Genomic DNA, 143,948 nt, shown 5'->3' with positions numbered 1-143,948 from the left:
CACCCCCAAAATAACCCTGTCCCCCTCCCCATCTCTTGGCCACTGCTAATTGACCTTTTGTCTCTGTGGATGGCCCTATTGTGAACATTTCATGTAAGTGGGAATCATATATTATATGGCATTATATAACTGGCTTCTCTCATTATTTAGCATAGTGTTTTCAGGGTTCATCCAGGGTGAAGTACCTATCCACACTTCATTTCTTTTTATGGCTGAATAAATTCCGTTGTACGGAAATGCCACATTTTGTTTGTTTGTTTCTCAGTTGATGAACATTCGGGGTGTTTCCACTTTCTGGCTGTTAGGAATAATATTTAAGTCCTGAATTTTCTAGATGACCTTCACTGCTTTCATGAGCCTTTTTCAGTGTTCCAGGGGTACCCCTGGAACACCCGTTTGGCTCACAGAACTGTTAGAATAAGGCCATTAAAATGGAAGATCGCACCATTCCTCTTCTCAAAACCAGTGGCTCCCTTCTCGATCATAACAAAAGCCGATCCTGAGCACCAGCTCCAAGACTTCCTTCATTCTGTTCTCCCAACTGCGTCTCCTGGTTCGGTTCTCTGTCTCAGATGCCGTGGCCTTCTAGTTGATCCTCAAACTCAGGGCATGCTTCTTCCTCAAGCCCTGGAGCTCCCTTGCATCTCCTCTTCTTCCTCTTCTCTCTGACATCTCAGTGGCTCACTCTCTCACCCTTTCTAGACCTTTGCTCAGATATCGCCTCTTCAGTCCAGCCTTTCCTGCCCTCACTGTTGAAAAGAACATTCCTGCACCCCTGCTGTGCCTCACGCCTCCCCTCTTCCTGCTTTATGTTTCCCTTAGAGCTTACTCTGTCTATATAATTTATTTATTTGTCATTTTATTTACTTATCTTGCTTATCGTATATCTTCATTAGAATGCAGGCTTCACACCAGGTAGGAAGTTCTGTGTGTTTTGTTCACTCCTATATCTCTAGCACCTAGGATCATATCTGGCAGGTAAGAGGTGTTCATTAAATATGTATTGAATGAATAAATTAGTATAGTTCAAATTAGCCTGCTCAGGCTAACATCTAAGACATCAAATTTCTTTGTTTTTAGCTCGAAGGATTGCCATATAGTGTGAAAGGATGTCAACTCATGCTGATTGGACATTCTAATGAGCATAAGTTTTGACTACTCATTAGTTCAACTAATGTAAAAAATGCAGAATTATCACTTGGCGAGTGCAGTTTGTTTGGTAGGAAAAACAGACTTTGGAAATCTGGATTTATGTGGGAGAGGTTGTGGGGGGAAAAAAGGGGGCTGCCTAGGGGGAAGAATTTTTCAAGTAACTACTCTCAACAGCTGTCTGAAAGGGTTTTGTTTAATGCTGTTGGTTAATTACTGAGAAATTCCAGGAAAAGAAAGAGCTGCATTCTAAACAAACGTTTATCAGCACATACCATTTGACTGCTTCTGTTCAAAGGTTCCTGTTGCAACTCATTTTGGCAGCACTTGTGTAAAACTGAGGCAGCCACAAGTGACAAAGGTTTTATTTATCTCCTGTTACTATCTGTTGACTTTTAAAGGGCTCAGTAATGAACAGCACAGCGGCAGATTAGCTAATCCATCAGCAGAAAGGGTGAAGCAATGTCTTGTGAGGCCCAGGGTTTTCACTGCCACCCCTCCCCCCCCAACCCCCACCCCCCGGAAATCTACAAGCCATGGGGGTCATGGGCTTGGGCCCTTCATGAGATAGCTGTTTGAACTGAGGTTCCAAAAGGGGAAGTTACGTGTCCAGAGCCATACTGTTCATTAGGAATCTGGCGAAAGTAAGAAACAACTAATTTGTGAGAGTTGGTACTAATTGTCTTCTGAATTTACCAGGTACTTTCTCTATATTGAAGCATCTTTATGAGTGCTGCAGCCTGTGAGCTAAGTATTATTTTTCCATTTTCACATTCAGCAGACTTGAGACTCACAGAGGCTGAGTAACTTGCCAAAGGTCCCAAATAAATTTGAACAAGGATTCAAATCTAGTTTTTTTTTGTCTGTGAAAATCTTTGATCTCTTTCTCTGAAGTCTGGCATCTCTAAGCAAGAAAATCTCTTTCTCTAAAGTTCTCATACTTTCTGTCCATTGACATTCACAAATTATAATGATAATACATATTTTCTAGGTGTCTGCAATAGACCAGGCATTAGTCTAGCTTTGGAGAATATATAAGCAAATAAAAGGAAAAGATATTTCTGCCCTTGTAGGGGAAGAAAGACAACACACTAAAGAAACAATTTATATAGAGAGATAGATAGATATGTAGATATATAGAAATATAGATATATGTAGATAGATATATCTTTTTTTAAAAGAAGGTTTGAAGTATAATGAGAAAAGTAAATAGAGCAAGGTAAGGGGAACTGGAAGTATCTGAGAATATGCCAAGTTCAAATAGAGTAGTCAGGGCCTTCACTAAAAAGGTAATACTTGAGCAGAGACTTGAAGAAGTTGAAGACGAAGAGAACCGGGATGAAGTTTTTGAGGCAGAGAGAAGAGCTAGTGCAAAGGCCCCGAGGTAGAAACATGCCCTGGGGGTTTGAGAGGCAGGAGCAGGTCAGTGTGACTAGACAGCAAAAGTGAAAGGAGCCTGGAGGAGATGAGGTCACGTGAAATGGGGACCAGACCCCACAGGGCCTGGTAAGCCATCGCAAAGACGTGGGTTGGCTTTTACTCAGTAAAATGGGGGAGACTTCGTAGGATCTTGGGAAGCAGATGGACAAAATCCGACTTACATATTAAAAGGATTTCTCTAGCTACTGTGTGGAGGACAGGGAAAGGGCAAATGGTGGAGACACCAGCTAGGGGTCTAGTTGAATAATCTAGACAAGAGACGATGCTGGTTTAGACCACACTGGAGGTACCAGGGAGGGTAGGGGGAAGTTATTGGGTTCTGGGTAAGATCTACTCAGGGACCTGAGAGAAAGAGAAGTCAATGCCTGGAACTTTCCTGCTTCCAACTCCCTAAGCAACTGCCACAAAAGGAACGGGGGTTCAAGAACCTTCACAGTGTGTGTGGCTCATGGCAAAGTGCTTTATAGTCAGGAGAAACCAAAATACCAAAGTATTTCATCAAAACAATTACTTTATACAAGGTATAGTGTTTTAACTTCTAAATATCAAAAATCAGTGTCTGATGCTATTATCTCTCTGACATTAACCAGAACCACTTCATCTTTGTGAGCCCTAACTTCTTTTTCTACAAAATGGGGGTTACAGTTCTGCCCTCTCAGGTGCAAGGTAACGTGAACTCTACGGAGCAGTGACTTTGGATTACCGTTATATCCAGGCACTTCGAATGGTGCTTGGCACATAATAGGTGTTCAATAAAGACTTGTCAGATGACTAAATGAAAGAGAATGCACTCAAAGACCTTTGGGAAAAATATATAAATCTTTGTAGTTGTATTTTAGTTTATTGTTTGTATTTTATATTTAGTATCAACAAACCAAGACAACTGCCGAAACAAGTGGCTTTTGAGGAGGCCTAATTTAACGGGATAATTACCTTGCTTTGAGTCAGCCTGTCGCTTTTCTTTGTTCATGTAAGGGAGTATTGAGGACATCCCCTCAGAGTTTCTAGCCTCTGGTGCTCATGTGCATTTTCATAAGTCAACAACACCTGGACCACTTATGTAAGAATGCCCTTGATGAGCATCCTCTTTTTAATTAGGGATATTTGCTTCTTTTATTTGTCTCATTAGAGAGTTTCTTGGCCCATAAATCTGGTCACTGGTGAAGCTGGTAATGAAAGTATACAAGATACACAAAGCCAGGGGAATTGAATTCTAATCTCAAGGCAATGAATTAATATGGGAAAGCATTTAAAAGAGTACTTGTTATAGTAAATGCTCCAGAAGCACTAGCCAATCTTATTGTTATCTGCAGATTCATTCAGTCAGTCAGTCATTTTTTTCTCCTTCCCTTCTTTCTTCCTAATTCACTGTTTCATTCACTTTATGACTGTTTTCTTATACCTGTTCTGTTCCTGGGCGCTTGAGATACTCAGCTGAAGCCAATTAGAAAATAATGTGGAGATGGCATCTGTCCAACCCATCTTCTTCCTGACATTGTATTACTGTAACATGGTGCCCAAGTGGATGTCCTCATGTCCCCCAGACTTTTGGGGTCCGCTTTCTCTTCCTACGGGAATAAAATGGCCCAAGCCTTCCTCGCATGTTCTGTGGGAGATTCAGTGTCCCGCCCTAAGCTTACTGAGCATTCCTATTGGTCGTTTCATATTCCAGTTTCTTTCCTGTTCCCCACTTTGTCATCTTGTTTCCCTTCTCTGGGCTAGATCTGAATGGCTTTTACTACAAATGATCCAAAGCACCATGAACTAAAGGTTACTGTGTGTAAAAGATCTTCATTGTGTGTTTTGTGTGGATAATGGGAGATGAGGTGTGTGATTTAAGTGCAGAATAGGAACACAATTTCATACACAATGTCAGACTTTGAGATTCGTTGAAGTGTATCAGCATCCTTCAATTCCCCATTGGAAATGCTCCCTTTAGACTTTAGCTTGTTGCTTTCTAAATGAGACTCTGATTTACTCCCCATAATTTTCTCTTTTAATGCCTCCTGGTCCTTCTAGAGACTTGGGCAGGTATGGGTGGGCAAGTGTGGGAACAGAAAGACCAGAATGAAAGCTATGGCAGAAACACAGGCACCTGATAATGATTTGGACCATAATAAGGGGAGGTGGTAAGTGAATGAGTAGATTCTGGACTTTTGTGAAGTTAAAGTTGACAGGTTTGCTGATGGATTGGATACAGGAATTTAAACAAAAACAGTCAATGTGTCTCCAAGATTATTGGCTGGAGCAATAAGAAAAATAGAATTAGTAAAAGTAATTCATGTTTAATACAGAATACTTGGAAAATATCGAAGGTATAAATAAGAAAACTACTCTCCATTTTATTGCATTGTTAACATTTTGGTATGCTCCCATCTAGTCATTTTTGTATCTTCCTTATTAACTGTTCTAGGCTTTTTTCTGTGTGTTTGTATAAATATATACACAAATATATAAGTGCATATATACAGCAACATATGTGTGTACACACATATTTTGCTTGAGCTGTACAGAATACAAATTTATTCTGCTTTTTAAAAAATCTTAACAAAATGAAAATAACTGTAAGCTGTTGCTATACAGCATTTTTCTGTGAGCAGGCAACATATGTAGGCAAGCTTCCCTGTAGCATTATTTTCTAATATTCTGAGTATTTTCTTGCATCATTAACTGGTTTTGGAAAACATTTTTAATAGATGCACAGTATGGCTGAGCCTAATGCCCTTAGCCATTTCTCTATTGTGGACACTAGGCACTTTCCTTTTTCGTGCTATGGAAAATAATGCTGCAATCTTTGTAAATGTTTGCATGCATCTTTGGTGATTTCCTCGTGAGAAATTGCTAAATGTGAAATCAGCAGGTCAATTTTTTGTAGCAGGTCAATATTTTTAAAGATAAAAAAAAATGCTTCTTGATGATTGATCATTTCTCAATGTTATACCTAACATATGATGATAAGCTGAGAGTTTAAGGTCCCCAACAGCGAGTCACTTAAGCACTCAGGCTTTTAAAACCAGCGCCTACTTCTCCAACTTTGATTAGACTGAAAAGGCTAACTATAATTAATTTGTGTTAATGAGCATGAAGAGTGTCTGGAAGCTGCATAGAAAGTAATGATTTTGAAATCTTCTCATCCAATGTGGTGTGCTTTATTTCATGAGAGAACAGTTTCCTTTTCCACCAACTCTGTGCCAATCTCTGTCATTCCCCCCCCCCCCCCCCCGTTTGGCAGGGCATGTTCCTCCGCCCAAGAGTAGATATTTCTAAAACTAAGAATCAAATCTAGAAATTATATGTTTTCCTAAACTGACAGCTTCTCCAACTGCTAACTAAAGATGTCCCTTAGGGTGAGGACAAATGACTGCAATCCAGTAAAAACAATTGGAGGGCTCCAGAGGTACAGGCATGGAAAAGCATGAGAACAAAGTTAGATATCTCTCTATAAGGCAGCCATAGGCTTGAACAGTGGTTCTTGCTGTATGGTTTGCACTCTGATTTGGCTTTGCAGGGATGCAGCAAGTGTGGCTATATCATTCACCTGTAATACAGTTAGGTTGACTTGTTACTGACTGATTGTATTCCATTTTGGGTCCCTCCTTCCCCCACCCCATGCATACACTCATCTTAATGGATGTTGGTTGATTATGTTTGGGCATATGAAATATTACCATGATTCTAAGAGTCAGAGCTACCCAAATGACACCTTCGGGGAAGTGTCCTACTCACCTCCTCCCAACTACCTCATCTCCCTGTCCCCCTTTCTTTTTCCTTCATTCCCACCAATACTTGCAGATAATTTCATTGGTTTCTGGTTTATCTTCCTTGGATTGCACAAATGAGTTAGAATACGTACAATGTATTTTTTTACATACATTTCTTTCTTTCAGAAAGGATAACATGCTATACACACTCCTGAACTTCTTTTTGGTTGGCAATATATCCTGGAGACTAGTCCCTCTCAGCTCATAGAAATTTTCCTTATTTTGATTTTTTTTTAGCAACAGCACAATACTCCATTGTGTGGATGCATCATTATTATCCAACCAGTCTCATATATTTGAGTCTTTAGGCTGCTTATTATTTTGCAGTTGCAAACAATGACACAATGAGTAACCATAGGAGTATATGTATGCATGTTTTTTATTGTTAAAGGCATATGTATCTTCAAGGTAGATTTTTAGAAGTGGGATTGCTGGTTCAAAAAGCTAAGTACATACGTAGTTCTGTAATGTATTGCCAGATTTCCTTCCTGAGAGTTTTATCAGTTAGCATTCCCCCCAGCATGCATGTGGGTGCCTGTTTTCCCATAGTCTTACCAACAGAAAATGTGGTCCTAATTTTTAATTTTTGCCATTCTGATAGCTGAGCAATGTTATCTTCCCAAGCTCTGATGTCTCTCTCTTCAACTCGGCAAGACTGCCAAGTCCTTTGGCTACATCCTCCCTGCACTGTGGCCTGGACATTGCCTCCTGGCAGGTCAGCTGGACCGTCAGAAGGTTTACCTCACTCGTTCCACTTTTCTCAGGGTGATTGTCCTAAATTCTGTTACCCAATAGCTAAACACCATGGTTGCATATATTCAGTCTAGTTTTACAGTTGTTTAAGGCAAGAGCATAAATTCAGTTCCTGTTATTTCATCATTGGGTGGATGTGGAAGTTGGTCCAGTATTTATTTGATAAGATTTCCAGACACGGAGAGCAAGTTATCAAAGATTTTCAGAGCAATAGAAAAAAAAATTTAGAACTAAATAGACACTTGCTCTTACATTGGAAGGGGCCAGAGCAGAATAAATGCAACAAAATCCGCCCTGTAAAAATTCTTAATGTTAAAAGGAGTTGGGTAGTTAACAGCCTCTCATTGGCAGAATGCTAAAAGATGATGTACCAGAATGGCAGAGGCCTGAAAGAATTTGATTTTGAATCTAAAAATTCCATAACTAGACAAATTAGAATATGAGTGATAGTAAAATTTTAAGAGAATACTGTGAACAGCTTAATAAGAACAAATTTGAAAATAAAGTTGTAATCAATGATTTTCTTGGAAAATACAGTAGATTATCAAAATTGATTCAATAAAATATAATGGAAAAATTGAAGAGACCTATATTTATAAAAGAAATTGAAAATTAATTTCAATATATACCTATTAAAAGGCACCAGGCCCAGAAGTATCTATAGGAGAGTTTTATTGTTCTTCAAGGAACAGTTGAAAAAATACAGACAGCTTTCTAACTCAGTCAAAGGGGCTGCCAGACCCTCTTTATCAAAGCCAGACAGAGATAGTGAACCAGTGAAGGTCCTGTCAGGAGATAGAAACCTTGCCGGTTATTCAAAAAGGATGAAATAATGGAAAGAATTGATAACTCTGTGTAAAGTTGTTACCCAGCTACCCCAAAAGAGAGCTCTACGGTGTTACAATTGTAGTAGCTGCAGAAAGAAGTCTCCACCCCAGAGCATGAAGAAATAAAGGGAAGAAGTTGAATTCATTAAAATATAGCAGTTTGGAGGACGGTCCTCATGAACTGAAACAGGTTTCTGAGGAGAGGCTGCAGCCCCACCAATGCTGGTGTCTGGGAGGGTGGGGTGGGTATGGAACAGGCTGAGGCTGGTTCTCCAAGTGCTGGTAAAGCCGCACGCTGGATGCAGCTGTTGCCATGGGAAGGAGCTGCCGCGGCTAGGGTGAAGAAGCGTTGCCAGGATACTGTACAGGGGAACAGGAAGCAGACAGGAAGATCACAGCAAGCTGTCAGGAAGGAGCAAATCCCTTCTCCCTCCTCAAGCCTTGGGGTCTCCTTTGTTAGTTGGGGACTCAGGAGAAGCCGGCTGGCACAGCAGACAGGTGACTGGAGGGGATCCAGCCCCGCATCGTAAATCACAGTGTAGAGGGGTAGGCTTGGAGCTGAGAGTCATTCCCCTAAGAACTGGCCCAGAAAGCACACACACGGAGGAAAATGAATGCCCACCCCATTTATAAATGGATGAAACATTTTTTTAACATTAGCTTATGAAATGCAACAACGTAGAAAAATAATGTCACAACATAGCAGGGTTTATTCCAGGAATATGAGGGTGCTTCAGTATTCGGAAGGATATTTATTAACAGATGGAAGTAGATAGAGTCAAGACATTTGATGAAATTCGATGCCTGTTCCTGATAAAATCTCTTAGCAAAACTTGAGTTAGAAAAAAAATCCTTGTGCTTACTGGTGAAACATCAGAAAAATGTCTACTAATGTCAGAAAAGAAGGAGGCCTGTTGAGTCTGCCGGTATTCAACAGTGCACTGGAGGGCTTGAAAAATACAATTTAACAAGAAAAAGAAAGAAAGTATAAGTATTTAAATGGAAAAGTTAAAATTGTCACTACTGATAAAAACCTGATGTTCTATTTTTTTTTAAAGTCAAGGAAAACAATGGAGAAACTTGTAAGACTAATACGGAAATTCAGAAGATTGCCTGCAGGGTTATACGGGGCTCAGCAGAAGTAAGGCCTGCTTGAGTGTGGTTGTTAGGGTAATAATATGGGTGTGATAATTTATAGCTTTAATTTGAACATTCACCTTAAACGTTATGTGGTGTACATGAGTGTGACATTGGTATCAGAATTGGTTACAGAATTACATGCTTATGATTTTGTAAAAAATTTTCCCCGATGTCAGTGATGATCCATTAGAAAATATAAATCTCCTATTTATTTTCTTAGCAATAAAACTATAACATGTATAGCAAAAGAATCTAACAAGAATTCTACAAAGCAATAAACACTGTACAATATATGTATCAGAAAAGCTAACAAGAAATGAACAGAAAGCTCTTTGAAAGGACGCAAAAGAAGTTTTGAATAAATAGATCTAGAGTAGAAAACTGAATATCATAAAAAATCAATGCAATCTAATTCCAGAAATGATTACAGATGGATTTGTAAAGAAAAGCTAATAAACTGATTCTGAAGTTCAACCGATTTTTAAAAACTGGGCTAAGAATATAAAGTACTTTAAGAAAGAAGAACAGTGAGGATCTTGCCTTACTAGATATCAAAAATATTATGTTGATATTGATCACAATATCATATTGATACTATGAGGAAATAGATAACTTGATCAGTGAAACAGGATGAAGTTTAGAAAGAGGCATACATTCATGGAATGGCAAAGTTGTCATTCCAATAGCATGCTGGAGAGGAGAATATCGGATATGAATCTTGAAAAAATAACTTTTGATCATAATCTAACACTAAGTCTCAAATGAATTGCTTATACTTAACCAAGAAAGTATTAGGAAAAAATATAGGACAACATATTTAAATCTTGAAAATACCAAAGACTTTCCTAAAAACAAATTCCATAAAGAGAAAAAAATTGGGCAGAGTTGACTGCATTAAATGAAATTTTTTTGCCAAAAGAAGGGCACATTTTTAAAAGATTTCATCTTTATTATAATTTTTCCATTACCATTTAGTCCCCTTAACCCCACCCCTGCCCCCAGCAATCACCACACTGTTGTCCATGTCCATGAGTCCATTTTCCTTTTTGCTCAGTCCCTCCACCCCCCAACCTCCCCCCCACTAACTGTCGTCTGCTCTCCCTCCACAAGTCTGTCTCTGTTTTGCTTGTTAGTTCATTTTTCTTATTAGATTCCACGTATGACTGAAATAATAAAAAAGACACTTTATACAAAGTTAGGAAATGTATGGCTACTTGGGAGAATGTTCTTTTGCAACATACTTAACAGATATTTAGCCTCAATGAACTTTTTAATACTAAAACAATCTATAAATGTACTGATGTAGAACTTTTAGTCATTTATCAAAAATGTACCATAAGCCAGGCACTGTGCTGGCTCTTTGGAGATGTAATTTAGTCCTCAGAACAACCCTGTGGAGTTGGTGTTATTACCCTTATCTGGCAGAGGGGAAACTGAGATTCAGAAAGTATAAGCAACATGCTTAGTTTCTCACAGTTTCTAAGTGGTGTGGCCGAAGTTCAATGCTAACTCCGTGTGACCTCAGAGCTCTTTCCCATGTCCTTTCTTTTTCCTGGTGCTAAATTAGTTTGCCTTGAGCATTTCCACAATCACACTGTTATCTCACATGAAGTATTCTTGACCTCATCTCCTACACTCTGGTCCAGCAGAGTATTCTCTGAAGTCCTCAGCAGCAGTGAAAGAATAAGTGTGTTATATGGGTAATGTAATGTCAGGGAGCCTACAAATATTTATTCTAAGCAAAGGGAGAAGGGGGTGACTTTATCACATCCATTCACAATTAAATACTTGGCAAAAACAGTAGCTGGAGGAGAAAGTTGAAGTTGGCCAGTTCACTAATGTGGCGTGTGATATTGTCAAAATTATTCACCAGCCTCGCTTCATGCTGACAAGCATAATTTTGCATGGCCAAGGCAATTTCATGATACAGAACCACCGAAAACTCTTAAGCGTGGAATTTGAAGATGTTCACTTTATCAATGAATGACTTCAGACCCATTTTTTATTGGAGTAATGGGGTGAAAAAAGGAATGAAGCTCCCAGAATTTTTTTTTAAAAACAACCTTTATTTAGATATGGAAAAAAAACCACCAAATCTATGTCTCCTGTTTTCTACCTTATCTTTGGCCAAATATTTGAACACATTTGCAACAAAAGAGCTACATCAACAGTTTTCAATTACATGTCTTTTAACCTATTTTTTAATGGTGCCGCTACATTATGCTTATGGTTACATTTGTTATGTGGGATTGTGAACATCTCTTGGGCTTGTGCTTCCTATACCCACTGGCAGATTTCTCTCTTCTCTGTGCTTTAAACATTGGTATTTTCCAGACTTCTATCTGAGGCCTTTTCTGCTGGTCTCATCCATTCCTACGGCTCCAGTTATCAGGGGCGTACAGATATTTCTATTATTTAGGGAGATTTTGGCTGCAAACAAACACCAGTGTACCCACCAACAGTTTACCAGTGATGACATTTAAGTATCTGACAGAACAAGAAGCCTGGGTGTAGTCTGTTCCAGGGTGGTCTTGGGGGCTCAGCGGTATCACGAGGTGCCATGGCTCCTTCCCCCTTCAGCCCTGCTGGTTGCAGAGCCATCTGGCCAGTTTCTACATGGCACCGAAGCTCCAAACCTCGGGTCCTCACATCAAACATTGAGAGTGGGAAGGAACTGGGGTTTGAAGGCATAAAAGAGCTTTCTTCTTAATGCTCTCTCTGTCTTATCAGGGACTAAACCTCTGCTAGGAGTTCCTCAGTAGACTTGCCTTAGATGTGGCTCATGTATGTAACTTCAGCTGTTCAGTGACGAAGAATGGGGTTACCGTGGTTGAATTAAGCAATTTTTTATTCATCTCCCTGAAGTGGGTACATCACTGTCTGAACAAAGTTAGAGTTCTGTTTTCAGGGGGGAAATGGTTGTGGCTGATTTGATCAGTAGTATCAATTATAGTACTCAAAAATCGATGTCTTCAGCCCAGACCTATTTTATGAAGTTTAGGCCCATTTTTGCAGAAGCCTACAGAATATCTCAAATGTTTTAGATTTTGTGAACCCATTTTCCCAACAGTCCTCAGCCTAAACCCTGGGGTCCTGCCATATCACGCACAGAGACCTCTTTCTGCTTTAATGAGATAAATGACATTGATCTTCATTCAAATTCTTTCTTCCTCCCTTTTGTTTTTTTTTACTTTTTTTATTCTTTCAAGGCAACTCTTATCCATTGTGTCTTCTATTTTTTTCCTTTTTTTTTTTTTATTTTTTTTTGGGTGCTTTTTTAAACAAATGCCCCCCGGGGGGGCCCTGGGTGCGGGGGGGAGGTTGCTGCCAAGAGTAGGCACACCTTCTCAAGAAAGCATTGCTAGCTAACATGGGAGAGCTCCCGAATGCTTCTGGAACGTCCTCTGGGAAAGCAAAACGAGGGCATGACATTTATCTGTAAACTTGTTTCCATCTTCTGGCTCATTAGTGAAAGTCTGCCCTGCAGGGCATTGAGTCTCCCTCGCTTGCCTCTTGTATTATCCAGTCCTTTTGGGCAGCCACTGGCTGGGAAAACCAGTGTCGCCATGGGGTTTGGTCAGGTTGGGCCTGCACACTGGGCACAAAACAGCTCCCGTACAACTGGCACAGAAAAGTCCATGCCTAAGGCCGGGCCTGGCCCCCAGGAAGGCTGAGGGGATTGGAGACGTTAGCGTGTGAGGCAGTGGTGGCAGCAGCTGGGATGTGAGCCATGTGCGGGATTGCCCCAGCCGGGGAGGAAAGGCAAGTGACCAGTGTATGAGGGTGAGCAGAGCGGCAGAGGTGCAAAGGCTGGGCTCAGGCCTAAACTAAGGATCGTGGGCAGCATGAGGGGTGGAGGAAGGGACCCTAAAGGTACTTAACAAGTGACAAACAGAACAAAGCACATATGACAGAATTCTTCCAGCCACTGCTGATATTTTTCTAGATGTTCTACTTTCTCAAAATGTGATCATATTTTTTTTTCTTTCACCAAATCCTCAAATGTCATAAAAGCCATAATTTGGTGTTCCCAAAATTCTAACATTTAAATTTATATTTACTTCTCCATGGGTTAAAGATCTATATGTGAAAAACAAAACTTTAAAAATTATTAGAATAAAATATTGCAGAATGCTTTTTTATGACATCAGGTGGGGAAAGGATTTCTTTATTAGAAGACAAAAGCAAAATTCAAAGGGAAGAAAAGCTTACATTACAATGTTTTAATTCTGTGCAGAAAGTAAAAAGACAGCCCATAGACTGGGGGAATATACTTTCAGTGCATACAAAGTTTAAGATCCCAAATATGTAAGGAATAGCTACAAATCAAAACAAAAAAAAGTCTAGATAATGCAATTAGTAAAATGGGCAAAGAATATAAAGAGGCAAGTCACAGAATAGGAAAACCGAAGGCAAATAAACCCGCCCAGTCATTAAAGAATGCAAATGCAGCTGAGTTACCAGTGCATGTCCATCACATTGGTAAAAAGCAAAAAACCTGACAATACAAATGCTGGTGAAGACACAGAGAAATGAGAGTATAAATTGGTAGAGCAAGTCTGCAGAGCAATTCAGCAAAGTCTACCTAAGTTGAAAGTGTGCAAAAACTACTAAAACACTACAATTTCATTTCTAGACACATATCCTAGAAAGCATGGAAGCTGTTGCCCTGGAGTTAGAATGGACATGGTGCAGAAAAATTGTAAAATAGAATGCAAACCAATGGACTAGAGCCTAATGTTGAACAAAAAGGCAAATTGCTGCATGATATGCATAAAGTTTAAATAAACCAAATGTGACAGAGTCTTAAGATTTCTTTAATATGATTGGTTAGTTATTTCTTCTTGATTTTTTAAAAAGGATATTCTATTTTTCTGTATGGTTGAAGGGTTCGTACTAAAACCTACAAAAAGAAAAACCTGAAAGAAATAATTGAAAGACTAACAAGTTTAAATAGGAAATTTAAATTAAAAAATGTAAACTAAAGTTAAATTCAGAAGCATGTAATATTAATTGTAAATGGTTGGGAAAAAATCACATTGCCTATAAAATGCTAAAAATTTTATTTATAACCCCAAACAGTAGAGATCTGCTGACTTGATGAGGAAAGTCTGAACTCCCCAAACTTCTGTCAAGTCTGCTGCTCCAGAGAAAGGCTCTGTAAGGCTGGGTTTTGTGTGTGGGTCTGTGTGCAAATTCAGAACGGAGCTGTTTCACGTGTGAGCCATTGTCATGCGTGACAGGGAGACAGACCACTTGAGAAAGTGAACAGTTCATGAATGGAAGTCCTCGGAATCACCCATCAGCATTTCACTGGCTTGTGGCCCTTGAACACAGTTTTGGGAAAGTATTTCATGATTCTGCATGAAAAGGGAAAGCAGAAGAGCAATAGAAAGGGGATGAGCGGGGTTTACTCTAGTGGATAATCTGACTAGAATGCCTAGCACAGTATTTACTGATGCCTCGATGTTTGCCAATACCTGTGTAAAGAGGTGGATTATGCAGAACACTGGTTTAATGGCTGTCACGAAGAACAAAAATTAAAGTAGCTGAAACGAGGAAAAAAGTCTGTTTCTCTCTTGCATGCTAATCTGAGTAGAAGCAGTTCAGAACTGAAACAGCAGGGCCACAGTGGCGGGGACCCTGACCCCTGCCTTTCTCAACACACCACCTCCTCTTGTGGCCCAGGGGGCTGCTCCAGCCTTCACCTTCATGTCCACCTTTCATCCCATAGGAAGGAGATACAAAGCAAGTGGAGGGCATGCTCCTTCCTTGTAAGGACATGACCATTAAGTTGTTCACGTCACTTCTGCTTATGTGCCATGGCCACACCAGGCCATGGAACATAAGGTTTAACAAGATAATCTTTATTCTGGGTGTCGGTGTGCACAGCTGAAGCTTCAGAGTGCCAATGCTAAGCGCAGAAAGGAAGAGAGGATACTGGGAATCTACTCAAGTGGCAAAAATCATTCCTTTTTCTTTTTTGAGTGACACTGTTAAGTTTTACTTGAGCCTTTTTATTTCCCTTGTTGGTTTGTTTCTTGATTTTTATTGTCAACACTATTACTGATGTCCCCATCTTCCTGCTGTGTGGAGGCAAAAATCATTCTTTAACAGTGGGTACGAGATACTTCTCAGAAAGAGAAATGCCTTCTTCAGGAAAATATCTTTATGAGTCATTTGGGCGTGAACATATAGAACAAACTGAGTGTGAACATACAGAGCAAACACTAGAAAGAGAAGGTAGAATAAAAGGAGTTTGGATGTTTCTCTGTATAGGTAAATAAAAGTATTTGGATTTTTTTCCTATAAAGAGGAGCGATGGGAGGGGTACCAAGTTGCTTGACAGAAGTCTGAACTCCCCAAACTTCTGTCAAGTCTGCCACTCCAGAGAAAGGCTCTGTAAGGCTGGGCTTTGTGTGTGGGTCTGTGTGCAAATTCAGAATGGAGCTGTTTCATGTGTGAGCCATTGTCATGCGTGACATGGAGACAGACCACTTGAGAAAGTGAACAGTCCATGAATGGAAATCCTCGGAATCACCCGTCAGCATTCCACTGGCTCGTTCACAGTTTTGGGAAAGTATCCTGGGCCGCGTCCATATCTTCCAGACACGATACTCGAGTTCTAGGAAAAACTTAAGCCAGGCTCCAGCTGCAGACCTTACTAAACTCAATCTGATCTTTGAGGAGTCCACTCCTGCCTCTGTGGCCAAGCTTCCCGTCACTGAGGGAGAAGGTGGCACACCAGGCCCAGAATGCTATGAGACCTTAGTAAGATTTGTTTGAAAGTTTTGGTGAAAATAGACAAGGAAATCCAAACTTTTAAATGCTGGGCGTGGCTTTGAAAGTCATTTAAAAATTGACCCTGGGATTTAAAAAAGTTGTTATTTTGTAGTTTAAGCTAAAAGAATTATGTTTAAATTATCATTATTTAAAAAGTCCTTTGTACCTCAAGCGGACTTGACTAAACAATATTCACTCATTCACTATAATGGATGCTATGGGAAGGCAACACAATATATTAAATATGATCCTTGCCCTCTTTCACTGATTGGTTCATTCATTGATTCGACAGATATTTACTAGGCACTGACTACATACCTATCACTGGACTAGGAACAGGAGATGAACGGGGAATGCCAGCTCTCAAAAAACTTAGTGTGGGAGGGGCAGATATGGAAAAACAAGCTGGCTACATGACAGTGTGAAGCTATTAAAGAAGGAAACCGAAAGTGCTGTGCTTATTGTTGGCAAATACACAACTTTAAAGCCAGTGCCATGTATGGGGTCTTTAAGATGAAAAAAAGAAAAGCAGACTGAGGGAGCCCTCCTGGTTTTCAAAGCATCTGTGATTTCTCTGGCGTTGTTTATAGAACAGAGCCTGAGAAAAAATCTTTGCTGCTAACAAGCCAGAACTTGGTTTATAATTAGACAAGAGGGCTCAACAACCAGGGGTGATGGACCGTTGCCAAGAATCTTGGAGAGGGCCAAAGTGAAATGGGTTAAATTAATTAAAAAATTGACATTCAGAAATTGTCCTCCCCGCCCCCCCCATGGAAACGAAGCTCAACCCATCTTAGAGTCTGGGTACTTATGGGAGGAATTATTTGTTGTATATACACCTGCTTTAATCATGGGTAGTGACTATTAAACATTTACTATGTGCTAGGCAGTGCTAGGGGCTTTATGTACAGTTTTATTATTTAATTTTCATAAACATTTTGTGTGGGAATTCTACAAGTGGGAAAACTGAGGCTCAGAGCGTGTAATGTGTCTCAGTTCACACTGTGAGCGGCAGAACTGAGATGCGCACCCGGAGCCTGTGATTCTGAGTCCTCTGCTCTTACTCTCCCTGCTGCAGGCTGTTCCAGGTTCTACCGTATTACAGTGAAACTAGTTTACTTGTCTATTCATCATTTACATTTTGTACTCTCCTGATTGCTTCCAAAGTACACGGTTACTAAAATGCATTGTAATACACGTGTAATAGAAAAGCAGGTACAATAAAGATAAGAAGGAAATCAAAAGGCCTTTGAGGCAGGGATATGGTAATACACTAAAGTAATCATGTCCCATAAATGTTTGTTGAATGAACAAATGAAGAAATTAAATGAAATCAGAGATTTTAAGCTGGAAGTTAGAGCAAAAGGAGAAACGTGATGAGTTACATATTTAACATAAGAAAGCATTTAAGCTTAGCAAAACACATTGTTGTGTGGACTTTAATAATAGGGGTAACAAATGATGTCTACCGCAGTATTTCAGAAGGAACAGAACTGATCTCTCTATATAAAAGTTCTTTTTCAAATGCTTTTAAGAAAGAGATGGTATAACTTTATGAAGCATTTCTTGAAGAGCTAAACCAATATGCTTTAGGTAGGACTTTTCCTGTTACGCTAACATGATGATTCTGGGTCTTGGTTGGGGACCAGGCGGTGAAGAAGGGAATGGGATCTGCTTTGGACAGTTTCTGTAATCACTAGAGTAATTACATGCAAATGGCAGGTCAGTACATAAGAAATATGAGGATGATTATCTAATCGTCTTTGAGTCTTCTGTTTGTAGCTGTGGAGGTCTAAGTTAAGATTCATTTCAATTCTCATCAGTTGTTTTTGGTTTTATATATTTTTTTATGTGAAGTAGTCTTAGAGTGTATTAGATAATATACTTCACAAAGATAGAAAATGCATGTTTTGTGTTTTGTTGTATACCCAGCAACTAGCACAGAATATATTGAATGAATGATTAAGTGCATGAATAAATGAATGATTGAATGAGTGAATAAATGCATGCATGCGTGAGTGAATGAGTGAATGCATGAATGAATGTGATGTGAAGAGGGCTTGTATCCATAACTATACCCTCCTCATTACACCCTGCATCAGAGTTTCTGATTTGGAACTATTAGAAGGACTACATTGTACTTCATATACAGTACAATATTACACTGTGATATATTCTTCTACTGTGACCCTGTACCTGAGAATGAGGTCATCTATTTTAAAAGAGGCAGAGGGGTATGGGCTCCCTCACTGGTCTGATTGATGTCCACAGGCTCTTTTATCCTGCTATTGCTGAAGATCTATTTGAGTTTCGAAATTCCCTTCTCCATCTTACTTCCTGTTACATTTCAGGAGGGAGACGATGAACTGCAGGTCTGATTATAACTTTAGACTTCATATGTGGTTTCTATAGGCACATTTTATCAAGTAGCTAATAGCTTTGCCTTCTCAATATGGTGCCTTCAGCAATTAAGCCCAAGGAAGCCCACATTTACAGATAGATGGTTTAATATTATAAGAGCAATACTTAAATAAACTATCCATTAATAAAAAAGCTCCTGATTAGTTCTATTAATCATTGGTTATGGATTCACAGGGATGATATTACCAAAGTGACTCATAGAGACTGGTGTCTAGAGCTGAATTTTTAAAGCCAATTAAGAAAAAAAATTAAACTAGGTATTTAGTAGTCACAGATAGGGAATAATAAAATTAGAAAGGATGGAAGAAATTTCCAAGAATTTTCTTCAGAGGAAGAAAGTGAAAAAGGTGATGAGGACAAAATTAAACCCAGTAATTAAAGCCCAATGAGTAATGATCTGGCTTTCTTTACCAAATAATGCTGGGCCTGTTCTGATGATAATCTGATTTTTTTATTGATAAGTACAGTAGCAGGGAGGGACAGTGCTTTGAAATGAGCTGTGTTAAAATAACAAAGCATTCTTTCTCTCAGCCTCCTCCTAAGCTTTCTGATCCCCAAGTCTGATAGGGACAGACTCCTTCCTTTGCCTGGAGCCGGGAAGGAGCCAGGAAGGAGGGGGCGGCTGACAGCATCGTCTGAAATGATTCATTGTTCTGCTGTGAGATGTGGCCCCCCAAGTGTCATCTTGTCTTATATCCTCCCAATGCAATGTGTGATGATGACTCATGGTCATAGGAGGATTGGTTTATTTCTGAAACATCAAACCCAGAGATTGGTATGATACTCAGTTCACCTTTCGCCTGTTGCTCAGGTCCTGCTTGTAAGACACCAGCCTGACAGCTTATATCCAAGAAGTGGAGTCTGGTTGGCTGGGCTGCGGAGGAAATTGCCTCTCACAGGAGGGAAGATTTCAGCCACAACTGCACAGGTACCACCCAGGTGATGGGTGCAGGAGTGAGCAGGTTTAAATATCAGGCCACAATCTCAAGTGCGTAAAATATAATTTTATATTCCATTCTGCCATGCTGGCAAGAAATGAAGTCTTGGTCAGTGTCGAGACTGCCCAGGGTTGTGTATCGTACATACAGAATAAGAGCCAGCCATGGACACCACCCCGTGGGGCTGTCTGTTGTCCCAGGGTGCAGGGACCTTCCCTGTACACCCAGAGTACCCACATCTTTGGCAAGACACCCCTGGGTCTGGAGCCCACACTTTCTAGAAACCATTTGAAGCCATTCTCTCAAATTCTTCCCACTACCCAAGACAGAGCAGGGCATCAGTTCTCACTAACCTCCTTCCACTTCCCAGCCAGGGGACCATCTTCTCTCCCCAGCACTGCGTGCTAGCTGAACTCAGAGGCCGAATAGACACTCAGTTAGGACACCAGCAATGCAGAGACGCACACGTATGTGCACACACACACAGAAGCTTACAAAAGAGTTGATATTACTAAAACATATATTGATCAAAAGTAAAAAAGTTTAAATTGAATTTTTTATTGACGTTTTGGATAGTATAGTTTCTATTTTGAATTATGTTTGGAGAGCCTCAGTGTTGGTATCATATTCCTCCCAGTGAGGGTCTCTTTCTTTCCTAGTAGGCATTTCTGGACTCTCTTACTTTCACATTACCAGTAGAATCACCTTGAAGACGTCTTTCTTCTGGTGGGTAGCTTCTGCTCTCTTCTTTGTTGAATGTATGTGTGTGTTGTGTTTGGGGAGGTGCAAAGAAAAGGATATACGTGAGTTTACCTTCCTGCTGGCAGTGGTGGCTTTTTGGGAGGGAGATTGAAGAGCCAAGGGACTACACACACATGACCATTCATTCCATTAATGTCCTGCTGCCCCTAGTCATCGGTAGAAGCAAAACCTGAAAACTGCGTTTAGTTTTCTCAGGACCAAGGCAAGGAATGGCAACTGGCAGGTTTAAGGGAGCCCAGAGGATGCCTGCTAATGGATGAAATGCCCAGCTACGCTTTCTGCCAGTTTATTTCAAACTATAGTGTTATCTCTCGTTCATCTTAGCTGGACAAAGAGCTCTTTCACAATGATTTTCTTTTCACATGCAGAATGTATTCCTTTAAGAAACAAAATGTTTACTTATTTTTGGAGTATTTTCTTTTGCCACTTGGAATGAATGAAATATTTTTTCTAAAATAGATTCTGTTGCAACTGGCCTCTTCAATGGAGGATGCAGGAATAGCTTACCTCTCTCCCTGCAGCTCTGAACACACCTTCTCACCTGGACTCTAGTACTAAGTCTGCTCTTCTTATTTTGGGGGCGTACTTTGGTCCCTTGCATTGCTCCCCCCCTCTTTGCTCTGAGGTTCTTTTCTGGTTTGCTGATGGGCCCACACCATTAGTGGGGAAACCAAACACCAGGCCTGGGGAAGATACCTGCAAAATCACGGTGACTCAGGCGCCGTCTGGGCCGGGACCTACACCCATCGTCAGTGCACGGACTTGGTTGCAGCCATTTGAACGATACAGGCAACTTTTTTTGAGGAATGTCTATTAAATAAATATTAGGCACACTGTACTTGGTGTCCTAAATGAAACTTCATGAAACCCTAAGATATAGATAATTTCATCCCCTTCTGTGTGCAGGTAGATCCCGGAGCAGTTAAGAATCTTGCCCGCTGTTATCCAGTGTTGTCAGGAGTCACAGCTTTCAGACTTTATACAAGTTTTTCAAACTGTGGGTCACAACACATTGGTGGGTTGTGAAATCAGTTTAGTGGGTCATGACCAGTGTTTTTTAAAATCAGAGTAAATAAAATGGAAACTACCAGCATAGGTGGCAAATAGAAAGCTTAATCATTTTCTTGCAAACTTGCATTTCAGTTACATATGATTAATGTGTGTGTGTGTGTGTGTGTGTATGTGCTATGTTGTGAAATAAAATTTATTTATTACTGCGGGTCACGGACTGAGAGATTTGAAAAACTCCACCCTGCATAGCATTTCTCTGGAGGGTGAGGTTGTCAGAAATGGGACTTTTGGGAACATGGCTGACACCAGAGAACTCTTTAGAACCAAATCAGATGAGATGAATGGTCTAATATTTTATTCCAGAAAACTTAGAATTTCATTATAAAACTGTGGACATGAAACCATTGATGAAGGACTTGAGATATTTGTTTAAATCAAAGAGACCTTCAGGGACCATCCCAAATGACCATCTAAGTCACTTAAAAACTTAGTAGATTTTGTCTGTTGTACCATAGAGCTCAGTAGCTGCTATTTATTCCAAATTCACTACAGGTTGGACCCTGTCCTGAATGGTTGGCACACAGGGTTTCTTTAACCATTGGGACAACCTTGTGGGGTTGGCATTGCTACCCACAGTTGAAGATGAAGACACTGGGCTACAGAAAAGACGACCGGTTGAAATCCTGCTGCTTTGGCATTGTCAGGGCTAAGTTAGAGGGAGGGACAGCAGCACTCTGTCCTCCCTCAGAGTCTGTGACTAACAATTTGATTGCTTTTCCGATGGGCAGATTTTCTCTGAATCTAATTGCGATTGCTCCTGCTGCAGTTGAAGCCCTTTCCCTCTTTGTCTTTGTGGCAGCAGAGAACAGCTGGTCACCATCCCAATGACAAAGATGCATGGTCAAGTAGGGGACAGTAATTGTCCTCCTTCAGAGCCAACAATCTCAGCTCCTTGAACATTTGCTCTTGGCCCTGTTTTTCCTTAATGACTTCCTTGTTCCTTGTGCTCTCCTACGAGAAAGGCTCCACAGCGTAACTCCTCACCAGCCCTGGGCGTGGGATAGGACGAGGTTGAGGGACTTCCAGTTGACACTCCTCTGGGTTTCCCTGAGATGGACGCCACTGGGCTAATGTGTAAGCTGCATCCCGGCTCAGGGGCCCCTTGCAGCGCCTCCCAGACCCCACATACCCAGATCGAAGCTTCCTGGGCTTCTACTCCCAACGGCAGAGGGCTCAGGAACCTCCGGTGATCTTCGCCTCATTTGGCGTTAACATTTGTCTTGGACTTCTTACCCCTGCCCGTCCACTTAAAATGCCCTTCCCCCACTCTCCAGGTATCCTCGCAGCTTTCCTGTCTTTCAGGGCTCTGCTCAAACGCTCAGCTCTCCTTGATGACCAGGAGGATGGACTCTCATCTGGCTCTGGCCACGTGGACCTTTTCTACTTCTCTGTAGGCTGTTTTGGCTTTCTGCCTCAGAATACTTGTATACATATGATTTATTTACAAATTAATTTGCCATTTAATTCTTAAAATAGACACTATATGTACATAGTGTACACACATACACGCATATAAATGCACACATACCACACACGTGTGTGTGTATCCACAAGTTGGCTAACAGCTACACACATTTTTCTGAACTTTCTTTCAATTGCTGGTATAGCTTGGATAGCATTTCATTATGAGTTTGTAAAGAGCTTTCTTATCTTCTTTATGGCTGTATAAGATTCCATTCCATGGAGGTATCCTCATGGATTTCACCAACTCCTATTGAAGAACATTTGGTTTTAAGAGCAGAGAGTTTAGAATCAGACCACCTTGATGGAATTCTGGCTTATCACTTAGCAGCCATATGACCTCAGGCAACTGAACTTCTCTGTGCCTCAGTTTTCTCATTTGAAAAGATGGGAATTATAACACTACCTCCTCCCTAGGCGTGTTGTGGAGAGTAAATATGTTAATCAATGTAAAGTACTTAGAACAGTGTATGGCACATAGTAAGCTCTCAGTAAATGTTAGTTTTCTATCAGACTGTTTCCCAAGTTTTCCTATTGCATTCGATTCTGCAGTGAATAACCTTGAACGCAGGAACGATACCCAAATGTTCAACGACCCTTACATCACAAGCACTGCCCAATCAGAAGGATGAGGCATGGTCCTTCTGTAGCAGGCGTTACCTCTTGAATTGCTGGGTTGCAGCGAGGTCTGGGAATATGGGGGAAGGGACTGGATGACAGGGCTCTGGGTGGGCTCAGGGGCAGCAGCATTTACCAGTAAATAAGAATTTTAATGTTTCAGTAACCAGTATGGCACTCTGGCGCACACCAGGTGGATTTATCTCTGTGTTCGAATATCAGTGCACACATCTGTGCATATATATCTTTTAGGATAGATTTCTGGAAGTGGAATAGCTACATAAAAGTTTATTTGCACTTGCAATTTGTCCTCCTTAGAGGTTGTACCAATTTATATCCTCCCCAGCCATACACAAAAGATGTGTGTGATTCTTCACCCTCACCAGCACAATGTGTTTGTGAACTTCTTTTTGTCTTTACCCATCTGATGGGTGAAGAATGCTATCTGATGGGTTTTAATTTGGGAGTGGTATCTGAGCATGGTTTTAATTCGCATTTCTCTTAGTGTAATTGAGTTTGCGTGTCTTTTTGTTTCTTTTCTGTGTACCATCTTTTCATATGCTTTTATTTTGTGTTGTTGATCCTTATTTATTTGTAGAAGCTCTTCATATATAATGTCATTCATTTGTTCACTGAACTGTACAGATTTATTAGGGATACAGAGATTAAAAACAACTCCATAGTACTTCGTTCAAGGAGCTTGCAGACTAGTGAAGATACGGAAAGAAATAATTGCAATAACAGGAACAAATATGAAGGACACATGGACAAAAACTAAGGGGGGTGGAAATGGGAGAGAGGTGGGGAGCACTGGGGGTGGGGCTGGGCTGGGATGGGAGTAAAGGACAGAAAACTGTACTTGAACAATAATTAAATAAAAAATATATTAGAAAAGAAATAATTGCAATAAAGAATAACAAGTGCTGAGAAGGCTGAATGTGGGGTGCTTTGGGGCACAGAGGAGAGGTAACAGTGACGTGGACCATGTCTGGTTAGGTAATTCTGCAAAGAGCATACAACCTTTGAGCAGTGATGCTTACTAATGCTTGTTCTGTGTATAAAGGCTAATGTTTTAAGTTCCCAGTTGATTTCTCTATATCAGACACATTTCTTGGACATTTCTGATTCTGCTCTGTGGTCATAACCTATATCCAGCCCTTGAAACACAAAAGGAATAGTGTAGAAGCTTCATGCCGACCCCTGGAAAGCTCTGAAAACGTACTTTCTTCACAGTAAGTAGATTTGTCTCTACTGAAGACAGATGCTAACCACTGAGCTGTCAGCTAAATTTACGGAGCGGATGAAGGCCTTTCCAAATATAAAATGGGCCACGTCCCCAAATGTGGTCCTTTGTTTTACCTATTAATAACCTTTTTGGTTTAAAATGCACGTTGGTCATAATATAATAGCACTCAGGCCCAACACAGACCTTCATCTTTCTGTTCTATCTTTTATCAAGAACCTGCTGTGAGTGTTTCACATCCAATTAACCCCTGTAGCAGCTCGCAGCACTAAGTGGGTCATCCTATTTTAAGACCGTTTTTTACAAGAGTTGAATGGGGTTTGGACAATCCGCCCCAGCTGGGGCTAGAACAATTGAACACAAGCCTTCAGCAGAACAAAAGTTCTAAAGAGCTTCCCTCGTGTGCGGTGGCAGCGCACGGCAGACTGTTGAAATGCTGTGCGTCGTAAGCCCTCTGGGCCTTGTACTTGATCCACCAAGGCTCAGGGTCACTGCTTCAGCTCCAGCACTGCCGGGGAAGAGAATTCCACTTGCCTTTCAAAGACTTCCTGTTGTCTGAATGAAGAGACTGCACCAGCTACCTAATTTGTGGGGCTCAGTGGAATGTGAAAATAGGAAGACCTTTGTTGAAAAATTAAGAGTTTCAAAAGAATGACAGCGGAATGTTCAATGAAACACAGGACATTCTACAGAGGGGGGGCGCCGCCCTGGTGACTGACGGGTCGCATGCTCCTGGGGCAGCCCCGTCGATGGGCTGCTGGGAACCACACTGGGTCAGCACAGCGCAGCTGGGTTCTCCATCAGACCCGCAAATCGCGGATGTGGGAGGAGCGTTGGCTGTCCTCTGGTCCAACACCCCTGTCCTACAGGGGAGACTGAGGCTTAGGGAGAGTAAATGAGTTGATTAAGTTCCAAAGCACAGCTGGGCAGAGGCAAAGCCAGATCTATAACCACAGATAGAACTTGGAGAAGAAATGTTTGCGGAAGAGCAGTGTGGATCACCTGTTGCACCCGGAAACTTATAATTCCCCATATTATAGAGATGACATCACACTTTTCTTTAGTTGCTAATTTTGTGCCTTTGAGAGGTCTGTCACATCTCCACCAACATTTTCTTACTAAGAGCCTAAATGGGATGTGCGCCCTTTCTCTTTTTCCTTGGTTTCCTTCTCCCTCCAGTTATGTCTAGAATTCAAATCTCTTGGGCCCCACCCAATTCACCAAGCTTTTGACTGGTCAGCGTTTGTCAAACTATCTAAAGCGTGACCTTTCTGAACTGTGTTATACTGAAATCTCAGTCTCATCCACCCACATATGTAAGTGAAACAAAAACTTCATTAATCAGTGCTCGTCTTTTTTTCTTGTAATGCAAATATTTGCTTTGCTCTTTTTAATACACTATTTCATCGAAAACAAACAGGGTCATGACATGTAACTGACTTTATAAACCACGAATGGTTCATACCACACAACTTAAAAAACATTGTCTGAAAGTCTGTGGTGCTTGTCTTTTGGGAGGGGTAGGCAAGGACTGGAGGCATTTCACAGGAAAGCTCCCCTGAAAAAAAAGAATAAAAGGGGCACGAGATAGACATTCTTGGATCCTACTGAGGGCATGCAAATTGGCACAATCTTTCTGAAAGCAGTTTGCTAAGTTTACTGTAGACCAGGGGTGTCAAACTCATTTTCACCAGGGGCCACATCAGCCGCGCGGTTGCCTTCAAAGGGCCGAATGTAATTTCGACTCCTTAACAGTTAAGGAGTAGTTAGATTTATACAGTCCCAAAATTATTTCGGCCCTTTGAACAACTCAAAAGTTCAATGGTAGGGTACTGGTCGAATGAAGGCATATATCTCTGATTTGGAATAGTATACCGCCATTAAATGATGTTGTTTATGTAATGAACTATTTAGTAATACCGAAGTATTTGTGATGTATTAAATGAGAAAAACATATTCAGAACCATGTTTACCATGTAATATTAATATCATTTTTTAAATCAAAAGATAAGACATGGATAAGACTATTTAGCATTAAAAAGTTTGGAAGAAAATATATCAAAGTGTTAATAGAGCATTTTAGGAATATGGGTGAATTTTATTTTCTCCTTTAAGAGTATGTTCTTATTTTTCTGCAACAGTCATGACTACTTGTGTCATTAAAACAACAACTACAAAGGACTCCTCCAGGAGAGAGTGGGACTGGGAAGACACTGAAGCAAAGTACGTTTGATCTCCGATCAGGGGAGAAGTTTATCTGAGATTTTCTAAGTACTATATGGTAACATTTCAGCTTATGCATTATGTATTCAATAAAACAAGTATGAATATGTATTTTTTAAAGGTTCTGATAATTAGGAATGGCCCTCCAGGATCAGAGGAAGGTGTAGCTGCATCCTTCACCACTGGTAGGAAAGTTCTCTCTCCACTGTAGACCCAGATTCAGTTTAAAAAAAAAAAAAAAGGAGAGATCCTGGAGAAGATACAGAAGCCATAGAAAGCATTAGCCAAAAAATAGCAATTTCTATGAACGTCATTTATTTATTTATTTTGGCAGAATGGCTTTGCTGCTATTTACCTAATACTACGCCAGAGTTGATCACTAACAATATGCTAATGACTTCCTCTTTCATCTCTATCCTATTCAGCAGTTAATTAAAATATCTGAAGACTGATAAGCATTTCATAGAACGAATATTTTAAGTCCCTTTTGTCTGGGTTGATAGTGGAATAAAGTAAGAGAAAGTATATCAACTTCGGAGAAAACAGATTGAAGTTTAAGGCCAGTTTGTTGCTTTGATGAGTCACTGAGTATCAAGTCTTTCTTAGTTTTCTCATTCACAAAGTAGATATAATACTTCCTAGTTCCAAACTTGTAAAAACTAAATGTAAGAATCCCTCATTTACCCAATGATGTGCTTAGTTGACCTGCAGTGAGTCATGACAGCCAACTGTTAAATTTTTGAGACTTTTTGAGCTATTTGTTGAACACAGCCACTGTTAACCCTGGTTGGTGTGGCTCAGTGGATTGAGCACTGGCTTGTGATCTAAAAGGTTCTGGTTCAGTTTTTAGTCAGGGCACATACCTGGGTTGCAGGCTAGGTCCCCAGTTGGGAGCTACAAGAGGCAACTGATAGATATTTCTCTTGCACATTGATGTTTCTCTCCCTCTCTTACCCTCTCTCTAAAAATAAGTAAAATGTTTAATAAAATGGTCACTTATGTCTATTATATCTGTATGGTGGCAGTACTAAGTAATGATATGCCCCTGGACATCTCTTCCCAGCTCCATGTTAAGTGAATCATGTTATAGTTTGAATTTGGCCATGAGAATTTTTAAACCTTGGAAATTCATTGTTTTAATCCTCACCTGAAGACATTTTTTTTCATTGGTTTTAGAGAGAGGGGATGACGGGGGGAGAAAAAACCGACAGGTTGCCTTCTTGCATGTGACCCGACTGGGGATAGACCTGCAACCTGAGAGTATGTGCCCTGACTTGGATTTGTACCAGTGACATTTCAGTCTATGGGATGACTCTCCAACCAGCTGAGCCACACCAGCCAGGGCTACACTTGGACATTAGCAAAATCTATAAATCAGGACTTGATTTATTGCTTTATTGATTGTCTAAGGCAGGGATTCTCAACCCCAGTACTCCTGACCTTTGGAGATGGATAATCTTGTCGCGGAGGGATGTGCTGTGTATTGCAGGATGGTTAGCAGCCTCTGCCTACTAGATTGCAGTTGCACTTCCTCCAAACTTGTGACAACCACAGTAGTTTCCAGATATTGTCAAATATTCTATGGGAGGCAAAATTGTCCTCTTTTTCCCCACTGAGAGCCACTGGTCTAAGGGTTGGTAAACTAAGGTCAGCAGACAAAATTTGGCCATGGATGTTTTTATACAGCCTGCAGGCTAAAAAGAGGTTTTAGATTTTTAAAAGTTTGTAAAATATGACAGAGATCACATGTGGTCCTCAAAACCAAAAATATTTACTTTTTGGCCCCTTAGAGAAAAAGTTTGCTGACCTCTAAAGGATGGAGACATTAATAATGCTAATTAAACGTAAAAATATGTCCTGTTTGTAGCTGTTAGATTGTAAAAGTCACATATACACAAATGATTGAAGAGCCCTGGCCAGCATGGCTCATTTGGCTGGGTGTTGTCCTGCAAAGTGAAAGGTTGCTAGTTCGATTCCCGGTCAGGGCACATGCCTGGATTACAGGTTCCTTCCCAGTGGGGCACATACAGAAGGCAACCAATCGACATTTTCCTCCTTGTCTTTCTCCCTCCTTTCCCCTCTCTCTCTTCAGAAACATGTAATCCAGCAAAAACTGCTCATATTACTGATGAACAAGTAATGCTCCAATATACATAGTGTTGGAGCGGAGAAGGAGCTTACAAAGTTAATGAGTACAATTTGCATGTGAGCAGCAGTTTAATGGTAGATCACATATGTGATTCCATGATAATAAATATATTGGGAAAAGAATTAGTGGGCTGGGATGCAAATCCCTTCGTCAAATCCCGGTTGTACTGCAATCATAAGTTGGTCCGCCAGTGCATACTGGACTTCAGCAAAACTCAATGAAAGAATTCTGTAACAACTGGCCACACGGGATTTACAAAAATACACAAGAATTGTATATTGTATATCTTCTTATTTGTAAAACATGAATTACACATCTTTGATATCAGAAAAATGTAAAATACACGTGTTAGTGTGTGGGGGAATGTTTGAGTTTGGGCATGCGTGCACCGCGCCCCTCGGAGAGCTGGGTCTCAGGCATCTCCCAGCAGAGCGCTGCCCCGGCCTGTTCCACCCGCAGGTCCTCCTGCCTCCTCCACACTCTTCGCTGTGACACTGTGGCTCCCTCTTTACTGCACGGGATTCTCCAAGCTACCTCCTGCCTCAGAGCCATTGTTGCTGCCTTTTCCTCCCCTTCTCCTCTCTCTCCTTCTTCCTCACTCCCAACACAACTGAGATCCTTCAGATCTAGTGCAGTTGGGCAAATACGACAGTCAGTGTGAAATGCGGACCAAAAAAAAATAACAGCTAATGCTTATATCTCATTTCTGTGTTTCAAATACACTCTAAGTATAGCACTTTGCCTATATTACTTTATTTAATCCTTACAATCCTACCATGAGGTAGGTAGTAAATAATTCTATCTCCATTTCGTAGATGGGAAAACTAAGACGGAGAGATGTTAACTAAAAGCTAAAGTCACACTCCTTATAAGCGGTAGAATTGAGATTGGAACTCAGACCATCAGCTCCAGAGTCTGTGTCCTCAACTGTCACCTTCCACTGCCACTGGGGAGAATGAAATCACAACATAGGCCCTCGTCATCCAGGAGGAATTGGTCTGGGAGTCAGGCAGGAGCCCGCTGGGCAGCCGGGAGCTGCAGAGAACGTGGGGAGTGTCATCGCAGAACCACTTCAGTTGAGCGAGGGAGAATTCGGGCTCCCCTCTTCCTTGTGATAAGGTGTGTGTGTGGGGGTGTGTGTGCCTCAGTTACATCAAGAACCCATGGGGTAGGGAGTAGGAACTGAGGGACCTCCACATGCTGTGTAATAAGAGAAGTAAAATACAGCCTCGCTAAGATTTGAGTGTGGCTTCACACTGACTTACTTTACCGAGGGGAACATTATGTGCACACACACAAAAGCGTGCACACACCTGCCATTATGGACAGACACGTTACTTTGAAAAACTGCTATTTTCTCAGCTCACTCATTGATTCAGTTAGCAAATAGTTATGCAATGCTTTTTCCCCCCTGAGAGACACTATGCTGAGCCCAGGGATGGATACAAAGGAAAGTCTGCTCCCAGTTTTTGTCCTCTAGAAATTTTGTTCCGGTAACAGAGATAAGGAAAAGATAAGTAGGCACCTTATCTTATCTGCAAGGTCAGAGGGATTAAGGGACAGCTGAGAGTTCATGAAGGATGAAGGGAGTTTGGTGGGAAGGGCAGGTGAGAGAGACGGTTGGCTTCAGGGAGAACCCAGCATTTGCAAAGGGCCTGGAAGCCTGTGGTTTTGAAGGGAAGATAATCCAGGTAAAAGGACAAGCTTGGGCAGAGGCATGAAGGCAGGAGAGCTCGGCACCGCTGGGCAAGAGGTTTGGGCCTCTGAAGAGACAGGATTTGAGAAAATTCTAGAAAGATAGTTTAAGCATAGATTGTCAGGGTATGGATGGGGGAGTCTAACTGTCAGATCATACATATCATTTTTACATTTATTTTTTTAGGCAGTGGAAACCCCTTGGGGATTTTTGACTAACAGAATATAGAGCAAGGTGCTAGGTGCATAGTGTGCAGAAAATCAGTCAATATTTGTTCAAGGAGAGAAATCAGAACCACTAAAATGTATTGGGTGCTGGCCATATGCCAGGCAGTTTTCTAGACATTTTATACATTTCTAATGATTCATATCATTTCATATCATTCTCACAGTAGCCCGTGAGATAGTGACTCCATCCCCGTTTTACAGACAAGGAAACCGAACTCAGAGAGGCTGAAGTATCCTGCTGAAGGTCATGACCAACGAGTAAGCATCTTACGGGAGCTCACACTCTTTAATGTTATGCAACTAGGAAAAGAGAAAAAAGGAGAGGAAAGAGAGGAAAGAGTTATGTGGCTAATGTTTTCCTTAAGAAAGGAAACTGCGATGGACCCAAATTAGCAGGGGAAAAGGGTGGGATGAAAATAAAAAACATTCCAAAGACAGAGTCCACAAGAATCTGTTATTACTCCACAGAGGATGCCTGGGAGAAGGGAAGGGTTGAGAAGGCTCAGAGTTTCTAAACTTCAGTCCCTGGGAGGTGGTGAAACAATTAAAAGAAATTGGAGAGAGATAATGTGAACAGGAAAAAAAAAAAGCGCTAATATGTACAGAAGTCTAGTACTTGGAACCCCAGAAAGCAGCCTGAGGAGATGTTTTCAAATGCAAGCTTCAGGGCTCCTGGCTTTGGCCCACTCCCTGCTTGGGGGCACTGGGAGTGGTTCCTGGGACTCTCCAGCCTCTCCCTTTCTGTGTTTATATCATTTAGCAGGGACAGGATTGTTAATGACTAATCTGCGTCCCTGAGGCACGGAGCCAAGGAAGAGATGCTGCTGGGGCCGGAAGGCCACCGAGATCATCCCCAGCTTTTGCTCTAACTCCCTCCGGCTCCTTTGGCTCCCTCAGTTTCTGGATTCACCCCAGCGACGCACACTTGATGAACATTTGTAGGAAAATTGCTGGGATTTGGAGAGGAAGAGTAAATTCGGGATCTTCCCTGGCTTTGAAAGTTCATCTCTGACCTGAGACAATCCAAGTGAGTACCTAATTCCTCTGGAAGTGGGGTGTTTATCCATCTCATGGCGACAGAGGGGAAGTGGTCAAAGTTCCTCTTTAACATCAGGAAGTTGGGTGGACAAATAAATGCTAGGTCAGTAGAATTTGATATAAAATCCTGAAAATTAAAAAGGGGGGAAACTCTTAAAAGCAAACAAAAAGGAACAAAAGTTAATGAGTCTAACCTGACCTTATTGAAAAGCAAGTTGTTGACCTATTGAACAATTATTTAGAAATGTCTTTTTAACATTGTGGTCACCCAGGAGAATGGCTGGAGCAGTACGTTCTGGAAATGCCTCTGTTCTGATTCCACAGGCAATTTGACTTGCGTGGTGTTTGTTCTACATTTTGGTGATCTACCAAGTCCTGGTGTGGGTCTGGGAATATTGCTAATGTCAGATGACTTGGAAACTAGGCATAACATGTTTAAGTTATGCTTAATTGAAATGCAAGTTCTTCCTAGGAGAGTAGGTTTAAAAAGCTTTCTCTTCTGACTTCCATTGTAAACTCTTTTATTGCTTTTCATTTCTCATATTAGAGCAGATGGAAATACTTTAAAAAGAGGGAAATTATTAGGAAGAACTTTATTATTAAAGGTGTCCAATGTCTGAACCTACAGATAAGGCATCTCTGCCCGCAGTGAATTAGCAGTGATGGGGTGAGCATGGATCCTTTCTCTCGGATGAGGTTTTATTTAGAAGTGGGGGTGGTGCGGGTACGTGCATGACTCGTTCTGGATGCTTTCTCTGAGAAACACACCTGGATTTAAAGAAATCTGCTGTTGCCTTAGAGCCACCTCAGGGGGTCTACAGGGGGATGCCCTGGCCGGGTGGCTCCGTTGGTTGGAACATCATCCCATATACCAAACGTCTGCAGGTTCAGTTCATGATCAGGGCACATACTTAGGTTGTGAGTTTGATCCTCAGTTGGGGCATGCACAGGAGGCAACCAGTCAATGTTTCTCTCCCTCTTCCTCACTCATTCTCTCTCAAATCAATAAACATATCCTCAGGTGAGGATTAAGAAAATATTGCAAGATGGATAGAGAATGATGTTCAGGAGCCATCACTGGGTTTCTAGCTGTCATAGACACCTTCATCTTTGTCACCTCCCCCACCTCCTAATTCTGGACCAGTGCCATTTGCACCATGGACTTTTCTGTTTTGCTGAGGATGTTGCAATAGGGCTGATGTAACTCTGAGTTAGCTGATCCGGGGCAGGCCAGGGACCCTTCCTCAGGATTTGCAACCTTGTTTCCCACCACACACCTCTGCCCTCATCCCCCAGTTGGAGATGGGAAGTAATGTAATCCTTGTTGTTCTTCTTATTTCCAAACCTCCGAGATCTAGCCTTTTGTAATGGAACACCCACTAGCTGTGAGCCCCCAAGGACTTGGGAAACAAAAGAAATGTGTGTGTGCAAGAGTGTGTGTGTGGCAGAGTGAACTCTAGTTGAATGATTACTGACAGGTCACAGGCTTTCCTTAAATATCCTGTTTTCTTCACAATAACCCTGGATGGAAGTTATCCTTATATTCATTTTACAGATGGGAAAACTGAGGCTCAAAGAGGACAAATAACGTGTCATGGTCGCACATTTAGGACAAGCAGGCTCTGAATATGAGGGCAGGTCTTTCTGGCTCAAAAGTCTTTTTGTTGCTACTCTGATACTGTTGGGGGCCGGGAGAACCTGAAGTTGGGGACGATGTCACAGCAGGTGGCCCGGCCTGCACACATTTCAGCGTGACAGGAGTGAGTTGTTAAGCCTCGGTACAAAAGTGAACATTCGTAGGGCACTTTCTAACGACTGTACCACGAGCAGGGCAAGTGGAAAGTTTTCAGCACTATTCGCTTTAACCCTGAGGTCAGTGTAGAAGAGCTGATCGGAGACTTCAGTTATCAGCATCTTAATTAAAGACTGCAGGAACCCGCCATGGTGCTGTGATTAGGGACGTCTGAGACAAGCTCAGAACTGCTGTGGTTCCCGGAGGCCGTGGGTTATCAAGGCCACGAGAATACAGGAGGCTCGCGTGGTCATTAGGAGGGTAGAGAAAGGAAAGAATAAAATGGACGCTCTTTTCTTGATGGCAAGAGTGTTCCCTTCATTTTGCTCACAGTCTCACTTTTCCCTTAAATGCTAGCAACATAGATCACAAAGGGGTGAAAAGAAAGAGGAACAATTTTCTTCTTCCCAGGTATTATTTATTGCCCCTATATTGTCTAGCCTCAGAGATGTAGCCACAAGGCAGCACTGTGTGATTGTCCTTAGTCACCAAGCTGCATGGGGAGGCAAAAGTCCCCTTATATACAAATATTCCTCCTCCTTCCCTCTTCTCTTCTCTACCTCCCCCCCTTCTCTCTTTGATCCCCTAACCCCTTTGCCCTCCACAGCGGGTTAGTTCCTCCCTCAGTTTGCACCTTTCCAATTTTGGCAATAAAAGAATGTCTGCTATTCTTTCTCTCCTCTTTGTAAATTTGTGTCAGTACAATGCTAATATAATCCAACATAATTGTGAAGTGAAATATTGCACAGGAAATAAAATATTGCCCAGGAAAAAATCTTGCCCAGACAAGAGAGCACTGTCCTTGGTTGATATATTCTTAAGTCAAATAATTATAACAGAGTTCTGGTGACTAAAATTACTATGCATGAATAAAAATAAAATTTTATTAATCCTCATTTTTTTAAGATAAAAATTCTAATAGAACATTAAGATTTTGGTCCGCATTTTAAATAGATTTTGAAGGCGTTTTCCTGGTCCCAGTGACCCTGGGATAACTTGAACCCTTTATATTTTAATTAATGTCACTAGCTCAAAGAAAAGGAGAAATTGCATAGCTTTGCAGTTTCAAGTCCGAGCAGAATTGTCTGACGTGGTCCTCTGGGAGACACTAGTCCATGGAGAAGACAGTCTTGTTGAGGGATGTTGCCGATCAGAGAAAAACCCACTGTTCCAGGGCTCAGAGCTTCCTGGCCAAGCAAAGAACGATCTGCTTCTGTTTCCCAGAGAGCTACGGAAGTTCTTCGTGGTGATGCCTTGTCTGTACCAGCCTGTCACTTAAGGAGTGAAAGCTGGCTGCAAAAGCTGTCTGTGGTCTAGTGTTAAGAGAGCAGGACAAAGTAATGTCATTCTGAAGAGGTTATGTAGGGGATCCTCATTCTTTTGGAGTTCAGACTCTGAATCTGAGGCCCTGATTGGACTTCAAGGCTTCAGGAACTCTTTGACGCTGTATTCAAAATATGCATGTATCTTACAGAGGATTTTTAGGTCAGTGAAACTATTCTGTGTGATACTAATGGAAAACCCATAGAATATACAACACCAAGAGTGAACCCTGATGTAAACCGTTTGGGTAATATGATGCGTCCGTGTAGGTTCCTCAGGTGTAACACGTGTACAGCTGTGGTGGAGTAGACAGGGGGAGAGGTTGTACATTTGTGGGGACAGGGGGTACAAACAGCAACCCTCTCTTCTAGAGTATTTAAATATACCCCCTTATGACATTCCACTCTATGGCCCAATGGAGAATGGGGAATGATATCCTCAGTGCGTTCATCTCATAAAAAGATCACAGCCTTATAACCAAGTCTAAAATCTCTCTTTATCTTCCCCAAAGCTTTTCCCCTCTCCTTTCCTCTTTCAATGTGAACACGTATACAGCCACCTCTGTCCTTTCAACTGCAGCCTGATATTTGCTGCTACAGATCGAGCACAGTGTGTTTAGCCACTTCACTGTGATGGTCATTTTGGCGGTTTCCACCTTTGCAGCAGAAGAAAGCAGTGCTGCAATGAGTCTCCTTGTGCACATGTGCAGGCGTTTTCCAGGGGAGATACCAAAGAATTAGAATTGCATTTATCGTAATATACCCTGCTGAAAACCTTGCAAAGGCTTAAAAGATACGCTCCCACGAGCAGTGTGTGAAAACACGCATTCCTATACCCTTAGTCCAACTTCCAATGTTATCAAACTTGAAAAGGTGTGACAGTCCAAAAATGGTATCTGCTTATATTAATTTGTATTTTTCTAATTATTAATCAGTTCTAAATGTTTCATATGTTTATCAGCCACTTGAATTTCCCTTTTGGTAAATTTCCTTTTTATATCCTTTGCCAATTTCTTCCCCGGATTGTTCATTGTTTCTGTTTTTATTTATATGAGTTATTTATATATTGTTCATACTATTTTTTTTGCTGTTATTATGTTGTAAACATTTCCTCCCAGTTTGTTTCATATATTTAGTTTTGTTTACGGTGTTTTGATGGCTGTTTTCTTGACTTTAATGTAGTCAACGTTATTCTTTTTCAATTTATTTCTTGTTTAGTAAGTCCTTCTCAGTCCCTAAGTTCATGAAGATTGTAAATGCATTTCCCTATGTTTCTCTCAGTAATTTCATGATTTTAAAGTCTGTAATTCACCTGAGACTTATTTTCAAGAGGACGCAAGATAGAAATCTTTATCCTGCCTGCCCGCCACTGGAGGAGTAGCCAATTTTCCTGACTCTGTTCCTTGAAAAGCCCACCCTTCCTCCCCTGGTTTGAACTGAATTCACTGGCTACAGCAAAGAGAATGATTTATGGTTGCTCAGAATGTGCCATGCTATTTCTCCTTCCTGTGCCCTCCCTGCTGCATGACACTTGCATGGTCTAATGCCTGCTCCTTCAAGACAAAATTCAGAAATCAGCCTTCCCTCCTCAGGTAGACTTTCTTATCCTCCTAGTCACACCCTTGCTTAGAACCTGCCAATGACTTCCATTTAGAATAAACTCCACTCTTTACCACGGTCAACGGGCCATATGAGAGCTGTCTGCTCTTAGACGTCATCTCCTGCACCGGTCTCCCCCACCCCCCACGCTTTGCTCACTCATCTCCAGCCTCACTGGGCTTTTGCTGTTCCAAGCCCTGGTCCTTAGCACTTGCTGAGCCCTCTGCCTGGACTTAATTTCCTTGACACGGCCTGTGCCTTCTTATCCTCCATGTCTCAGGTCAAAAATCTACTCTGCAGAGAGCTCTTCCCAGATCACCCTCTCCAATCACATCACTGCTCCCTGTCTTCTGTATTTTCTCATTATCATCGTAGGACATCTTACATGTTTCCTTACACATCATCCAGCTTTCCCACTTGAACATATGCCCCATGAAGACAGGGATATTTTTTTTCTGCCTCATCTACCATGTCGAAGCCTGATATGTAGCAGAAAATTAATGAATGTTCAATGAGTGGCTATCATTTCCGTGCTCTGAAGGGATTTGCGCTCACCTCTTTTATAGCTGTCCCTGCACCAATTTAATTGGCTTTTCCTTGCCTAACTGTCCTCTGAGCCTCTTGAAGGATCATGACTTTTCTTTTCCCTTAAGAACATTCTTCTTGCCTTTGGGTTGAATCCAGGGCTTTTCCCTCAGCATGAGATGTTGAAGACTAGAAAAAGATCACTTTTTTCTTGCCCTTTACGAATGGGTGAGATAGATGTTCAACACAGTGTAGACTTTCCCATCAACAGCTGGTTGCATCTAAGGAAAATGCCATCAAGGATGGTATCTTTGGGTGTGAAGACTTTGCAGGTAATCAGCACTAAAACAGATTTTTAGTTTTAACTTCTGAGAGCTGAGAGTCTTCTAAGTCAGAGTCAAAGCTATTTAACTGGAACGGGGTGTTTCCGAGGCCTGTATTTGCATGTGGTTTATGGTAAATCAGAGGAGCTTCATACACCATGAACTTCCCGTGACACACAGTATCTAAACAAGTAAAAACTGATAACCAGGAAGCTGGAGTCCGAGCTACCAGTCACTAAGTGTCTTATCACATTAAAAACAAACAGCACATACCATTTCTGAAATTATCCCTGGGTCCTTAAAAAAGACTTAGGTTACAGATCGTACAAATAAACATAAAGTAAAATAAACATTTTGTCCCTGTTTCCACCAGTGCTGAAGGCTTAAACATTGTATCACCAGGCTTCTTCCTTTCCTTTCTCCTTTCTCTGTGTTGGACTCAAGCTCCTGCCTTCAACCTCTACAGACACCACCGTGACCGTGGTATGCACCCGGTCATCCCGCTGTAGCAACAAATTTCCTGAATTTCTCTCCTCCTTGTACTGCTTACCCTTCCTGTCCCACTTTTTCACTAGAGTAATCTTGAAGATACTGGGTTGGCCAAAAAGGCCGTATGGTCTTTTTCCATAAAATAAAATACACATTTTTTCATTTTCACCAATAATTTTATTGATCTGGATATTGTGAGTATGTTGTCTGTCTGCCACATGGTAGAACACTGATTTTCTCAATCAATGTCTCAAGTTGATTGCTGTCAACTTCAACTGGTTTTTCCGACCATGGAGTATTGTCCAGAGAGAAATCTCCAGCATAAAACTTTGCAAACCAGTTGTGACATGTTTGATCAATCCCAGCACCTTCTCCATACACTGCACAAATCTTTTTTTGTGTTTCAGTTGCGTTTTTACTTTTCTTGAAATAATAAAGCATGATAAGCTAAAATATTGCTTATCTTCTTGCATCTTCAATATTAAAATTGCTACACAAAAATTCATCAATTTTGCTAAGTTTTTAAAAAATATATGCTGATATGACAGCTGTCACAATACAATCTAACAAAATTGTTTCAATTGAAGTTAAAGACAACTAAGTGCTACTACAGTCATCTTACAGAAAAATACAAAGGAACTTTTTAGCCAACCAAATAGATTTTGTTATGCCACTCAAAATTTCCAGTAGTGCCTCATCGAACAGTTAGGGCTTCCAAACATCTTATAAGAAGAAATTAATTTGTCTTCATAAAGTCTTAAAATTGTATGTGTGTATGTTTGTGTGTGTGTAAGAGTGTAAGAAGGAATTGCTGTATAAACTTGCAAATCTTTACCAATGAGGAAGCTTTTCACATATACAATTTCACTCAATCTTTTTTCATTATGAAATATTTCCAAGACGTAAAAAATGAAGTAATGTAATCACCTCCCTTGTATTTACCGTGCCCCTCCCCCCGGGTTAAGAAGGAAGACGTTGCAGGCGCTGCAGAATTTCCCTCTGTGCTTGCCCAGTTGCTCTGCCCTGCTCTTCTGGATGCAGGCGTGAGGCTTCCTCGCGTGCTTCTATGGGTTACATCAGACAGCACAAGCTTTTCCTATAAAGGCCTCATAGTGAGCATTTCAGGCTTTGCAGACCATGCGGCCTGTGTAGCAACTACTTAACTCTGCCACTGTTGCGTGAAAACAGCCATAGGTAATGTGTAAACCAAAGGGCAGATTTGGTCCTTGGCAGGCTGAATTTGGCCCTTGCGTCATAGCTTGCTGATGCCTGTATCAGCGTGTCAGTGATAATATGTAGCATTGTTTCGCATGTCTTTAAACACATAAGTTTTTATACAACTGTATTATTCTGCAACCTGATTCTTTTGCTCAATATGATGTTTTCCAGTTTATCAATATGAGTACATATAGTCCTAGTTTCTTCACTGTAAGCGCTGTGTAGTATTTGATTGTGAATATACTATTTATTGTGTGCATTCTCTTGTTGATGGACTTTTATGCTGTTCCCAGTTGTTTACAATTGGAAACAGCATAAAATTCGTTTCTGATCGTAAACAATTCAGTGAACATTTTTGTACGTTACCCTATATATATGTGTGAAACATTAATGATTCGCCTTTTAATCTTTATAGAAGCCATATTATTTAAAATTTTAAACCTCTATTAAGCTGCAGCTCAGGGTGTAGTGTGTGGACGGGGATGTTAAGTGAATAGTTCCAGGTCATACATGAAGCTGTAAAAGGTTAAAGCCAAGTTTCCATTCTAATTTTCTCATGCCCCACCGTGGCATTTCTGCTAGACCACAGCTATTATTTATGTGTGTGCAGAATACTACTTGCTGTGAAAGGGAGATGCAAAGAAATAGGATCTGTGATTTCTGCCTTCTAGGTGTTTACATTCTGGGGATAAAGTGGAGAAGACAAGACCAATGCAGTCAAATTATTAATTACCACACGGTGGGGGAGGGAGGAAGATGAAAAGCAGGAGAAGCATCCATGAAGAAGTTGAGACATACATGGAAAAAAACCTACAGAGCTAAGAGATATGAGTACCTTTGAGTAACTTGAGATATACCTTGCCCCTAAAAGGCAAAAAATGAATATTATAATGATATGGATCTTCCTACCTAAATATGTGTTTGGTACCATCTCAGATTCCCAATGAGACTTTCTCTAAAAAAATATGATACAAGATGTGATAGTTTATCTTGGAGAACAAAAAGGTGAGAATATCTTAAGAAATGTTGAAAAAGATAAACAGTAATGGGAAAGGGTGATATTGTTATAAGATATAACTGCATGATCCATGAAAAACTAAATTCAGTTTTGATCAAAGAAACTTCATAAATCAATGTGAAAGGGAAAAAATATTTAACAAGCAATTCTAAGAAAAATTTACCTTCTACCATAAACTAAAAATAAAAAGCAATAAAAGAAAGCTTTACATGTGGTTAACATATTTAACTATATACAATATAAAACTTTTTAGATAAAGATAAGTAAAAGGCAAATGAAAATATTCATAGCAAATATATCAGAATGCCAATACACTCAAGATATAAAGAACTCTTGTAAGTCAATAAAAAAGATGAACACTTCCATAGAAAAATGGTAAAGGATATAAACAGAAAGTAGAAACTACTACATATAGACAATGAGGATGTAATTTTTTTTTTCAGTTTTACTAATAGTCGAAGAAATGCAGCTTTGTATAGTGAGATAGGCTTTGCCACCTAGTAAGTAGGAAAGATGGTTGAAAATGGGCGTAGTAATGCCAGTGGGGTGTGGTGAGACGGGCTCTTCTTCACTGCTGGTGGAGCGTCAGCTGGAAAAAAAGTTATAGAACGCACTTTGGCATTCAAAAACACGTTTCTGTAGTGTCTGAATTTTCTGCTTAAAAATACTTTCCTTTAAAACAAATTTTAACAACTTTTCAGGAAAGCAGTGTAAATTCAGCAATTTTCCATTGTCTGCTCTGATTCTGAACTTTAATCCTTTGTGTATGAACAGATAATTCGATCCATCTAAATAGAAATGGTGGTTTCCTATTATCTGGGTTTTTCTTAGTACCATCGGAGAAGTCTCAGTGTCTCCCCATCTGCGGTTCCTCGTTTCATTGTTTAAACAGAGGTGTTAACTCTGTTCCTAAGGAGACGTTCTCCCACCAGTGCCTGCGCTCTGCCAGTGTTTGCTGTGGCGGTTACATGACAGCAGCATCTCCCTTCCTTATCTGCATGCTCTCCTCCACAACAGATCACGTTTTCTAGTTGTGCTCTTTGGCATGAGGAGAAATGTGCCACCCTACTTGTAAAGAAAGTCTCATAGGTGCTAATAACAAGTGATAATAAGCTCAGTCCAGAACATTTTATTTAAACGCTTAAAATCATAAAAGTCACTAGACATTTTTTTAAAATTTTGTTTATTTTATTTTTAGGCAGAGGTGAAGGGAGGGAGAAAGAGGGGGAGAGAAACGTCAGTGTGTGGTTGCCTCTCACATACCCTCTGCTGGGGACCTGGCCCTCAACCCAGGCACGTGCCCTGACTGGGAATTGAACTGGCAATGCTTTGGTTCACAGGCTGGCACTCAATCTACTGAGCCACATGAGCCAGAGTGAAATTATTTTAAAATCCAAATTTATATACATATTTTAGTTGTAAAAAAGTATGACAGGATGATCAGTAGTAGACATTCAGTTATAAAATGTGCTACATCAGGATAAAATGCTGCAGGGAAGTGGAATAAAATGTGAACTCAAGGAAGGACGGGAACGATGAAAAAATTCCCAAATGTCAAAAGAACAGCTTCTTGTATTCCCTAGAAGGATGAGGGAGGATACTAAGTTGCTATGGTATTTAAATTTAAGAGTAATTTAACAACATGTAGAAATCACAATTTTTGTAATTTTTCAGAAAAATTTTTGCATCTATTTTATTTTGTAGATGTCAATCCAAAAATGTGTTGAGGAGACGTTTTGCAAATGTCTTGTATGGAGGCAAATGAGAATTCCCATTGCTTATTCTCAGCCTATAAAATGATTCTTTATATGCAAGAGGGTGTTTGAAGGGGGAAACAAAGACTCCAGCCAGAGCTGAGGTCTGGGGTCTCCTGGAAGTTACTCATCCTATTGTAGTTTTTACCCCAACAAGGGGGTAAAGAGTATGAGAGAAAAAAAGACCTGAAAGGAACCCTGATTAAAGAAACAGTGTATGTGGAAACACTTGCCATAAACTTGGAACCTATCAGGTGCTCGTTAAATGGAAAGCCAATTATGGCTAAAGCTGTCAGTCCTAAGAAGGAACTGTTAACAGGCAAAGAAGACCCCACCAATATGAGATGTATGTAATTAAGTGGGTGTACACCTCCAAGGTATTCATTACATTTACTCATAGTTTTCTTATGATATTTCTAGATTTAAGACATTTCTTCTGTTGTTAGTTTATGGTAGAGATTAACAAATTTTTCCTGCAAAGGGCTAGATAGTAAATGCTTTTGGCTCTGAGGGTCATAGAGTTATGTCGCAAGTATTCAACTCTGCCATTGTAGAGGATCCATAAACCAATAGATAATCCATAAACCAATAAATGTGGCTGTGTGCCAGTACAGCTTTATTTAGGAACACTTAGATGTGAATTTCATATAATTATACGTGTCATGAAATATTCTTCTTGTAATTTTTTCAGCTGTTTAAGAATGTAAAGCCATTTGTACAGCTCACAAGCTGTACAAAACCAGGCAGGTGACCAGCTTGGCCTGCAGGCAATAGTTTGCCAAACCCCAGTTTAAGCTACAGTGTTTCAGGGCCCTTTATGCTACAAGTGGGCACAGCATGCAGAAGGACACACAAGAAACTGACCATTTCTGGTAGTGTTTTGGTAAGGGAAATGCATGATGGAGCCGGAAGAAGGACTGTTTTTCAGGTACTATTTGAATTGTTTACTATGTGCTTCTGTCGCCATTTAAAAAATTCACAATTCCTTTTCTTTAAGTCCTTTCACGAATCATAACCCCAACAAACCTGACTTGGGCAGACTGCCGCCTGACTAGATTCTGGAGGGCTCTGCTGTTAGTTCTTTGGAGGCACGCACATAGTGGGTCTCTGGCCAGTCTGCTGGGCCAGGGGTAATGACTCAAATGTTATAGAATTAGGGGAATTGGACTTTTGTTTGGGTAAGGGTGATAAATTCTGTCCTTTGCACCAATAGGAGAATGAAATTCTTATCTTCCCAAATGAAATTCAGAAAGAACGTGAATGTCAGGGGATTTGGCAGAACTAAGGAAAAAAAACAATACAAATCATTGAATTGAGGTAACATTTCTCAAGGGTTTATTATGTGCCATGCACTGGAATTGGAGATGCCAAGCTGATATGAATATATAGAGGAAAATACAGTGTAAGAATCTAAAATGAAGATGATTCTACCTGGAAAATGTTGGAGAGCTCTGATGTGCCCTGTTAAGGATGAGGAGCTTGATGAACATGACTAAAAGTCAAAAAAGACAAATGTGGGGAAGTTAGCATGGAGGGAAATCTAAGAGTCAAAGAACTGAAATCTCCTCTTTTTTAAAGACCAAAGTAAGTGGGTATTAATGGAAAGCTGGAATTTCCTATCACAAAAATAAGAGAAAATTAATATGAAACAGTAGTTGTATAAATTTTTAGAGACTTTTCAACCCACTTATACAATATGCAGACATGTATATAATTAGACATAATTATAAATGTTCAGGTATATAAATATATACACATTGAGCTGGTCAAGATGGAGGTGCAGACGAACACACTTTGCCTCCGAGCACAACTATAGCAAAAAATACAAGCAAATTGCAAAACAAATATCACCTAGAATTGTCAGAAAATGGAGCTGCATGGAAGTCTGACAGCCGAGGGTTTAAAGAAGCCACATTCATCTAGATGGGTAGGAGGGGTGGAGATGCAGAGAGGTGCAGAGGGGCTTCGAGAGATGCATAGAAAGCAAAGCAGCAGAGAGGCGTGGAGACAGAGTGTGGTGCAGAGAAACGCAGAGATGGGAATGAGCAGTCCCACATCCACCTGTGGTGGATGAAAAATGGGAGGGATGTCCTGGCACTGAGGCGTCCCTGCCCCAGCCCTGACCACCCAGCCCAGGGATCCCGTGCCAGGAAGATAAGTCCCCATAACTTCTGGCTATAAAAACTAATAAGGGCTGAGGTGGTGTAAGAAACTGGGAGATTCTCAAGAGACTCATCTTAAATGGTCCACCATGGACTTAGGACTCATGCAGACTTACGCCCTCTAGTGTCCAGCACCAGGGCAGCAGCTGGGAGGGCACTAGTGGCATATGGGGGAGGGTGAAGTGTGAGTGTCAAGAGACAGGAAAACTCCAGGGGCCAGGCAGCAGCATTGTCCCCTCTAAAAGCCCTCCCCCACACAGAGCAACAGAGCAGTGACACGGGTTGCTCTGCCCTGGTAATTACCTAAGCTCCACCCCGTACAACTTAGCAGGTGCTCTTGTCTCCAGTAGACCACACTACTACTACAGGAAGTGAAAACAGCTCTACCTAACACACAGAAATATAAGGAGGGAGGCTGCCAAAACAAGGAGACAAATATGGTCCAAATGAAACAATAGAACAAAACTCCAGAAAAAGAACGAAATGAAATGGAGATAAGCAATCTATCAGATGCAGAGTTCAAAACACTGGTTATCAGGATGCTCCGAGAACTCACTGGGTACTTCAATGGCATAAAAAGAGACCCAGCAGAAATGAAGGTTACACTAAGTGAAATAAGAAAAATCTACAGGGAAACAACAGTGGAGGGGTTGAAGCTGAGAATCTAATCAATGATTTGGAACACAAGGAAGGAAAATACATTCAATCAGTACAGTAGGAAAAAATATTAAAAAAAAAAAACAAGCATAGGCTTAGGTTTTTTTCCCATAGGAACCTCTGGGACATTTTTAAATGTTCCAATATGCAAATCATAGGGGAGGAGAGGAAGAACAAGAAATTGAAAACTTATTTGGAAAAAATAATGAAAGAAAGCTTCCTTAATTTGGTGATGGAAATAGACACACAAGTCTAGGAAGCACAGAGAGTCCCAAACAAGTTGGATCCAAACAAGACCACACCAAGACACAATCATAATTAAAATGCTAAAGGTTAAAGATAAAGAGAAAATCTTAAAAGCAGCAAGGGAAAAGCAGAGAGTTCCTACAAAGGAGTTTCCGTAGGACTAGAAATCAGCTGATTTCTCAAAAGGAATTTTGCAGGCTAAAAAGGACAGGCTAGAAGTATTCGAAGTGATGAAAAGCAAGGACCTGCAACCAAGATTACTCTATCCGGGGCTACCATTTAGAATGGAAGGGCAGATGAAGTGCTTCCCAGACAAGGTGAAACTGAAGGAGTTCATTGTCATCAAGACTTTATTATATGCAATACTAAAGGGAATTATATAAGAAAAAGATCAAAACCATGAACATTAAAATGGCTATAAGTTCACAACTGTCAATAATTGAATCCCAGTAACAAACTAAGCAAACAACCAGAACAGGAATAGAATCATAGATATGGAGATGATTTGGGGGCTTGTCAATTGGGGGGGAAGGGGAAATAGGGGGAAAGGTGCAGGGATTAAAGAAGCACAAATTGGTAGGTACAAAATAGACAGGGGATGTTGACAACAGTATAGGTAATGCAGTAACCAAAGAACTTACATGCATGACCCATGGACATGAACTAAGGGGAAGAATGCTGGAGGAAAGGGGGTACCAAGGGGATGGGCACAAAGGGGAAAAATGGGACAACTGTAAAAGTATAACCAATACAATATGTTTAAAATAAAAAATATATGCACATCAAATACACACATACCAGTTCACTATACACATTAAAACTTGAATTTCCCAAGTCCTCAAGCAGCTCGTGAGAATGAATGAGGGCCCATTAATAACAACTTTTATTGGCTTATTCTTCAGGACTTTCAGCTCCCTACCAGAGTCTTCCTCCCTGCAAGTATTTCCGGAGTGCTCTGGGGTCTCCTCATGTTTGTTCATAGTCCAGTCAGCTCTGGCCACTTATTCTTCCATTTTCTGTGTGCATTGGAGAGAGCAGGGCCCAGCCAGTGGTCACAGCTCCTCTGCTGGACATTCTCATGGGTCATGATGACACCTCAGCAGACCCAGCCTGTGAAATCTGGGGCTATTTCACAATTGCCCCAGAATGGCCCTGAGTCCTGTTGGGGTCAAAGTTCCACTGTGACATGCGGCGGAGTTGTTGGACAGTGAGGCTGGAGTTGAAATGAGCAGTCTCTCCTACTTACTGTGTTCTGTTAGCAAGGTCTTTCTTCTGATGTGTCCAAGCTGCGTTTTTATTTTTAACTTCTCTTTTCACACCACTGTGGCAAGAAGGCCTCCTGAATCTAGTACAGCTTGGTCAAACACTGCTACTTAGAGAATACACATTCCTTTGATGACTATGGCTTTGCTTTGGGGCGAAGGTCATAATTCCTGGCTCCCTCTGACTTCAGAATGAGTTAAGTCCTTTGGCTTGCTGGACAGCAGACTTTGGTAGGACCATGCCATACCATGGGCTCACCACATGGACACAGATATGTCTGCACTCCCACAGTGGACACAGTTTGTATCCTCTCTCTCAGGAGATTCTCTCCTTTTCTAAATGCTTCAGCCCCTCTGGTATGTTTTCATCAATTCACTTGTGCCCTGTAGAGTACTGCCCATCATAACGAAATGTCTACAGGTAGGGTAGGTCTTACAATTGTTTAACTAGGCAGTTCAATGCTGTTATTAAAAATAGGGGGTTTTCAATATCAGTGAACAAACAAAACAGACACAGACTCATACAGAGAACAGACTGATGGCCGCCAGAGGGGAGGGGTGTGGGGGGCTGGCTGAAGATGATGAAGGGATCGAGAAGTAAAATGTGTAGTTACAAAATAGCCATGGGAATCTAAAGTACAGCATAGGGAAGAGAGTCAATAGTATTATACTAACTGGATGGTGCTGGTGGGTACTGGAACTATCAGGAGCAACAATTTGTGGAGTGAAATACGATTGTCTAAGTAAATGTGCCTATGCTACACCACTGAAATGAATGCAGAATAATACTGAATGTAAACTGTAGTTGAAGAAAATTGAAAGTAAAATAGAACCTTCAAACCACAGCCTCCCTCAGCTGCTTCCTTATCTTGACTCCTTTTCACACCTGACCTCTCTGTTAGAGCACCTAATCTTCATCTTCCTCAACGGCTTTGAGTGCACCATGTAATTGTGTATTTAAGTGATTATTGCCTAATGTCTCTATTCCTCATTAAACTTGATGTCATAGATTGTGGGTGCTTCTTCCCTTTCATCATTTTATTTCCAAAGATCCAGCACAGAGCTTAGGGCTGAATACGTCCTCAGCACGTGTAGTTTGAAAGCGTGAATCAGTGAATGGATGTGGCAGACATAGTTCGGTGGACGGACGTCCTCCCCAGCAGCCACCTCTGCTGGACAGTTCTGATGTAATAAATATAAATCCAGTAAAACACCCCTGTATTCTCTTCCTGAGTAGAAAATACAAATATTTGTGTATTTGTAAACAGTGATTTCCTTGTGGAAATAGGATAAAAAGGTTTGAAAGTCACCCTCAAGAAACAGCCAGGGAAAGGAGGTTCTGACGGCACATATTTTTATTATGTGACCTTTCAAATTCCTTCTTCAGGGAAGTAGAAGACACACTGGAAAGAAGAAAAGAAGGAAGGAAGGACGACCTAGAGATATAACTGAAAGTGAACACTGCGGCTCTCGGGTCCTTGGATTAATTTTGTACACCTCCTTGGGATGAAACTTCAGACATTCTGGTGAGATGCACCATTGTTTTTTCTGTTTACCATCACTTCTTTTTATCCCAGATAAATTAATGGCCAAGGTAGACCATGGCAGTGAAAATGGAAATCCCTTAAATTTTCTCTGAAAGGCAAAGATGAAGATCTTGGGGAAATATTTTCTGAATTTTTGATTTGCTGACATAGTGCCTACTCAACTTCAGAAAATTCCAGTAGAATGTGGTCTTAAATTACTTTTGTGCAAAAACACTGTTCAATTTCAGAGTGAAATTTAAGATGTTAAATCATCAATTCAAGGCCTTTATATTTGTTTCTATTTTTTCTGTACGTTAAAGAAATAAAGGCAACCAAAATGTCATCGCGCTTTGCCCAAATTTCCCAAGTGTTGAGAATTAAATGAGAATATATGATTTTTTTCTAGATAAATTAGAGAGTATCTCTTCCAAAAGCACATACCCTGGACATGTATAAGTTCAAATTAGGTGTAAAAAGGATAAATAGTGACAGCAAATACATACAGAAAGGCCTTGGCAGATGACAAAAGGGAGCCATTCACTATTGTGTAAATTAGTTTGCACTCTCTCTCGCCCTCTCTCTCAGCTGTCTTCCTCCTCTTCCATAAACTCTGTATTTATTTATTTATTTGCCTTTCAGGGTGTTTTTTTGAAGACCACAGTAACAGAAGTGCATTCTCAAATAGAAAAGTTTGGATGGGATCAAAAATGAATCTCATCCAACACTCTCACTTACTTGCCACGGATGAATTTTCTCTTTCTGATCATTTATTTGGTAAGTTGTCAAGATCGCTTAAATCTATCAATATGTACAACGAACCACAATTTGGAAACGAATGAGAAAAAAACTTTGATGATGAATACACCAAAGAGTCCAGAAAATGCTTTTGTTCCTTCTAAGTCCTCAGTAAACATTAGCTACTATGCAAGGATAGAGGTAGATGGAACCTTGGATTCATTGAACCTCATGGTCCTCTATTTTATAGATGAGAACAGCAAGGCTTGCCCAAGGCCACGAGGCTAGATAATGAACAGAGCTGGGAGTAGAAACAAATTCCTGCTCTAGGGCTGCGTCTGATCTTATTGCAGCAAGTACTAAATTATGAAATCATGATTCTTACGGTTTAATATTATACCCATTACAGGCCGAGATTACTTAGGGTTATAGCTCTGTGATAGGTTTTCTACCCTCCATCCTTCTGGTGCTGGGGGATATAGGGCGCTGTGGCAGGATTAGTCACTTCAACTGGCCCGAGGACAAATTGTACCAAGTTGTTTCCAGTAGATCTGTAACTAGATGGCACCATAAAATAATATATTGCTCCACTTTATGCATTTATGGAAAAAACATCATTATAAACAGTTTTAATTGGGAGTATTAGCAAAGATGCATCAGAGGTAAAGTTTGGTTGGGACAGGGAAGTTTCGTGCCAGTCCTAAAATAATTCCCTTTTGCATAGTAGCGTGTTAGGAGAGCTTGGCCTTGACCAATGTGGCTCAGTTGGTTGGGCTTCGTCCCACAAAACGAAAGGTGACCAGTTTAGTTCCCAGGCAGAGCGCATGCCTGGGTTGTGGCCCAGTCCCCAGCTCGAGGCGTGTGAGAGACAACCACTTGATGTTTCTCTCCCATCGATGTTTCTCTCCTGTTTCTCCCTCCTTTCCCCTTTCTCTAAAAATGAATGAATAAAATGTATTTTTCAAAGATTTTATTTATTTAATTTGGGAGAAAAGGGGAGGGAAGGAGAAACAGAGGGAGAGAAACATCAATGTGTGGTTGCCTCTCACGGGGGACCTGGCCTTCAACCTAGGCATGTGCCCTGACTGGGAATTGAACCAGTGATCCTTTGGTTCACAGGCCCATGCTCAATCCACTGAGCTATACCAGGTAGGGCTGAATAAAATATTTTTTAAAAAGAAAGAGCACTTGAATACTCCCAGTTATTCATTCTACATTAATATATGGACTGTGGTAGATAATGATAGTGAAAATGCAAACACTTGAAATTCTACAAAAGTCAGTGTTTGAAGGCACCATCCCCTATTCGATTACAGACGTCCCTGGGAGATATTAATAGTTTATGCTATTGCGTGCAGGTCGTTAGCACCTTAGTGTATAATGGTTTATCATGTCCTTCCAAGGGGAGGTCATTATTTGTATTACCCGTTTATATGTCTACCTGCCCCCAAACAGTATAAGAGCGTTTAAAGGTGGTGATGATATTGTATTAACTCTAGTTTGCACCTGATAAATAAGAACAAGTCATAAATAATTAGAAGGGAAGGAGAAAAGAGGTTAAGGAAAACAAAAGATGCTTATCAGTGACTCAGAGACTGCAGGCATCAGTAATTATTTATGAAATGCCAGTTTTTGGACATACTTGCTGCATCTTGTTCCTTCATTTGCCTTTTCCTCATCCTGTGGATGCATTCTAGGCCAGCAGGCCCCCTACCTCCATGTCCAGCTACTTGACCATTTGCTTCTGGCCTATCCCGCAAATCCTTAAAATAACCAGCGTCTACACATCTTTATAATTTTTGCTCTACCACTCAGAATGAACAGGATAATTAAGACTGTGGGTACATATCAGAGACTAAGGAAAATTCCACTTAAGGTTTTTTTCCCTCATATTACTGTAAAACTCCATATTCTGCTCTGAAATTTTATGATTGCATGTTAAGATCTCTGAGCAAGGGCATCAGGTTGAAGGTTGACCTCAGCGGCATGCGGTGAAAAGATGTGAGTAGGGAGAGAAGCAGTGGGGAGGGCGTTGTCAGGTGAGAAGCATCAGAAAGTGATTGCTGAAGAAGCTTGGTGACTTGTGCACCCAGTGTGCTTTTTCTCTCAGGTCTCCTTTGCTGGACCACATTCTTATCCAGTTTCCTAACACTTCATTTAAGGTCTTGAGACTAGATAGCACAAGATGCATAAGCCACGATGTACAGCTATTCTTCTCAGCTGGAGCAGCTTTTTCAAATCTTTATTTGGTCACCTCTCCTAGTAAAGAAATCTGAACCATGTGTGACCATGGGGGGCTCCTTTCCCACAGTTCTAGAGCCAGGGATAAACATTTTTTCCCCACATCTGTTTTCCCCAGGGTCTTTGTCTCACTCCATTCTACATACTTGAGCTAAGGTATGCCAAATTAGGGGGTGAAGACTTGCATTTTTATCTCTTTATTCCTCCTGCCCATCTTCTTCTGTGCCCTGGTGACACTGATGGATTCTATGGACCTCCCACCCAGAGCTTAGGATACAGAGCACCAGGGAAAAGGCTGTGGCCATGAATGAGGAACCCACAGTGCCTCTTCTACCACTCTTGGGTCTTGAAATATAGCAGAAATTCAGAAGTGGTAACTCATGGGCCCAACCAGCCAGAGAGCTAAACTCTTTTCCAATGGTCTAACTGTGAGATCAAAATCAGTGGTCACGTTGTTACAACAAGGGCAAGTGAAGTTTGTGGATGGCTGTCATTTCTTCCACCTAAATGTTGAACGCTGACTGTATACTGGTGGACGTAATAAAGCAGGAAACAAGACAGGCAAGCTCCTAGTGGAGGCTACTCTCAGGAAACATGCAAATAAATAAACAAGATAGCATCAGGCAGCGGTAAGAGCTATCAAAACAACAAACCAGGGTGATGTCATAGTAACCGGAAGAATGGGGCTGCTCTCAATGTCATGGTCAGACAAAGGGTCCTGGGGAGTTATCAAGCTGAGCCGAGACTGAAAGAAAGCCAAGCTAAGGAGAACGTTCCAGGTGGAAGAAATAGCAAATGCAGAGGCCCAAAGTCCAGAATGGACTTGGAAGGGTCTTCTCACTCTTATTTAGGGCAGTTGAAGGAGTCTAGAGAACGGGCTCTGAACCTTGCATGTCCCTGAACCAGCACTCGTAAGAGGAGATTACTAGACTTGGAATTCCATGACCGTTGTCCATAAATGGTTACCCCAAAAACCAGAGGCCGAAGCCAGGACCTGTGTGCCAGCAGTTCACGTGAGAGGTGTACTCAGAGGGCAGGTGCAGAGGACTGGGGCTTTGAGAGCAGAGAGGAGGGAAAACCACCATGAGTTGAATTATGAAGATCACTGCCATGGGCAAGAGGGGCTTGTTCCACTGAGAGTGGCCTGGGGAATTGTCCACTGAGGTACTATGGAGGGGGACACTTACTAACTGACCTCTGGCTCCAGTTGGTCGAGGTTAGCCCCTGGGGACATTAACTCCCCAGCGCTTCTGGGCTGTGCTTTTGCCGGTCCCACTGGAACAGGGCCAGGTAATCTCTGGAGGCATTAATGGAGTTCGGGACAGAAAACAAAGGGATGTGTGGCATGTTCTTGAAATGACAGGCTGTCAACACGAGGTGGGTCTGTCAACATGATATGTACTGAAGCTCCACGTGAAATGAAAAGCTAAGCCAAAAGCATGTGACACCAGATGGGTCTGTCACACAGTGTAACGGGATTCTGCACTACCCCCTGCCTTTGCCCCAGTAATGGGAACACTCACAGGAAGGCTAAGATTGGCGGTGGGTGCAGACTTGCCCTATAGTCCTGTTTTCTTAGGCTGGTCCTTGTAGAAAAGAAGGAAAGAAGCTTGGACAGAAGGGAATTTTTTAAATGGGGCTGGAATCACCTCATGAGGGCCTTTAATTTATCCGCTGCCATGAATATCCCTGACGGATCCAGATGGGAATCTAGCTCATCGGTAACTCAATCCACACACAGGCCCCAGAACGGAAGGACATGCTGACCTAGGAGAGTTCAGTCTCCTTCCCTGTGGGACGTCCTGCAAGCCAGGAAACTCGGTCAAAGATTCATTCAGTGCACTAAGAGAGACTTCTCTGGTGAATGAAGAAGGCATGATCTTTATGTAATTAGTGCATAATAAAAGGTAATCATGACAAAGTCCACAGCTTCTCATGGTTTGACATAGTGAGTGGGGCAGAAGGTAGCATGTTGATTAAAATCTATGTATTCTTTTAGCAAACTATGGTTTAAGAACTCAAAAAGAATCACAGAATTTCAGATTAAGTAGAAGAGCATTCTAATAATAGCCCAGAATAAGCAAGAGACGGTACAAGTCTCACACCAAATACTCTCAGTGCAGTGAGCCCAGCTCACTCAGCTCAGCGATACTGGGAGAGGTTCACTGAATGTAAGTGAAAATAAGCAGTGAAATTGAGAGAAATAAAGTCTCAGAGGCAACGGAGACTCTCTGAACTTTAGTTTTCTTTCCCCTAAAAGGCAGGGATAATAGTGACATCCCCTCCCAGCTTTTTGAGAGGACGGAATGGCTGTGTGGGGAAGTGTTCTGGAAACTTGCAGCCATCGTCAAACAGTATCATTAGTTCAGGGCTTGATATGTAGTTGTTATTATTTAAATTGCTGAAATGATAAACACCACTCTGCTCATTAAAAGGCGGAAGTTCTGTTTATCCTAACACTGTTGAGTGCAAAGACTCCAAGGAGCCAACGAAAAGCGACGCTGTGGAAATACAGTTCAGGGTGCTCCTGGGAAAGAAACGCATGTTCTCATTTTGGCACCACAGCATTGCTCACGACAGCTGTGTGAGCAGCCATGTTTTTATATTCGTCTGTTACTGTGTCTCAAAGCCCCATTCCAAAGGAGGCCCAGCCAGTGGCAGGAGGCGTGTCCTGTATAATTCTGGTCACTCAGATTCCGTTTTCTTAGCAATTTTTCATCACTTTATGCTTCTGTCAGCGCTTTATGCCTGTTTTCTCTGGGTAGCTTTATTTTTATTGGAATATGTTTCTTGCCTGTCTTTTTGCTTAAATTAAAAGAATATCCCTGGTGTTACAGGGTCAGCCAGATGTTTAAAAATACAATGAAAGGTCCTGAGATGCAGTTTTGTGGAATATTCCTGACATTTGAGTTCAGGCATTTGTTCACCTCACTGAGTTTAACTCAGGTGAAGCCGAAAGTTTGCAGAACATGGAAAGATACCATAAAAAATGGAGCTTCGAGTATAACTTAAATATTTCTTATCCACATCTCTTCTACAAATTTAAGCGGTCTTTGAGACTTTTGTTAATTCACCACAGCTTTGGTTTTTGGTCTCCCAGGAATCTTAGATCTGGTGTTTTTATTAGTGAAGTTAAGAAATGGGTGAAAAAAAAGAATGATCTAAAAAGCATTTCTTCATTGTAAAATATATTAGTGCCTTTGTAAGAATGGGCATGCATGGCTTGTATGAGGCAGAGAATGATAGACAGGCGGGCCAGCTGGTGCGTGCACCCCTGCCATCCAGGGCTCTTAACTTCACAGGCTCAGACACAAATCTCAGGGGCACTCGGAAGAACTGAGCTGAGAAAGGTTGACCATAAAATCAGATTGCAAATTCATTCCTTGACAGTGATAAAAAGAATTGCGATAATGCCAACAACTACCAATTCTTGAGCGCTTTCTACGTATCAGGCATCATGCTGAGTACATTTTAGATTTTTAAGCAGACAGACTTCCCACATTCAGTCCCATCTCTGCCATTGACTAGTATGTGGCTTTAGGCAAATTCGTTAACTTTATTCAGGATACTTGCTTTACTTATTACAGTTCTCAGAAGAATGCCTGGCATATCACAAGTACTCTGTTCGCCATTAATACTAATTTTACAACACTCCTATGTGGTAGATACCATTACGAGATTCCCCATCTACTGGTGAGAAAGTGGAGATTTAAACGAGTTAAATAATCTGCTTAAGGTTCTCTAGATAGTAAGTGGGGAACTAAAATGTGATCAGGGCAAGAATCAGAACTGCATGATTGAGGATCCAGGCTAAGAGAGTATTCCTGTTCACCTGGGTGGAGAAAAGCTTCCCAAGAAGATTGTACCACTCCAAGTCCGTTGGCCAAGTCCTGTCTCAAGGATCTTTCTCAGAACAGCATTGCCCACATATACTCCAGGAGGTTCCTTTTTTCATAGCTTCGTAGCTGATGCCCCCACCTGCCCTGACTGGTGTGTCATTCACATTGCTCCCAAGTACCGTCTGTCGCTGCGCTGTTTGGTAAAACGTTCTGTGGTGATGAAGATGTTCCAGACCTACTTTGTCCAATGCAGTAGCCACTCTCCACATGTAGCTTCAGAACACTTAAAACTTGACTGGTGTAACTGAGAACCTGGTTCTAATTTATTTAATTTAAATTAAGTAGCCACATATGGGTAGTGGGTACTCTTTCAGACATTACAGAACTGCAGGGGGAAAATGCTTTCACTTTTTTAATCTTTAGTACTTACTTATTCCTAGTTGTGGTATAAAACAGGTGTCTTTCAGTAATGATGTTCACTTGGATTTTTTATTTTTTGATTGAATTTATTGGGGTGACACTGGTTAACAAAGTCACACAGGTTTCAGGGCACAGTTCTGTAACACATCATCTGTATATTACATGTGTGTTCCCCATCCTGAGTCAAGTTCCTGTTTATCCCCCTATACTCTCTTCCACCCCCCCCAAAAAGTATATTTTTAGAAGAAAAAAATAACACGAGGCAGTTGGTCATCACTGAGAGAAACAAAGAGATCCAATTAGTCTAATTATGAGAACATCTTGAGTAGATTTCATTCAGCAATGAAATTTTCTTAGATTAGCTAAATTATCCTGCACTTTTTCTTTTTCTTTTTTAATATATAAGTTTCAGAGGGTAACAGACAGACCCATTTGTTTGACCAGTGAAAAACTGAGCACAGAATTCTTGAAATAGACAGTTCAGAGGTAGCTTGCCCCAGTTCACAGCCTGCGGGTGCCTCTTGTACCTCAAGTCCTCTCCAGGCCAGGAGAGCTCGAACCGTGAGGGGAGGAGCATGAGGTCAGGAGTAAATAGGATTGTGAGCAGCTTTGCCAGTGGTAAGCCTTGGTTGAGCAATTCCAATTGAAATACACCCATGGGCCATTACTCTTCTTTCTCCGCAATTAGGACAAGTGTGCTTTAGTTTTTTAGCCAAGGGGTTTTGAGTCAGAAGACCTTAGTTAAAGTTTAAGTTTTATCCCTTAATAACTGGGTGACGTCAGACAGCTCATTGAACTTCACTGAGTTGCTTTTCTGAGTCTGTAAAATAGGGTAGAGAGAGTGGGTATCATAAATAACAGCTTCCTCAAAGGGTGCAAATAAGGACCAGGAGAGATAATGCATGTGAAACCACACTAACCTTGTACAGGCTGTAGAAACATCTTAGCAATGATTACTACATTTATATAGGTCATGTTTGCCTTTTAAAACTGCTTTGATATTTATTATGTCATTCACCTTCACAGCAGGTCTATGAGGGGAGTAGGGCAGGAACTATCTGTGTTTTACCACCCGTTGATGTACACAGATGCGGCCTGCAGAGGCTGAGAGGCCGGCCTAAGGTGACTCAGTGCATCTGCTTGCATTATGCCTGAGCTCCACCCTGGGCCTACTGAGTCCTATTCTAAAGCCCCCTCTTCGAAAAAGGATCCACGGTCACAAGCTTGACATCTAGTAGTTATGCTGCAGAAATTATTCCTACTCAATATGCAAGCTACCCTAAAACATGAGTCCAAAGCTGAATAATCACTGCATCAATATAATGATGGGTATCCACAGTATTATTTAATTTTCATAATAATTTTATGAGATTGTCCGATTCTTAGGAAATTGAGGCAGGAAACGGTTCAGGAATTTGTGCACAGTCCACAGAGCGAGTGAACACCGGGTGAGCTTGAATGTATTAGTTTGTTGAAGCTGCTGCAGCCCTCGCCACAGCTGGTTGGGGCAGCATCCTGCAAACTGAAGGGTCGCGGGTTCCATCGCCGGCCAGGACATGTGTGTCTAGGTTGCGGGTTCAGTCCCCAGTCAGGGTGCATGCAAGAGGCAGTCTGTTGAGGTTCCTCTCTCACGTCGATGCTTCTCTCCCTCTCTCCCTCTCTCTAAAATCAGTAGTGTGTCCTCAGGTGTGGATAAAATAAAAGCTACTGTAGTGAAATACCACCTACTGGGTGGCTAAAACAACAGAAAAGCATCATGTCATCATGCTGGTGGCAAGAAGTCCAGACGGCAGGTGCTGGCGGGGTTGGTTCCTCCTGAGGCCTGTGAGGGGAGCATCTGTTCCTGGCCTTGGAGAGCCTCGGAGGCACTGACTGACGACTGTTTGCATCTCTGTGTCTCTTCTCAATGTCTTCTCCGCGTGTGTCCTTCCCTGTTCCAAACTTCTGTTAGTATAAGGACCGCGGTCCTACGGGACTGGGAACCAACCTAATGACCTCATTTTAACTTGATTACCTCTGTGAAGACCCTGTCTCCGAATGAGGTCACCTGCTGGGGTACCGGGGTTAGAACTTCAACATATGGATTTGGGGGGAGCATGATTCCACCATAACACTGGGTATAAACCCAGATCAAGTGGCTTCACACTGTGAAGCTTCATGCTTTCATGCTTCCCGTTGTTACAAAACTATGCCATTCAGTAGCCTTTCCATAGGAACAAATTTACCTGGAACCTGGCACTTGATTCCCCAAATCCACTTTTAGAACAACAGAACAGAAATATACCCTGTGAAATTTCTTAAAGTGGAAAGCGTTACCCCAAAATGTTAATCTAAGAGGCCGCTTTCCAGCTTACTAGGCAATTTGGCATCGAGGACTTTTCTCATAAACATTTACAAATATTCTGCTCAGTAATGAAGTTAATCAGTAAGCCACACAACCTCTGGCCTCGGTCACTCCTTCCCTAGTCTCATTTTCAGTTGCTGGGAATAAGGTAAGAATGGTAATGCAGTTTCAGGAGTTAGAAAATCCCGTTCAAATTAGTCCTCACCACAGCTGCACACCGTCGGGGTTTATCATGGAAATGATGAGCATGAAGCCTGCTAAAGGTAGGACACTGCTTCTCGCTGCTCTCGGTTGGGCTTCTGCACCTGGGCTTGGGTTGGAAAGGAGTTCGTGCTGACAGATCTCTGTCAAAGATGGCTTGGTCAGAACCAAAAGACTGGGGTGGGAAGTCGGGGTAGGGTGATTTTTATAGGCCTCCAGGTAGGTATTTGACTGAGATTAGATCTAAGTAGGTTTTTCCTAAAATTCTTCATTAGATGTTATGTAAAATTAGCACCATTGTTTCCAGTGAAACACTGGGCAGTTCTAACCTGAATGCTCATAGACCCTTGAAATAGCATTGTAAAGTGTATTATTTAATGCAGTGTTTTAAAAATGGCAATTGTCAGTTCCCAGAGGTTGGCGAGATCTGTTATGTGGCTTGTCAGCAGCTTTACAAACTGGGGGGAATAGAAGTAAAGAGGAGAGCAGAACAGAGACCTCAGCGCGCGCCCCCAGGAGCAAAGAGAAGTGCTGCTTCACGGAAATCTTGTCTCACTGGCTTGTGTATGATAAGTGCGTCCAGGGATAGAGACAGAAGGCCTGTTTCAAACCGTCGGTTGTGGGGAGAAAAGTCAAAAGAGATAAGGGAGGGAACACTTATTTTCTGAACTGCTTTCACAGCTTATTTATTTCTCCTAATAGTCTATGGAAAATCAAATGAGCAAAGAGTTCAGCTTTAGGCCTAAGCTATTTATTGTTTCTGAAGCAAAACGTGGATTATAATTGAAGTGTAGGGTTAGAATGAAGACAGTATATTTTGTCTGTTTTAATATTCTTCTCAAAATAGCACCTTACCTTTTAAATTTCCAGCTAAAAGAGGAACTCTACAGTAATTTCAGTATCGAACATATTGTTACCACAGGCTTGGCAGCATACTAGTTTGTTTAAATGTGATGTTTAAAAGTGACTGGTGGGTGTGGACTGCAGAGTGGTGATTGCTGGGGGGCGGGGGTTAAGGGGACGAAATAGTAATGGAAAAAAATACAATAAAGATTAAATTTTAAAAAATGAACGACTATTTAGAAATGGAAGTTAGTTGAAAGGCTAGGGAAGTAAATTTCTATTATTTCCATTTGACATTTATTAAACATTTACACTGTGTCAGGCTTTGTGTAAGGTGCCAGGACTCAGAAAGGGAATATATTCTGATGTGATACTCCAGAGAGTCCCCAGTCTAGCCCCAACAGTGACAAAAATGTATTGAACATTGATGCTGTGTCAGGCACTGTGCAGTTTACGTTCTTTGTCTGCCTATGTCTTCACTAAAACCTCTCATTTGACTATATATTATTCCAGCTTTCTGGAGGACAGAAGGTTAAAGAAGTTCAATGTCTTCAGCAAGTTCATACATTTAGCAAATTGTGGGTGAATGGCATCCAGAGCTGTCCATGAGGTGGGACCCTTGTAACCAGCACATCATTTCACTTCCAGTTCAGCATGGAAAATAAGCCTATAAACAAACACAAATGATTATAACCTGCGTCCAAGCACTGTGGTAGAGGTGTGTACAGAGGGTTGGAGAGATCAGTTCTACCCAGGGGAGTTCAGACAGACCTGGCACAGGAGGTGGCCACCAGCACCCTGGCACCAGGAAAAGCAAACAACTCCACAAATGAAGCTGTGTCCTATAGTTAAGAATGCATGAATTAGGGAGTAAATGAGGCAGAGAAGGCAATTTTCCCTTTCATGAGACATTTTAGCAAACACCCGTGATATGTTTACTGTGGTCAGCTCAGTGCCAGAAAGGAAACCTGGGTAAAACCTGGACCCGCTACCGGCTCCGAAGCTGTGAGGTCCTGGGAAAGTGCCATTGCTATTACGTGAACCCTGTTCTGCCCTGCGAGGCACAGTGGTTCTGACCACGAACTCCTCAGAGCTGCACTGTTGTGATATCATTAGCCACATGTAGCTACTTCATTTTAAATTTTAATTATTTAAAATTAAATGAAAAATTCATTTCTTCATTATTGCTAGCCATGTCTCAAATGTTGACTATTCCATATGGTTGGTGGCTAATGTGTTGATAGGCATAGAGTGCTTCCATCATCTCGGAGAGTTCCCTTAGACGGTACTCTTCTAGAGAAGCTATTAAATGCTACAGTCTCTCTGCCCAGAATTTGTTTTCCTCTGCAGGGGGTCTCAGACTCCCCTGGAACCTATTCAAGTGTTCCCCTTTAAAAACTCTTTCCTCAACTCTCATACTCGTATTCATGTAGAATTTTCTGTAATAAGGAATCCAAATTTTTCAATTGCTTGATAAGCTGATTCCAAAAAAAAAACCCCCACAAATTCAAACTTATGTATATACATCTTTAAATTATTCAAGTAGAAATAAATTTACCTCTTCAGAAAGCATACTCTAAACTTGACCTGCCTCTCCTTCTGCTCTATCAGAAACTCCTGTGTTTGTTCCCTTGGTTGTATCCCAGTCTTTGACATGCCCCCTGCGGCACATGCACATGCACACGCACAGGAGTGGCCTTTCTCTCTGTGGTCTACCTGCCTTATTCACTGCTTTATCCTTGGTGCCTAGCACCGTATCTGGTGAATGGTAAGTGTTCAATATATGCCCATAAGTGAACAAGTACCCTATCGTTTATGTCATCAAAACAGACTGAGAGATATTAACAATTACTACTTATCAATTAACTGTCATTAGAGTCGGAGTTTTGCATTTCTTCAGGAATCAAACATGTCTTTTTATGGCACTCAACTTGTCAAAACTTTTCCTCAAGGACTATTTTATAGCCAGAACTGCCTTCTGAGATAGCAAGGCTGGGTGTTGTTAATAGCCCCATTTTATGGAAGAAATCAAGACAAAAATGTTTGGCAGTAGTTCAAGGTCTCACGGTCAGTTCACAGTGGAATTTGTTCAGTATCCCATTTTGAAATATGCTGGCCATGGTGGGGTTACTTTATTGTAAGTTGCCTGTATATTTATTGTCTCTACTCTGTAGAGACTCAGTGGGGACAATGAAATACTCGAAGTATTCAGTACGTGTGCTTTGGGAATACAGGCGTTATTCACATGTGCCAGTCTCCTATTCTTACCACTACTTGTTTCATGTAATCGAAGTGATGTCCTTGGGAAAGCCTCCCATTTTAACTGACACAATTCCAGAGATTGATAGTATTGCTACCAGGATCTGATGAGTTGGGACTCCATGGTGTCTCTTGATTACAAAGAGTTTTGTTTTGTTGAAATGATGCACACAGATCTTGGAATTGTCATGAGAGGAGAAAAACGTACACATTTCCTTGGTTTCTACAAATCCAGATTCTGTCACTAACTGATTGGCCTCAGACAAGTTGCTTCACCTTCCTGGAAGTGTGGGCGGAGAGGAACTGGGCTTGGGGGTGGCGATGCGGAGTAGATTAGGGGTAAGATGGTTCGGAGGACAAAATCTGGCTATCAGGTCACATGACTGACCTTAAAACTGTTTTTAATGCTAAGTTCTTTGCGATCCTATTCAGTGCAGAAATTTTAGTCCTGTAATTATTAAATAAATCAGAATTTTATATCTTTACTTTTTTCCTGCCATAATTCCATATATTTATGTTCTTCCATGTTGTGGTCCTTAGACCAATCTTTTTGCCTATTCGATGTTCTGACTCTATGCTGGTTTTATGTAGACAAGTCGAGCATGAGAGAAGAAGTTGATGTCTACACAGATACTGTATGCTTTGTGCTCTGCCAGTCACTCCTGGGTCAATGCAGAAAGCATTCTTTGTAGCAAACATTAAATATGCATATACTCCACTTTGCCATTGTCAGGCTCTGAATTTGAATGCCCATGGCCTGTTAGTCATACATGTACAGACATGTTAGGTATAAAGAAGAACTGTAAGATTATCCCGTATGGCGTCTTTACAGATGAGCAAAGGTTGGCCCAGGCGGGGAAGCTAAGTGCCATATAACTAGGTTCAGAGCCAGAACTAGCAGGGACTCGGACTCTGGGAAGACTTCTAAGAGAAAGTATACTTAAAGGGAAATTGAGAGGTAAGTGAATACTAGTGAGACAAAGCCCTCAGAGGGGATGGATGTATTGCAGGCAGCCCCAGGCTCAGGAAGCAGTTCCTGAGTCGGGAATCAGCAACATTTAAGGGGAACATTTAAGGAATGGCTAGAAGAGAAAGGGTAGGATCACAGATCTACCCTACAGATCTAGCGAGAGGTTATCCGCCAGCAGAGCAGTGAAGAGACTGAGAAACTCAGACAGGAAGAGGAAGGCTTTACTATCATGCTCTAAAGCATCACACATCTGAAGTTATCCCCGAGAGGGACAGTTCTGCACATGGGCTTTGAAGTCGGACTCCCAGAGTTCAAAGCTCAGTTACCGAGGTACCTACCTGAGTACAGTTGCCGAAGTTCGCTGTGCCACAGGCTACTCGTTTGTACGTGGGGTAACAATGTTACTTACCTCATAGGATTTTGTGAGAAGCATGTGAAAATATACAAGTGCCTGGCACTAGGAAGAAAAAATTTCCAAAAGTAATAGTAGTAATAATAGTAACAACCACCCTGCGAGCATTGTGAAGAACATTCCACCTGTATCGGTGCATGGGTTCACAACCCCTCACTGACAATTCCAAATTCCCCAAATTCCAAAAACCAAGCGTTTTTTCCAAAGTGTAGCGCCAGCTTCTTCAGTGGCAAAACCTGACCTAAATGAATGTGAGGGCACTCTCGGCCCCCATTTATTCCTTTTACTGTGAGCGTTCAGACACTTCATTGTGGGCAGCACTGCTGTTCGGTGCTGGGAGGAACAGTACTGTATTCTATTCTAAAGTCCAACGACTCCGAGTATGAAAACACAGGTGACTTCAGAGTCTCAGACGAGGAGCTGTGGCTCTGTGTTTTCCCAGTCTTCGGCCGTCCTCCGTAGAGGTGCTTCCACCCCATGCCCACGGCTGTAAAAACGGGTCATCAGCACTCTAAGTAATTTGCTCGGTTTGCATTGTTCTTAGGGGTGGAGATGGAATTTTGGTTTAGGGTTGCCTGATTATGCGTTGAAGAATCAGACTCATTTGTCCACTCTCCTATATCTTATTTATGTCTGTGAAATGTTTTAGTGTTCTGTATAATTTAAACAGTGCTATTTTCTAAAGAGCCACAGTTTGTGTTGATAGGAAATGGAAGCATTGTCACAACCTGATGGTTTTCTATTACCTAGAGGTTTTCTAGATAAGGGTCTCATTTTATAATGGCAGGGGGAATAATGACTATTACAATTTTGGTGGCAGCTATAATTCATCTGGCACTTTATGTGTCCACACATTTAGCAAAGTACTTGCATTTTGAATGCATTACCTCATTGAATCCTTACATCAGCTTAATGAGGCAGGTATTAAATCTTGTTCTGTGAAGAGAAAACAGGGACTTAAAGATGTTAAGTGAATGGTCCACATACACAGACAGTAGATAGTAAAATAAAGCTGGAACTTGAACCCAGATGGGCAAATTTCAGGCACAACATTCTTTCATGTGTGTGCCGTCTCCCACCCGAGAGAGCAGCGCAGAGACCTCATGTCCCACGATCGCCATCACCCCATTCCCTCTGCCCTGTGTCAAGAAGTCCCTCATGTGCACACAGTGTTTTTTTTTTAAATTAAATTTATTTTTTTAAATTGATTATGCTGTTACAGTTGTTCTATTCCCCCCTTCATTCCCCTCCACCCTGCCCCCCCATCCCCACCATTACCCCCCTTTAGTTTATGTCCATGTGTCTCAAGTCCTTTAGGTTCTATATTTCCCATGCTATTCTTGCCCCCCCCCCCCCCATCTATTTTCTATCTACTGTCTATGCTACTTATTTTCTGTACCTTCTCCCCCCTTCTCCTCCTCCCACTCCCCTGTTGCTAACCCTCCTTGAGATCTTCATTTCTATGTTTCCACTCCTGATCTAGCTGTTCTTTTAGTTTGCTTTCGTTTTAGGTGTGGTTGTTAATAACTGTGAGCTTGTTGTTCTTTCACTGTTCATGTTTCTTTAACTTCTTTTTCTTAGATAAGTCCCTTTAACATTTCATATAATAAGGGCTTGGTGATGATGAACTCCTTGAATTTGATCTTATCTGAGAAGCACCTTATCTGTCCTTCCATTCTAAATGAAAGTTTTGCTGGATAGAGCAATCTTGGTTGTAGGTCTTTAGATTTCATGACTTGGAATATTTCTTTCCAGCCCCTTCTTGCCTGTAAGGTCTCTTTTGAGAAATCTGCTGACAGTCTGATGGGGACTCCTTTGTAGGTGATTGTCCCCTTAGCTCTTGCTGCTTCTAGGATTCTCTCCTTCATTTTAATCTTGGCTAATGTAATTATGATATGCCTTGGTGTGTTTCTTCTTGAGTCCAACTTTTTTGGTACTCTCTGAGATTCTTGGATTTCTTGGAAGTCTATTTCCTTTGCCAGATTGGGGAAATTTTCTTTTATTATTTGTTCAAATAAGTTTTCCACTGGTGGTTGTGTCTTTCCCCCTTCTGGTACCCCTATAATTCGGATATTGGAGCGTTTAAAGATGTCCTGGAGGTTCCTAAGACTCTCCTCATTTGTTTGAATTCTTGCTCCTTGACTCTTTTCTGTTTGGCCATTATTTGCTTTCTTCTGGTCCACTCCATTGATTTGAGTCCCAGTTTCCTTTTCATCTCTATGGGTTTCCTGTGGAATTCCATTCATTTCCCTTAGTTTAGCCTTCATATGTTTCTCTAATTTGTGGCTATAGTCAACCAGATCTGTTAGGATCCTGATGACCAGTGTTTTAAACTGTGCGTCTGAGAGTTTTGCTATTTCTTCGTCGCTTAGATTTATCTCTGGGGCTTTGAGGTCTTCCTGCGACATTTTTGGTCTGTTCTGGCCCTTTAAGTGTGAGAAGCGGCGCCTTGGAGTCCCAGGTCGCTGGGTTGTGACGCTGTATGTGGGGGCGTGGTCAGAGCGGGGAAATGGCGGCGCTCTTTACCCGCTGCGGCTGGTCCAACCGCCCACTCCCTCACCCGTCCGCTCGCCCGCAGACAGGCAACCGCAGTCAACACGCAGCACCGCCTCCCCACCGTCTCCTCAGCAGTCGCTCACCCGGTGGGTCGCTCGGTCGCTCACTAGGTCCAACCCTGGGCCTGGAACCCGTGCGTCTGGACTTCGCGCGTCTGGACTCCGCGCCTGGGTCCACCGACCGGAGCCCTCCCGTGCAACTCCTCACGAGACGCCGATTTCGCCCCTTACCGGTCGGGCTGAAGAATTTGTTGTTAACGGACTTCCGAAAAGTTCAATTTTCTGTGTTCTGGTTGTGTTCTCTGGTGCTAATATTTAGTTGTCCCTAAACTTGGTTGTGTGAGAAGGCACGGCACATCCACCTATACCTCCATCTTGGCGGAAGTCTCTGCACACAGTGTTTTTTAACATTCTCAAAAATATACACCTTATTCTATAGCTTAATTTTTTCAAAAAGCACCATATTATAGAAACCTTTCCATATCGGCACACGTATTGCTTCACATTTACGTAGTATTTCATTGTATGGGTATAATATAATTTATTTAGCTAGACTCCTATTGGTGGATATTTAAATCATTTCAACTTATGGTTCTTACAGATGTTGCTGCAAATGAACACTTTACACAAACATATTTTTTTTCATTCAGTTGCAAGTATATCTTTGAAAGCAATTTTCTAGCTGAGGATTGTTGGCTTCAAAGAGTGTTCGAATTGTAAATGCTGAAAGTGGGTGACAGATTGCCCTCCAAGAACTTTGCTTTCCAGAGTGTGTGTTGTCAAACTTTTTTAACTTTTATATATTTAAGGGTGAAAATTGTGATATTTTCTATTGTCATTTCAATTTAAATTTAATTGTTGGCAAGGATGTACACATTTTTATATCTTTTTAACGCACTTGTGTTTTTTATTTCTAAAAACTGACCATTCACGTCTTTCATCATTTTCCCATGGAACATTAAATATTCTCCATGTTGAATGCTTTTTTAAGTCTTTTTGTTTTTGTTTTTAAAATGTTCCTATTTGTTCAATTTTCTATGTTGAATGTTTTCTTGCTGGTTTGCAAGAACTCTTTACATAATGCTATGAGTATTTGGTCTGTCTTTTATGTTGTAGATATTTTTATGAGCGTATAATTTAGTCATTTAATTCTTTGTGCAAACTTTTTGGTGTAAAAAAGTTGTTAATTTTTATGTAGTTAAACATTTCAGTTTCTAGTCAGAGCCCACACTCTTTTTTTTTTTTTTTTTTTTTTAATATTTTTAAGGGAAGGAGGGGTCGACCGGGAACTCCCCAACCCCGCCAGGGCGCTAAATGTACTGCATGCTAAACTGCCTCTCTAATGTATAGAATGATAATGTTCATTCCAGTTTTATCATCACTCTGTCCAGGTGTACTCACAGAACCAACAGCGGGCCCCCTGGGACAGAATCTAGAAGTGGAATCGTACTCACAATACAACAATATTCAGTTTCCCCAAGTTCAACCACAGATTTCCTCATCATCCTATTATCCCAACCTGGGTTTCTACCCCCAGCAGCCTGAAGAATGGTACTCTCCTGGAATATACGAACTCAAACCAATGCCAGCTGAGACTCTCTACCAGGGAGAGGCTGGTCTAGTAGAGATCCCTGTCACGAAGAAGGCCCGAATGGGCACATCAGCAGGGAGAATAAAAGGAGATGAGCTGTGTGTCGTTTGTGGAGACAGAGCATCTGGGTACCACTACAATGCCCTGACCTGTGAGGGGTGCAAAGGTAAGCATCTTTCAGTTGGCAGTGTTCTCCTTGTTAAGGTTTTACTATGTGGGTTGTTGAAATCCTTCCGACTGGATCCTCCCCTTTCCCCAGATAATTTCCCACGTTCCCCTACCTCTTCCCATCTCCTCACCTTTGCTTCAATGTCTTAGATCTCTGGGAAAAGCCTGTTAGAATATTTTGCTTAGATATGAGTAACTTTTTCCCTATTTACAACATTACACTTAGCTAAGAAATTTATGATTGTGGATTTTGTTTGTTTTTGTTGTTTTTTTTTAAAAGAGACACTTGAACTTAAGTCTTTTAAAATTAAGAAAGAAGGAAGTAATAATAGCTTATTTCCACAGGTGTTTTCACTTGGCAGGAACCATCTGTGAGACGCTTTGGGGGTGGGGAGGTCAGGGAAATTTCTATCCATTTATGGATTTCTATCCATTTATATTTATTTATATTTCATTCACGAATGAAATATAACACGTGAAATATGAAAACAACTCAATTTAAAATTCCATGTGATCGCTATCCCAAGAAGGACAAGACAATAAGTTCATAAAATTTCAGAGGGAAGAACAGAGTGGACTAGTAGGTTAACCTGTTTGTCTTTGTATTTCTTCATTCAACAAATATTTATGGAATGCCTCCCTTGTGTTAGGTGCTCTGCTAGCTTCTATGACTCTGAAAGCTGAATAAGAACTGCCCTTGAGCAGATCTGTGAATGGTGTGCCAAGTTCAGGTTCCCAGATGGCCATGATTGCCGTGCAAATAAACAGTCACATAGGAATGGCTCAAGGACATTTCAAACCTTTGAAAGTTCAAATGATCAGATTGTGTAAAAAAACAACATTAGTCACCTCTTAAAAATCTGATGCAGTCATTAAAATTTTAAAACATAAAGTGGTGTTTATGTCCCACATTTTGAAATTTACACAATGTTGTAGGCCAATTATATCTCAATAGAGCTGGAAAAAAGAAACAAAATCAGCTGAAATGAAAAAGAGGGAGAGTTGAAAGAAAGCAAGGAGGAATAGCTAATGGGTTAGAAAAAATGGAAGTTTCAAAATGACCAGCCTGAAAGTTGGATTAAAATTTTAAAAAATTCTACATGTAGGTTTGAGAAGTCAACTGCTAACCTACATAAAAGAAAAAGAGCTTTGTAGTAGCTCCAGTCAGAAAATGAGTGGGCCCCGGTGGCTCAGTTGGTTATCCTGATATGCCAGGTTTGCAGGTTCAGTCCCAGTCAGGGCACCTAGAAGAATCAACCAATGAATGCATAAACAAGCAATGCATTGCTTACAACAAGCAATCAGTGTTCCTTGCTCTCTTTCCCTTCTTCTCTCTAAAAATCAATTTAAAAAAGTGGCTGTGTCTGTTACTTTAGAGGGCAAAGTCATAGAGATGATCCAGAGAATACTGGTACTAATTTTTAAAGACATCCATGAAGTAAAAATATAAAAACAGGTTTAATATGTATAAAGGAAATGGTCTCAGCCCATTATCATTTGTTTGGCAACACTTATCCTTATCAACACTTATCAACATCTATTTGATGCTGACTCATTACCCAAAGCCTTCTCACCTTGACTGTGTAGACCAGTGCTACTCAAAGTGTGGTCGCTGGTCCAGAAGTATCAGTTCAGCATCACTTGGGAAGTTGTGGGAAATGCAAATTTGAGGGCACTTCCCTAGACCTATTGAATCAGAATTTCTGGGAATGGGTCCAAGAATCTGTGGTTTAACAAACTCTCCTCACTAAAGTTTGAGGACTACTGATGTAAATCACACCTAAAAGGCACCTGAGTTGACTCATCTGGCTGAGCAGCTTGGTTGTGTATTGTGATTGTGAAATTATCAAAGGCGGGGGCGGGGGGATGCCGCTGTCCAGTCATCAGAAGGAAAATTCAATAGATAGAAATGTCGATTGAAAACACACAAAGTCGAACCAAGTCATGTTTCCTGCTTGGAGAGAAATAGAAAAGAACATGCGTAGTTTATTCTGAAAATCTGATTCAAAAGAAAAATTCTTTTATAAATTTGAACCTACAAATCTCAGTGCCAATGACAAGCCAGTGCCATAACATTTTCTCATGTCCTTGCAGAAACTGTGGGAAGTAGGTATTCCTAAGCCTATTTTAAAGGTGAGGAATAAGCATTTCATTTCAAAAAGAAGCTGAGATTTGGAGGCCAGTGCTAATAGCTTATGTGATGTATTTACTATACTTCCATTGTCAGCTTGTAAATTCTCATACCTTATCCCCATTTTATAGATGAAGAAATTGAGGCACAAGAGATTAATCAGCTTCTTCAAGGCTTCTCAGCCTATAAGAGGTAGAACTTCAAATCTATAGCTTGTAAATCTAACTTGAGAGCCTCTATTATTAACCACTAGGTTACAGTGCCTTCTATTGCTTGTCCACTAAGTGATCATTCTACTGTTTGAGCTGTTTGTTCAAGGCCAATATTGACTAATTCAGCAGCCAAAGGAAGAAAATCAAGAGCTCATTTAGGTGTTAAGGTATTGGTATTGCCCACGCCAAGGGCATAAACCCCTCAAGTCAGTCAGCTGCCCGGGCCAGCTCACCTCCTTGCAGGTGAAGGCTGCAAGGTCCCCCTGAGAAGAATTTGGTGGTGTGGCAGGGTGACTAGAGGGAGACCCATGTGCCAAGGACAATCCTAAGAGATGCTGACTTGAGGATTGAGAAAAAATAACAAAACAAACAAACAAAAAACACTGACATTAAAGGCAGGCAAGGAGGACAAGCCCACAAAGGATATAGGGAATAGGAGTCAGAAACAGGAGGGTCCAGGGAAGTGCAGGGTCACGGGGGACAAGACAGGGGACCGAAAAGTGGTCCAAAGAGAACCAGTGGTCGGGGTAGCTCGGGAAGGAGAAGTTGGAACTGGAAGTAGATACATTTGTAAGAGAAGAGAAAGGAGGCAGAACTTTCTCGTTGATTTTGATTTGAGACTTTGCCCCCCTGGTGGCAGCAGAAGGACCCGAGTGCCAGGGAGGACATGACATGGAGCCAGGCAGAACCCATGCTCTGTGCCAGGTGTGGACAATTTTTTTTCTGTAAAGAGACAAGTAGTAAATGTTTTAGGCTTTGCCCCATAGCGGTCTCTGTGCAGTTGTGCAACTTGGCAAACACAGCCACGCAAAGAGGCACACTGAAAATAGGTCACAAAAAATAGGCAGGAAAATTTTTTAAAAAGAGACACGTGCAATGGGCTGAATTTGGCCCATGGACCCAGCTGTAGGTTGGTGGCCCCTCTTTCAGACCAGTGACTCTCGAGGGCCAGTGACAGATGAACTGGAAGGTGCACAACACTCAGGGCCTAGGTGCAAGAAGTGTAACTACATGTTTTGTATAATTGGATTTTGGATTTAATTCAATTTCAAGCCCTGGTGACAACTTTATTTCCTTTAATTGAGGAGTATTGTACTCACCGTCTCCATCCCCACAAAAATCATTTTTCTGAGGTTTTGCCTAAGTCCCGGATTCTGTAGCCTTGTGGAGGGATGGGCACTGGTAGGTGAGGGGAAGCTCTGGTTCTCAGGGCTGTGAACACAGTGTGGCTTCCTTTCGGGCTTGTTCTAGCTGTCCTTCAGTCGCCAGTGGGAAAGGTCTCCGAGGCTCCATCCTGGGGTCCTGGGCACACCCCTCTCCCCTCCCTGGCCCCCCTGCTTCCCTGCAGCTCAGGTGGACGCGTACCTGAGGCTGCCCCAGTAGTGTGCTGGGATGCCTGGCTGCTCAGAGAACCCATGCAGCCATTTCACCTGCTCCTATGCCATGCTGGGCGCAGGGAACCCCAAGGGCCTCTCCAGACACTCCCCCTGAAAGGACACAAGAATCCCTCTGCCCCAGGATTTCCAGGTGATGTGGGGTCTCTATAATCTTTCACTGCAGCCACCCCAGGACTCGGCCTGGGGATGAGGGCAGAGAGGAACAGAGCTACTCAGGGCCTTCGCAGGTACTTAGTATGTTTGAGCTCCTTCATTTCCTCTCTGATTGTCTGCCTCTCCCAGCCAGGGAATTGTAGTGTCTGGGATCTTGAAGCTTAGGCTTTGGGGACTGAAAACCAATAATTGGCTCCTTTATTGGCTCCTGCATATGTTCTCTTGGGAAATCAGGTGAAAGTTGCCCTGGCTTAGTGAGGAGGGAAGAGGCGCACCGAACAGGGCAACATGTGAGTGAATGCCAGGCAGCCCGTCAGCTGAGCCAGCTCGGTCCTCCTCCCCAACACGGCTTGGCTATCTGTGCTGACGAGGTGCAGGACAAGTTTCATTCCCTGACTCTCCCCCAAAGAGAGGGTGGGCTTTGATGTTCGACGGGGACACACTGGGCCTAGGCTCTGTATTTCTTGAAGGAGTAAGCAAGGTACGTAATGTTATCAGTCAGTGTTCAGTGAAACAAAACAGAAACCGAATTTCAAGTAAAAAGGAATTGATACAGGAGAAGTTGGAAGGGCCGCAAAGCAGGCTCTATTCTGAGCCTCCAGGACGATGCTCAGAGCCACCCTGAAGAGCGGGCCTGCCAGGCAGTTGCTATTTAAGATGAAGAATCAGGAAGCTAGCGCACAACTGTTGGCCACCTTAGCTGCCATCTAGGGATCAGGAAGCTGCCCTCGCCACAATGACTGGATCCGGAGCCGTGCACTGCCTGCTAAATTTGTCCGTACAAATGGTGAGTGCCCCTTGTCTTGCCTCTCACACCTTCAAAGCTAGCGATTGGAGACCAAGGTGCAGACACAGCAAAACCGCATGGTCCTGCTGCCAGCAGAGTCAACGAAAGCAGCAGAAGCACAGCTCTTGCTTCACTTACGATTTCCAAATGTCTCACAAGGGCATCTGTTGGGCAGAGCTTAGGTCATATCCACATGTTGGCTGCAAGGAAGTCTGGGAAAGAGTGGGTTCAACTCTCCTGCCTTTAAAGTACAGGGCACATCCCAGAATAGAAGGAGATACAGTGGATATCCTGCTAGCCAATCCTTAGTTTGCAAAATTTTTAATTTCTCTAAGCCTCCAGTCTACAAAACAGGGATCCTAGGGTGGTTGGTGACATGGGCTGTGAAAGAATTCACAAGGAGATGAGAGTGTAGAGAATAAAGTTTGTATTCACTCTCCAGCAAAGGAGAGGGGCGTGGTGTGGAGAGACACACCAGCACTGAGCGGTGGCGGGGCTTTGAGCTTTTACTGGATTGTAATCGGATTAAAAAAGGGTGGAGGGTTGCAGTGGTGTGGCCCTGGGCTGTTGGGGGAGTTTGTTCCAATGTTATCTTCTGCCTGTGGCTGTAGGGAGCAGTTAGTTCTGTTCTTGCTTCCAGAAATTTCCGGTCCTGGGGGAGATAGCTCAGCAGAGTACAATGGCAGTTGTGTTTAACGAGATCTTAGGCCTGCTAGGCCCATTTGGTGCCATGATAGCAAATGGGGCCGACTTTGGCCTTGCAAGGCATACTGTCTGTTTCACAGGGTCATTGGAGGATTAAGCTGGGTTTTTATCTGTGAAGACCCCAGCAGCTCTCTTGCTTTAGGTCTTCACTGCAGATGTGTCAGACCTGTGATACTTAAATACATACACCACACACACACACGCACACACACATGAAAAAATTTAAAACTTAAAAATAAAACAAAGATCATGGTTAAATGTCTTGATTTCATTGGTCTCTATATCTGTTCCTATTAGAACTACTTTAATTTTTCTGGGTGTTTTATTCCTGGGTATATGGCATCAAGAAATTTTGGTCGTTTTAAAAATAACTGCAGAACACAAGCATAATGCAGAGTGACAATGATTACCATTTGCTCAGCGCTCGATTAAATCTTAACTCTTGAGCTTTCTTTCCCTTCAGTTATCTGTGGAGCATATGGAAATATGCTAATGTCGGAATTAATTTCGATTCAGACTTCAAACCTCAACTAACAAAACCCATCTGCATCCGACTGGAACTTTCAAATGGCTGCATTTTCAAATAGGTCAATGTCAGTCACATTCTTCTTGTGGAGAGAATGGTAGAATTCTTAAAAGGCATTTTTTTAGTAAATGGGTGACCTTTTGTCCTTTTGAACATTTTTTATAAGAGATAGTGAACCAGTGTCGGACTTAGTTCTAAAGTTTTAGGAAAGATTCCAGAATTATTAAAACTCTTCTAGTGTTAGGGAGTTTTCAATAGTTCTTTTGATTATGGGTCAGGACTCAGGTGTTCTGACTCACAAACTCACTAAAATCCTCTTCGACTTTGAGATACGGTTTCACGTAATTTAATAATGATCCTAATGTTCTCTGCAGGTCAAATGATCTAAAAATGTGTTGCAAAGGGTGGTGTTTAAGCTGTTTCACTGCATGAAAAAGCCTTTTGTAAAATCACAAAAAAAAGTAGAATTCTGAAGGCAGCTAATCTAGATTCCTACCCAGCTGATTGTTTTTCTAGATGTTCTGAGTTGCTTAACATCTCTGGGCTTTAGATTCCTCATCTGCAAAATAAAGATAATAATAAAAATGGTTAAGGAGAGTGAGATGATGATAAGGGTGATGAGGAAGAAGAGGGAGGGAAAAAAGAAGAGGGGGCGGAAGAGGAAAGAAAGAAAGATAACATATATCCAGTGATCCTTGTGGGCAGCCCTTATCTGGGGACTTTAGCTGTCCTAACCCCTGTAATCTTCAGGACAGCCCTTCGAGGCCGGTAGCTAGGGGCTGTCAGGAGGATTAAATAAGTTAATTGTATAAAGCAATTAGCATGGTGCCTGCCAATAGTAAACTCTCAATAAATGTCTGCTACTATTACTTTTCTTATTGGGTTCTTGCAAAAAAAATGAAATAGTTTTTAAAACATCTAGCTCTGAGTGCTCAGTGAGCAATAGCTATTGTTATTTTGTTGATTAATTTTTGTTATTTTGTCACTGTTATTTTTCTGTTCATTTAGCCTCCCTCATTTGAATCATGTACTATCTTCAAAACTATATACCTTTCTAGTTTCATTAAGTCTCCTGCTCCTGGGGTTTTACCTACCGGGGAATCTCAGTGGCTCTTAAAAGGATGCAAAGCCAAGCTCACCCAGAACACCATTACCTTTCCTCTCACCTTCCTAAAAGACACCAAGTAGAGGTGAAGGTGTCAGTAGATTTTTGCTGATTGGGGGGGACTGAGGATTGAAGCAAAGAGACAGATCCTGTTTGGTGGCATGGATGGGGGTGAAAACCGGATTTCTCAGGGGTTCCAGAGAAAAAGAGAGATCATCGAGCAGAGACAATGAATATGGACCACTCTTTCAAGAGGGTTTGCCATAAAGAGGAGCAGAGAAATAGGGTGGTGGATGGAGGGTGGGGCTCAAAAGAAGGTTTTATTTTTTAAGGTGAGAGTGGCTTAGAACAAGGCTAGTCCATCTTTAATAAAAGGAAAGAAGGAAGGAAGGAAGATTATGTGGTGCAGACACAGATAGGTGAGTAGATTTCATGCCGCTGCACTCGGGAATTCTCATGTGATGGGTTAAATTTTCCCAGTCGGATGAGCAGCTCAGTCACCAGCTGAGAGTCGGAGCTGTGGAAGTTGTGTTGGGAGCTTAAAGAGAAGCGGTAACAAAATCTGGGAGAGTGAAGGAAGGCCCTGACTAGGGGTGTGACCAGATGCTTGTTGCATGGAGGGCCCACTCCAGATTTATCTTTAGGAATAAACAAAAAAGTCAGTGTGGTTGTGCATCTCTTTCTGACACATTGAGGCTACTCAAGGGCAGGATGGAGTAGTGGGAAGTTGAGGTTCATCTAATTCAAGCCAGAATAAAAAGAATTCAAAGAGGTGGTTTTATAAGGATGTATGTGCTGGTGCACACAGAGATAAAAAGCAGATAAGATTGTCTTAGGGAAGGACAACTAGGCAGCATGGGGACAGGTAGAGGGAGGAGACGTTTTACTTTATATCCTTTCATATTCATTGAATTTGAACCACAGAAAATAATGAACTCTTCGAAAATGATAAGATAATCTTAAGGAGAGATAAGTGATGTGAAGAATGCAAAAAGGACAATGGGAACGGGACAGGTGGACCTCATAAAGGTCCCGCTGTAGATAAAGTGGCGACACTTGAGCAGACTAAAGGATTTGAGGGTTCTGTTTGTTATTGTAATTGTTATTTACAGCTGATTACAATGCTTTTTATTCTGAGCTCGATTGGGAGATGATTTGTCTTTTGGTCATCCAAAATCATTAGGCCAAATAATCAAACTGGCCTTTTCAAAAATTGGGGAGATTATTATGTTTATTTACAGTGCTAAAATGAAGTAGATTTCATTTCTTTCCCAGTTTAGTTATGTGGTTGAACTGATGAATAAGTTAACCTTTCTAAAAATTCTTATAGGAAAGACTTTAAAACCCATTAACTTGTAGCTTGTGTCAGTCAGCTTATCAATAAGATAACTTTCAGTGGACCCTGCACTTGCTATTAATACAAGGGGGGACCCCCCAAAAACACTGGAATTGCCTTCTGGAGAGCAGGCCCTTGTAGTGAAGGCTTCCCATGCTGGGTGAGTGTTCTAGGAACCCATCTGTATCAGTGTACCAACTGGCATTGTTGTGAGAGGCTGCATTCAGCTTCAATGAATGTTTTTTGAAGACTCTTTCAGTGCATCTCCCCATTTCATGATGGGTGATTTACAAGCACATGTGGGCAGCCACATGGCACTGAGCGTTCAGCAGTTTTTGACCAAAAACAGCATGACCCCCTGGTGTCCCACCCTCCCTATTCACCAGATCTCACCCTGAACAACTTCCCCACCCACCCCCATGAAAAAAATCCTCAATGGGAAACATCTTGCCAATATGCAAGAGGTGAAATAAAAAATGGCAGAAGCACCAAAAGGCATCAAAATCGACAAGTTCCAATGTTTTGAGCAGTGAAAAAAATGCCTCGATAGGTGTATTGCATCAAATGGACAGTACTTTGAAGGAGACTGACGTTTAAACGCATAAGAATAAATACACAATTTTTTATAAACCAATTCAATTTTGGGGAGTCCCTCCGTGTGTCTCCCCCCCCGCCCCCCCCCAAGCGAAGGCAAATAGAGAAACAGATTCAGCTGCCTGCAGGGCAAACTCTCACAAAGGCATTTCCTACCTGACTCTAAGAATGAAGAGTGAGCCCATTCATTGAGTAGCCTCTGAGGCTCCCTGCTCACCTCTCTGAAGCTGCTGTTTGTGTCTGAGCAGCCTGCTTTTAGTGATCAGGACGGAGGACAAGGTGTGCTTTTGGATGGAATGTTCTAGTCCTAGTCATCTGGGCAAGGGAATGTCCCTTTCCTCCTGATTGTTGCTGACCCCCTCAGACTTATATTAATTGCTTAAAACTGCCTGTAGATACTGCACAGGAGGTGGCAGACTTTTTCTGTAAAGGACCTGTGTTTTAGGCTTTGTGGATATTAAGGTCTCCGTCACAATTATTTGACTCTACCATTATAAAAAGAGGCATCATGTAAATGAATGAGCTTGGCTGTGTTCCAATATACTTTATTTGTGGATGCTGAAATTTGAATGTCATATTGTTACCAAACAACAAGAGGAGGAGGTAGGGGCAATACAATATTCAGCCCACCTAGGGATGCCCAAAACTGCTATACAACAGGGGCCCCTCCCGAAAACAAAATACTAAAATCTACTGGGCCCTTCTGTCCGCCGCCAATTGGAAAGACATCTCTTAATGCCAGAGATTTGTGAAAAGGAAACAAAATGTTTATTTAATGTTATTCAGGCCTAATGCCACCACTAAATATCAAAGTCCTTTAGGGTATACACCTACACCCACACAGGGCTCCCTTCTCCCACTGTCCCAACTCCGGGTACCGTAAATCAGGAAAAGAGCACACGTCTGTATTGCAGGCCACTGGCACCGTCAGCTGTGTCACTGTGCAGGATCTCGAGTTAATCCAAAGTACTGTGGTACCCTCTCATGGTCCACTGGCAAGAGTCCTTTGTACCCAGTTCCAGTCAAAGTCTCTCTTGCTTTTTCAGGCCCCACGGCCAAAGGGGGCACCCCAAAGCCGCGTGGGCCTCTTCTACCAAAGCTGCAGGAGTCCGCACTCCACCAAAAAGCATGTGGCTGTCTTCTTCACCTGGCTGCAGGGATCTCCATTCTGGCAAAGCTGCGTGGTTCTTCCCTTTCACCTGGGAAAGAGGGGGTCCGTACCCTGCCAAAACCACGTGGCTCCCTCTTTTACCTCACCAAGAGGGGGTCCTCACTCTGCTGAAACCGCGTGGCTCTCCCTCATCTGGCCAAGCGGGGACCCTTCATGTCCTGGAGCCAGTCTTTTCCAAGCTCTCACCTAGGCGCTCTCACTCTGGAGCGCAGCCCCTAGTTACCTTCTGAGTCCAAGCCCTTCTCTCTCAGGAGAGCAGCCCCTAGTTCCCATCTTGAGTCCCCTGCAACTCCCTTCTCCCTTCTCAGGAGTGCCAACCCTAGTTACATTCTCCTGAGTCCCAGTCCACTCACTCAGGAGAGCAGCCCTTAGTTACATTCTGAGTCTCTGCTAGTTCCTTCTCTCTGGCTCCAAACTTGGCCACAGCTATTTAACATATCTATGAAACCAGTTAAAGGTTATAGATATGTTAAATAACCATTCCTCCAGAGGTTAGCTCCAAAACTGTTGCTATGCAAAATAGCTCTCAATGGCCTGGCTCCATTCATTTCTTCCCCCTGGGGGGGAGGGGTGAGGACATCTTATATGTCTCTCCAATATTTCTATACACTTAGAATTCTGGACACCTTTCTAAATCTTTTTTGGGGGGGCCCCCTGGCTGCACCCTGTATCAATATAATTTTTAAATAACACATACTATTCCTTTTAAAAATATTTTATTTATTTATTTTTAGAGAGAGGGGAAGGAAGGCGGAAAGAGAGGGAGAGAAACATCACAAAAAAACATGGAAAAGGAAAGAAACATCAGTTGGTTGCTTCTTGTAAGCCCCCAGCTGGGGACCTGGCCCACAAGCCAGGCATGTGCCCTGACTGGGAATCAAACTGGAGACTTTCTGGTTCACAGACTGGTGCTCAATCCACTGAGCCATGCCAGCAGGGCATCACAAAATATTCTTAAATTTTTTTCAAGCATTCAAAAATGTAAAAACCATTCTTAGTTTGTGGGCCATACAAAAATAGGCAAGGTGGTAGGGTGAATTTGCCCTGCACAGTTAGCCAACTCCCGACTTGGCCCAGTCCTCCCTATAAATGCTTTAGGGTGGTTTGCATTTCCTGTATCTGAACTTGGACTTTTCCCCATTGCTCCTACTCCTGCATTCTTATGCACCTGTCTTGGGCCATGTTTTTTCATAAATTTACTGTTTTCTATCTTTCAGAGATTCATCAACATTTTTGATACGTTGATGGAGCTGTATTTGAACACCTTTCTAAACTAATGAACATTTCTCTCATTTCATGGTATATATATTTTTTCATGGCACATTTTGACCCAAGGGACTATAGACGTTTGATGAATGCCCTTCAACTACTAACTTGTTTATAGATTTGTCTGCTTATGAATGATACCAAGCAACTTCCAAAAATGATTCAAAGTCAGTCCTTTTTAGACTATTTAATTTAAAACATCAATAGAAATGGTAGATGGTGAAAGTAAGTGTTGGAAAAGTCACGTAGTCAGGTAGGGAGAGCCAGTCAGTTTCTGGCTCTCTAAAATATTAAGGGGGAAAAAACCCTTAAATTCAGTGATTAGCAGGAACGAAATAGTCTCCAGTAATTTTATCAACCACGTCTCAAAAGTCTGAGGGTTTTCTCTTTCAGAAACAACAGTTTGAAACAGCTCTTACTAGGTGATCAGAGTCTATGACGATGCTCCACAAATTTCAGAAAGAAGCTCAAGGAGAGAAGCGCTGAGATCCTACCGATTAAGAAAGGGCGCGGCGGAACCCAAAGCTTCCTTTGTCGGTACTGGTAGCCCTGGCTCCAGTTGGCACCTCTTTGCAGGTTCCTGACAGTGAGACAGAGGCGGAAACAGCTGGGCTGCAGGAGGAAGAGCAGGAGAGTTCCAAAAGTGTTGGGGGTGGGGAGAAACTGCGGAGCGCTGAACAAGCCACGTGGGGCTTGGGGAGATTAATGTCTAGAGACAATTTTTAAGACTGTAAGCTCCGCACTAGAAAGACAGCATTTTGTAGTGGTTAAAAGCACAGTATGAAACAGCCTATCCAGGTTCAGATCTGAGCTGTACCATTTCCTATCTATATAGGGTCTTGAGCAAATGACTTCATTTCAGTAACTCAGACTCCTTATCTGTAAGTAGAAGATAATAATAGGCTCTATGTTGTAGGACTGTTATGAATATTAAATGAATTGGCATCTGCAAAGTGTTTAGAACAGTGTCTGATACAAAAGTAAATCCTGTATAAGTGGGTGGGGGCACCTATTTCATGCTACAGTGTGCTGAGGTAGACCTAAAGTCTAACTCTGTTCGGGCCACATTGGATGGAAAGATCACTGGTCGTCAGCTGTGTGTTTGTTGCTGTTTTCAAAGCATGGAGACCCTCCAAGTTGTAAACAACCATGGTTTCAAAGTAATGGGTAGCCTGCTGTCAGTTAGTGGAGTCCGGCTTGTGCTTGTGTGTTTGTGTGCACATATATGTAGATGTGTGTATGAGTTGGGTGTGGTATGTAAGTACCATGTCTGTAAGGAAGCAGAAAAGCGTGTTGTGCAATATTCTGCGTATTTGAGGGACTCCTTTTACCATCTTAAAGCTGTTTTCCTGCCACCCCAGGAATCCCTGTAGTGCAAAGCCAGCTCTGTCTACTCATCTCTTTTGTTACCAGGGAGCCGCTGTTCCTCAGAGAATATCCCTTTTCATCCATTTTCACACGACTTCTCTGATATGCACGTTGTTAAATACACACACGGTAGGTGTATGGATGGATTTGCATAAATATAAATACAGTGTATATACCCATATTTAAGTGATATAATGATAACATTGTGTTGCCACCTCAGAGTGAAAGCTAATTAATTCAGCTATTGAGATGATAATGATTTCTTTCTCGGTTAATATCAGAGAAAAAAGCTGCAGATTTTCCTACACACTGTTCCTTTGATTCATCTTGGAATAAGGAGTTTTATTTCTGTTAGCGATTGAGCCATCAGTATCTGACAGTGTTAAAGGGAATTGTTCCTGGCAGGGGCTGAAGATTAGTAAAAAGATCAACTTGGGCTAAAGTGGTCATTGAGCTCAAGAATTTGGTACCAGGAAAAAAATTTTTATCGCCCATAGTCTTTTAAAAATACATACTTTGGTATTTGCAGTCCCAATATTAACTTTGATCAGAAGCACACTCTCTTTTTAGACTTTCCACGGTTGAATTTGACATTTAGGAAAATGGTAAGATCTCTCCTACTGCAACTCATGCCAAATGACAAATTCACAAGCAAGTCTATCGCCCTTTAGCCTTGACATCTCTAACTTTTCCTTCAGCTTTTGCTTTCATATGTATTTACCAAGTCCTGATTGTTCCCGTGTCCTCCTCCCTGTCCTCACCGTACCCCACCCCCCACCTCAAGTTCAGACATTGGGCATCTTGGCTGGTCTCCTCTCTCCAGTCTTCCCTTCGTACTAAGGATTCTTCCCAACATGCAGGTTAGGTCAGAACCTTCCCTTGTCAAAACCCCAAACTCTTTAATGGCTTCACCTTCTGCACAGTAAAGACTCAACTCCTTAGGTTGCCATTCAAAGGCACTCAGTCACAGTCTGTCCCCGACGTTACCCCACCCATCCCCCACTCATTTAGCTGTTCCTGCTAACCTCCCATCAGAACAGAGTGTCCAGACTTCCTTGGAATCTCTGCAACTCCCTGCCTTGGCTCATGTCCCAGAATGTCCTCTCCTTTTCACAGACTATATTTCAAAATCCTACTCTTTCTCCAAGATCCAGCTCAAATTCTACTTCCCTCATGGATTCTTCCACGATTCCCTCTACTTAAAATTAATTAGGGTTATTTCCAGGCCGTATAATGAATGCCTTTTTCTCAAGACACTTGACTTCTAGCTACTGGAAAATTGTCCTATTATACAAGGTCTGGTACAAATAACACCACTTTTTCATTACAAAATCATAAGCATGTAATTCTGTGACATAACAATGTCACTCACACACACCATGTGGCATTTTAGGTGAAATGTTCAAATTAAAACTATAAATCATTACAGCAACATTATTACCTTACCAACCACACTCAAGTAAGCCTTACTTCTGCTGGACCCTGTACTTATTTACTAGAATAGTGTTTCATTGTCTTCTACTGGGAAGGCTGTCACAACAAAGACACTAATCTCCATGTCTGTGCTGGAACTGCTTCCCACCTCCCCTTCAATTTGACACAACCGTCACAAGCACATAGTGTGGCCCCGAAGTGGTCACTTTTCATCTACATTCCAGTAGTTTATTGTTTAATTAGCTATCCTGTTAATCTATCTTGTATTATGCTGGGAATTTACTCCTTTGTCTTCCCACCAAATTGGAAGCTCTGAGGACAAGAATCTCTTACTCACCTTGGTCTCTCCCAGGTCAGAGAGCAGCTCTCTGTCTGCTTCTCCTTCTCTCTACTTGCCACTTCTAGGGAATTGACTGTGAATGCAGCTTTCAAATAGTAGGTATTTAATATTAAGTTATTCTACTCCCCTGTGACCCAAGAGAGGCGGTTATAACTTGCACGGTGCTGAAGACTGTGGGCTTCGCTGCGTGCTCACCTGGGTTTGAATCTTCTGGTCCATTTGTTAACCAAGTGAGCATGGCCCAGTTGCTTAACCTCTCTGTGGCTTTCTTCCTTCATCTATAGTATGGGAGCATATAATATTAGGTTCATCATTAAGTTGATGTGAGGATTAAATAATAAGATGCAAGCAAAGTAAGCAGAACAACAGCCAATGAGTGCTTAATACATGTTGATTATTATTTCAACAGGCTGTTAAAATAGGAAGGACTGTCGTTTTGACTTTCTCAGAGACATGAAGACACTAGATACTACATTCCAAAGTGAACCCATCTTGCAGTAGATAGTAAAAAACTACTTAAATACCTGACCCACTGTGAGGGTATGAAGTAGGCAGGAAATGGAAATTGTAGAACAGTGTTGTTTGCAAGATTTTGGCACATATGACTACTGAGCTGTGAACCCCACATCCCCACTGGAAAGGGGTGAATGCTGGGTGCAGTGTCTTCTGCTGGGGCCCACAACTGAAACATATGATACTTTTGTGAGAATTAGGGAAAGGGGCCCCCTTTTCCCCAGTGGAAGGGCCTTCAACAGGACCACTTGAGGAGATTGGCATGTATCCCCTAAAGCTGAGGGAGACTGGAGACTGGCATCTGTATTGCACCTGAGAAGTCAAAAGGACAAAAAGAAGGATGGAAGATTGTTTATGGATAAGTGGGAGAGATTTCTGTGCTCCACAGAGTTTCCTGGACCACAGAAAGTCAGCATGGAATTATCTTAATTCCATGGTGGCAAGAGGGCCATGTCAAGGGGCATCGGCATCAACAGGGTGGAGGTGAATTGCCAGATTCCTAGATGCTGAAGGAGATACAAACCATGGGCTAGAATAGAGATTTACTTGCCCACATGAAGGACTTTCAGAGGAAAGTATCCCAGTGATGGGAGGTGTTCTCTAAAGAGCCCAACCCCCAAAAGAAAGTCCATTTCAGAGACTTGCTAGCTCTCCAAGCCAGCTTCCAACAATAGAGGCAAGTGCTGTAAGTACTTTCCTGTCACTTCCTACCCCACCTCCCACCATCCTCTCCTTATTTGCCCCTCCGCCTTGACTCTGGAAGTTTCAGGAGCTGTGCTTGGCCAGATAGAGGAGAAAGAGTAGAAGTGGCAAGTGGAGAAAAGGAGAAGCAGACAGAAAGCCAGTTGTCTCATGTCCCCGACTCTAGACAGATTAACTGTAGCAGGCTGCAGCTGCAGCTGCACCTTTTCAGACAGATGTTTGCTTTTAAATCGAGGTTGGCATCTTTATTATTACACAAAGCTGGGCCTGTTAAGTACTGAGTTGAAACCTTGAATGCAACCTCTCCTTGTCTGCCTGGTAAACAGCAACTAATTTTCTAAGACTTAGCTCAATACTCACTTCTGAGTCTGACCTTTTCCTCCAGATCTGACCATCCTCCCTGCCTCCTCCACCCTGGCACAGCCCAGCAGTGCTGAGTGTTACTTGTTTGGTTGTTTGCATGGCTTTGCCCTCAGCTTGCCAGGGGTGTCCAACCTTTTGGCATCTCTGAGCCACTCCGGAAGAGGAAGTGTTGTCTTCGGCCACACATTAAATACACAAACACTAACAAAAACTGATGAGCAAAGAAAAGGTAACTTTATGGTTTTGTGTTGGGCCTCAGTCATGGCCATCCTGAGCCACATGCTCCCGTGGGTTGGACACCCCTGCTTAGACTCCACGAGGGAAGGGATGACTCTTCACCTTTGTACCACTAACACCTAGAGTAAGAGCATTGGTGCATAACTGACCCCCCAATGCAGGGATAATAGAATTTACCTTTAAAAAACTAAGATTTTTTCTTAGAGAAGTTATCATTGAAAGATGTCTTTATTTTTGAGAGATAAATTGAGAACAGAATCTTCCTGGATGACGTGGGCTGTTGGAAGTGCTCTTGTCAATGTCACACTTGAGGATTGCCTGGACGCTGCGCCCCGGGCTTCATGAGAAAACACCAGGCATCTCGATCCTAACGTGTTTCTCTGAGGAGAAGGCATCAGGAGCTTTTTTACTCCTTTCTGTGTTTCTGCCACAGGTTTCTTCCGGAGGAGCATCACCAAAAATGCCGTGTACAAGTGTAAAAACGGGGGCAACTGTGTGATGGACATGTACATGCGGAGAAAGTGCCAAGAGTGTCGACTAAGGAAATGCAAAGAGATGGGGATGTTGGCTGAATGTATGTATAGAGGTATTCACATCAAGCCATTAAATTCCACTAAATATCTCTTAAGAAGGCAGATGTCAGGTAACTCGTCTAATTAGAGTGGTACTTCACGTATTAAAGAAGAAATATACTAATCCATCTAAGTTCTTGAAAAGGATAATGGAACCACTGGAATTGTCCAGACTGTCAGCTACAGAGCATTCTGTTCACCTGAAGCAGCTGTGTTTTATTGTTCATTGTTGCATGAAATTAGGGATGGAGTGAAGTGGCAGTAGTTTTACAAACTACAAAGAATGACAGTCTAAGAGTTTCCTCCAAATTAAATTTACATCTTTTAAATTTATTGTTTAATTAGCATAAAAATTCACAGTCGTGGGAAAGAATGAGACTAAGGTGTATCTGCCTCTGAATTGTCTAAATAGAGTTTTAAGCCAAGTCATTTTATTAAGAATCCTTCTTTTTCGGGTACAGCTCTAAACCAATTTGTATAGATTTACACAGGAAATTAACTACCCTGAGTTTTAATATCATTTGGCCCTTCGATCTGATAACAAAAGACACTGTATTAACTGCTGGCTTTGTGAGAAACCGTGATCTTCATCAACATTTGGAATGCGTGCTAGTATATAACATATTAAGTTTTCATTCTGAAAATTGTGCAGACCACTCAGATTTGGAGATATATCCTCTTCTCCCTCAAAACACAAATAGACAAACAGATGTCACCAAGGGGATAAGAACAGTCAGGGAGGGAATGCCGCATGAAATAAAAGCCTTTGGAAGGCGATTCCAGTTCTATTGTTTCCAAACCGTACAGGCGACTGGGATGCACCCAGAGAAATAATGCCATGCCGTGCAGGAGGGGAAAAAGTAGGTCAGTGTAAATAACCCAGCTCTGGAAGGATGAAAGTTTTATAGTGGTCGATCACAATCTTCTCTTAGCATATATGAAACAGGAGCCTGCAGTTGGTGCTGCTGCTGGAATCCAATCTTACAGTGGAAATGTTTACTTTGATACTGGGTGGTTCATGTTGCTCATCACTTAAACATGAACTTGTCCCAGCTGAAGCACTGAGGACATTTTTCATGACTCCACCTGTAAGAGCCTCTAATATTGTTTCTGAAAGCTTTAACAGATGCAAGCTTTAACTCCCATGATCCTATAAACTAAATTCCCTGGACAAAGAAATTTCTGGAATTCAGTTTCATTAACATTGAGAGACTGAGGAAGTTAAATGGGATTGTGGAAGATCATCCTATGTTATTTTTTATAGCTCTATTAAGTGTAGACTAATGGTGATAGATGATTATTCAACAGAAAATTTTTAAGTCTCCTTGAGTTATTTTCCTCTTTAACTAAGTTCTCAACAATTTATACAGTTCTGAAAATTAACAAGATCTGAAGTGTTTTCCTTAAAGATCTTGGCATTTGTTTTATTCAACATGTTTACATACATATTTAATGTGAAATTAAATATGTGTCTTATGGTACAATTACATACACATGGATGAAAATAATATTAATATTGTGTTTTGGAGCAATAACTTTCAGAGTTCCCTAGAACAGAAATAGGGAGTAAATGCTTGCATTTGTACAATGCTTTGGCGTTAGATCTTTATATAAAACTAACCTAAAAATGACATGGGTAACATTTAATCTGTACAAAATGCTGCAAAGTAGATATTATTCCCATTTTATGAATGAAGAAACTGAGACTCACAGAAAATCAGTGTCTTGTTCAAGACCAAGTCTTAAAACATCAGAAGGGGTAGAATCAGCTCTGGACCAAATCGTATAGAAAATCTTAGGAGCCAACTGTGTATCAGCTGCCTTGTGACCACATACCCAACAGTACTTTCTGTGGTCAGTGAAGTCTCTGTGTTTGTTTTTCCGTCAGGCTTGTTAACTGAAATTCAGTGTAAATCTAAACGACTGAGAAAAAACGTGAAGCAGCACGCAGATCAGATCGTTAATGAAGACAGCAAAGGACGTGACTTGCGACAAGTGACCTCAACAACTAAGTCCTGCAGGGTAATGACACGCAGCAGCATCTGCCAAAGCCAGCAGCAGCTGGGCTTCTGGGCATGCAGTGATCTGGCCGGGAGACTTTCAAATTAGAGCTGCAGCTATGAGCAGAACTGCATTGCAATTGTGCATTAAGTGGACTTCTTTTTAATCAAGCGAGTAATACATCCTTCTGTGTACATTTCAAATAGTAACGGTGTGTAAAGTAAAAAATGACAGTTCTTCTCCTTGGCTCCTTTCCATTCCTCCTTCCCAAAGGTTGCCAATAAAAAGTGGTGTGGTGTATAAAATGGATTTTTAAACTGAGTTTGATGACCTGCCAGCGAGAAGGGAGCATCAGACTGGGAAGGGTGTGGTGGACTCAGCAGAGACTTATGAGTTAGTCTTTATTCATGGGCAAAACAGGGTGACTACACATTTGTGGACTGAAAGAGAAAAGCCTGTCTCACCGAGGTTACAAATTGCTCCAGAAAATCCTTTGAGTAACTTGGGACAAATAGAGGAATAGCCTCTTGTATGATTAGCTAAACAAATTGATAATGCTCAGGGCATTTCAAGGAATTTTAATTTGCTAATAGCTGAAAATCCAATAATCCATTTTTGTTCAAGTCACATCCTTCTTAATATTTATTATTATATTACTGGCAAAGGAAATTTCATCCATGTTTAGTTTTTCAAATATATTATTTTATATTTATTTCAGAAAAATTACTGGATATAAATGTATTATTTGCCATAATGCTTTATCAGTAACACTTTGGCAAAAGGAAGCAAAGAACTGACACAGTTGTCCACCCTCTTCAAAAGATGTTAGTAAGGGAGAAGGAGTTGTTTAAGGTCAGGATCATCCAGATTAATGACTCTCTACTTCCGGAGTCAGCGAATTTTTTTTCTGTAAAGGGCCAAATATTTTAGGCTTTGGCCCTATGGTCTCCATCTCCACTGCTCAATGTAGGGTAGCATCGATAATGCACAGACAAAAGAGGATGCCTATGTTCCAGTGGATTTGCAAAACCAGGTGGATTTGGTCCATCGGCCATAGTGTGTCAGCCCCTGCTCTAAATAAATAACCTCATATGGACTGTTCGTTTGATATTTGGGAACTTTTCCTTAGTTATGCCTAAACCTTGAACTTTCACTGAACTTGTCTATGAATGGGCTCAATAGGCTTTATATCCAGGTTATTATTTATTCCTAAGAAATACATGAAAAAATATTTTGTTTTCCCTATTTTACAGAGAAGAAAATGAGTAACTTGGGACAGCGTTAGGGAAATGTGGTATGGCTTGCCCAGGACTCAGAAGAAGCGATGACACATTGTATCAGAGCATATTCCCAACAATTTCCGATACTAGTTTTCTTCAGATGAGTGCACATACCTGAGAAATGCCTCACAACCCCCCTCCCTAACACCTTTCATTTTTCTGCCAGTGTAGGAGAAAACTGAACTCACCCCAGAGCAACAGACTCTCCTATATTACATTATGGATTCATACAGCAAACAGAGGATGCCTCAGGAAATCACAAATAAAATTGTATGTACACTATCTGAAAATGCATGGGCTAAAGTTAATATTTTCTGGGGCCTTTCCTACATTACAGGTGGAACTGGTATATAAATATGTTACTATGAAATGAGTAGAGCCGAGAATTTGTTACGCATTTAAACTTTTAGCAGCATTAAATAACTAATGAGTAAGAAGTCTCATATCTATCTCGGTAACAGTAATTGCTCTCCAAGGATCTGCAAAATATGAACTGAGTCTTTAAATGTTATTGTCTAAATTTGGTTCTAGAGCCTAATGATTTTATATTGCTGTATCACTTTACCTGTTTATTAATCATTTGCTTTTTTCTTAAAATTTAGTTAAAAGAAGAATTCAGTGCAGAAGAAAATTTTCTCATTTTAACTGAAATGGCTACCAGTCATGTACAGATTCTTGTAGAATTCACAAAGAAACTTCCAGGTATCCTTACACGTGGTTACTTCTCTGCTACACTGTGCAACACTCTTGTGACGTTATGAGAAGCTGGTCTGTTAGTTGCAAAATGAGAATTACCTCACATCTAATTTAATGTGTCTACTACAGACATAAAAATGTTAGAGCTAGATAGGATGTTTAAAATCATTTCTAGTAATTCTTCCAAATTGACAAATTAAGAAATTGAGACTTTGCAAAGTTGTAATTTGTTCATTTATTCACTTAAAAATATGTGTTGGTACCTACTCTGTACTAAGTATCTAGCTGTTACCTTCAAGGAAAGGTTAAATGCTGTAATAAAAATCCACGTACAAAGTGCTGTTTAAACAGCGAGGTAGTAATTGCTAATTGTATTTGAGAAGGATAGGAAGGCTTCTGAGAGGATCATATTGTTGGATCTAAAACAACAAGGAATTTTTCAGGTGGTATGAAGGACAAGGGGCTTTTGAGTCAAGAAATCTGTTGTAAAAAGTACAAGAAACTGAAATTCAAGATTCTTATCTCTCAGCCTCCAATTCTTTTAGACACAGCTTCAATGCTGTCTAAGTCTGTAGGTTTAAGTTCCTTCACTATATTAAAAACAAAATGTATTAGTACATTAAAATTTCATGATCTAGAGGAGTATAATAAATACCTTTATAGCTGCAAAGCACTGTAATATTAAATTACAGAAGGTAGCTTCTGACATCAGATTTTAATTAAACATGTTAATTTGCTTTCTTTTGTCAGCATTTGCTATTATTTTATTAAATGTGTCATGGGTAAACATAAGCCTACATAAAACTCATAAATTTCAGGAGAAATTTCTTGTTATCATTGAAACATTAATATTCTCTCATTTCTTTACTAACAATGAAAGAGGAACTTAATTTGTTATATGCTAATTAAGCTGAAGGCAATCTTGATAAAAAACAAGACTATTCAAGAGTAAAAACCATGGCAGAAGACATTGGGAAGGGAGAAATATGCCTTTTGTTGTTTATGGAAAAAGATTTTTCATTTCAAATGCTCAGTTGGTCTTGAACTAGGAAATAATTGAAGACAAAAATAATCTTACTCATGAGAAGGTAGCTGATCTGAAAGCAATGGCAATATCTTAGCATCTCTTCAGTCCTGTGCCTGGAGTGGTTCCTGAGGGAGAAAAAGAGTATGATTGACGTGTGTTTAGTGAGTAAAATAAAAAATACAGAAGGAAAGAAAAGGCGAAAATAAAACCCTTGAGAAAAAAAATTTTAACAAGAATTATAGAAATGCCATTATTACAAATAGTAATAATAGTTATGCAATGCTAATAATGAAAGAGTGTTTTGTGAGAGACCAAATTGACTCATCCCATCCTACAGTTCATGGGGTATCGTCCAGGGTGCTAGAGACTCGGCCCATCTCCTGCCCTCCAAGGGGCCCTTAGATTCTCTAAAACAGTGACATTCATCCACTCATCTACGGATGGGCACTTAGGCTGTTTTCACATCTTGGCTATTGCAAATAGCACTGTTATGTGTGGGGAATGACTGTGGAAGTGGGGAGTCGGATTGGGTGGGGGGGGCAGTAAAGGGCGAAATTGAGAAAACTGTAAGAGCATAAACAATTTTTAAAAACTCTGACATTATTTCTTGACCCTTAGCATTACCCTCTTCTCTAAACTCCCAAATTGCTGTTGGTATTTAATACCTTCCTAAGCCATTTAGACCCTGGACGCATTATTTTATCTCTATTCATGGGGCATGTGTGTGTACACATGTGCACACGAGCTTCCCGTCATTCATTACTCAGTCATTTTCCCCGCCCTGCACAGTGCAGGGCTGAGCTTAGAGAAGGTATCTCAACATGACCTTGATTAGATCTTATATTGGAAGTCCAATGCACTATCCACTGTGCAGTGGAGCCACCTATTGGAAATGCTACCCATTCTCCAGATTGACTGAAGATTCATGAGTTGGCCAAACATTTCTTTAAACCTCTGGGTACATAAAGATTTTTCTGGCTTGTGAATACTTCCATTCTGTAGAGTTGCCTGTGACACCAGATGTAACAAAAATAATCAAAGAGAATCTGCTTGCTTGTAATTTTTGAGGGTTGCTTCATCTGTACCAGCCTGTCTTTGCCATTTTCTATATTTGATGGGGTTTGACATTCTCTTTTGCCCAACTTGTTTATTAAATCCTACGTGATCAAGATAAAAGTCACCTTCTCTTTGGGAGAGATCAATAGATAATTATTGACTCAGCTTGACTATCCAATCTTAAAACAACTACAAAATAATTTTATGAAAATGTTTTATCAAGGGGGATGCTGGTACTGACAAAATCCTGTTTTACAGCATCCACAGCACCTTGATACTGATTTGATTATCCTCTTCACCCAGGATTTCAGACATTGGACCATGAAGATCAGATTGCTCTGCTGAAGGGGTCTGCAGTCGAAGCCATGTTCCTCCGTTCAGCTGAGATTTTCAGTAAGAAACTTCCCGCTGGACATGCTGACTTGTTGGAAGAGAGAATTCGAAAGAGTGGTAAGTGACGTGGTTAATGGTTAAAAGAGTGTGTTTCTGCAAGAAGGAATTTGTACAACCCACGAAGGCAGGACTCTTGCTTGTCTTCCGCAATGTTATACGCCCGTTATGACTAACAAGGAGAAAGGCTCTATAAAGATGCGCGTTGAGTAGGTGGGACTTTCAGAGTTTTGGTTCAAAAAACCTTGTTGCAATAGCAAAATATGAACAATACTCTTTTCACTACACTGAAATGAAGGGATCCCCACAGGAGGGATTTTTCAAAAATTTGGGAAATTGGTCTGGTAAAAAATATAGCATAAAGGAGCCCTGGTTATTCAGTCTAGAAAAAAATTATTTATTTAAAGCCTCCAGCTCTGAATGCCTATGTATCAAACTATTATCAATCTTTATTCAAGGAAAAATAAGAAGAAATAATAATAACAACCTTTCAGGTTGTCTGAAACTACCTAGGCTTCAGACACTGTTCTAATACTTTACATATATAATTCCATCAAATCCTTGAAATGTCCTATGAAATAGATACTATTATTGTTCCTATTTCCCCATGTTATAGATGAGAAAGCCATATGTCTTAAGCATTGGGCTGCAGTGCCTCTCAAGAGAAAATGAAATAATATCAATAGTATGAGTAACTCAGTTTAACTAATTATGGAGTAACAGTAACACAGAGGGGCAAGCGATCATCTCAACAAAACAACAAAAAGACAACACATTGTTGAGACAGCGTCTCAACAACACGAAACAGAAACAGCCTTGACTGGTGTGGCTCAGTTGGTTGGGCATCAAACTGCAAAGCAAAAGGCCATTGGTTTGATTCCCTGTCAGGGCACGTATCTGGGCTGTGGGTTCCGTTCCAGTCTGGGTGAGTCCAAGAGGCAGCCAACGGATGTTTCTCTCTCACATCATGTTTCGTCCCTCTCTTTCTTCCTCCCATCCCCTCTCTCTAAAAATAAATAAATGGCTTCTTTAGGAAAAAAAGAAACAGAACCTAGAGATACAGAGAAAAGCTGATGGTTACCAAAGTGGAGAAGGTATGGGGTGAGGAAAATTGTGAAATAATAATAATAATAACAATAATAATAATAGACACCAGAATGGATTACCAAGAATTTTGTGCAATATTTCTTAAAAGATATGAATAAGTTGCTGTTTTTCTCTGAGAGATTTTATATGTGGTTTGGGGGTATAAATGCAATGAGATGACTTTTGAAGGTGTTTTTTTCCTGAACTATTATTATTCTATAATTGACTGGAACAAGTTTAGATACTTATAAAACCAGTCTTATAAAATAGAGATTGGAAGACAGGTTTTTCAGGCAGCTTGGTATCTTTAATATAAGTAAAGTCATTGAAAATTGCCCTGGCTTGTGTGGCTCAGTGGCTTGAGTGCCGCCCCGCAGACTGAAGGGTCACTGTATGGATTCCCAGTCAGGGCACCTGCCTGGGGTGTGGGCCAGGTCCCTAGTCGGGGGCGTGTTGGAGGCAACCAGTCAATGTATCTCACACATGGATGTTCCTCTCCCTCACTTCCTCCCTTCCCATCTGTCTAAACAAATACATGAAGTCTTTTAAAAAAAGAAAATTAAAAATTATTCTTAAATGCAGCCTTATCATAGTCATGTTTTCTCCCCTTAGTTTAAGACTGAAAGCATAATTAGCATCATTGGTAGATTTTAAAACGTTTTTAAAAGATTCATTATTTCTATATACCCATTGATTTTTTTTTTTTTAGTGTAAGAAGTTCATAAGAGCAAAGTACTATGGTGATAGTGAGGAGAGGAATCGGCCATGTTCCCTCCCCTCAGAAGTTTGCAGTCTAGTGGGAAGATGTGAACTGTACAGAGATAGTTAAAATAAAATGTGGAAAAAAGGATAACAGAGAGAGATGACTTCTAGTTGGGAGGGGTCGGGAAAGTTTTCATTGGCATTTTTGCAGGACCGTGAATGATATTTTCTGTGATATTCAGAGCGGAGGTGCAGGAGGTGAGGACTGGCAAGAGCAAAAGGTCTGAGGCAAGAAAGCTCAGGTTATGCACACAGAGTGAATTGTTGATTTTGATTGGATGAAGAGTTATATTAAAAAGAGATAAAAAGAAAACAGAGTCAGAGCCAAATGGTTGAGGGCTTTGAATGCTTTAATGGGAGACATTAAAGATTTTTGAGCAGGGAGGGAAAAAAACATCGGCATGCTTTAGAAGTCTCCCAGCTATGTTAGGATAAGCCAGGGTGGGAGACATCTGGTAGGAGGTAGCAGATATCAAGAATGTGACCCCTGCTGCTGGGGGAAATGGAGAGGAAGAGAAGAAGCTACGAGATATGTTACTGCAGCTTTTCGCCCTTTGAAAGACATTGTGTTGTCGAAAAATATGGATTCTGGTCCCAGACCCATAGTATCACTTACCTGTTCAGGGTCTTAATTATAGTGTGTGTGCATGTGCATGCATCTGTCTGTCTGTCTGTCTGCCTATTTCCAGGAGACTGGGGGTAAGGGAGAAGGGTTGAATCAGGTAACCAACAAGGCACAGTTGAGTTCTACAACTTTTATTGCTTTTCTTCTCTTAATTCTTCTCAATTTAATGTTCTCAGTAAGTAGTCCTGATTGATGGTTTAGCCAGTCACTTGATCAGCTGCTTAAGTATCCTGATTTATTTTATTATTTTAATTTATTTTATGGTGGTAAGAACATTTAACATAAAATCTACCCTCTTAACAGAAGTTTAAGTGGTATTGTTGACTATAGGTACAATGTTGAACAGATAACAGATCTCCGGAATTTACTCATCTTGCTTAACTGACACTATGCTCACTGATTGGGGCGGGGGGAACGAGTTACTAATTAATGGGCAAATATTTTGATTTTAAAATTATGATTAGTAATCAACAGTTCACCCTAGGAAGAAATCAAGGATGGAAGCTGCTGAATTTTCTTGTTAGTTCAGGCTATTGAATGTGAATTGTTGGCTCCTTCTCTGTGAGGAACAGAGCTGAGCCTTTGGCCTCGCCAGCCTAACCCGGTCAGTGACTGGGTCCCGGTTTCTGTGCACTGGGAGTGCCCTGTTTAAGAAAATGTGTGAGTCCACTCTAGTCTTTAAAAAATAAAAACAGATGACGACGCATGGGATGAAATATTTTTAATTTTACAGCTATATCTCATTAACTATCAGAGGATATTATTCTGCTCAATGTATTTTTGGTTTATACATCAGTAGGCAGTGGAGATTAAGATTCTGGCTTGAATCCAGGCTCCACTACTTATCAGCTGTATGTCCCATTTTTTTTGTTGTTAAAAACTATTGAAATACACGCCATGAATAGTTTGATCTCTTAGAAATCATGTCTAACTTTAGTATTTGTTCTGCAGTCTCACCTGGATTTTGATATTAAAAACTGTAGGCAGGGGGTGCCTGTTTTTTTCACTTAGTATTTTATCTTAAGTATCCAGCATATGCCTGGCTTGGAGTGGAGGCTCAACAAACAGCTGTGAAATGGATGGATGGATGGATGGATGGATGGATGGATGGATGGACGGACAGATGGGTGGGTGGGTGGGTGGATGGATGGGTGGGTGGATGGATGGGTGGGTGGATTATCTGAAGCTATGAGTCTGGACATTTATTTTCTTTTCAGATGGTTCTTTCCTCGTATAGAACACTCCACTTACCCCAACAGGTCCAGTCTTGCCCCAGACTCAGCAAACTCTGGGGAGCCCTATATTGCATCTAATTCTAGGAACTTGGCTCAGTCTTGTTCCTTATGACAATCCCTACCTTCCCATGTGTGTCTGTTTGGTGAGTTAAAAAGGCTTGAAAGTTGACAATTAAATCATGGAAGAAGTTTGGGAACTTGTCAAGCCACAAAAGTCTGAGGAAGGCATTCCAAAGATACGTAGCCATTATAATATAATAATAGAGGAGTGCAGAGATGCGAAGGAATGAGAGAGGAAATAACCATGCATAGGACTCACAAGTACTTTAATATTATTTAAAAGTAATATTTATGAAGCTGAAATTATAGTAAGTACTGGATTATTAAGGGTGTCGAATGCCATAAAAGTACCGCACTTTAATTTATTCCTTATATAATGTGGCGCCTTTGCAATATTCTGGGTAGATGTGACATGACCATAGAGGTACTGTAGAAAGCTCTTCCCAGCAGTAATATGAGGGAGGATTTCACAGGGATTAAGACAAGAAGCACAGAGGCCCGTGAAGAGACCAATGCAGTAACGAGGTGAGAAATCCAGTGAGGGTCTTGCAGGTTAAAAATATGTAAGCAAAAAGAAAAATCTTGCTCAATAAAATACATTTCAGAATTTGAGTCTGCAAGTTTCAGAAAAGTTCAAAATCAAAGTTTTCTCGTTGGTGATCTCTATAAATAAATACACACACCTCCAGGTCATAGTGAGATACTTTACCCAAACATCAACCACATATTGTGAAAATAAAAAGCATCAAATTCACATGCTGTTTAGTCTTTTATTATCTATAATTATGGTTCTGCTTATTAATATTTATGAATTTGCTTCTCCCAGTGGATTTGCAGAACATTAGCTCTTCCACACATGACATAAAACCTGATCTTGCAAGATGACCTTTCAGAATAACTTTTCATTCTTACGAAAATATAACGCATTCTTATTTCTATTGTACCTTTAATTCCATGGTAACATAATATCTCAGTTGCCCTCTTTATGCCTACACAACTCTTTAAAAAATATAGTGTGAATTTTTCTTGTTCTCCAAATTCATACTCCTTTGTTGGCTATTATTAAATCCCAATTACGTCCACTAAGATACTGTCTCCTGAGATACGTTTACTTAATGAAGGTTACCGTGTTTGTTTATGTGAACTGAGGCTTCAGAACATTCATCTGACACAACCTGTGGTTAGGTTGTTTCCACATAATTCTAGTGCGTCAATTTCTTTATTCCTAATGTAGTTTTATGAAAATTAGATTTTAAGATGAAATTTTTAGTAAAAATAGGAATAATCATATAATACCATAAACTACGATAGGACTGAAATAGGCTTGCTAACACTGAGTTTACATTTTAACAAAGAAATTAGCAATAACCTCTCACAAACCAAAGAAACTTGTTCTGTTAATTAAAATATAAATACCCTCTGAAATTCATAGTATTTTGTGGCCTTTTTGATCTCTATAACAGAAACGAAATGTTCAGTTTAGGAAGTGATTATCGGGGTGGCTGTATACCTTGTGGTTTTGCAATGGTTTGCTCTTACATATGCCCTCACTGTATCCCCAGCGGTCCCTGGAGGTGGATGCTGCGCTGCTATTTTGTACATGGGAGAATGAGCTTCGAGAGGCTAGGTGACTTGCCCAAGGTCATACAGTTAATCAAGTCAGCAGAGTGCCAGGGATGCACACAGCTGTTCTACTCAAAGCCCTGCAGTCTTTCTCTGTGTTGCGCCTGTCACTCACCAAGATCCAATATTTGCCCACTATCAGCTGGTAGGGAATATAAAGACCAGTAAGACATGGTTCCTGCCCTTTGGTTGAGAGATAAAGTATAAGCACAGCTAGCAATTTCCAGTGGTTTTTGAGAAAATGATAAAACGAGTAGAGACAGTGAGGTCAAAGAAAGGAGAAAATCTTATTAGATAAAGTCATAGTTAGTTTATAGTAGCATAATAAAGTATACTGTATAGAGTATACTATGTTTACTTTTCTGCTCTTTAAATATATATACGAATTTACTGCCTTAGACTTGAAAAACAAAGGAAAAACAATACTATAAACTAAATTTTCTAAGGAAGCAGATGTAAGCTGTGGTTCCAGTACTCTCTTTGAAAGAGAGGTTAGAAATGTAAACAAATGGCAGGATCTTTGTGAGGAAGGTAAGTGCTTACATTAGAGTTTACAACTCTTAACACCTCTCCTTTTGCTTTTCAAAGTGGTCATGTAATAATTTTGGCATGGACAAATTTGGGGCCTAAATCACAGGAAGAACGTTTTTCAAAATAAGAGAAAGTATTGAGGTAATAGAAGAGCCTGTATTTCCGCTGGCCCTCCGCATATTGTCTAAGCCTTTTAAATGTGTTCCATTTTGGGCATTGCGTATTTATTTCTGTATCTGCGTCTCCCGTGAATCTGTTAACTGCTCCAGGATTACTCCCAGCACTGTCAGAGTGCCTGGCACCTATTAGGTGTGCAGAACTCAGGGAATTTTACGGAGATGAATCTGGGACTTGATGGTTCAAACCCTGCCAGCTCCTGAGCACTGGTGAGGTCTAACATGGCCAGATAAGTTTAAGCCACTAGGACTAGTGAGAAGTGTATTATTTATGAAATGCTTTACATGAAATATTTTATAACGTAAATAGTTATTTTTTGAGTTGCTGATTCGTTGGCAGCTTTTTACTCGAGGCGAACCCTGCGGCACAGATCACTCTCAGCACAACGGCCGTGATACAGAGGCCGGGGTCCAGTCTGTTAGCACCACGAGAACGTTTCCATTGTCTTACTGGCATCCCTTTTCCCCTTTACATCTTAGAACCATGTCACCTTCATCACAAAAATACTAGCAGAATGTAATATTGCCTAATTTAATATACATTTATTAATCCCCTGTCAGGTCTCTAGCAGGATGCTAGTTACCAAGGAGACGGAGATGAATGCGCAATGTCTGTGGAGCACAGTTCACTGGCCCGGCAGCGTGCCAGGCACCGGGTACAGCAGTTGGCTCCTGCCGTCATAAGATTTATATGGTATTTCACACTCTAACAGGATGGAGAGAAATGAACTGACAGGTGCAATAGAAAGGAACATACAGAAGGGAGCGACTAATTCTGCTCTACTGTGACAGGGAAAGCTCCAGAGAGAAAACACAATTTCACCTTGGCCTGGATGGGGCGACTTAGGCCTGACCAGGATCCCTTGTACAAAACGCACACTTATATGTAATACACACACACACACACACTTGCCTCAGCTCCATTTTTCTCTCCAATTAAAACTAGAAAGTTAATTAGGAAATAAAGGCATTTATATTTAAAATAACAACTTAGAACAGCATAGTGTTAATCCTATCAAATGGTTATTCTTTTAAAGAATATTTATGATCATTGAACAATTTATCAATCACTTTTAAAAAAGATCTCTTAAAAATATATATAAAAACATGAAAACTTTAAAAAACAAAGCAAAGGAAAAGAAGAATAGAAACATGAATGCTTTTTCACAACTTTTAACTTTCATAGTAGCCTTTGTGATTAAGTTAGAGAATAGCCCCACCTTGTGACCAAAAAATCAGCTAATTGGGCATAAACCAATTGAAACAAACCTTAGACCAGTCTCCAGAAAGGAGGAAGCAGGAAAATGGGAAAAGACTGCCCCTTCAGGTTGATGTTATTGTTACACTTCTCGTGCTAGAAATTGCTGTTCATAGAAACTTAAAACACCAATTACTTTATGCTGTTGTGGTTAATTCTGATTATTGATTCTAATTCGAAAGCAGATTTATATTTGACTCATAGGAAAATTATTTTTCTAAACCCTTCTGTTATTTATTTTCTCTATGTTTAGTTTTGTTCTTTATAACATGTACAAGATGAAACATTGTAATAAGCATTTTAACATATTTTTTTCCAAAACTATCAACTGCAATTACACAGCCAGTAGAAGTAACATTTTTGAAAGGTGATTTGGGATTTATAAAGATAAGTAAAGTAGAAAATTAGGTAGTCAAAGATGATTTCTAAAAGTTAAATAAACCAGTTGTGTCTAATATTATTCCCAAATCCTCACCTACTACTTAAAATAATAGCACAGTCATGAGTTATTAGTTTAGATAACCACAACTGATTGTGTAGTCCCCAAATGCCAAAGACTGCCATTGTTTGAAGGTGTAAAAGAACAACCTTACCAGGAAAATACAGATCTTAGCTTAGCTTTACTACCTCAAGAAGTACTGAGGCAAATCACTGATCAGTCAATTTGTATTCATCCCTGGGAAACAGCAGAATATAAAAGCAAAGCAAAGCATAGCTTTGCAAACACAAAAATTCATGAGCTTCATCTAAGATTAAAATGACTGAGACTGAGATGGAACTAGTGTGTTAATCCAATTCTCCTGAATAACAATAATAATAGCTCTTATTATAATTATTTGCTCTGATGTCCATGGAGGGTTTACTATTTTTATAATTTACATTTCATAGACGAAGAAACTGAGGGCTAAAGAGATTAGGTAGCATGCCCACGATCAAGTCATAAATCAGATTTCAAACTCAGGGCTGGCTCAGTGCCTCTTAACTGCTATGTTTGCTGGAAAAAAGGACTGGTGCTCCCAGACTCACACTCCAACCCTCTGCATTTTAAGTTGTGTCTGGTTGGTCGTGGGTACTCAGTTCAATCTGAGACAGCTGGACAGAGGACCGTCTTCCACATGGTGCAATCCCCAAGGTGCTCTGCAAAGACACTGTTGTTAAGAGAGCCCACTGGCGTTGCTTAAAGAATCCAAAGTCAAAGGGGAGAAAAGTGTGGCATTTTGACTAAAGAGAGAAAGGTTAAGGGATCAGTATGGCACACTTCTTTAGGTTCCTATAAAGGTGAGGATTAAAAAGAGGTAAAACTCTTGGTCAAGGACAACAGTGTGGGGATTGCCCAGGGCAGAAGGAGTAGGGGGAGGCAGAGAAGGGAGGGTACAGGGGGGACAAATAGTGGTGGAAGCAGACTGGACTTGGGTGGTAAATACACAATATGATATACAGATGCTGTGTTGTGGAGTTGCGCACCTGAATCCTGTATAATTTTGTTAACCAGTGTCGCCCCAATAAATCCAATAAAAAGGAAACAATTAAAATAAGTAAGTAAAGGTGAGGATTTAGGCTTTCTGATTCTGCGAAATGTAATATTAGATGGTCATGAGACCTTCTAGAATCTGGAATCCAATTTTATCCTGGTTCGACTCACCAGAGCTCTACGGCTCCAGGTCTGGCTGGGGATGGAGTAGAGCAGTCCGGTCTGGCCCGTCCTGGGAGCTCATGCTCATCTTAATCCCCCCCTAGGTCACATCATAGGCTTTCTTTTTCTCTCCGCATTTCCCAGTCAAAGCTCTTTTGGAATGGATCCGTGCACAGCACAGGCACTAACCTAATATTTGTTGAGTGAGTGGAGGAAGTGACACAAAGGAGTCTTCATTTACAAAGTGGAGTAAGCTAGATAAAGAAATAAGGGGATATTTCAAGTGGAGAGAACAACAGGTACAAAAACGGGCAGTGTGCATGGCGTAGGCACTGCAGCAGCTGAGCACAGCTGGACTGCGGGCTGCGTGATGTGACGGACAGGTCGAGCAGGTTAGTCACAACGAAATGCCAGGACTCTGGCGCCTGCTAGCTTTGGTTTGAATTCTAGTTCCACCTCTCACCAGATAAACGATGTAACCTCTCTGTATCTATCTCAGGGGGTGTTAGAAAGATTAAATGAGCTATGCCACGAGGAGTATTTGAAACATTGCCCCATATATAACTACTACTCAATAATTGTGAACTCCTAGATTAGGATGTGGGTGAGCAGTGGGTGGTGGGATAGGCAGGGGCCGGTCCTGGAGTTTCCTATGTAAAAAGGAAGAATGTTTATGCAAAACCAGGGAGAGTCTTAGAAGGTTTGTAGGAAGTGGGGAGTAGGGGTGGGATTTGAATTATATGGGAAGGTATATAGCTCTGGGATGGGCGGAAGGGGACTACACTGAAGACCAGAAGACCAGTGAGGAGGCCATTGCAGTATTCCAGATGAAGAGAGTTAAGACTTCAACTAATTCCAGGGGTAGTGGCGAGGAAAGGGAGCCCTTACGTGAGAAGCAGCGGGTCTAATCACAGGAGTTGGCACCTGACCAAGTGAGAGGGGTGCTGAATCTCAGTTTTCAGGAGGGGGCAGTTGGGTGGGTGAGAATACCAATCATGTGAACACTAGGAATGAGGTGGACTTGGAGGAAGATGAAGAGTTTAGTTCTGTACGTGGTGTCTTTAATTTTTGACATGTTGGGTTTGAAGAGAGCAGCCAAATATATCAGTGCCTGGTAGGCGATGGATAAACAGGTTTCGTACTTTGGAGAGAGACGAGAACTCTGATAAGAACTCTACCCATTATTAAGTGGAACTGTTTATACTTCTGGGCTGAAGAACAGTAATTTTGGAGGGGTTGTTTAAGATACTATCTATGCCCTAATTAGAGATATTAATATTTAAAAGATTAACAAATCCCATGTAGAAAATGGTGAAGTTGGGCGATTCTTCTGGCAATTCAGGAACATTATCATTTATTGTCAGACAGTAGTGACTAAAACAAAGGCACTGTCAAAGTGAAAGACATGCAAATCATTGATTTAGTTGTATTCTGAGGATGTTGTTATCTGACCTTCTTTGCCCTGCCTTAGGCTGGAACATGTAATATATAGTATTATTTAAATGGGTGCAAATAACTACGTGTGTGTGTAATTTTACACTTCTCAGTTCTTTAACAACTTTACCTCTGCAATTTTTAAATTTACCCCACAGGTATCTCTGATGAATATATAACACCAATGTTTAGCTTCTATAAAAGTGTGGCAGAATTAAAAATGACTCAAGAAGAGTATGCTCTGCTTACAGCAATTGTTATCCTCTCTCCAGGTAATTTTAATGTGAGATTTTTATTTTTATGCTATTAGTTCTTTTTTTAAAATATAATCATAATAATGTTTATGAAAGAAAATCAGGAAAACACAGAAACATAAAAAAGTAAAATGCCTGTACCCCCACGGCTTCACACTGAACCATGGTTACACATCAGTGTATTTCTCTTCAACCTGTTTTCGAAACCTCACATCCATTCAGTAAATGTGCTTTTAATACCCACTATGCACTAACCATGGTTCTAGATGCTGGGGGACGTGGTGGTAAAGAAAGGGGCAGAACACAGCGACACGGAGCTCTCCACTCTCCAGTAGGGTAAAGACGACAGTACGTGAAGAAACAAAAATAATTTGTGGTGATTATTGAGGTGGTGAATGCTAAAGACGAGAATATAAGAGAAGAAAGTGGCAGTAGAGTTACTTCAATTAGTGGTCAGGGAAGGCTTTTCTCTGGATATGGGCAAGGACCTAAATGAAATTATATGTACATTTTTTTTACAGCTTAGTTTTTATTTATAAGTTTAATTAAATTCATTGGGATAAACATTTTAGCATAATATAAAACATGCTGTCTTTTTTTTAAAAGTGTACTTTTATTTAAAAGTTTTTCCCCACATCATTAAAAAAATTATACTGGTAAAAGTTTATTGTCATGCACGCATCTTATTCCATTGTATTGATGACCAATCATTTACTTAATTTATACCATATGTTTGGATATTCAGAATATCTCCAATTTTCTGCAGTTTTAAACAATGTTGAAATGAATTCTTCTGTGCATACATTTTTCTATGTTTTTTGCTTAATTATTTTGGTATAAGTGATGCCACATTCATAATTTGTGGCCTTAAGCCATTTTATACCTGGTATTAAGTCAGAAGCTAGTTGTTACTTTGTTTCACTGTGGAAATTATAATTAAGATGAAGGAAAACATGTTGGCAGTACCTACCAAAGTCACACATGCAGAAACTCCATGAGCCCGCAATCCCGGTCCGAGGGCTACGCCCCCGGGAATGACGCTTACGTTCACCATGCAGGTCACTTCGGGGGCATTGGCCAGAAGAGGAATTTAGAGAGGCCTGTGAGGGCAGCAAATTTTGTGTATCTCGATCTAGTTGTGATTGAGTGTGATTAAATGACCTGGCTGCGATTAAGTGCGTGTGTAAAACTTCATCCAGTGCAAATCCAGTGGGAAAATCCACTGGGCTTTTTTCCACTGGATGGAAAAAATTCACCCAGTGTTGTACATTTCAAATGTACAACATGTGTAAGTTCTACTTCAGAAAAGGGTAACGACCCAATATACTTACGCCGAACATTCCACTTTTTAATTTTGTGGTTTTATGTTCAACGTCCAAACAGACAGGCAGTATATAAAGGACAGAGAGGCCGTGGAGAAGCTGCAGGAACCTCTGCTGGATGTGCTACAGAAGTTGTGCAAGATCCACCAGCCAGAAAACCCTCAGCACTTCGCCTGCCTCCTGGGCCGCCTGACTGAGTTGCGGACATTCAATCATCACCACGCGGAGATGCTGATGTCCTGGCGGGTCAACGACCACAAGTTCACCCCGCTGCTCTGTGAAATCTGGGACGTGCAGTGATGCGCACCGCAGGGGCGGGGCTGCCTCTCCGTTTTCTGCATGTTATGAGTGTGATGTGGAACTTTCCCTTATTTCATTTGTACCTGGTTTCACACAAGAATATTTATGCAGTAATGATATAACTTCCACAACTGTAAATAGGGGGCTAGGTACAATTACTTTCTTTACTTTGCATTTTACCTGGCTTCAGGGAATCTTTTATTCTAATTGGCATGCCCTGTTTGCCTAATAAAATTGATGATTACCTCAATTCTTTATGTTGAAATAGGAAAAATCGCATTTCGTTTTTCATCTTCCCTTATTGTATATATTTTATTAAACTGTTGTGTGTACTTTTGGCAATAAACTGAATGTAATGGCAACAAGCTTTCATTTGGAAACAGGATTGGAAAAAATATACAAACAAATGACACCCTATTGAGCCTGAGGGGATAATTTATAAAAAGATAAACTCTCACAACACACATGGTACATTTTTCATCCCCAGAGAAGCCCCAGTGAACATTCACTCACTTGTAGTAACCCTCTGATCATTTCATTTTCTTTGATGTTCAAAGAGAATAGCATACGGAAAAATTAATAATTGTCGCATAAAATATCCCCATGCATATTAGTTACACTTTTAGGAGGAATACTTCCCGTAGTCATCGTCCTGAGGCAGCATTTACAAATTCAGAGGATGCAAATAACTCCAGTGATGGGACATTTCCTTTTCTCTCTGAAAAGTGCTCACTGTTGACTTCAGTGCATATAATTAATCATTTTTTATTTTGTTTTGCTTTACTTTTGGAAAACACTCCGCTAGCCAGGTGCACAGCTGTTGTAAACTTACTCCAAAGCAGGAATTAGTTCATTTCCTTCCTTCATTGTTATACTGTTGCATTCTTCTCCCCATTATCCTTTGGTGAATACAATAAAACACCTTCTATAAGTAATGGGCTTATATCTCCCTTTCTCCTGAAGTCAGCCAAAATGGAGCTTGCTTAGTAAGCAAAGGGCATTTTTTTTTTTTTGTATTAAAATACTGGGGCAACCCTGAAGTCCTAAAATTAGCTGGTCAGTGGAAAAGTGAGTGAATTGGGGCTGCATCAGATGGATTCCATCTGCCCCAACAACAGAGACTTGAATCCCCACTAAGTACAAGATTCTTTTGCTGACCACCACAGGAGAATACAAAGATGACGGAGACACAGAAATTACCTCGGCTCGCACTGGGGGTTGGGAGATGCATTTTATAGGCTTGCCTGTCAGCTAGCTGTGACTAGGTTAAATCGATGGAAGGACAGAAAGGGAAAATCCAGGGTATTTCTCCCTTGCTCTCTGCCTCATGGCATCTCTTGTAATGATTGAATCCCCCCTAGGGCAAACCCTACCCTGTTGTTGAAGGCCCGGCCTTCCGGATTCCTCTTTTGAACTTCCAAGCCCTGGAAGTGCAGTGGCTTCCTAGGGTTGCTCATCTCTGGGTTGATGGATTTAGCGCCCGCCCTCATCCAATATGATCTCACTTCAACCTGGTAATTGCTCCTGTTTATTGTCTTCATTCTTTCTTCTCCTATGAAACCAGGTTCCTGTGTTAAATTTCCTCTTTCTGAAGCACCTACAGTGGTTCATGTTTTCTCCTATCCAAGTAACTGGGCCCCACCCTGCTTAGCTTCCGAGATCAAACGAGACTGGGTGCTCTCGGGGTGGTATGGCTGTAAACTGGTTCATGCTTTCGGACTTGAGCCTGACTATACAGTTCCTTTTTTTTTTTCTCTTTTGGTTACACTTGAATTTAAGAGAATGTAGAACTTGAACTGCTGGAAGCCATCTTGTAACCAGAGGAAATCTGAGTACAAAGCCAATGTAAACAGCAGAGCCATTTGAGACTGGATTCAGGTTACATTATTTGAAACCTTAGATTAAGCTTTGCCTAAAACTAGAGAATTCTATCAAGGGATTTTTAATTACATGAGCCAGTTATTTTCTTCTTTCATATGTGAAATTGAGAACTTTTCCCTTCATATAGAACTAAAATAATTTTTTATAGGGGCACTCCTAATGGATTTAGCGCCCGCCCTCATCCAATATGATCTCATTTCAACCCTTAATCTTAATTATACCTGCAAAGATCTTATTTCCCAAGGTCACATTCTGAGGTTCCAGGCAGACATAAATTTAGAGAGGATACTATTCAATCCATCATATAGTTAATATTTCAGTATTAATAACAATGGTTATCATAAAATTTTATATCATCGAATTACTTATATGTTATTTTGTTCATGGAAATTGGTATCATCTAAGATAGAACTTAGTATTGGTTTTAATGAAGTTGGCTTTCAATAGATTATCTGCCAAATGAGTAGTTTAATGAATTGTGAATGAATCAAGATTTCTGTTGGCCCAAAATTTCATCTAGTATATCACCCAAAGCAATAATGAGATTGACTCAATAATGTAAAGGCATTAAAATCTATAGCAGCAACCAAAAAAAAAATGCAGGACAAAACAACTAGGAAACCAAAAGCAAAAATAAGAAAGCCTCCAGCTATGGTATATTTTAAGCAATGGGGCATTCCTGTAGAACTGTGAAAGACCCAAATCATATTTCAATATACGAGGGGTACATGAGAGAGTCTGTTCTGTGTTCTATAAAGATGTTTAGTCAGATGAATGATTACTCCTAATGTAATAACTCAAAATTTAGATTTCCAAGCTTAATACTAAAGTGGGGTACATCTTCACAATACTGGAAAAGACAGAACTTACAGAGTCTGTCATCTGATGAAAGCAGATGAATGGGGCTTGCTCTGCATGTTGCAATCATGTCGATTTCAAGTAAAGCAAGAATCTCTAAAATGTGGCTATTAACCCAACCACCAATTAGGAAATCTACACATGAAAGTAGATTGCAGCTCATTAGGTGGAACCCTCAATTACTAATTGCAGTGGTAAAGGTAGGTAGGATGATGAGTGCACTTATCAAGTAGGGCACTAACTGAGAATTAATGTAAAAGAGGTTGGGAAAGGAGGACAACTGTTTTCTTCTTTATATGGAAGGGGAAAAGAACAAGAATCAAAGAATCTAGAAGAGAATCCCCACATTTCACCAGTGAAGAATATGGCCTTAGAGGGCAGAAGCCATTTCCACAGGCTGGCTGTGGGTTCACTTTTCAACATACTGTCTTATATCTGTATAAGGAAGAGAAATTACCAAGACAAGCCAAACAGACAATGAGAATAAAATGTCCTGCTACCAAAGTTTCAATAAACGGTTAGAATTAAGTGTTTTGTGTGTGTGTGAAAGACAGAGAGAGAGAGAAAGAGAAAGAACACTTCTGTATATACCTCATATAGCTATTTTTAACAAGAGGAACTCAAATGTTTAGGTATATTGTATGCATGTAAGAAAAAATAAAAACTAATGACTCATCAAACAAGATCTATAACACAATTTGTTTTTAAGGTTCTCCAGAGAAGTGTACATATTCCAATAGCAGGGCTCAACAAATCCAATTTAAAACTGCAAAGCCACAGAACCTTTGGCTAAAGGAAGGGGTATGACAGTTGCCTCTAGTTTTAAGTAGAAACACTATAAAATGTAGGCTGATTCGAACAACAGGTCCTGTGAAAATCAATCCATCTAAAGTGTTCTGGGAGGGGCTGTTGGGCATCAGGCTCAATTACCACTTATACGTCAACCTTTTGATGACTCTCTTTGCCCATCTCCCAAAAGCAGATATGCTCTGCGGTAGCAGGAGCCCTGAGCTTACAGTGTAGTCTGGTGAAGAGCAAGTGCTTAGCAGTACTTGTTGAATCGATTTTTCTAATCTGTATCTCTTGCACAAACCAATTTAATCACCTTCAGACATAACTTCTCAAATATCTTTTGAACACCTCTGCCTGCGTGTTCCTCTCATACGTCAAACTGAACACAACCCAAAACAAAACACATTGTTCTTTCCCCAAAGTTGTTTTTCCTGCATTCCTCAGATCAGTATCAGCGTCACACGATAACCAAGTCCAGGTACATCAGCCTCTTAGGTATCTCCTGACACTTCTTCTCCATCCCTTCTGAGCTAGTTTAAAGACATCAATTTTTTGTTTTGTTTTTAAATTATTTATTTATTTATTTTTAGAGAGAGGGAAGGGGAGGGAGAAAGAGAAGGAGAAAACTCGATGTGTGGTTGCCTTTCATACACCCCCCACTGGGGACCTGGCCTGCAACCTAGGCATGTGCCCTGACTGGGGATCAACCAGAAACCCTTTGGTTTTCAGGCCAGCACTCAATCCACTGAGCCACACCAGCCAGAGTGTCATCTTTTATTTTTTTTAAATTGCTGCCAGTCTTATTCCTTTCTTCAAAATCTTTGAAAATATTTTTTTTCTAAAACCAACTTATTCATACCATTTCCTCCTAATAATTCCAATTGCCTGTAAGAAAGAATCTAAAGTCCTTGGCACCTACCAGGACTTTCATATGTGCCTTATTCAGCCTCGTCTATCTCCTGATCTCCAAACTTGAGTCATTCATTCATAACTGCTATGCCCAGATTATCCCAGGCCCTCTCCCATCTCTGGAACCTTGTTGTCCTCTATGCCTAGAAAACACTTCCTATCCCAATTATCCTTCCTCTTGGCAGATTCGAATTCATCCTTCAAAATTCAACTTCTTTCAAACCTCTGACCATCCCTGTCCAAGACCGTTAGGGGTTCCATCTTTCACGGAACTCCACAGACTTCCATTGATTGAGGCTTTACCAAGCTGCAGGGCACTTTGAGGGAAGGACTGTCTTCTTCATTTTTGTCTCTTCAACCAGCAATAGTACTTACTCCCCGTTTGTTTTTGGTGAGTGAGCGTAGGGGTAAATGGGCATGCATGCACGAGAGAGAGAGAGAGAGAGAGAGAGAGAGAGAGAATGAATCATTCCAAGTCAAGCCCCACACTTTGTAGACAGGGAAATGGAGTCCCACAGAGATGATCTGATGAACTTGAACTGATGAGAGAAGGGCCTGGAACTCCAGGTTTTTGGCCATTGATTTTTTTTTTCAATTAACATGCCATATTTACAGTTATTACAGGCCCATCTCTTGTTCCATTTAAATCCAGTCTCTGCTTTATGTCAACCTGTGGAGAGCAGGACCAATAAAATGGCATAGGTCCAATTAAGATATACAAAGTATATAAAATAAAGTGGAGTCACGTATGTCAACTAAAATGGCTATAAGTCAGCCCTGGGAAGCTACCTAAGTCAGAGTAAACACATCTGGCAAGGAGACACACCTAAGATATCTGCACACGGGGTCAGAGTGGCCATGTCTGCGGAGGGGGACCACCCATAGATAGATTCCTGGGCAAATTCCCCACTTGGCATCAGGGTTGCCAAGACACTTATCGAAAAGACCCAGAAGGCCAGAGTCCACCACTTCCAAGGTATAACAGAGGCAGGTTGCGGACCACTGCTGAGACTGCTGAGCTCCACACACCAGCCTGCTGCTCCCCGCCACGCTGATCTCCCTGGGCTTCCCCTGCTGGAGGCTCTGCCCTGCTGGACTGAGCACTTTGTCTGCCCTGCTGCGCACCTGGCTCCGGAGATCCCTCCCTGCAAGACATTGACAACTCCCTTGCCCACCGTGCTGTTTCCCCGACCTGAAGGCTGAGACTCTGGGACTGGGGTTCGTTATTCCCCCATTGATTGCTACGTGTGCGGTATGTTTCTCCTAGATTGTTAGAGTGTGAGTAGGATATCAAGGTATGTTGATGTTCTACTTAGAGTGAACCTGCATTCAATAAAGGCTGAGTGAATAGCATAGTTGTGTGTGTGACTCTTGTCTACTCCTTGGTGTCTGGCTGCTCAGCAGTCGGCCAGCCGAGCAGTTGCCCTGCTGACTTATGGGGCAGACTGTATTGCGAACAGTCGCTGGTGACACAGCCTTTAGAGCTGGTAAGCATATCTCACTGTGTTGGTTAATTTTTCTCCCCTAGTTCTTGTGTTTTCTTAAGGAAGTGCCGACATCCCCTTTTTGATTTTCGTTTTGGCTTGAAGTTACAGGATCCCTTTCCTTCATCTGTCACCCTGACCCCCTTATGAGAAGAGGGGCCTCTCGCTGAAAGTTTTCTGCGTAGGACTCCCATTCCTGCTTGGTGACTGCCTCCGCACAAGACAGGCGCCTTCAGTACAGCGAGATCCACAGTGGATTTAAGGTTGGGAGGGACTTTTAACTGATCGGGATGAAACTCAGGGCAACGCCCTTACACGCCTCCCGGCCACATTCCGAGATGAAAGGCCGGTTCAACTTTCCTGCCTATCGGGACTAGCAGGAGGGGAAGTTGCTGTAGCCGAGGGGCCCAGAGGGCCAGACGTGTTCAGTGACCAAGACTGGCGTGAACGCCGAACTCGTGAACCAGGGCCGGACACCCAGGGCTGACTGAGACACGCGCGCAGGTCTCGTGCTCCCCGCGGAGTCCCGGGGGTGGGGCCTCCAGCCACGCCCCCTTCCTGCCCTCTGATTGGTCCCTTCGAAACAGGCGTTGGCGATTCGCGGCAAACAGTAAGGCTAAGACACGGCGGCGGTTGGCCAGGGGCGTTGTGGCTCTGCACAGATTGAGCCGGGATGGCTCCCCCCAGGGTGAAGTGACCATTCTGCATCTGCGCTGGTGAGTATTTCCGTGCTTGCTTTCTTTTATCCCCGCGAACTTATCTTGCCTTCTCCGGGCTGCCGCGCCTCAGCCTCCGGGCTCGAGGAATCCCCAGCACTGCGAGGAGTCTGAGAGGCAGGAGGTAGGGACCCTAAGCTCCGGGGTCCTAGGCGCTCGGTGATTGGCCCGCTGCGGGAGTCGCGTGCTCTGATTGGCTCCTGGGGCCGTCACGGAGAAGTGAGGTCTGCCCACAGCTGCCCACTCTGGTGCGGTGCGAGGGGCAACAGGTGTGCTGGGGCGGCTCGCGGCAGGTGCTTGCGTGCTAGTCTGGGGAAGAGGTATCCAGCCGCCACCACTCTAGCTTTAGCATCCAAACGGGGATCAGAGCCTGGAGCTAGCTTAGGGTCCCCGGGGCACTCACCTACCCGAGCACTTAGGATATTTAGGATCACTTGATTCTCCCACCTCACCGTTGGGAAGGTTTGATGAAGTCACAGGCCTTGGAAAGAGAGCGACGCAGTCATTTCCTCTACACTCTCTTCCCTATTTGTCCTCTCCAGTCCATGCAAGGCCCAGATCGCCGAGAGAGACGGAACAAGGAGATCCGCGCGGTGCTTTCCTATTCACACCCCTCGGGCAGCAGAGCTGCGTGGGTTGGGGGTGCCTGTAGGTTGCGTGTCAACGGGAGGACAGTGTAGGATGGCCTACTTGCCGATGAGGTCAGTCCTGGTTCCCACCTAATTCTTTGAAACCAAGGGATTGGACCGTGTGGATTTACAGTGCTCGTGGCATATGTGTGGTGGAGAAGCCGATTCTATCGCTGCTAAGTGAAGAGATGGTTTTTGCAGGCCCAGTCCAGGTCAGTTCGGGTTTCGCTGCGTTTGTGTTGAGAGTGCTGATGATAACTACTGCCTCGAGTTAAGTGGTTTGTGAACTGCTCTCTGATCACATCTCATGACACTTAAATGATTAGGAATTGGAAATCGTGCCAGCTGAGATTCCCCCTGGGAGGAGCTTGGAATGGATTTAAACGAAAAAGGGGAAACTCTGGTGTAGAAACTGATTCGTGCTGTCTGTGATCTGTTTGAAAAATTCATTAAAAATCAGGGAACAATGAATTGTAGGTGTCTTTGCTATTTTGAGGTTGCTGGATGAAAAGTAATATTTCTCTCCACTGTATCAGAGCTGCATGTGGGCTCTGAAACCAGACTTTACTGTGTGGGCGAATTTAGGAAGTTATTTAATCTTTGTAAGCCTAATTTCCTGCTTTGTAAAAGAAGGTTAATTAAGAGTTCCTACCTTATTGAGGCAAAGGTTGTTGCGAGGATTAAATGAAATAATCCATGTAACAAACAGGTTTAGTACATGTAGAGCCTGGCACACAGCTGTTGTGTCTGTGCTGTTTAGTTTGGTGGAGAGGCAGGCGCACAGGTGAGGGCAGTGCCAGAGGCAGCGATGGTTATCATTTACTGATTAACCAGAGCAAGGCACTTAAAATAGCATCTAGCTGGTGCTAAACATTCTTAGTTATCGGATACATTATTACTTAGAATATGCCAGGTACTGTGTTCTTTGTGTTTTATTTATATTATTGTCAAACCTCTTAGTAATCATGCCCTGTGGTTGGTATTATCTCCATGTCGTAGATGAATAAACTGAGGCTCAGAGAATGGTCGTGGCCTACTGAGGTCTGTCAGAGTTCCAGTGTCCAGCTTCTTTTTTGTATCACACTACCCTTGCGTTTATTTTCCCAGCATTAAGCAACTTCTCTGCCCAGAGTTGTTTGAAGGGCCCAGGTTCATTTCTGCTGTGAGTATGGGTTTATTTTGATACTTCATTAATTTTAAAAAAAAATAAGAATTTGTGATGGTGAGTCCAAGCATGTGAAAAGAGAGAATGTCAACAATATACATGCTATTACTAAAAAAACTAAATGAGTCCAATCGTATTTGGTGAATTGGTCAGTTCAGAAATGTTTCCTAATTTATATTTTTGGAAAAAACATTAGTTTTTGCTTATTCCCTATATTTTTACTAAACAGCACTCTAATAGTATATTTTTTCCTATAAATCTTTTTTATTCTTCTTTATTCTATTACGGTTGTCCCAGTTTTTCCCACTTTGCCATCCTCTGTTCCCCCCACTCCCTCCCACAGTCCATCCCCACACCATTGTCCGTGTCCGTGGGTCACTCATACACGTTCTTTGACTACTTCCTTCCCTTCCTCTCACCATTGCCCCCGACCCCCCCACCCCTTCCCTCTGGCAGCTGTCAGACTGCTCTCTGTTTCCATGTCTCCGGTTCTGTTTTGCTCATTAGTTTATTTTGTTCATTAGATTCCTCTTATAAGTGAAATCATATGGTGTTTGTCTTTAACCGACTGGATTATTTCACTTAGCATGATAGTCTCCAGTTCCATCTGTGCTGTTGCTTTTTCCTGTAAGTCTTTTTTTAAACAAATATTTTATTTATTTTTAGAGAGAGGTGAAGGGAAAGAGAAAGAGTGGGAGAAAAACATCAATGTGTGGTTGCCTCTCATGTGTCCCCTACTGGGGACCTGGCCTACAACCCAGGCATGTGTCCTGATTGGGAATTGAACCAGCAACTCTTTGCTTCACAGGCCTGTGCTTAATCCACTGAGCTACACCAGCCAGTGCTATATTTTATTTTCTTAAAGTAACATGTCTGCATGTATGTCTGTGTGTGTGTTTTACTTCCTATTACTTGTTGCTGTCTGTACTTTGACGTAACGTATGCCTTAACATACCCAGGAACCATGTGATGTACAATAGGATTTGAGAAAATAGGAAACCTGAGTCTGTCAGTTTTCTCACTTCAAACTTCCCTATTTTTAATTGAAATTTAACTGCCATAGAAAATGCCTCAGAAGTAATGTTTACAAGATAAAGGCAATAATTATAATTGTATTTCTTTAGTATTTCTCCTTCTAAAAACTCAAACTTTTTAAATACTATTACATTGTTACAGAGTAGGTTGTTCTAACAAAAAGTTACCATGCATTTTTTTAAATGGATCACTACTTTCCAAATGAATTAGAATGTAGTAAAATGTAGCATATATACTAAATGTGACTTCATCTTTGATGCTGAAAGTATCTTAGGCATTTATAGCAGTAGGACCATGACATGCTAGGCACTGCTGCGGTGATGACTGGCAGGGACTCTGCCTGCTGTCACACGGCACAAACTTCTCTCTGAGAAAGTGGAGTATTGGCTGTGGTGAACGGCTCACTTTACTTAGTTTTAAACATACTGACTTTTGTTTTCCCTCGATGGCTGACTTGTTAATTCATATTTTTGATTCCCAAAATAAAATTGGCTGTTGAAAAATAATTTAGCTATATTCAAAAGTTTTTTTTATATACACACACACAATTTAGAAAACATTGTGGGACTTCCGCCAAGATGGAGGCATAGGTGGAGACGCTGTGCTTTCTCACACAACCAAGTTTAGAGCCAACTAAATGTTAGCAACAGAAAACACAGCCAGAACACAGAAAATTGAACTTTTCGGAAGTCTGATAACAACAAATTCTTCAGCCTGACCAGTAAGAGGGGCGAAGCCAGCAGCTGGGTGAACGGGATTGCACAGGAAAACTCGGTCAGACGGACTCAGGCGTGCGGATCCCAGGTGTGGGGTTGCGGAGGGCCGACCTAGTGAGCGACCAGCGGACCCAGTGAGGGCGCAGGGTGGTGGGTTGACTGTGGTTGCGCATTCGTGCACAGGTCGACCAGTGAAGGAGTGGGCAGTGAGACTGACCAAGCAGGCCCCAGTGGCGAGAGGCGGCAGAGGGGGCCGCCATTTCCTTGCCCTGACCCCGCCTCCACATACAGCGTCACAACCCAGTGACCTGCGCGACCCTGCCCTGGTGAACATCTAAGGCTCCTCTCCTCACCCAGTGGTGGGAAGCAGCAGAGGGTGCTGTCATTTCTCCGCTCTGACCCCATCCCCACATACAGAGTCACAGCCCAGCAACCTCGCCCTGGCGGCCCCTGCCCTGGTGAACACCTAAGGCTCCACTCCTCATACTTAATGGACACAAACAGACCAAAAATGGCTCAAGAACAACTCAGAGCCCCAGAGCCCATAACTCTAAGCGATGAAGAAATAGCAAAACTTTCAGATGCACAGTTCAAAACACTGGTGATCAGGATGCTCACAGAACTGGTTGATTTTCGTCACAAATTAGAGGAACATATGAAGGCGAAACTAATTGAAATGAAGGGAATTGCACAGGAAACCAATAGTGATGAAAAGGAATCTGGGACTCAAATCAAGGGAGTGAACCAGAAGGAAGAAAAAAATGGCCAAACAGGAAAATATGAAGAAACCAGAAAAAATAAGGAGAGACTTAGGAACCTCCAGGACATCTTTAAACGTTCCAACATTCGAATTATAGGGGTACCAGAAGGGGAAAAGGAACAGCCACCAGTGGAAACCTTATTTGAACAAATAATAAAGGAGAATTTCCCCAATCTGGCAAAGGAAATAGACTTCTAGGAAATCCAGGAAGCTCAGAGAATCCCAAAGAAGTTGGACCCAAGAAGAAACACACCAAGGCACATCATCATTATATTAGCCAAGATTAAAATGAAGGAGAGAATCCTAGAAGCAGCAAGAGATAAGGGAACAGCGGATTTCTCAAAAGAGACCTTACAGGCAAGAAGGGGCTGGAAAGAGGTATTCCAAGTCATGAAATCCAAAGACCTACAACCAGGATTACTCTATCCAGCAAAACTTTCATTTAGAATGGAAGGCCAGATAAAGTGCTTCTCGGATAAGATCAAATTCAAGGAGTTCATCATCACGAAGCCTTTTATTATATGAAATGTTAAAGGGACTTGTCTAACAAAAAGAAGATAAAAAAGATGAACAGTGAAAGGACAGCAAACTCACAGTTACTAACAACCACACCTAAAACAAAAGCAAACTAAAAGGACAGCTAGATCAGGAGGAGAACCATAGAAATGAAGATCTCATGGAGGGTTAGCAACAGGGGGTAGGAGGAGGAGAAGGGGGGAGAAGGTACAGAAAATAAGTAGCATAGACGGTAGGCAGAAAATAGATAGGGGGGACAAGAATAGTATGAGAAATATAGAATCTAAAGAACTTGAGACACATGGTCATAAACTAAAGGGGGGGAATGGTGAGGGCAGGGGAGTGCAGGGTGGAGGGTAATGAAGGGGGGAATAGAACAACTGTAACAGCATAATCAATAAAATTAAAAAAATTTAAAAAGAAAACATTGTAATCTAAGTAACATAATTATATATTTTTGGTTGCATAAGATATAGTAGATATTTTTCTCAGATTAGTAGTTCTATCATATATTGTTTGAAGTGACTAACAAAATCCATTGTATAAGTGTCCCATAAGTTTTTTGAGCAGTTTACTGCCAATAGACACTTAATGTTTTTACATTTTAAAAATATTTATTTTGAGAGTACATTTATTACAGCTGGGGACAGTGAAACAGGAAGGGCTTAGGATAGGAAAAGCCCCAGGAGAGAGACTGGGCTGGGCTCTTTGGCTTTTCCTTTCTTTTTAACGTTTGTTTGTTTGTTTGTTTGTTTATTTGTTTGTTTTTAGAGAAAGGCAGACAAACAGACATTGAATTTTGTTCCACTTCTCATGCATTCATTGATTGCTTCTTTTATGAGCCCTGACCAGGATCAAACCTGCAACCTTGGTTTATCTGATGAGGCTCTAACCAACTGAGCTATCCCATCAGGGCTGTATTTCTTTATATTAGTGTCAGTGTGTGTATGTTTTCCATAGAGTCTTTTAGTCTGTCATATATAAAGGCAAATTGATTTTAAGTTCTTTTAAATTTTTGTATCACTCAAAATTTTACAACAAATTAATAATGCTGTTTAATACAAAATTATCAGGTTGAATCTCTGCCAACCATTGAAAGAAGAAAAATTTAAATAAAAAGCGAAGATTCCAACAATTGAACAGTTTTTATATTTTGCAAGTAATATGTGATGTTTTATTAAACTGTAGGAATCTTTGTTCTTTTTCTTAAAACTTTTCATTTGGCTTTGGAGGCTGACTTTCTCTTAAATAATACACCACAGATTTATTTTGTTATTGTTTCAGATTCCTTTTAGTAATAAATGCAACATTTATTATAGTTAGGAGTAATTCCAGCACTAATTTTAGCATTGATTTCTTCTAAGTAGAAGAAATGGAGATTGTTATTTCCTCGAGGACCTTATTTTTAAAAGTATGGAGTACAGTAAAATTGAAGCATGTCTCGCTGTATAACCTAAATTGAAGAGTGTGTTCATGGGGTTCGATTTTAGAGAAATTGAATCTGCAGGATAGGTAGGAGTGAGTCTGGAAGAAGAGGAAGAAGAGAGTGTTCCACGTGGATGGATCAGCTTGTGCCAAGAACTAGATATGGGAGAGCATGGAACTCGAAGGCTCTAAGAGAAGTTCAGTGTGGCTCGAGTGCAGGGTTCAAGAGATGAGGCCGCTAGGGAGTCCTGGAAAGCTTTATTTAGCTTTGTTCGGAAGTTTGGGCTCTGCCCTAAAGGCCGTGAACCACTGGGGGTTTTAAGCATGTCCTCAGGTGGGAGTTTGTGAAGATTACAGGCTGCAGGGCAGGAAGAAAGGCTGGAGGCCTGTGACTTGGTGGGAGGCTGTTTCAGGACACCTGGAGAAAGATGATGGTGGCTCGAACTCGAGGAGTGGCTGTAGGTACTGAAGAGAGTTTAGACGTAGAAGTAACAAGACACGGTAATTTATTGTTTTGCCTGGGGTGAGTCAGGGACCCGGGAATGAGGAGGTAGAGGAGGTAGACGTGTGAGCCAGGAAGGAAGCGAGGGTGGAATCAAGGAAGGCCTGGTAACTTGGGAATCTTGATGCCATTTCCTCAGATACCAAATACAGGAAACCTTTGTAAATATTTAAATGAATGAATGAATAATAAATGAATAAATACACAAAGGCAGGAGCATTTAGTGGTGATGATGGAGAAGATGGTGGTAATAATAGCAAACACATATCACTATACACTTTGCATCTTTTTTTTTTAAGCGTGCTGTACAAAAGTGACGCCCTTTCCTTATCATTTCAGTGTACGGGGTTCGCTGATGCACGCTGCTTTCTCTGGGTTAGGTCAGATGTCTTAATCCTCTGGACCAATTTTCCTTTCTTCACTTAGTGTATTAGTTTCCTTTTACTGCTAGAACAAATGGCCACAAACTTAGTGGTTTAAAAGAACTCAAGTTTATTATTTTACTGCTTGGGAACACAAAAGTCTGGAATGAGCTAAAAAAGATGTCGGTCATGCTGTGTCACTTTTCTGGGCTCAGATGCGGGGAGTCCATTTCTTTCCTTTCTGCAGCACCTGCATTCCTTGGCTCTTCCTCCCTCTTCAAAGCCAGCAGTATAACCACACAGACGTGTCTCTGTGCCTCTCTTTCATCATATCACCTTCTCTCTTTCTGGTTTTGTTGTCACATCACCTCTCTGACTCTGACCTTTTTGTATCCGTCTTATACTCATTTGGTTACGTTGGGCCCTCCAGGGTAATCTCCCCCTTTAAGGTCCTTAATTTACTCAATCATCTGTAGTCCATTTTGCCCATGAACGTAGTATATTCACAGGTCGTGGGGAATAGGGCATAGGCATCTTCAGGGACCATTATTCTATCTACCATAAATGGTGTTTAAGTGTAATAAAGATGTACCGTTCACTGGGGCAGTCGTGAATGTCTGAGTAGCACATTGCCTCCAGAATCCTTGCCCCTTGGCACAGCGTTCCATCCTGTTCACTTGGACCCTCTGCCTCTATACCAGTCTTAGTAATATTTTTCTTAGTGATTCCTTTGATATGTCAGGCAACTCACTTGAACTGCTGGTACCTTGACTAGTAACCACTGTACATAGTTCCCCTTAGACATGTTGGGTGAGAGGCAAAATATCAATTCAGGTTACATAATAAATGAAAGCTAACAGTACCAAAAGGGGTCTCCCTTCAGACCCTCATCCTCTGTATGGCTGCTTCTCAGCTTTGCTGTCACCTCTCTTCCACAGTAAAAACACTGTGAAAAAGAGAGACAACCCAGATTTTCCCAGAGGTACTCACATTTCTCCTACCAGTGGTGTTTTCTAAACTGAACTAAGGGGTTGCAGTACGATTCCCAGTCAGGGCACATGCCTGGGTTGCAGGCCAGCTCCCCAGCGGGGGTGGGGGGGGGCGGGGTGCAAGAGGCACATTGATATTTCTCTCCTCCCCTCTTATTCCCTTCCCCTCTCTCTAAAAACTCTTAAAAAACAAAACAAAAACTTTCTAGTAGCAAGCCAGGAATTTATAATATACTTGGCCAAGCAAGCAGTGGAACTAACTCAAAATAAAAGTATAAAACATTGTAAAGGCAAGTGTTTGGGAGAAATGCTTTGCAACTTCAAAAGCTAAAGTTCTAATTAATTCAATCCAATCAGGAAGGACTACTGGGAAGGAGTAAATCAAAAAAGTTGTATCCTGGATTAGCTGAGGAGATGAGGAATCTCTTCAACTGTTCCTTCTCTATTTCCTTTTCTGATTCTTTCTGCAATGTCTAAATTTTGGATTTTCATAGGACTTGTTCTTAGACCCTTATCATTCATTCCTTTCTTCATTTCTTTCTCAGATGATCTCATTCTTTCCAGTCGCTTTACCTCCCAGGTATTTACCGACAGTTTCTGTCGCCTGAACTTCCTCTTTAGCTCTAGAATATTATTTCTAACTGCCAGCTTGACATTGCCCCTTGAGTGTCTTTAAAGGCTTCTTAAATTAAACATGGCCAAAACAGCACTTTTGACCTATCTATGCTTCAGTCTGTTCAGTCTCCATCATCCTCATCTCAGTAAATGCTCCCACTATCTGCTCAGTTGCTTAAGCCGGAAACCTGGGAGTCATTCTGGACACTTCACTCAGCCCTTACGTCCCTGTTCTTCGCCTATCCATCTCTAACCATGGCCAAGTCTTGCTTCTAACTCCAGAATAGATCTCAAACCCACCCCTCCTCTCCAGTGGAGACACCGTCAGCATTCTCACTTAGTCACCATCCTCTGTCACTGGACTGCAGGATCCCTAACTCTCCCCCTTCCAGGCTTCCGTCCGTCTCATTTCCTCTCTGCTGTTTCCCTGGCTCTCTCTGTTTGTACCCCTCTCTTTTCCTTCTCTCATTGTTTTTCCTGGTTCTTTTCCGCACATCTCCATCCACCCCTTCTTCAGTTTCTTCTCCCTTTTAACTGTTAAACCTGTCAGTATTTCACTCCCATGTTTCTCTGTACCCCTGAGAGAGCTCTTTTAAAACTATGAATTAGATTATGTTTCTCTCGTGGTTAAAACTCTTCCATGACTTCCCTGTGGCACTTAGAATAAAATGTAGTTTCCTCAGCATGGCCTTGTGTGGTGGGACTGATGTCTAACTTTTCACGTCTGTCCCGAGTCACATATTCTCCATGCTTAGGCCATACTGGCCTCTTTTAGTTCTCGGCATGCACCAAACTCTTTCTTTTTTGGGAGTCTTTACAAAAATGATGCTGTATGCATAAAACTCTTCCTTCTTTCTCTCTCTGGCTAATTTCTACCATTCTTCAAATTCATGTTTTTCCTCCAGTAAAACCATTTCTAACCACTCAATCTGAGTCTAAAGTAGGCCCCTGATGTTCTTCCTTCAAAGCAATGATCATGATTTAACATTGCATATTTATTTGTGTATTCACTACTAGCTCCGTAAGGGCAGTCACATGTCTGGTATGCATATCACTGTGTCTCTTCCCAGCATGCCTGCTTTTATAAAAGGTGTGAGTAAATGCTTGTTGAATAAATGAATGAGTGTACCCCATGTATGGAAAAGAATACATGTGGGGACAACTTTGCCCACAGGTTGCCTCGTCCGCCCCAGATGAAAGTAACACTACAAAGACATGAACTGCTTGGGGAGGAGAGGTGGCCAATTTCTCAGAGGAAGAAGGCCAAGAGCCCCTTCCTCAATGGCGTTTATAGGGTTGAAATACACAGGAATACAGGTGGCAAGGATCAAACAGTAGATAACATTTTAAAGAAATCTGAGGGCTTAGTCTGAGTCAGTGTCTGTCTGGAAAGGGGGGTTGCAGAAACTTTGGGAGACATACTCATTTCCTGCTTGGACCCTTATCGTATGAATGAAAGCACTCTTAGCAGAGCAGGCTTCACAGACTTTCAGGAACTCTTTCTGATGCCAGATCACCCTGGATCCCGCTCTATTCAGCAAGAGGCTGCACCGCCTCCCCCATCACAGGTTTTCAGGCTTAAGTGGATTCGAGCCAGGAAGCGCTTCTCCCAGAGGACATGGGGACTCAGGCTATGTCAGAATAGCTGGGGGGGGGGGGTGTGGGTGAGGGTCCATCACTCCCTCTTTGTTGCATTCCCCCCCAGTCCTTCCACGATGGCCTCCCAAGTGATGGAGTCTGGCTTAGGTGGCCCCCCACTGTGAGGGGTCTTACCCATCATTGACTTCTGACCATGCTTTGGGGGCAGGGGAGTAAGCAGAGGTAGCATTTGCTACCAGAGACAAGCTTTGTCTCCTTGTGGCTCACATTCCAGAGGTCGCTCACTCATCCTTAGCCATGGGAGACAGTTACAACTCCTGAAACCAGGCAGAGCGGTTCCCAACACATACATTCTGAATAGTGATAGGGCCACAGAAATGAGCAAAACTGATAGGGAGGGAGGACAGTGAGGAGGAAGGCTGAATGGAGCAAAACACGTTTGTTACATGAATTGCTGAATACTTTTATTCTAGCAAGACAGTTATAAGTCACAGATTCATATTTCAGTATACTCCCAATTATGATGTGGATATTTTAAAGCTTTTATCTTTATTCGTTACCATCTTTATTTTTATGTTAGTAAAAGAAGCTTTCCAAATTACATTTAATGATTTCTGAGTATTAGTTGCCTTGTTTTCTTATCTCTTTCATTTGCTAAATTATAATACGTTTATTATAATTATGTCTCATCATAGCATGAATCATTACAACTCATTTGTGAAGTGCTAGCTACGTGTCAGGTACTTTTCTTGTATCATCTCATTTCATCATTACAACAGCCATACAAAGGAGGGGGTGACATCCCATTTTATAAGTGAGAACACTGAGGCTCAGAGAAGTTAATTATTCCAAGGTCGTATAGCTACAATTCACACCAGAGGTTTCTGCTACTTTCTGCTACTGCAGCAGTGTCTTTATGGTGAGTTATTTTAATATGCATAAAATATGAAATATGTTTGGTATGAGTATAACATTTCTATTTTCTCTACTAGGCAATTGGGAAATATTTAACATTTAAAGTTGTTTATTTTCCTGAACAAATCAGGGAGGCTCTCTTCTTCAACTGTTTTAGTAAATAAAGCATTAAAAAGTGATAACATGTTTTTGACATTCAGAAAGGCATATCATAACACCTGTGTTCTCACCACTTATCTTGAAATAAAATTTCACCAGCACTGTTGAAAGGCCTCTGTGCATCCCTCCCCAGCCTCACCTTCCTCCTTTTCCTCTATAGTAACTCCTCTCCGAGCGTTGGCAATTTATCATACCCCTGCAGCTTACGTATCTTGGCAACAGTCTGGTACCTGAGTGCTGAATTTACACGTTGCAGTGCTGTTAATGTTATTGTTTTTCTGAAGTAACTTAGCTTATGTCTGCTTTTTATTTTTTCGCCAATAAAAAAAAATGACCGCCCCTCACTTGCACCAGGGCCTGGTCATCCCACCATACTTATAATGTGGGTGGGGAATAAAGATGTGCTCATAAATGTGTCTCAGAGCCCACAACTACGAGACAAAGGATCGATGGGTTGGCATTTTCCGCCATCATGATCTGAAGTCAAATGGGTACAAAGAACCTACCATAAATAATCTTGAGGACCTCGTGACTGAAACTTAGTAAAACGAGTGGGTTAGGCCTAAATCTAGTTTGAGTTTCAGGTGGATGAGCACATTCTGTGTTTCTAATTTCCTCCAGGTTTAAAAATTAAGTGTAGTTGTCTTCATTTATGTGGTCTGTGGATGCTCCATGTCTTGTGAGAGATTCCCAGCAAGGTCAAAGTATAGGCGGAGTCTGGACTTGGTCACATGAGAGGTCTATTTTTTTTTTTTTACAGCCACAGCTAAGGGAAAAGACGTCCTCGAAGTGGCAACAACTTGTAGGAGACTTCTCCAAAGAGACAAGGAAAGAAACAAAAACAGAAACAAAATAAAGCTGTTAAGTTGTTCATTATGATGTAGCTTCAAAAAGGAAGTTTTGTGATTGGTTTATGGGAGAAAGTAGAGATCAAGACTTTCAGGGAAGATAGGAAAGAGGAAGACAGGTAATAAAATGAGTGAGAAGCAGTCAGGAATTGTGATTGTGGTGAAGATGAGAACTGGGCCAACCGCAGAAACGATGCTGCTCTTGGGATTAAATGCCTGAGACCCAAAAATGGTTTATAAAGCAAAGAGTGAATAACTAGAAAATATCAATAACTGGCTCTTAGTATCTGGGACATGAAGAGTACTCGTAAATTAATTAATCAATGATTCACTGATAAAATCTCATCAGTTTGTAAAAGCATATATTTGTGTACATGATAGTTTTTTAAAAAATATTTTATTTATTTTTAGAGAGAGGGGAAGGAAAGGAGAAAGAGCGGGAGAGAAACATCGTATGGTTGCCTCTCGTGTGCCCCCTACTGGGGACCTGGCCTGCAACCCAGGCATGTGCCTGACTGGGAATCAAGCCGGTGACCCTTGCTTCACAGGCCCGCGCTCAATCCACTGAGCTACACCAGCCAGGGCTGATAGTTTTTTTAATATATGGGTGTATGTTACAACTTTACGTGAGTACTTTTCTGAGTGCTTTATTAAAGACTTTCTTTTTAAAGGTAACCCAGGTGGTTTTCTTTTTGTCATCATAAAAGTCCTTTTTTCCATTATACAAGAGGCGTGATTCAAAAAACTTTCTGCTAAAGTTCAACCGACTGAAGGTTGTGCACAAATTCTTTCATAAAAACTATTTTGCAGAATTTTCCATGAAAAATGCCACTACCAAACATTCTTGTGATAGTTCCTTTGTGAAAGTGTCACTGTTCTTGATTTGCACATGGTTTATAATTTAGGCCTTCTTTTGTTTTGGGTTGGAAGTTCCAACTGTTAAAGCTCTTGTCTGATTATGTGGAACTGCTTATGTTAATGGGAGCAACTTCTTTGCTGCATTTTGAAAAAATGGACTCGGAAGCTTCTTACTGTGGATCTTTGTTGGGGACAAAGGATTATTTATGCTAAAGGAAAATGTATTCCCCACTGATTTAGCTCGTGGGAAGCATAACAAGCTCATTAGTAATACTCAGTTGTACTTTGCCCTTTCACTATGGTAGAGAGAGGGAGAGAGAAAATGATATCAAAAAGGACATTCTGCTATCCTTTGCTTTTCCACAAAAAAAAAGTGATATAATATTAGACTTTTCAGTTAGGTCTAGCTCAAATTCAACTTTAGTACTAGAAGAAATGTTCCTGAAAGGAAGGTGGTGTGTGTAGTTGGCCACAGTGCACGAGGTATGTCTGCTGTAACTAAGAGGAGAAAATAACTTTTCCTTGGAAATTGATAGCATTACAGCCGTGCAAACTGTTCTAGATTTTTTTCTTAGAATTTTTAAATAGTGGTTTGCAATAAAAAACTGGTATATAATGCTGCTGTAAGCAATTAAAAACCCTAGGTTTTATATAGTCTAGTTATTCTGAGTGTTTTTAAACTCTTCACTTTTTTTCCTTCTGAAAATGCATTAAAGAATTGTATTAACCTAACTTAATTAAAGTTGTGGTTGTCTTGTAGATTTTCAAGAAGAGTACTTTGGAGCTAAATTATGCCCTTTCTTTTTTGTCTTTAGCACCTCATGGAGAAAATAAACTTATGAAAAATTATTATAGAAAGGCACGGAGTGTTGTTTCATAGTCACAATTGATGTTTATGTCTTTTACCTTGTTGTCTGGCAAAAGAAGCTCATGGGTGGCTTGTGAGTTTATGCAAAGTCCAGATGAACTTTGATGACCTCCATGTAAACATCAGGTGAGAGATACTTGCCTTTTAGTATCTGTTGCTGTGACATATGTATTTACGTTACATTACGTTTATAGGGGGCAGATTCTGGGAAACTGTTACTTGGAAGTTTTATTGCTAATTTTATTTAACTAACCAGAAGCTTCAAGAATTACTTTGAAGCCAGATGTTTCAAGAACTGGTTTGCTTGCCGTCATATAGTTAGTGAGAGTTCCCACCACACAGCGTTTTCTTTTTTGGTAGATTACTAGACTGAAGAGAGAGAGGGAGAAAGCGCGCTAGAGAGCGCACCGGGACTTCTGAGCCACAGCGCACCGTTTCCTCCCTCGCATCATTTTTCTGTGTTAGGGGAGAAGAAAATAAAAGAATCCTTTTGATACTAGTGCCAGCAACTAGATATGGAAATGTGTTTCACATAGTCCTGTTTCAAATGAAGAATACTTTTAGGAAGAAGCTGGGAGCAGTTATTGAATTCTCATATAGTCAAATAACTCTAATTAGAAGAAAAAGTTTTAGGTTTTCAGTCAAGTGTAGAGTAAAACAGTGTCCTTGTAACTGTTTTACTTTGAGGGCTTGGGGGAGTAGGAGAGCTGCCATTGTCTGCACATTAATGTTTTGTTCTGTTTTCAGGAAATTAATTTCATTTCAATATTGATGACCATGCAGCCTGCAATTCAAGTAAGTGTTTTTCTTGGAAAAATGTTTTTATGAGATTAGTATAATAAAATTATAATAATTAGTAAAATAAGTGAAATAAAATATAACTTGTTGATTTTTATCCCCTTGGCTGGATAATAGGATCCATTCATTAATTCGAGGTTCACTTACATTTACCAAGATATGGAATATTGAAAATGACTCAAGTATCTTGACTACTAGTTTGCTTCTAGATTATATACTTTCTGTGAGCTGCTGCAGTTTTATATGTGTCGTATTATATGTGGTCTGTAATTCATCATTTAAATATGGACACAGGTTCTGCTCACTTCACAAGGTCACATCCATTCATGTGGCTGGTATTTTCTCCAGGTATGGTTTGGAGAAGACCCGCCTCTGAGTCCACGGGGCCCTCTGACCCCCAGACATGGGCCGGGTTTGGCTGATGTTTATCAGTATGACGAGTGGATAGCTGTGAGGCACAAAGCCACCCTGCTGCCCATGCAAGAAGACCTGTCCATCTGGTTGTCTGGTTTGTTAGGTAAGACTTGAAAAGATACTCAAAATTGTGTTCTCTGATTCAGTAAATATTTACTGAGAACCTTACTCTTTGTCAAGGAGTGATTGTCCTAGAGGCTGGGGGATACTCTAGTGAATGATGTGTTCTGTGTCCTTGTTCTCACAAAGCTTATGCTCTAGTCAGGGAGATACTTCGTTTCACCCTGACCCCTAGGGCTTGAATAGTAATGAAGTTTGAGGTTTAACAGAAGAGGTCAGTAAACTTTGAGTAGTCAAAATTTTCAGCGTAAATGTTAAAATCTTCTTTTAAGTACATAGGTCCAATTTTGGAGTCTGTATTTTACTGATTTTCCCCCCTTAATCTTGTATTAGGCATGAGATTTTGAGTAGTATTCGTACTGCAATTAAAGTGATTATTCTTTCTAAGGCATTGAGAGGTACAGGCATATGAAACCTAGGAGAAAATGTCAGGTTGGATGGCGAATGTCTGGTGTCACGTTGCTTTATTTACTCAGTTAAAGGGTATGAGAAGTGCCCTCACAGGTGTGGCTCAGGTGAGTGGGCATCATCCCACAAAGCGAAATTGATTCCCCTGTCAGGGCTGATGCCTGGGTTGCAGGCGCCGTCCCCAGTTGGGGCATGTGTGAGAGGCGACCAGGCGATGTTTCTCTCCCTCTTTTCCCCACACTCTTAAAAACTAATAAATAAAATTTTTTAAAAAGAATATAAGTGCTCTGAACTTTCTTTGCAGGAAGAAAATCTCCTTTTAATATACAATTTCACATAACATTGCAAGGTTTTTGTGAGAAGGAATGCATAAACCTCATCTATTGCCTTCCCAAGATAATTAAAAATAGCAAACACTCACTTCAGATATCTAGTATCTGTATGATTTAGAAATTTTTTAAAGGTTTATTAAATAATAAAGCTTTTATAGAAGGCATTTTAGAAATGAAAAGTTAGTATTCCCTGGGGGTTTGTCCTGTTACTGTCTTTAGTTTTTAAGTTGCATCAGAGCCCATCTTGTTTATAGAGGAACGTTCTTTCTCTTGTGTAAGCAGCAGTAATGTGCAGTGAGTCAAAACTTAACCTTAATAGTCAATATTGAAATACAAAACACTTTGGTCTTTTTAAAATGGAATAAAAGACATGTCAATTTTCTTTTTTTTTTCTTGTGTACTTCTGTGTCGCAGACATTTTGGTTTCAGTTGTCATTTTTTAACTTGACATTCTCTGCTGTTTACTGTACCTTCCAAGAGTGAATAATTGTGGCCTGATCTAATATTTGTCTAGTATGTCAGCCCTAATCTAATTACATCTAATTAAATTTTAACTGGAGTGTTTGAATTTACTGTTTCTAGAAGAATCTTAACTTTGAAACATGCTTTTAGGTATTGAAGTTAAGGCAGAAAGATTATTGGAAGAACTGGACAATGGAGTACTATTATGCCAGCTGATTGACGTTCTTCAACACATGGTGAAAACAGGCAGCTCTGAGGAACCAGGGGTAAGTAGATGCAGGACAGTGGTGATTTTATTCCTTGGCGCATACTGATTTGTTTATGTACATTTCTTAGTATCTCTGCAAGATTATAAACTTCCACCCTGACTATCTGTAAGACCTTGGATAATTTACTTAGTCTTTTTGAGAGTCTATAAAACTGTTCTTACTTGTGAAGTGGAGATACTAACATTTATTTTGTAGAATTTATTTGCAAGGATTCAGCAAAATTAAATGAGCTAATCTGCAGATGGTGTTTAAGTTAGTGTCCAGTGTGTAGTAAATATCCAGCAGGTAGCTCTTCTTGAGAACAGAAATACTAGGTTGTCGTGAGAGTTAAATGAGAAAAGAGCTTGTGGTGGCTCCTGGTACATAGTTAGTAGCTAGTATCATCTTTTCATTCTTCATATTTCAGATTGGTGAGTAAATTCTATAAATATCAGTTGAATGAATAATATTTTTTTAGCCAGTTTTTCTCTGTTGACTCTCAAGTTATGATTTGAAGTAGATAAGGTGCTCTCTCTTTTCATCAAACATGGGTGTTTTCACGTGGGGTCTCGACACTCACACTGCTGGTGAAGTATAAAGTGACATCACCTTTCTGGGGAACAGTGGGGACATATTTATACACACGTATCTCACATTGAAAATAAAGCACGTCAAAAAATGTGAAGGAATTAAGAAGTACAAATTGATCATTAGAAAAGAATCATGGGAATGTAAAGTATAGCATAGGGAATCTAGTCAGTCATATTGTAATAACTGTGTGTGTTGCCAGTTGGGTACTGGAAATACCAGGGGGAACTGATATTTCAGAATATGTGATTGTCTAACCAGGGTGCTGTACACCTGAAACTCATACAAAATAATATTGAATGTGAACTGTAATTGAAAAGTAAAATAAAAGAAAATAAAGCACCTCCTGTGATACATAATGTAATTCTACTTTTAGGACTTTGTTCTAAGGAAACAGCAAATTCACAAAAATAACCTTGTGTGGGGGTGACTTTTCACGCAAGTTCCTCCGTCTGCCACGGATGAAAGTAAACACTACCAAGACGTCTGGTCGAGGAGGGGAGGTGGCCGGTCCCTCAAAAGGGAAGGGCTTCGAGCCCCTTCCTCCAGGAGCTTTATTGGGTTGTAATACACACAATACAGCTTGGGGCAAGGATTAAACAGTAGATAACATTTCAAAGAAATCTGAGGGCTTAGTCTGAGTCAGAGTCTATCAAAAAGGGAGTTTTGCAGAAACTTTTAGGGTTTCCCACTTGGATCCTTAACATATGAATGAAAACACTCTTAGCAGAGCAGGTTTCACAGGTTTTTGAGGAACTCTTTGTGATGCCAGATTGCCCCCCCCCCCCCACTCTGGCAAGGCAAGGAGCTGCACCCCTCCCCATCAGGTATTCAGGCTTAAGTGGATTAGAGCCAGGAAGCGCTTCTCCCAGAGGGCATAGGGACTCGGGCTTTGTCACATAGCTGGGGGGCACAGGTCTATCGCTCACTCCTTGTTGCAGCCTGCCCCCCCCCACCAGTCCTTCCATCATGGCCTCCCAAGTGATCGAGTCTGGCTTAGGTTGCCCCCAGCTATGAGGGTCTTACCCATTATTGACTTCTGACCATGCTTTGGGGGCAGGGAGAGGAAACTGAGGCAGCATTTGCTACCAGAGACAAGTTTTGTCTCCTGTGGCTCACATTCTGGAAGTCACTTGCTCATCCTTAGCCATGGGAGGTAGTTACAGTTCCTGAAACCAGACAGAGTGGTCCCCAACAACTGTGCAAAAAATTAGGAACAACTTAAATGCTCATCAAGAGATAGAAATTGGTTCAATTTTAATTATGGTACCTGAACACAGAGGAATATTATCCATTCATTTATGAGAAATGACTCTTTCAATCTGTTCTTTTTTTACCCTGACAGATGCCTACAACCTACTGTCAAGTGTGCATGAACACAACTTGCAGTGGCGAACACACAATACAGTGTACAAATGATGTGTTATAGAATTGTGCTCTGGATACCTGTATAATTTTGTTAACCATTGTCACCCCAGTAAATTCAATAAAAAGGGAAAAAATAGTTTGCATAAGCACATACACACACAAATCAGATTGCAGAATAGTGTGTTTGTTTACTATTCTGTAGGCACACAGATATCTTCCAAGTGTATATTTGTGCCTAGAGATGTCTTGCTAAAATGTAGGTGAGAGGATTTAGTTGATACTAACCACATTTGTATTTGGCTGTATTGTTTGATATTTATTGGGGGGAACATGGTCATATATTCTGTATACATTAGAAAAACTCACAAGACTATTTTAATTCTGGAAAAGAATAGCAACAGGAAGGATATATAAGGAACTGGTAATAGTGGTTACCTCTAGAGAGATAAAGGAACTGAGGGTTGGAGGTAGGAGGGAGACTGGTATTTACTATGCCTATTGCGTTTTTAAAAATTACGTACATGAGTTGCTTAATCCAGTAAAAATTTAAACTAAAATAAAACAAAAGACCTTCCAACCTCAGCAGTATTATCTAAATACTTTTTGGCTTAGAATATAACCAGAGACATTGAAATTAAGAACAAACTGACAGTAATCAGAAGGGAGGTGGGAGGAGATAATAGGGGGGAGGAAAGGGAAGGGTTTCAGGAACTTCTATAAAGGACACATGAACTAAACCAAAGGGGGTTAGGATCAAGGGTGAAAAGTGGGGATGGCTGGGGTTGGGGGGAGTTGTGGGGGGAACATGGAGACAACTGTACTTGAACAACAATGAAAAAAAGTTTTCAAAAATAGTAAAAAAAACTAGGATTCTGTTTGAATTAAGAATGGGTTCCTACTTCCTTATTTGATAGTCTCCTTAGGAAACTCAGAACCATATTTATAAATCTGCAAATAAGGAAGTAAGCAGACATGAGTGCGTCTGTTAATCTTTTACAAGGCAGTAATTCTGTGTAGTGAACTATGTATGGAGAGACATAGAGATGTACTTTGGAAGTATTAGACTGTAATTTTTAAATTTAAATGTAATTTATTTTAAATTTAAGTGATTCTTTTGTCATTTCAGAAAGAAAAAGGTTAGAAATTCTTGATCCTACTGCTAATTTTAACCAAACTGTTTCTGAAATATACTTAAAGGAGCGCAAAATAAAATAATTTCAAGTAAAATAATTTTGGAGATACCTGTTTACTCTAATGTCATATACTTATTACTTGCATTCAGTGCACTGGACATTTGTTTAGCGATATTAAAATGGGTATCTAATGAAAATATCCTTAATGCATTTTTGAAATTACTCTTCTGTCTCTTCCAGAATTTTCCAATGAGAAAAGTGCCCTGTAAGAAAGATGCCGCCTCAGGTTCATTCTTTGCTCGAGACAATACTGCAAACTTCCTTCACTGGTGTAGGCACATTGGGGTTGATGAGACGTATCTCTTTGAATCTGAAGGTTTGGGTAAGTGTTGTCATCACTATTGTGTTCATTGTCTATTATATTATTTCTTTAATGCCTCACTTTTGATTTTTCTTTCCAAATACGGACTCAAATGCCACATCTTATTCTCCTAGAAAAATGTATACTTTAAATATATCAAAGGATTAGAGAATTTGATTCTAAATCAAGAATATTAAGCTTTTCATTTATTATTAAAGATCTTAAATATCCAGAATGCCCTAGAAATATTTTACTTTCTAAATGAGTTGGCTGGAGGAAGTTTCTGGATGAATGCTTTACTAATTAATGTTTTCATCAAGAATTACTCTATTTAACTAGATAATTGTAGAAATAACAGAAGGCTAAATGATGTATGTTTGTGATGTTAGATTCACCATGTAAGCAGCAGCTGCCAACTTTATTATCTAAATGGGTTAATGTTTTTGACTATTCACTTGACAAAGTCATGCTCTACTGAAGAATTATTGACATACTACTCTCTGTGCAGCGACTAAAGTGGAAGCTATCTAAGTTTTAGTCTATAATATATATTTCCTCAAAGCATATATATATGCTTTGTGTATTTATGTATATGCTTGTGTTTATATTGCTATATATAGAGAGAGTTATTTCTTTATCTATATTATACCACACACACGTACAGAATTTATAATGTTTTGATAGGAGCAGTAGTATCCCAAGGGTGGGTCATGGGAATAGTAGTCTGCCCTGGTAGAGAAAAGTATTTTATCACATTGTGTAGAATTGCTGGTTCATGGTGATAATAGAAAGCAAACTGACTTTTAGTTGGTTTTATTACTGTTTTGAAATACTTGACTGACATTGCATGCCCTTGTTGCCTGCACTTGGGCAGGCTGCCCCCACTGCTTCCCATTTAGTATGCCTCTGATGTTCCTATCCACTATACCATAAAAGATGAAATGCAGCTGATTGATGTTTTACCTCCAGGTTGCACTCTGCTTTAATCCAGGTGTGCTGATTATTATTGACAGTGTGATTGATTTAATGGCATACACCGCTTCAAGAAATCAAAGGGGAATGGAAATGCTTTAACTTCTCTAGTTTCCAGTTTATTATTTCTGAAAGGATATAAGATTGTTGTATACTTCTCATTCTCAATAGGAGGCATTTTCCAACTGTTCTGACAGTCAGTATAAGATTAAATAAAGTACTGCCAATAACTAGTTCATTTCTAGGCATTGAGCTGATGAGCTAATGTTTATACTTTCTAAAGATCTCAGATGAGACTCTTCATTTTTTACATTGTGCTAGGAACTTAAAACCAATTATAAAAAGTTGATACTATATTTAAGGGTATGTCTGAGTGTTCAGAGAAACAAGTTTAATAAAAATTTTGGGATAAATTCCTTTTGGTATGAATCTTAAAGTTAAACATAGGCCTTTTTATTGCTTCATGCTGGGGGTATATAATAGATGTTACTGATAAATCAAAAAACAACTGTCATTTCCATTCAAGGAATCAGTATATATACAGCTTATCACACAAAAACCATTATTGTATTAGGTTTCAGGAGTTTAGCCTAGAGCTTTTAACTCTGAAGACAGGGAAAGGAAGTCAGTTGATCCACGGCTACCGTATTGGTGCATTTAGCATGAGTTCTAATCATCAGGGTTTTTGTTTTGCTTTGTTTTATTTTTTTAAGGATCTCTGTTTGAACTGTTAGGCTTAACATTTGGGTTTCTTTTTAATGTAAAAAATTTTTAATTGTGATAAAATATGCAAAGCCAAATGTACCATTATAACCATTTTTAAGCATATGAGATTTTTATAGCATGAAAAATATTAAGATATACTTCATGTAACATAAAGTTCATCATTGTAAAATTCATCATTGAAAAATGTACCCTTCAGTGTGTTTTTTATATGTTCACTGTGTTGTGCAACCATCACCACTAATTAACTCCATCAGTCTCAGAAGAAAACCCATACCTGTCAGCAGTTAGGCCCAATTATGTACTCCCCACCTTCATCCCCTGGCAACTACTGTACTTTTTCTCTATGGATTTGCATATTCTGGGTGTTTCATAGACATGGAATCATACAATATGTGGCCTTCTGTGTCTAGCTTCTTTGTTTAGCACAATGATTATTTATGTTGTAGCATGTAACAGTATGTACTTCATTTCTTTTTATGGCTGAATGATATTCCATTGTATGGATAGGCCACATTTTAAAAATTCATTATCAGCTAATGGACATTTTGGTTGTTTCTATTAATACTTTTTGGTTATGATGAATAATGTTGCTGTGAATATTTACATACAAGTTTTTGCGTAAACATTTGTTTTAAATCCTCTCAGAGACACACTTGGGAGTAGAACTGTTGGGTCATACAATAACTCTCTGTTTATCTTTTCGAGGAATCACCCGATTGTTCACAGTGGCCGTACCTTTTATATTCCCACTGGCATGCACGAAGGTTCCGATTTCTTAACCTTTGCCCCAACACTTGTTATTTTTCTTCCTCCTTCTGCCTTGTTGTTGGTGTACTTATTTTCCTTTTCCTTCTCCGTCCTCTTTCTCCTCTCTGTGCTGTTCCTCCTCTTTCCCCACCCCTCCTTTTCCTCCTCCTTCTCACATCCTAGGGGGTGTGAAGTGGTATCTCACTGAGGTTTTGATTTGCATTTCCCTGATGGCTAATGATATTGAGCATCTCTTCATGGTTTTATTGGCCATTTGTGTATCTTTGGAGAAATGTCTGTTCACATCTTTTGCTCACTTCTAGGAGTCATTCGTCTTGTTTTGTTGACTTGTAAGAATTCTTTATTGTAGATACCAGTCTTTGGGTTGTCTTTTCACTTTCTTTATAATGTCCTTTGTTGCTTTATAACGTCCTAATGTCCAAAGTTTTCAATTTTGATGAAATTCAATTATTTTTTCTTTGATTATTTGTGCTTTTGGTGCCGTATCTAAAAAAACCATTGCCTAATCCAAGTTTCCTTGTAAGACTTTTATAATTTTAGCTCTTCACCTGTGATTCCTTCTAAGAGTTTTGCAGTTTTAGCTCTTACATTTAGGTCTTTGATCCATTTTGAGTTATTTTTGTATATGGTATGAAGTTGGGGGTCTCAATTCATTATTTTGCATGTAGATATTCAGCTTTCCTAGCACCATTTGTTGCAAACCTATTTTTCCCCTATTGAGTTGTCTTAGTTCCCTTGGTTAAAATTCAGCCGAACATAAACGTATAGATTTATTTCTGGGTGCTCAATTCCATTCCATTGGTCTATATTGCTATTTTCATGCCAGTAACACACTGTTTTGATTAGTACAGCTTCATAGTAAGTTTTGAAATTGGGAAGCCTGGGTCTTCCAACTTTGTTCTTTTTCAAATTATTTTGGCAATTTCATGTCTCTTATAATTACATGCAAATTTTGTCATTAGCCAGTCCACTTTTGGAAGAAAAGGAATTGATAGATACTGTACTGAATCTACAGATTGGTCAGTTTGGAGGATACTGCCATCCTAACAACATTATGTCTGTCAATCCTGACATACAGGATCTTTCTATTTAATTTATATCTTCTTTAATTTCATTCAACAATGTTTTTAGTTTCCAGTGTAGAAGTCTTACACTACTTTGGTTAAATTTATTCTTAAGTAGTTTATTCTTCTTGAAGCTATTGTAAATGGCATTATTTTCTTAATTGCATTTTTAGATTATTGATGCTAGTGTTTAAAATGCAATGATTTTTATGTATTGATCTTATAACATACAATTTTGCTGAACTTGCTTGTTAGCTATAATAGTTATTTTTTGTGAATTATTTAGGGATTTTTAATACTAAGGATCCCTGCAGTCAGAGAGTGGAGATAGTTTCCTTTCTTTTTCAGTCTGGATGCCTTTTATTTATTTGTTTTGTCTAAATTCCCTGGCTGGAACCTGCAGTACAGTGTTGAATAGAAATAGTGAAAATGGACATTTTTATCTTCTCCCTGGTCTTAAGAGGAAGACTTGCAGTCTTTCACCATTGAGAATGATCATAGTTGCAGATTTTATATGTGTGTCTGTTTTTATATTTACACAGTTCCATCTGTTTCTAACTTTTTGAATCTTTTATCATGAAAATGCCTTTGATTTTGTCAAATGTTTCTTCCATGTCTACTGAGATAATTGTGTATTTCTTTTCCTTTATTCTATTAATATGGTGTGTATTGATTGATTTATATATGTTGATTCAACCTTGCATTCTGGGATAAATCCTATTGGCTTCTGGATTCAGTGTGCCAGTATTGCACTGAGGATTTTTATACCTATATTCATAAAGGTCTTTATGTTTTCTTATGATGTCTTTTTTTTTGCTCCTGTAATATTGGCTTCTTAGAATGAGTTAGGAGTTCTCCCTCATCTGTTATTTTGAAAGATGTTAAGAAAACTATTAACACATAGATCTACACCAAAGATACTTTGGAATAAAATTGAGGTGATATATTTCTTCAAATACTATCTCCTGTTGAGAGGATCTAAATTGTACATAATTTAATGTTACTTAAGCCTTTAGTTTTTCTAGATTTAAAATGCTATACAAATAAGGGTGCATGTAAGTCTTCATCCTCTTCTTGTTAGCCGTTGTTTTAAAATTTATGGATGACAATAATGTGCGGAGAAAACAAAATGTCTTTTCTAAGTTTCCAAGTGAGAGATGTCTTCCTCATTCTTTTCTTGTACTTCTTTCATGCCAGAAATATATTTTTCTATTTAATTTTACCTCATAAAATGTTGTTTTCTTCACAGTTTTGCACAAAGATCCAAGACAGGTGTATCTTTGTCTTCTTGAAATTGGTCGAATCGTGTCAAGGTATGTATTCCACAATTTCAGAATTTCAATGCCATAAATATTTTTAAGCTATTTTATTTTAGCTAGAACACTTTTCTATAAGTAAAAGAAAATTTATTGAAATAAAGTAACTTCTTTTTTTCTATTTTTCTTTCTGTTTATTAACTTTGTTCTGTTTGCATGAGCAAGTCATCTGCTTGCTCACATAACTTGCCTTCGTTTAATGTTAAACTGTAAAAATGGTAACTTACAGTTTCGGGATGAAGAGTACAGAGCATGTAGTCTTTTAGCAGGTCAAGGCAAGGCAAGTCCTCGAGACACAAAGAGGAACTGATATGAAGGCCACACTTTGTGTCCTCCCTGCCTGGCTCAGCCCCATCTTTATTCACACATTGATTTTTAAGGTGCCTTTCCAAATCCTTGGTTGAATATTGAGAGCATCCAGTAACGCAAATATATGTTCTGAGGTGAAGTTTATAATCTGAATTTTTGGCAATATGTGGGACATTAAAAAGCATTCTAGATATCTCGGTGAAACAACTGGAAGAAGAGAGTCATACAGATTTCATTTAAAAATAAAATATGACCTATTGTGATATGTAAGTTTTACTTCACTTGAATGATGAGGTCTCCTAATTGGTTATCAGATATGGGGTTGAGCCACCGGTGTTAGTAAAACTTGAGAAAGAAATTGAGCTAGAAGAGACCTTACTTAATACTTCTGGGCCTGAAGATTCCATCAGCATCCCAAAATCATGCTGTCAACACGAAGAGCTGCATGAAGCTGTAAGTAATTGCTGCATTTTTTACCACAATGTGTTAGTCTCCTGGACTGCCTAGCAATGCTATGTTTGAACGAAAATGTTTCTTATTTAGAATATACACTAGTACTGACTTTCACTCCCTGGTGAGTTCAAGGCACTATGATAAAGGTGACTTTTTGTTATGTGTGTGTGGCGAGGAATGGAGTTGAGGAATGTTGGGGCAAAAAAAGCTCAGTCCATCCCGAAGGGTGCTATGGGCCACGAGAATTCATTGATTCTTTTTTTTTTAAACATAGTAGTGTTACAATCTGATTTTTAAAATTATAAGGATTACTCTCATGGTCACATAGAAGTTATATGGGTTTTGTGCTAATAATCCAGGCACAAGATGATGAGAACCTGAATTCAAGCAGTAGTAGTGGGAAGAAAGCACAAGGAAAAAGGGTAAGACATGTTTAGAAAGTAGAACTGACAGGAATACCAGTTCCGATGGGGAGGGAGAAAATCCGGGAGGATGACTAAGGCGTCTGAGCAAAGGCTACACTGAGACTCAGGGCGTATGGACGGCAGCAGAGTCACGAGGGTAGATTGTTGGGGTTTCCCAGTGTGTTCCCCCTGGCAGGACAGATGCAGACTTGGCTCTCAGACGGGAAGTCTCCTTAATTTACCCGATTATCACTACATAGCGGGTGATAGAACTGCAGTTGGTTAGGTCATGGGTCTTCTGCAGTTTCTGTAATATAACAAGTGATGGAGGTGGACTTAAGTATCAAGTATTTTTTCTGCTTAGGCTGTTGCTTAGATTTCTTGGTCTTTTTTTGGATTGTAGTATTGTATGAAAGTACTTAATGATACAAAATTATTTAAGAAATAAGACATATTAATAATTATGTAGAAAGTGTTGCTTTGTTTTGTTTGATAAAATAAAAGTATATAGTAAAACATTTGGATAGGCTTGAAAGACAGATTAAGAAAATATCAGCCTAAACAATTTTATCAGGTCAAAATGTATTTACATACATTATATTATTGATTTGTGTGGTGACTATGAATATCAATATGTGATGCAAAGATAATATAGTAGGTAAAAGTAAAACTTATTTAAATCTCATATAACCTAAAATAATGACAATTAAATAAAAAGGAAACATTTGTAAAATATTTTTTATTATGAAAATATGATGTGCTAATTTCCCTATTATATAAAGGCCATATACTCTTTGGTAAGAAAAACATTTCCAGTAGATAAATGGGCAAAGACTTGTTCACACAAGAAGAAAATACAGTGTTGAAATTTGCTGATAATCAAAGAAATCGGATATATAATTTGCCCTGTTAGCAGAATTTTTGGAAGTCATGGAACCTAGTGCTGGTAGATTCTGGTGACACTATACTTAGGGACTGCCATGGGCAATGGCAAATGATGTGAGCTTGAAAAACAAATTGACAAATGGATTTCAAGAGCCACAAAAACTTTGCTCTCTCATTTTTATTGTAATTGAAGAGGGGAAGAAAAAGCATGAGTGAAAGTGCTTGTTACACTATTGTGGAGAATGGCGAAAAATTGGGAGCAATGTAAATCCTCTTACGCAGGGCAATGGCTGGTCAGGCTAGGATTCTTCATCTTCACAGAGTAGGCGTTTTATGTGACAGTTTTGAAGACTATGTAGCAATAAGAAAATGTTTATTTTGTGTAAAGTATGTATATGTAGACAAGCTATATAAGAGTGAGGAGAATGGAAATGCTAGCAGGGAAGTGCCTTTGCAGATGCTTTTCGCTAGTTCCTTTAGTGTTGTAATGTTAAGCATGCAATATGTAAAACCAGAAGAGAACACTTTTTTATCTGTAGCACTTACTTCTTTTAGGCCCACCCTCCTTATTTAGATAGTGGGTTGGTGCTAATTTGTACTGTTGAATATAAACAATATTTGGATATTTCAAACAAAGAGAATAAGTGTCTTCTCCTGTCTGCATTCTTGTTATGAAAACTAAAAATGAGCACATTTCTCTGTTACAAGATATTCAGTGTCTACCTATCACATGTGAACTACAGAGAACTTGGGGTCATATTTAAAATAAGGAACAATTATCTGATTCATTATTTAGAATATTGTTGAGAAGTAGTATACCACTGCAATTCTGTATACATGAAAATTTTATGGATTCAAAGTAGTGATTAAAATAAATACCTCTCTTAATATTACTTTGGTTAACTAATGTGCATATGGTTCAAATAATTGTAAATTCTTTGCCCAAGCCTAGTTTATTTTCAGGCATTTTATGGATGTGTATGTATGGATGTGTATGCACATGTACTCATATATCCAGCCAATGAATCAGATAAATTTGATTGAGTGGCTTATGAAACTCAGTTCTATTTACGATCATTTTATTTTGTTAAACAAATGATATAGGCAGATAAATTCTGGGCCTGTCTGGTCAGGCCCTGGTGAATCCACATGTGTTCATTCATTTCGGGTAGATAATTAAGACAGTCATTAATTTTCTATTAGTAGTCAGCTAAACTGGGCATACCTGAAGAGGCTTTAAAAAATATGCATAAATTCAACTAAATGAATTTGTTTTGATGCTCTGTGTGACTGGTAATTGAGAAGAATATTTATGGCTTTTAAAAAAATAAAATTTTGGAAAACAAAATATTTTTCTTGGTGATTTATATGTGACTTTTTTTCAGTCAAGCATATCTCAATAGATATTTTCATTTAACCAATTTATTTTAATTTCCATGTTTTAAATACAGAATTCCTGGACTTATTTTTTATATTCTAGTTTTTACATTTCATAGATACTTGCTGCAATTAAAAATTCTTTAAGCTTCTTGAGGTGTAGATGTAGGGTTTTCTCCCCGACTTTCATCTCTTTAGCAGACTGTAGAAACAAAGTGAGCACTTCTAGAAAAATGCCTCTTGGGCTGGAATTCGTAGAATTTTACCAAATCTTGGGTGAATAGATATAAATGTCTATGTGTATTTTAACATTAACTATGGAATAAACCTAGATATTCCCTCACAATATCAAGTTAGCACAGTGTTAAGGGACAAATGAGAGTTTTAAAATAAGCTTTATCTGACTGGCTCTATCTTTTTTTATTTTTATTTTTTAACCTTCACCCAAGGATATGTTAGTTGGTTTTAAAAGGAGGGAGGGAGGAAGAGAAGGAGTTGGGGAAAGAGAGAGAAACATAGATCAGTTGCTTCCTATATGCACCCCCTCCAGGGATGGAACCCAGGAACTAGGTGTGTGCCCTGACCAGGAATCGAACCTACAATGTTTTTTGGTGTACAGGGCGATGTCCCAACCCACTGGACCACCCAGCCAGGGCTGAATGACCCTATCTTTGATTTGACACAGGTACATTAATCCAGGGCTTAAAATAATTCAAACTTAATGAATTAATGTGGCTTAATGAATGTGTTTTGAATTAATTTTACTATTGTACACATTCACAGAATTTCTCCAGTGGTCAGTGAATGCACTACAAGTCCGACGGCACTGAGGAAAGACACATAAACTGAAGACTTTATCACTGCTAGTTGTAGTTTTTAACTAGAAATTTTGTGAATGTTAAGTTCTAATGCATTAGGTAATGTATGATCTCAATATTTTTCAGCAAGTGAAGAAGAGAATTAAAAGTTGCACTGTCTTTAATTTTTTATCTTTGAGTTTGATGTTCCTAGCTATCAGATAACCTTGCATTTTAATGTTAAACAGAATACTTTTGTCACAAGCACTAATTGTTATTTATTTTTAATCTCAGGTTACGCACATTGCTGAAGACCCTCCTTGTAGTTGTTCTCATCGATTTTCTATCGAATACTTATCTGAAGGACGGTACCGACTAGGGGACAAAATACTGTTTATAAGGGTAAGTCTCCCATTCATACTCTGTTTATAAGGGTAAGTCTCCCATTCATATTGTGTTTATAAGGGTAAGTCTCCCATTCATACTCTGTTTATAAGGGTAAGTCTCCCATTCATATTCTGTTTATGGTCTTGTTTTGAAATTAGATTTATTGCTTTATCTACATCCTTTTGCTCCCCTTTTACTTTTTAAAAAATTGGAGTTACTAATGAAACAATTTCACTCTACAGAAAAAATACAGAATTCTTGCTTTTATGAATATGTAACAAACTTAGGTAAACACCTTTAACATGACAAACAACTAGCTACAGAATAACTAACACTATTTTGAAATCAAATATAACCAGGAGAAAAAAATCTTTGTATATTTCAGGTAACTTATTCCATTTTTCAAATTTTCTAAAAAATAATGTTTCATTGTAGTAAGAAAAACACAAAACAATACATCTAATAACATTAAATGTCATAGTAAGAAAAGGAAATAGAAGACTGCAGTTTATAGTAATATATACATTGTGTCTTAGGTGTAAAACCTTTTTACGTGAACACAGCATCAGTATATATACAAAATGCTGATGTACATACTTATTTCCTTTCTTCATCCCTGCAACCTGCAATAGATGATCCCCTTTGGTGATAAGGGGAGAGGAGTTTCACCTGTTCAGCATTCTGTCTACTTCTGATACTAGAGCTGTTTTATTTCTAATTTAGGAATATAATATGAAAGTATTTAAAAATATTTCAACCTCTAGTTTTTTGTTTTATATAATGTCATTACCTCCCCACACCCTACCCAAATCACACAGAAACATTATGTGCACTTTTTAAAAATTTGCTTTCTTTTTGAAGCAATATTGTGTAGTGATAGCTCACAGAGCTTGGCGTTTAGAGTTCAGATTTTCAGGGCAGTCTCATGCAGTTGTGCAGCCTTTCCTGTTTAATGGGTGGGGTGGGGCAGAAGTGCAGCCTGGTCTCCCCGGCAGGCCCAGGATGTGCCTTACCCACACGGGAGCACCATCTGGGTCGGCGCAGCCTGGCACGTTTGAGGCGAGGCCAAGCTTCGTGATTCGAGACTATTTCCTTCATCTCTCAGAGCCATAATTTTGTCATCTGCAAAGAACTAGTAATAAGTTATATCAAAGTATTTAAATGATCAAATTGATACATATGAAAGTAATTTATTAAATTATAAAGTACATGTATTAGTCATTTTTATCTTCCTTTCATAATGATTTGTTTTTATGTGGCATTTTTTTCTGTAATTCTCCATTTCTCCTCCTCTCTTTTATTCCTTCAATACAGAATTCTTTTTTGAACAATATTGCCCTTGCAATTTTGTATATTAGTAATTTTCATTGTTTAGGATCCAAGTTGTGTGTAAATATATTTCTTAAAAATTGGAGGATATTGTTTTCTTATTTGCATGATTTAATATTGTATTAAATTATTATTTTAATACTACAAGGAGGAGACTCTCGATTTACAATAAAGCAATTGGCAAATGCTCTTGAATTTCATAGATCACAGACATCACAAACTGACTGCTAATGAATTGTAACTGGGATACTTACAGTTTTACACCTTTGTTTTTTACTTTCTTTTGGGGGAAAGATGCTTCATGGAAAACATGTCATGGTCCGCGTTGGTGGAGGCTGGGATACTCTTCAAGGATTTTTGCTAAAATATGACCCCTGTCGAATATTACAGTTTGCTACACTAGAACAAAAAATTCTAGCATTTCAAAAAGGAGTTTCTAATGAAAGTGTACCTGACTCACCTGCCAGAACACCTCAGCCTCCTGAGATGAATCCAATGTCAGCAGTTAGCATGTTTCAGAAAGAAAAATCAAAACCAAGTACTCCAGTTGGGATTACAAGGAGCAAAGGAAAGCAGGTGCGTCTGCCAGGTGTGGCGCTGCCAGTATCTTCCCTGAAAGGACGTGACCTGAGCTCCGTGTCAGTCCGTTCTAAGATGCCAAGTTCTTCTGAACTCAAACTCAAATCAGCAGTGTCTTCTGATCTCAAACTCAAATCTTCAAAAGGCATAACAAAGAAACCACAGGCTCCTTCAAACAGTGTATCACCTTCACTCTCTTCTTTAAATCCAGGAGGTAAAAGCACTTCTTCACCAGCCTTATCAAGAACTACACCTTGTGTATCTGAGTCATTAAGTAAATGTATCTCATCACCTGGTACTCCAAAGGCCAAGTTTATTCCAGCCCAGAAATCAAGAGATGTGCCTGAGTCTACGTGTTTATCAAATAAGTGTTCTGGAAAAACCAAACCAAAGCATTTGAAACATAATCATGTATCTTTCAGGGATAATGCTGTTTATCACTCAGCTGTACATTTAAATTCTTCATCAAAGTGTCCAAAGCTACCTACACCTTCTCCTTCTGACCAGTCCCCTGCAAAAATGACTAAATCTGGCTCCAAAACAATAACTGCAGGACTCAGAACACAGCCTCAGCCATCTCACAGAGCCCCGCAAGCAGGGGCAGTGCCAGCACAGAAGCTTAAGTCAGCCTTGACCTTAAACCAGCCATTTCCTGTATCCTCAGTTGCTGCTGCAAAAACACAGGCATCAAGAGATAAGAATATAGTTTCAGTTGTCAAAAAGCAGCCTCAGAATATAAGTACATCCCAGAAGACAGGATTCAGCTCCCCAAAGTCCCCTGGTCGTACCCCACTGTCCATCATGAGCCTTCCTCAGTCTTCTACAAAGACGCACACTGTATCAAAGGCAGCACAGACTGCCACAAAGAGCCAGTATTCAGCCAGAGGACCTCCCAAAAGTGACAAAGCCCCAGCTTCAACCAGGAAACCACCCTCATCTGATAAGGAAGCCGTTAGTGGAGATAAAAAACCTACTGCAAAGAAAAAGGAAGACGATGACCATTATTTTGTTATGACTGGAAGTAAGAAACCTAGAAAGTAAATAAAACCGTGTCAGTTCAAGGAAACAGAAAAGAAAGTGAATGTGTTAGCTTCACATGTTAAAAGGTTCTATTTGGGTTTCTCCAAATAGGTGCAGGCACTGAGTACAACAGTATAGGGGTTGGAGGCTGGGATAGAGGTAGGAGCGGTAAGGAGAGGGCTCGTCCGAATTAGGATCTGAATTCACTGGAAGGTACCCTTTGGAGGCAGGTAGTGGTAAAATCACCACACGGTTCTTGTGAATAATAGACATTTATCTGATTTTCAGTCCATAGAATCTAATGTCTGCCCTTTAAGGGAAATGTAAAGTCAAATAACACTACTAGAACTTTTAACTACAGTGGCTTTATTTTGAATATGTATTAAGTATAGGTTTATATTTATATAGAGATGTTACATGCCTGCTAGTAGCAGCAGTGGTGCTCTTAATATTAGTTACTGATTTTTTTTTTTAGTAAAAAAAAAAAAAAAAACGGTTTGGCACTTATCTTACAAAAGGCACCTAATTTAATTTTCTGATCGTGATTGTCTGATCAAACAATACTAAGTTAAGCACCAGTGGCTGCTGCTGATTATGTTGGTGTTATTCTGGGTTTGGTAAAATTGCTACTTTTCTTTCAACTTTCCAAATCAGAGGGAACTGATTTTTTAACTGGCTTATTAACATTGGTAATAATTTGTTATCAGTATTTTTGGTTAAAAAAAAAGAAAGCCGATTGAGGTATTTTCAAATGTCATCTGAAATTTGGTAAAATACAAGATTTTTCATATTAATTGTAAGAATTTACAGCTTGTACTTTAGATGGGTGTTGTGCAGTGTGAAAGGGGAAACCAATTCAGTAGCTTTTAGGATATTAAAATATTTTTATTAATGTAATTTCCTACAAGAGCAGATATGAATTTTTACATTAATATATTTTAACATTAGAATTACATTTTAACAATTCTAAAATTAAGATGATAAAGAATCTTAGAATAAGTATTCTGTATTGAAAGGTGCTATATAAAAATTCTATCATGTGGTTATTTTTTTAGATGGCACAATATCAGTTTCAATTAGCTTCTTCCAGCTACATTAATTTCCTTTTATAAAATCATGTTGCCTTCAGTTTTGCAATGGCAAGTAATAGTATATACGCAGCATTTTCTGCTCTGTAGTCAGATTCTCCAGGGAACATATCCAGATCACGTATGACTGCATAGGCCCATCAGTCTAAGATGGTGTTTGTAAATGGATGAAGAGATTGTGAATATTTAAAAAGTATTAAATATTACTTTCATAAGTCTTGGGGTATGTTTAATAACTGTACAGTATTATCAGTTATCACAGGTTATTCAATATTGAGGCTTGTGATTCTCTATTTTAAACTGTAATGTGTTTTGTAAAGCAAAATAATGGTTTATACAAATGTGCAATGAGAATAAGCATTTTAAGCTGGCTACCAATGTTCTATAGATTATAAAGCAAGAAAACTTTGTATAAGATGAAGTGATCTTTTGTCTGAGGCACCTAGTTAAAATCAAAGATGTATGCAAGCTAATTTTTGGAATAACTGATGCTTTTCTTTTTAAAAGAGACACTCACCAAATATTTGGTTTAGTTCTGCTGTTGATCTGGGTGTTGAGAGAGATCATATGTTCAACTTTGGAATGTAAAGTCAATGTTCAAGAAATGCTAGAAGCTTTATATTTTTGGTGATCAGAAATATTTAACACATGTTTCAGAGAGGAAGAATTTTACCTTTAAGAAGGAGTTTATTTCCTTATAAGACGAAACACTACTTTTGTATCAGTAACCTCTAGAATGTAAAAAAAAAGTAAATGATATTATAGCCAACCTATGAATCCAAGTATATTTCACAATATGTGAACTTTTGTGTTGGGAGCCACCAGGAATAGAGTATCCCACAGATTATCTGGCACAGATTCCAAGAATTATTTTTTGAAAAATTAAGAAATTCATTTATAAGTAGCCTTATTCTTCATCAGTAGGAAATCTCTTCACTTACATTTGTGTTGAATGAATTTTTATTTATGTATGGTTTACCCTTCCAAACTGAAGGTTTCTTTGAAGTACACGATGCCTGACAGATACTTTGTTCAAGTATATTTTAAAGTACTATTAAAGAAGAGCTACTGTCTCTAATCATTTTCACGACTTAAAAAAATATTGTTGAAGTTGGAAAGTTTTTACTTCTCAATAATAGTGCAAGACTATAAAGATTTCTGTGTTTGGTATTTAATAAGTTAATATTAAGCTTAAATTACTGAAGTAACCAGAAGAAATAATGTGTATTTTCAAAAAAAAATGAAATAAAGGGTTTTTTTTGGTATAAATTTTTAACATGACTAATATATCAAATTAATCTTCAGAGGAACATAAAATTATGATTATTTTTACATTAGGTATTTAAGGCTTATATCTTCAAAGTGCCTTAATAAATTAGATTACGTCTAACTTTTCTCCTCATAGTGAGTTTACAGTTCTTAGTGGATACAGGAAATATTTTGAGAAATAAATTACTGTTCTTCTTCACTCTATCTCTGATTTCAGAATCTATTGCTTGTTTAAAAGGTTTCCATAAGAAGCTGTTACTACATTGTGCTACATTCTTACAACCAAGTTCACATGCTGACTATCCAAATACAATTTTGTGTAATTCCTTATGCCAGCAATGTTTGTATAAGACTCATATTTTCTCAAATATTAAAATGTAAACATATATACCAAACTCTGTTTGCTTTTTTTGTGCATCCTGAATATGTTCCAACGACTTGGTTCATATGAGAAACTGCATGTGTGAAGCATTTATGATTTGAGAATAGTTTTAATGTCATTGCTACTTAAGATAGCCTCCTTATGCTTGTGGAATTGAC

The 143,948-nt window shown here is 40.5% G+C and overlaps 2 protein-coding genes across 8 annotated transcripts; both read left to right on the top strand.

Moving 5' to 3' along the window:
* The first annotated feature begins 31,425 nt into the window (after positions 1–31,425).
* On the top strand, positions 31,426–102,785 carry NR1H4 (nuclear receptor subfamily 1 group H member 4). Of its 4 annotated transcripts, none has more exons than XM_037160828.2 (11): positions 31,426–31,689; positions 47,455–47,593; positions 48,233–48,367; positions 65,804–66,169; positions 82,945–83,097; positions 84,972–85,105; positions 86,536–86,634; positions 86,967–87,066; positions 89,447–89,593; positions 100,115–100,228; positions 101,594–102,783. In XM_037160828.2, the coding sequence occupies exons 3-11, from the start codon at positions 48,289–48,291 to the stop codon at positions 101,830–101,832; spliced, it is 1,431 nt and encodes a 476-aa protein (XP_037016723.2). In that variant the 5' UTR covers positions 31,426–31,689; positions 47,455–47,593; positions 48,233–48,288; the 3' UTR covers positions 101,833–102,783. The 4 variants fall into 4 exon arrangements, with proteins under 4 accessions (XP_037016723.2, XP_037016724.2, XP_037016721.2 ...); XM_037160829.2 differs by having other exon boundaries at positions 31,442–31,689; positions 82,945–83,085; positions 101,594–102,782; XM_037160826.2 differs by lacking the exons at positions 31,426–31,689; positions 47,455–47,593; positions 48,233–48,367 and adding an exon at positions 56,526–57,435 and having other exon boundaries at positions 101,594–102,785.
* A 4,418-nt stretch (positions 102,786–107,203) lies between these two features.
* Positions 107,204–143,590, top strand: GAS2L3 (growth arrest specific 2 like 3). 4 transcript variants are annotated; one of them, XM_053662205.1, is made up of 11 exons: positions 107,204–107,524; positions 107,862–108,472; positions 122,381–122,559; positions 123,181–123,228; positions 123,580–123,748; positions 125,118–125,233; positions 128,545–128,686; positions 133,445–133,508; positions 134,135–134,273; positions 138,031–138,138; positions 139,747–143,590. In XM_053662205.1, the coding sequence occupies exons 4-11, from the start codon at positions 123,205–123,207 to the stop codon at positions 141,070–141,072; spliced, it is 2,088 nt and encodes a 695-aa protein (XP_053518180.1). In that variant the 5' UTR covers positions 107,204–107,524; positions 107,862–108,472; positions 122,381–122,559; positions 123,181–123,204; the 3' UTR covers positions 141,073–143,590. The 4 variants fall into 4 exon arrangements, with proteins under 4 accessions (XP_053518180.1, XP_053518179.1, XP_053518181.1 ...); XM_053662204.1 differs by lacking the exon at positions 107,204–107,524 and adding an exon at positions 107,680–107,759; XM_053662206.1 differs by lacking the exon at positions 107,204–107,524 and adding an exon at positions 109,015–109,313 and having other exon boundaries at positions 107,721–108,472.
* Positions 143,591–143,948: the final 358 nt, after the last annotated feature.

This window comes from Artibeus jamaicensis, unplaced genomic scaffold (assembly GCF_021234435.1).
Source record: "Artibeus jamaicensis isolate MK-2021 breed Jamaican fruit bat unplaced genomic scaffold, CSHL_Jam_final contig_233, whole genome shotgun sequence".
NCBI classification, from domain to species: domain Eukaryota; kingdom Metazoa; phylum Chordata; class Mammalia; order Chiroptera; family Phyllostomidae; genus Artibeus; species Artibeus jamaicensis.
The sequence above is the reverse complement of the archived record's forward strand: the minus strand, read 5'-3'. Positions and strand labels throughout refer to the sequence as shown.

Coding starts and splice junctions, on each gene's coding strand:
- NR1H4 (XM_037160826.2), top strand. CDS start 57,327: ATGGTAATGCAGTTTCAGGAGTTAGAAAATCCCGTTCAAATTAGTCCT. Junction 66,170..82,944: donor GACCTGTGAGGGGTGCAAAG/GTAAGCATCTTT, acceptor TTTCTGCCACAG/GTTTCTTCCGGAGGAGCATC. Junction 100,229..101,593: donor AATTGTTATCCTCTCTCCAG/GTAATTTTAATG, acceptor ACGTCCAAACAG/ACAGGCAGTATATAAAGGAC.
- GAS2L3 (XM_053662205.1), top strand. CDS start 123,205: ATGACCATGCAGCCTGCAATTCAA. Junction 123,229..123,579: donor CCATGCAGCCTGCAATTCAA/GTAAGTGTTTTT, acceptor TATTTTCTCCAG/GTATGGTTTGGAGAAGACCC. Junction 138,139..139,746: donor ACAAAATACTGTTTATAAGG/GTAAGTCTCCCA, acceptor TTTGGGGGAAAG/ATGCTTCATGGAAAACATGT.